The sequence below is a fragment of the Apteryx mantelli genome, chromosome 25 (assembly GCF_036417845.1).
Source record: "Apteryx mantelli isolate bAptMan1 chromosome 25, bAptMan1.hap1, whole genome shotgun sequence".
NCBI lineage: Eukaryota > Metazoa > Chordata > Aves > Apterygiformes > Apterygidae > Apteryx > Apteryx mantelli.
Window position 1 is genome coordinate 10843639 of NC_090002.1, and position 142355 is coordinate 10985993.

Below are 142355 nucleotides of genomic sequence, written 5' to 3' on the forward strand. Positions count from 1 at the left end.
GGTCAAGTAGCTGGGTTTGATAATTGAGGTGATTTACTAGGGTGCACAGCTCTTCAATTCGCTCTTTGATATAAACAAGGTAATAAATTGAGTGCATGGGGACATGTCTATTAAAAGCCAAAGCAAGAATGAGTGAAACCCCAGGTGCATTGTCAAGATTAATAAGCTTGCTGGATAAAACTGGCCTGGTGCCAGCTAACACTATGACTGAGTGATGAAGCAAGCTAATATGGATTGACTATAAACAACAGAAAAACAAATAGAAAGCGATGAGCAAAGGGGAAAATATGAAATGTACTAATAAGTTGAATAACTAGATATCACACAATTTCCATAAAAATACAATTTTTTAGCCACAGACCATTTCTACTTAGTGTTTGATTCCCTTCCTTTTGAATATGAGGATATTTTTTATTTTATTCTCTAAAGCATCTGGATTGATGGTGCACCCCTGGAATGACAGTAATGGATCCCCTATTGTTATCAATTTTGTTCGACAGATGTTAGTAACAGACAAGGAAGAAAAATGAGAGGGAATATTGGACAAGAAAAGCTACTTAATGTGAATTCTTTCACCAGCGAAAAGCTTATTATGGAAATATCAATTAGAAGAATTAGAGAACCAGCTTAGGAAAATTCTGCCAGTGCCACACTCAAAAAAGCAATCGCTGAGGAAGGAGATAGCAATGGGTGGGGAAGGAGAACGGCTTAGTGGGATCGCTGGGCTCATGGCTTCCCCTGCTGCCGGGGCTGCGGATGCCCTCGGTGTCTTCTCCTGCCTCCCCGTCTTCCGTCTCCTCTGCTCATCGCCTGAGCAGCGAGGCAGAAGGGCACCGGCTCTGCGTAAGGACGTCACGTATAGCAGTGCGTACTCGCAGACCTCCGAAAAAGGCACCTTCCCGTAAGCTGTCGTTACCATTGTTGTAACTTAAAAGCGCTCACATGAAAAAATAACAACCAAAATGTGGTGTAAACCAACATGAAGGAGGAGGAGCAGGCCAAGCAATTAAGAGCCCATATAGCCTTACTCATCTTTGCAGAAAAAGATATTCTGTGCAGTATGACTGTATTGTAAGATTTGGGCGAATGAGTGTAAGGAGTTCTTGCTGAGTGTTTTAGAAATGTGCTGCCTAAGTTCTATGAATTGTTAAATTTAACTCAAAGACCAGTCCTCTAGGATAAGCAAGAAGACAAGCAGTGTCATGCGGGAGGTCAGTCAGAGCCGTTTTCCGGGAGGGCTGGAGAAAGCTCTACTTAATTTTTTTCGTCAGCCTACTGTAGAGATGAAAAAATGAGCTGTAACCTGAAAAAAGTCTAACCCTCTGGACGCGGCTGCTTGTTTCGGGAAAGTTGTGCTCTCTTGGCTTCTGCTCTTTGCCCTTGACACCACTTGGCAGGAAGGTTGGCAGGAAGGTTGGCTTGGAGCGAGCCGAGCTCCTTCCCGTGCGCGACCAAGGGCTCGGCTGGCCCGAAGGCCGTGTCTGAAGATGGCTGCAAAGCTGCTGAGGTCGTACCTTTGCAGCAAGACTTTGCCTTTGCTTCTGTGCAAGTTCATAACCTGGTCCCCAGTGGTCTTCAGGTGAATTCTTGGGCATAATGAGAGACAAAATAGTGGTGAATTTTTTTCCTATTTGTGGAGGATGACTAATGAAGGCTATCAGACATACCACTTTAAAAACCTTTCCATCACATAAAACCCCTTCTGTCATCTCATTCCTTATTTTATTTCATTTCATTTCACCTCATCTTTCATTTAATGCAAGCTGTCAAAAGCAGCTTTTGCTATTTTTTTATTTTTTTAATCTTTCTGTCACATTTGCTGACAACCCAAGAGACAAGATTTTCAGACTAAAACTTCAGGAAATGTATCCAGTGTGTTTGTACGTGCTTGTGTGAAAATACTAAGTGACATTAATCGGTTCAGATGAACGCATTTGTTGGAGTGGTAAAATAACTGAGAGTCGCATTTTCTTCAAAGGTACATTGAGGGATAAAAATCGTTCTAATGTTTGGCAAACTCCTCCAACTTCACAAGGACCAAAGTTTCAACTATTGCTTCAGTTCTTGTTTCCTTCTGTAGAACTGTAAGAAATGATTTCTCTAACATGATGCAAAGAGTCTGGAGGCCCTTCATATGTGCTATAGGTGTTGTTCTGGGAATGCGGTAAGAAATGCCAGTTTATCATGTGAGGTTTACAGGGAAAGTGACCCAGCAGATGAACATTAGGTCCTGCTAGCCATCGGGTCTGACTCTGTACCAAACTCCTGCTGAAGCTAGCACAGCTCTAAATCCACAGTGCCCTGACAGGCTTATGAAAAAGGGTCAAATGTAAAGAGGAATTTGTCATCATCTTTTAATTCGGATCTAACAGCTTTCAGCAGCATCGGGTCATCATTCACCTTAGAAGGCCGGATGGCCTAAATTTGCTCTGCCGCATATTATGTGTGAGTGCACCACAATAAATAACGCAGGAAAACAGCATGAAAGGTCTAAATGAAAATTTTAATAGAGTTTTTTCTTAGTTTGCAATCATTCAAATCTTTCCCTGTTTAAAACACATCTGTGAAACATCACCATTGCAAAAAAACAGAAGAGGAGGAAGAAAAATAAATCATTTGTGACTTCTATAAAAACATTAGTAAATGGGTCTTGCTTATAATAATGTTCCACTCGTAAATGGTTTAGAAAAAGATAATAAATCATTAATAGATGTAAATAGCATGTTATAAACATGGAATAATGCACTGTAGGTGGCTGCAAGGTATAAAAATGCTTTAAGCCAAGCATTAACTTGTTGGACAAGCAACTCGTTACAATACCAGGCTTTGAAAAGAGAAAAGACAGGTAGGAGGACAAATTTCGGCTCCTTGACGCTTCCTCCGTGCTCTCGCCCAGCGCGCGCAGGCTTGTTGGCTGCGTCGTGCCGCTGCACGACTTCCAGAGCAGATACAGACATCTTGGAGACGAGGGCGACGGGTGAACGTCTGTCTGTCCCCTGCAGACAGACTCTCCTGTCTCTGTTCTCTCCCATAACGTAAGGATAATAGTGTTACGTTGCCTCACAGGAGTCTTTTGAGGATACCTATGTGAAAGACTGAATCGTGAGGAACTGCAGTTGGTGGAGAGAGCAGCGCCCAGCCAGTGTTTGTTCTGCTGCAGCACCTTTGGTATTAATAAAGGTGCTTGGAGAACAGATAGGCACTTTCATTGCACATGAATAAATATATATATATGAGCATCTGCATGAGTATGTTCATAAATGTGCATGGGGTATTAATCCATTTTTGGACTAAGTCAATAATTGTAGAAGAAACCAAATATTAAGGAAATTGAGAAAATGCTCAAAGACTCACAAAAAAAATCGGAACCCAGTAAAACATTCAGCCTTAGTGAACTTTGTTTAAACCAGTGGATCTTTTGGAAAAATATTAAGGGATGTGATCAAACCAGATAAAGCAGCAAATATTGACAGTATGGATTGTTCAAAGCTCCTGAAGTAAAGGAACTACACTGCGGTTACGATATTTTATGGTTGACTTTGCACTGAGAAAGAAAGGCCAGAGCTGTGATTCTTATGCATAGAAAAACTGTGACTGGAGATATTAAAGGAAGGGAAAGATGTGGCTGGCTTTGCATTCGTGCTAATGCTCCGTTTCCGAGAACAGCTTCGTGTGGACCAGTCCAGGGCCACAAACTCGGCTCTGCTCCCATCAGGAGTCCTTTGCTCGGATGCCAGGTTTGCCCGGCTTGGGAGACGGCGCCGCAGGCTGGTGCTGTATGGTGTGCGTCATGGTCTGGTCTACGTGCGGCCGTGGCTCGAATCTCTCAGACCTTGCTGGCAAATCCCGTTAGGTTTTGAGTGCTTCCAGGTTTCTGTCAGCAATGCTGAAGGCAGCCTCTATTTCAGTATTTCTTCTCCCTGAATAACTTCAGTAGCTGATAATTAATTACTAACAGCCAGGGAAAAAAGTTAACCATCTCCTCTACCTTCAGCACGTGCCCAGGTGGAGGCGCAGCACCTCTTTCCCCGCTCATCCTTCGGCCCTCGCGCTGAGGGACAGGAAGGAGGCTATATGTTCTTGGAGCTTGAGTGCTCAGAGATGAGCACGAAGGAGTAATAGGCATGATCTACTTGAAATTTCCTGTTGGATTTGAACGACTGTTCAGGGACGCTTCTCTCTAAGCCCCAGTTGTCTACCTTTCACTTTCCTTCGTTCTGTAGGTTGAAAGCTGGTTAGGTACAGTAGGCACGTACCTGACCTTCAAAACAACAGAGAATGGAAAAATTAAGCAAATTAATATGCCTGCTATTTAAGCATGTGTGGTGGGTGGTATTTTTTGGCTGCCAAAGCCCTGTGCTTGTGGATACAAGACATCAAGGCCATGGATATTCAACACACATTTTATCAGCAGTGCAAACAGACACTTAACACAAGGCATTTTGCATACAGAACTTAATGTATTCACTTCAGCGCGTTATTTTTAGCTCCAAAGTGCAGTCATGTGGACAGCTGATTTGTTTGTGTTGCCCCTGTAGATTGCAGACATATGTTGGAGTAGAAGTGGCAGGGAAAGCATGACTGAGATAGACATAAATCCTTTTAGAATCAATTATTGACGTGCTCCTTAGAAAACCACCTCACTGAATTCGCTGCCAGTGAGGGAAGGTTAATGCCTCCTGCTTGCTAATGAAACGCGGCATCTTCTGCCAGGCACAGAGGTGTGTTTGGTTCCTCGGGCTCTGTAGGTGGGTCCAACATTCATACATTTAAATGCAATATGAGTGCTGAAGAAAAGCAGCAAAAAGAAAAATTAGAGCAGTCAAGCCAGTGAGAAGATGCAGTTTAGTAACATCTTTCAATGTAGTTACTCAAATCCATAGCAATAGACTCATTAAAATGTGCTTGTACTCAATATAAACCAAGAAGTGATCCAGAATAGAATGTTATTGCAATGATCATAAAATGGAGTGAACGAGCTCAATTTTCATTTTAATGTAAATTGTTTTTAACTCTATCGTAAATCTGATCTCAAAATCAGTCATAAAGATATACACTTGAACACAGTATGTTTGGCAATATAAATAACTCCAGTGGGTGTTTGAAAACCAAACAGTTGGGAAAGAAGACCCTTTTCACTGAAATGAGTATTTTGTTCCACTTGAATTTTTTTCTAAACTCTTTGGCTATATAAAAACTTCAAAAATGCCTTGCATCAACTCCAGCCAATTAAAAACAGTTTGCAGCTGCAAGGAAACCAAAAAAAAAACTTTAAAAATTTTGTCTCTAATGAGCCATTCTGTTTCTTTATCTTATTTGATGAAATAGGAAAACTCCTTGCATAAAAGCTCCTATTAGTTATGGTGCTGGACCAGGGTCAGGACTCTTGGAGGACCAGTTTCAGCGAGTTTCTAACCGTCCAGTTTCTTAGTCGCAGGTTAGTCAACTGTCTTCAGTTTGGGGAAGTATGTGCTGGAAGAGGTTTCCAGCATGTCAGCCTGGTAGCTACTGCTTCAAAGAGGAATCGGAACGTGCTCGCTTCTGGTGAGAAGGAGCTTTCCAACAGGACTGAAATCCAACACTTGGGCTTTTCCTCCTGCAGTAAAGTAGTTTCAAAGCAAGCGGCCTGGCAAATTCGTGAATAGGCAGACACTGAAATGAAGAGACCAACCTTAAGGGAATATGGAAAAAGAAAAGACAGCCTGATTCAATGAGGAAGTTTAAACGGAAAAAAGTCCATCTACAACTCTGTTATAAAGTAGAAAAAATAAGGATATGCTGGAATTTGATTCCACATATATTCCTGTTTTGGTTTTTAGACTCTAGCTGTCTCAAAGGGATTTTTGCATGTACACTACAAACATCGTATACATCTCTTCACTCTTTTCCTCCTTAAAAAAAACAACCAAACAAAAAACAACAAAACCCAGCTTTAGGCCTGAATGAAAAAGTAGAAGCAAATCAAATTGAGCATTGCTATAGATTTGCATTTCTTATTCACTAGAGGGAGTACAACTTGGACAGCATTATAATATTATGTGCTATTTCTTGTGTTTTCGTTGTTTTTTAGAACTAAAATTTAGACTAAAGTTCATGCTATTGCTGAAATAAGTACAAAATATTTTGAAAAGACTTGTAAGCGTCCATCTTAAAAATCAGTCATTTCTATCAGTGGCTCAAAACTCATAAATCAGTCATAGCTTCGGTACTGTGAAGGGCCCAATAAAACAAGCAGAAAGAAGCAAGCATAAGTAAAACTCACCCTGTGACTCTCCAGAATGGTTAAGGCCTTGAACAGTATGAAGGTAACAACCCACTAATGCACGAACAGGAGAAGTAACCGTGTGCTGTTGCTCGCAAATCCTGGCGCAAGTGCCTGCGGGTGATGTTTCCCAGCATGCTCAAAGGAAGCCAACTTTACCTCTTCCATGCTCAGCTGAACTTGGGGGAGAGAAGGAGTCGTGGAGAAAAAGCATTTCCCCACTTTGTCTCACCTGGGAAGGAATTGCTGTTATACAGGATTCCCCTAATGTGCAGTGCGGTAACTGATGTGAAGAAGCACAACAGGCGCCGGGTCCAGCCTTTGTCGGCTTTGGCTGCACTCCCCACCAGTTGCAAAATTCAGGTCCATTGCCGGTAAATGTTGATGGAGAAAATCACTTTTTCTCCATCTAGTTTTGGGTTGCTGATTTGAATTAGCCGCGTGCCCTGCAGCTAGGTGCAGAGCAAGGGTACAGAACATGATAAATGCCGTCATCATCTGCCTCGGCTAGCAGAAAACAAATAACTTCCAGTGTGTTAGTCAGGCCTGCGTTAGCTATGCTAATGCCCTCTCCAGTGGCAAAGGCCCTGCTGCAAATGCTCTGCGCCAGCTTGATAAATGGAGCTGCCTTCATGAATAGGTTATTCAATGATATGCTGCAGCGTTTTAATTATTTCCACGTGCGCCCTGGGTGCTGTTAGCGGACAGCGCGATGAAGAGCGTGTTGGGGATTGCCCGGGTGTAGCAAGCGGGCTGATTCACTGCTGATGGGTTAATAAGTCAGTCCCGCAGCGCCCGTGTCCCGCGCGACGTGCGGCTGGCGGGGCCGAGCTCGCAGCGGAGCAGCGAGGGGGAGCCGCCGGCTGGGCTGCGGGCCCATGGCGCCTCTCCCCGTAGCGCCGCAAGCCTCGAGGGTTATGTCTACGATGACTTTTAATGTGAGCCCTGCCGCCTCCTGAGGTAGCGTCTTCCAGGCCTGTATTTCACTTTTGGCTTTGCTATGCGTGCGGATGAGGATAGGTATGAATTTGTTAGTAAAAAGCACAAAACGTGCCCAAGTAAAACCCAGCTGCTTTGGGAGCTCGCATGGTAATTTGCTTTGCACACACATTCTGCAAATGATGTTCCAGGTCAGTGGCCAAGAGGGGGTAAGTGCACATCGACACAGGAAATGGGTTATTTTATTACCCAAGCATCCACACTTGACAGTTTTAATACCCTACCCACAAAGCAATCACTCAGGCACCCGAACGCCCAGCCTGCATGATTTTACTGCTGAGCAGGAGGAGTATGGATTTCTACTCCATGTTCTCTAGGAAAGTGTATTGATTCAGCACAAGAGACATCAATAGGTCCAAGTAACTGAATAAAGAGTCTGAAACCAGTCTTAAAAAATAATAATCATAAAAAGTGCATTTGAGTGGAATGAGCCATTTGTTACTCTGAAAGCCACACTGGTCGCAGCATTTGCATTCTTCACTGAATCTGTTGACTTCTCTTATTGCCTTTCATACAGGTTTTCCTCCCTCCTTTTGGGATAAAACTTACTAAGACAAAGAAAGTGCGAGGGTAATCATAAACTGAGCAATCTATTATCTGCCTGTGTTTCTAGAAACTTTTCAATGCTTTTCTTTTTATCTACAGGTATTTGGGCTCCCAAGGACCAATGGTACCTTCTTGAAAGTACAGCATTTCTTTGAAACATAGGCAAAGAAAAAGCTTCACACACTTTCATTTCTGATTTTCATCAAAATTTTATTCTTTGAAACTTTCCGATCATCTCTACAGCTTGGAGACAGTTCTCACAGTTGCACCTGTACTCTGTTTTCCAGTCCTCACCCATTTTTAATTGAAAGGGACGTTAGTCTGCAAACAAAGGTGTAAGGCAACATTTGGAGGAGAGCCTGAACTTAGAAAAATGTTGTTGCAAGTTTGTACTTCCTTATACCTTAATGTCTGTGAACTGCAACACATTAACGCTGCTTTGCATTCCCTTAAACTTGCCTATGCAAGTCCTCAAGCTCACGTGGAGCTTCCTGCAGCACAGCGAGGTACAGGCAGAGCTGGGCCAACGAGTGCTCGGACCCTCTCCGTCCTGCGGCCGCGTCACCGGCTCCGCATCGCTGCTGTGCTGGAGGCGGCAGAGATCTGCACTCGCCCTTTGCCCCTCGTCCTTGGTTCCTGTTCACCTCTTTGCTAGTTTGTGTGGTCAGGCTATCAACCAGGTGTGTGAAATCCAGCTCCAAAGGAATACACCTGTGTTAAGCTGATTTGTTTTTTTATTTGCTTTTATTGATTTGATTTTGCTCTGTATTACGGAACGTCTCCATTTGGAACACTACAAAAGTTCACATTAATCTGAATTTCTAATTGCACTTTATTCTTTCTCATCAGACATGCCACTTTGAGAACTTTAAAAGTTTGCCAGTTAAAGCTGTATTTTTTCCTTTTCCTCTGCAGTTCTCATTTCTGTGGGTTGCAGATCATTTAAAAGAGCTCAGTGGGGTGTGAAGATCAAGATATGAGCCATGCAAATTTTACATTATCAAATTAAGATGTTGAACATTTAACTTCCCTGATGTAGGGGTCAGACGTACTGAAAGTTTTAATGGGTCATAATAGACCACGTCACGTGGCACATGTCTGCAAGAGCACAGATGGGACTTAAAAGTGCACCCTGGCCTCATTAATCATTTCCAGTTCTCTCTCAGCACTGAGAATTCTCTCTGATGAAGGCGTAACTTCTGATGAGTTTCCTAACTGATGATCTCTACTTGGTTACCATACCACATCCAATTACAGAACTAATTATGGATTAAAAAAAGAACATCTGTCCATCCCTACTTGTTTTAATAAAAATTCCAGTTTTCGAATTATTCCTTATAGATTCTTTCCTCTGAAGCAAAACTTTCCTTTTTATTAAATTCTGTCAATGCAAACGCAAAATAAAAGCATTGCTCTTAGGTTTTAATTTAAGAGCTGCTCTGTACAAAGGGCCAGTGGTGAAAGCAGTAGCCAGTGGATGTAGGACGCGCTTCAGCGGCGCTGCCCTTCACTCAGTCGCGAATGAGAGGTGGCTCGGCGCGTTCTTCAGGGCTGCAAAGGGAACCTGTAAATGCTGGGGACAAAACCTATGGAACAAATCATTATCTAGTGTGATCTGCTACGGTCTGTTACATCTGGCAGGTTTCAGCCAGTCCTTCGTGAACGTATGGCCTGATAAGTCCTTATTTCTGCTCTGCACTTTGGGCATAGTGTAGGATTCAGACAGCCGATCTGATCATTAAACCCATTTCCTCTTAAATTTATGCCTACCGCTTCATTCAGTGCTTTCTACATCCCCTCCTCCGCTTTAAGCTCTCTCCTTTTCTCCACTTCAACAAACTGGCTCCACGAAAGGCAGAATAAAACGGGGCTCGTCTTCGGTAAAATAAAATGAAGGAAGCCGAATGATCCTGCTCAGTTTCTCCCTTCAGAGCACGGGGTTGCCCCATTAGAGAGTCCCGTACGCGATCAGCAGAAATGTCTATCGCTAACCAAAGGTGAAGATTAATGGGACTTTTATTCGCTAGCCAATTATCTGTAAAATGGCAACGTTCTTCGCGCTCCTTTATTCCGTGTTTCGCATCAGCAGCGATAGTGTTAGCTGGTGCAGTCTGCGGCCCCAAACCGAAAGCGGTCACGGACATGAAATACGGTTCCTTGCTCGCTGCCACCCGCCCCGGATAAGCCGGGAGCTAGCCCGGGAACGCCGGGGGCTGCCATCAGTCGCTCCCCTCTGAGTGAGGGCTTACGTTTGCTCTTGCAAGTAAATGCTGTCTCTCTCCAGACGTGAGATGTTTTTCCGAGGAAGCGGAAGTCCCGTGCGTTTCATGCACGAAGCTCAGAAGGTGCCCGTGAAACTGAGACTTGGTGCATCCCCTTCGAGGGCTTTATCGGAGCAGCACCATCTCGCGTGCGTTAGGGGCTCCCCTGCCTTCCTCCCCTGCGCTGCCGCTGCCGGGGCCAACCCCGAGATCGATGTTCTGCTGCACCCGGAGGGGCCGGACCTTTCCCCTTCCCCAGCCCGTGCGAAGGCACGGAATGAGGCGGACCGTTATCGCTGATTTTTGTTGTTTGGAAGACGAGCAGGCAGCAGTGGGGACAGAGGAGGGACTTGCTCGCGGTCGGCCTGAGAGCCGGCAGCTGAGCTGGGGGGTCGTTCAGGTGCTTTTGGGGCGGGTAGATCCCCGTCTGTTTTGCATCAGGGCATCCTCGCTTCTGTTCAAGGACTGTTCTGCCCTAAATAAACGCGGGAGGCAGACCCGCGGGAGCGCCGCGGGGGCCCTGGCCCGGGGGGAGAAGCCAGCTCGGCCCCCAGCGCGGAGGAGCTACTCGGCTTCACCCCGCAGGTTTCTACCCTGTTAGGTTTTTCACCACCTGCGGGTGAATTTACTCGTAGACCAGACTTGCGAGTGCTGGCGGAAAGAAGAAGCGTCGCTCTATTTCAAGCAGGATATAATCAGGGAGGAAGAGTACATAAATAAAACGTCTTGCATAAACGCGGGCAGTCTGGGCTTTCCATCTGCAGCTGCCTCGCGCTTGCGTGCGCGCGCGGAGGATAGTAAGGCTCCTGCCGAGGAGCAGCGCTAGCGGCCGCGGGGAGGGGACGGCCTTCTCCCGGCCGGCTCCGGCTCCGGGTGCCGCGTGACGAGCCGAGGACGGTGCTGATTGGAGCGTCAAAAGCTGCGCAACTGGCAAGCGAAAAGGAGCGATTCATTCCCCTGCCGCGGCTCTGTGTCACGCCATCGGTTTGTATACCTGAGTTAACAGGAACGAGTTATTTTACTTGCCTGTAAATTACCCTTTCCGCAGCTATGTGCTGTGCGTGTAGCAGCTGCTCGTTTGATCATCTCCCCGTTCTGCCGCGAGCGGTGGCGGTGAGGTGGCCCCGCTCCCCGGGGAGCCCCGCTGCTGTCTGCAGCCTGCGAATCCCGCCGCCCCCGGGAGAACCGCTTCCGCCGCCCCCGCGGGATCGCTTCTGCCCTCCGCCTCTGCTGCAGCGCATCCCCCTTACCCCTGCACGCAGCACGTCCCGGAGGGCGCGAGTTGCCCCTTAGCGGCGATTTCCCTGCACAAGGCTCTACGGCGTTTGTCAGTAGGAAATGTTATCAGTCCATGTGATTTTTGGTGAGAGAAAAACATTTCCTAGAGCGTAATAAAAAATATATTTCTGTCTATGTCTAGATTATATTTTTAAAAGCCTAGAGGAAGGAAGCTGGTTATTTTCTGTTAAGCTCTATAAGGTGTTCAGACAGTGTCTCTTGTGCCCTCTTGGTTCCATCTTGTCCACCCTAGGGACAGAGTTCTCCGTTGTCCTGCCCTTGGCTGTCCTTTCCACCGCTGCCTCGGGCAGATGAAGCCACGCCGCTGGCTGGAGTAGCGGGTGGCATCCGTGCTGCCTTGGCCTCGGGCACTAAGGAGTGGGGAGCGGGGTTGTGTGAGCCTTATCTAACAGGTCACGGTTGTCCTAGTTGAGGCAAACTGTGAGTTGGGCGGTGACTTTACCCCATTTCCTCCGCAGGTGTGATATTGGCTTGTTGGCAATGCCTGCGTTTAGACTGAACGAGCTCCTGGCCTTGGCTGAGGGTCGTGCACGAGCTCATGGACGGCTGGGGCTGGCAGGGACCTCTGGAGACCTCCTGGTCCAACCCCTGCTCACGTGGGGCCGGCTGGAGCCTGCCGGGCACTGGGGCTGGTTGACCTCCTGCTGGAGCAGGAGATGGTCCCAGTTTTCAGCTTCTCTGTTTACAGTATACGAAGGGTTTTTTTCCATTCCCCTCTAGCACTACTGCAGATTTTTGCAATTAGAACATCTTCATTAATGCCTGCGTTACCCCTTTGTAAGCGTACTAAATATAAAGGGGAGAAACAAAAGAAATATTCACTGACAAAAAGCTGTAATTAACCAATGTCAGATGCCTGCAATATGAATGGGAAATCTGAATAAAGACAATGGCATGTATGAGTTAAGGATATGAGTCAGCCTGAAGTCAACGTGGAATGTAATAGCTGCCACTGGATTGTCTCCAAAACTTAATGCTACACAAAAATAGGCTTCTATTTGTATTACACTAGCGAGGGACATCCTACGCAGGCTATTTGGCCTTAGAGAGCCCTACACATTGGCTTTGAGAATATGAGAATTTTCTCTTTCTTTGTGGTATACATGTACTTCAAGACTTTGACTTTGAACTCCACGTTCAGGAGCAGTCAAATCTGAATTTCATGAAGGATATGCTTATGCACCATGAAAAAGTTACAGCTGGAGCACTGAAGGGAACAAAGTTTGGTCAGAAATTTTGAAATGCTTTTTTAATAAAAAACTTTCAAGTCGACGATAGAGCAGCGTTCAGTTTTTATTTTTCCCGGAGCTTGGGATGTGAAATGAAGTGTTCATATGTTTCTTCGTTGTGTACCTTCTACCAATCCCTGGTGTGGTCTGTTTTTCTTTTTAATGGCAGGGTTTTCTTTCTTGAGGAAAGGCAGGCATTTCGCTGCCTCCGTTGCTGATTTCACCCTGCGATGTCCTCTGTGCTTCCTTTCACACAACTGACTCCTCGCGCAGGAAGCACGTAGGCTGAACCACGTGCAGGTGCATGGGACGCGAGGGGCTTGATTCATGAGGAGCAGCAGCGTGCAGGAGTACTCAGCAGTGCTGAGAAGGAGCAGCTCAAGCCTTGTCCTGCGAATGCTGGTCCAGAAAGATCCCCATACCAGCCTCAAGTCCCACAGACTTCAGTGTTGCTTCAAACCCGGTTACAGCCTGCGCAGCAGGTATGCACAAGGTATCCCAGAGGATTTTCTGCTTGTATCATTTAAATTGGCTGGTTTCTGTGGAATGCAATAATATTCAGAAGAAATTACTCCACAGATGTACAGTATTTAATAGGGAGTGATAACCATCCCAGAAAATTTAATAGGAAATGCTATCCCATTCCGAATTCTGCAGGGCAATTCGGCAGACCCAAGCAGAGGTTATCACTCCCTGTTAAAGCTGGTGGAGTCTCTGCGAGCGTGTCCTGCAGAGAGCTTTAGCTCCTACTGCAGGCTGGAGCTGCTGTGGTCAAGGTTAATTATGACTCGCATGGATATATTCCACATTCAGCTGAATTCTCACTACGGAGCAATCAGGGAGCCCGTCCTTCACCTAGCAGAGGGAACAGATGGCAGTGATAATCTTTAATAGGCTGTCACAGAAATCAAAGTAATGAAGCAGCTGCATGTTTTCACACTGTAGCAGGTGAAAGCAGAGTCTCCTCTCAGTTCTGGTGCCCTGGGCAGAGCCAGGAAGGAAGCTGGTTGTGTTTAGTTTGGGGGGTTTCCTTCCTCTCTCCTTTAAGCCTCCCCCTGGTTGCTGGTGTCTTGTCTCAAGCTGAAAAGGAGTTGGTGTGTCTCAAAGTCTCCGTGACATCTCAGCTGGTGAGTGTGAAAGTTGCTTGCACTTCTTCAATGATCGGTGTTTGGAGGGGCAGAGGAGTGACTAGCGGGAACAACTCTGTCTTCGGTTTGCAGAAGCTGTTGTGTGGTGGGTGGCCTTGCTGAGAAAGGCCCGCAGGGGAGAGCACCATAGGAGGATGAACGAAGAAACACAACCAAGCTGTAATCTAGTTGGGAAACTGTAGCAGAACCATACACAAGAGACTGCCTAACTCAAGGGACACCAAAGAGAAATGGGAGCGTGCTGAATTTGGAGATAAGCTCCTAGCAAATTGCTCCGATCCGGGTTGGGCGGCTGTGGGAAACGGCAGCTGGGCTCCGACCTGCCCGTGTGTCCGTGCCCTTCCCTGGGCCGAGGCCGCAGGTGGCGCAGGGCTCTCCAGGTAGCTGAAACCTCCTTGCACCAGGGCAGCCTAGACAGGATCCACGCGGTGTTGTACAAGGACCATCCCTCAGTCCAACGTTAACCTCAGGAGTTGCAGGGCACTTGCGGCCCTAGAAGGGCGAAGGACAGTCTTTTATATGCCTCGGGCTCCCTCTCAGTTCACAGGTGGTCGAACCTTCACTGAGGTAGCCAAAGTAGGTGATTAAAAAGCCTAAAAGCCCCTGGGGGAAGTTAATGCCCTTTTCCAGTGTTTGCTCTTTTCCAGCATCTGCCTGGGTAGAAAGAGTTGAACCTGTGCACTGTTGCTCTGAGCAGGACTCCAGAATTAACCCCTTGCTCTCAGCCTCCCCAGGAGCTGTCTAATCTCTAACTGAATCACAGAACAACAAGTTTATAATTAAAACTGCAGCCAAAATAACCATAAATCACACCCTGTCACAGCTAGCTATCCAGCAGCTGAAGAGATATCTGTAAATATATCCTGACTGAAGTTCACAGCAATAGGCAAAGACAATAGGGTGAGGACAGTACACTAGACAGTGAATTATCTTTGCCATCTGCTTTCTGCTAACACCCATTTATAGAAGAAACTAACATTTGGAAACACTGAAAGCTGATCGTTGTACCTGTGGAATAATTTTCTACTGGATACAATTAATCATTAAGCCGATAGAAGTCTTATCCTAGCATTGCTCTAGCTGCAGCTGAAACACCTGCTGGAATTTCCATGTTTAGCAAGTAATAAGTTCTTAAAGGATCAACAGCATAAGGGACTATGTTCAGGTTCACCAGAAGTTCCCAGGCTCTCTTCAAAAGTGGAGCGAGGAGCTGGGATGACAGTTCATGCTCTGCTAGCAGTGGACAGCTATTAGGAACTTCTAGGAGAAATGCCTTGATTTCTGCTTCCATGTCCAGCTAGTACAGCCTGTCTTGACATTCGGACTCGGAAGGGGTTTGGCTGGGGAAGGAGGCAGGCGGGTGAAGCAGGCATCTCTGCTGTGCCAGGTACCGTGCGCGTGCGGAGCAAGCGGATCCCTGCTCCGAACATACAGAATAAGCCAGGCAGGCTCAAGAGCAGCTAGTGGTAATTACAATCAATTATAGTTGATTAAAAGCTACAAGAAGCCAATATATCGCAAAGAAAAACAAATAGCAACTCTGCAAAAAAGGTAATCAATAGCTAGCCGAGCAGCAAACAATTACGGGGAAAAATTGTCCCCGTGCTTCCTGACTTGCATAAAATTCATCCTCCGGCTTCTCAGAACGTGAAGCCACATGGGCTTCTGCGGGGTCGCTTAAGGCTGGAGATGCCGTCAGCGAGCGGGATGCCTCTCCGCCAGAGACGGCCCCGCGATCCTGGCCGCGGCAGCTCCTGGCATGCCTCTCGGTGCCCTGTGTGCTGTGCCGGCGTTTTAAAAAGTTGCTTTCCTCTCCCTGAGCAATTCAGGGAACCGGAACCTTTGCGTGAGCTCCGTGCCCGCGTGGCGCTGCCGGCTGCACCTGAGCTTGCCGGTGCAAAGCCCTGTCCCGAGCAGGGAAGCCGCGAGACGGCTGTTGCGGTACCGCAACCCTGCTGCATCCTGGCAAAGCGCACGGGAGCTTCCTGCAGCTTCCTCGTGCTCGCAGTAAACTCAACCCCAGGGATTTTATCGGTGCCTCGCGCGGGTGAGAGCAGCAGTGCAGGATGTGGCCCCCCTCTTCCGTTAAGCGCCGGCCTAACGCGTCGATGGTTTCCCCGTCGATGGTTTTTCTGTGTCTGAACATAAAACTTGATGTTTCCATGAACTGCCAGAATTTTTACAACAGACTTCTTTTCAATTTTACTGAATATCTTTGTCCTTTCCCTTTTTTTTTCCCCCCAAATAATCATATAAGCAATGAAGGGAGAGTTTTTGCTCCCTTCCCTTGTGTGTAACCTTCCCTTTCCTGCATCCTTGCCTGCACATGGGACTCTGGCTGCTCCTGCTCTGGATGTCGTGCGCCTTTCACCAGCTCCCAGCATGTTATGACTCAGTGGCTCAATTTCTTAACGCTTATTCATCCGTTTTGTTGCTCCTTTTTGCTCTCTCACTGTGATTTCCATATGGCTTTTGACATGCATTTGGATGCCGAGGAAATGGTCTTTGCTCTTACAGCTAGGCAGGAGTGTTCATATGCATTTTTGGAACAGCTCTTGAATATTTAAAGTAATGTATCAGTGAAAATCAATGGTAGTACGGCTTGGGGGAAAGACGGAAAAGAAGGTTTAAGGATTTAGAGTTTGTTGTCTACTGAAGCACCTTTCAGGGATAGTTTTAGTAGCAGAATCTTCACAGAGGGTCTCTGACCTTGGGGCCTCGCTGGCAAGAAATGTCGATGCAGAACATTAAAAAGCCCAAGGCCTCCTGCAGAGACCGTGCTCAGCCTGGCGCTTAGGTGCAAGAAATGCTGCCTTTATGGGTCCTGCAAAGCATCCCTCAAACTGAGGTCCAGCCCCTTCTCCCCAAAAGCCTGGGCTGCTTTGCTCAATTAGTGTGCTGGAAAGGTTGGTCTCTACCCTGAAGTCACAAAGAGAATTTTCTATGAAGAAAACTGAGAAGGAACAAGACGTTATACAAACCATTAACAACTTGCTTTTTTGTTAGCAACAGCTTCTGGCAAGATGAATAATTTGGAAGCAAAGATTATATTTTGAGAGAGAGCAGGAGCCCTTGTTCTGAAACTAATTTGTTGTCAAAAAGAGTTAAAGGTTTTAAAGCTGAGATTCATCTTGAGCAGTACATCACAGTGTAAATACATCTACCAGTTCAGCTTCTCCACTCTGCCCCACCAGCTTTATGCTGCTCTGAATCCACTGAAATAAGATGTAAAATGGTGTGAAACCAGTGAGGCAGGTCCACCCTGTTTGCATGCCTGCGTAGCTCCACGTGCTCTGGCTGAGAATCGCAGAGGTGACTCGAGTCAGGTTTGAAGAAGCACCAAAGCAAGTCACAGCAGAGGCCCAGGTCTGCCGTGGGGTTGCAGATGTCCACGCGGACATCCCTCAGAGGCTGCAACTCCGCGCTTAGCAGCGGAATGCGGATTCCTGAATTCTGCTCCCAGAGGTGGCCGTGGCGCGCGCCGTGGCCAGTCCTCGCCCGCCGCGAGGGCCGCAGCTCGGACCCGCCGCGAAGGGCCTCTTGCACAGCAGCTCCCGGCCTTCCTGGGAAATGCACAGGGGGCTTGATGAGGGCTGGTCAGATTATTTATTGCCAACAATTTACACAAATAAGTTTGATATTTTTGTTCGATAAATTGTTCGCAATTGCTTTTATGTCATTATTTGTCCAGCCATATAAATAGCAGTATAATGCTCAATTAATGACTAATTCAGTGATCCGCACCTTCCACCCTCGGTTGTCCATAAAGAAGTGCTGCCACTGTTGTCCCACGTCTGGGCTGAGTATTCATTGACCTGTGGATCGCCTACGCGTTTATTCACAACTAGCAAAGCTCCCGTTTTTCTGTGGTTGCCATGAAGGCAAGACTGATTTCAGAACAAGAGTCAGTGGGAAAACTTGAAGTGAGATCTTTTCCCAGGGGATGAATACAGCCAGCAAACCTGCCGGGACCCCGGCGGTTCTGCTCCAGGCTCCCTTTTCCGAGCGCGTGCAATCCCCTGTTTGATAAACGTCAGCATCGCAGCTGGGCAGCTCCTTCACCCACTACATGCTGCCTCTTGGGGACGTGGATGGGGTGTCCCCCCTCCTCGAACAGATGGACGAGACAGAAACCAGAACTAATCCTTCAGCAGGAGTAAATGGTGCATCTCCACCGGCCGTGCTCCAGTGTGGAAACTCTTGGCTGAAGTAGATGGATAGGGCTACGCTGACTCCCATCGGTTACGGCATCGGTTAAGCGTCGGGATTACTTTATGTTTCCTGCTGGAATTGCCTCCCTCCCTCCCTCTGCCTGGAGCCTCGATCTTCGGCTCTCTATTGGAGGAACCGAGCCGTCATTTGTAAAGCTGTGCTGCAGCACGAGTCATTTCTGGACCGCCTGACAGAGAGCGGGATGGCTGTCAAATTCCTGTGTGTGCTGAGTAAACAGGATCACGTAATAAGGACTTAATTATAAAACCTAATGGTGTAAGACTGTTATGATTTGTGGAAAATTGGTCATTAGCTGCAGGAGAATGAAAAACAAACATTTTTCCCTGACACTTCCACCAAGCCACACTGAACAAACACATGCTGGAAAATTTAGAAGTGTAACACGTTATTCGAAGCAGTTAAACATGATGGGTTTAATTTTTGTATTGAGCTCATTTCTAGTTGCTGAAGTGAGTTTGGTTGACAAATTCACAGCTCAAATTACACCACAGTTGTAAGCATTTTTCCACAAAACAGTTCTGACCTGTTTAGGCTGAAGTTGGCAGGTGGCGATGAACGTTAACCTCCGCAGCAGCCTGAAAAGCAGCTTGATCAGGAGATGGGATTTAACCTTCCAAAACCTGCAGACATCCAGGAGGCTAGCTGTGCCTGTTTGAGATTAATTCCCCCCACTACCACTTTTTTCCCCTGTTTGAAATGAGCCAGAAAACTTCCAAGCTGGCGTTACCTTGGATTGAAACATGCTGACGCTCCCAATTAGCCTCCCAGGTTCAAGTTTGCATCTGATCAAATATAGTATTAACAAGAATCAGGTCACTTTTAATTAGCTGCAGTTTACATAGCTGATTCCCCTCTTCCAGATACGTCACTTCTTCTGATATTAACCATCAAGTAGTCTTTCTCAGAGCAATTATCCCATCAAAACTGGTTGCTATCATGGTTAACAATTTTCATAGTAATGCATTAATTGCCCCTGGCTTACCCACCTTCTAATCAGCAAGGTAGATATTAGTTTCTGGAAGTGATTGATTTCAAGGGACTTCGCACTTAATTACATTTTAGCAAAGCCTGTTTTGAATCCTTAGAGAAGACAGACACTTTCTGTTTGGCTTTGAACTTATCTTGTTGAAGGGATCTAAGTAACTAAATTACTCCATTCATTCTTAAGCACGCTCATCACGAGATTGTGGCGTTTTGTCACTTCTGATTCATCTTTGCCCAGAAGAGCTTGCCCCAATTGTAGGGTTTGCATTAATAAGTAAGTTTGCTTTAAAAAATGATGATTATGTTATATATATCTGCATGTCAGGGATGGATAGAGTGATCTCTCAAAATGTAATTTGTATATCAATCAGTTAACTCAATGGTTTGGGATGAAATGGGCTATATAAATGCAAGACCATAATTTATCTTCTTTCTTTCTGTGTCTCAACATAATTGCACCTTTATTGCCCGCTCTCACTCACCAGAAACAAGAACTGCACGGCTGGGTCAGAACAAGTGTCCGTCCAAAGCAGTATCTGTCTCCGACAGCACTTGGCCTCGCCGCTTCGCAGGGAGTTACAGAAAACCTCACACAGTCAGTGCTGGCCCAGTCTGCTGCCAGAAACCTTTGCCTTTCGCTTTCTCCACTGTGATCGTCCAGAGATGGCATTAAACCCGAAAGCATGACCTTTACATTCCTGAGGTTAAAAAAGATACAAAACCATTGTAATAATCCTGGAGAGTTTGTTTTTCTCCTAAATATTGCATCCCCCTTGTGTTTTATAAACCCGTGGGCGCAGCATACCCTTTGGTAGCTAATTCCACTGCACCATATGAACTGATTTCTTTCAGCACTTTTTGTCACTTTCTAATGGAATTGACAATTCCCACTGAGCTTGTTTTGTTACTGTGGTACAAGAAGGGATAAATAAAATTTCCCTTGGTAGTCACTGCTGCAAGTCCAAATGCAAGTTCCTCATATAAAACCTAGGGTAAAAATAGGTATCTTAGTTTAAATGAGAATTGATACAAGCCTTTCAGGACCTTCATATCTGAGACAGTACGTGGGGGGATTTAACCTCAGTAATTCCTTCCGACTGCAAGGACACAGGAGCGTGGCCCCGACCTGCCTCGCTCCCCGGCTCCTCCTGCTTCGCGGGCTCGGCGATTCGCTGCAGCGTGTGGCAAGGGCTTGCAGAGGGTGGTGTCACGTTCCCCTCGGTGCAGACCTGTGACGAGTTGCTTGCATTAATTTTTCAATGGCACAGGACTCCTACAATGATCAACAGGAGCCACTGCCTGTTTCCCTTTTTGAGCTTTTGAAAATCACTTTTGTTATTTTTAGAATGACTTTAGCATTATCAGCCTGCAACCCCAGACCAAGAGATCTGCAGCTAATGGATGAATTTTTAATGGTGTGAGCAGCTTGGGGGACAGGGGGAGGGAAATGGGTGGAAGGAAACCATTACAAGCCTTTTGTTTACAACCTCTATGAATCTCCTTACAGTCGGGGTCTTTTAGGAGAAAGGAGAGAAGTGCAGACAGATCTCTCTGTTCCTGTCACAATTTTGCCACAGGCTTATTATTTCTTCTTAGAAACGGGCTCGTTAATCAAATGTTCTGGGAATGCATGTGATCAGTGGTATCAAAATCACTAATCTTCATTAAGAAGTAATGAAAATTCAGTCCTTGTCCACAGTGTGCTAGGCCTTACATCAGAAGACATTTTCCCCATCTTCTCCCCTCTGAGCCAAACTGCCCTAAGTAAAATTACACAGGGAAAAGGGGTAAGAGCGTCAGTGTGAATAGACTATTTTAAAAATTATAGTGCCAAGATCCATACAAACAAGCGTGATAACTGCAATAGGCTCGATTCTTTGCTCGCTTACTTGAACTGTCCAGTTACTGTCACTGCCGTTAGCCTCATCACGCCGGCGCAAGGGCGCTCGGCTTTGCTCCGAGCCTGTGTTGCAGGAAGAAGTAACGTTAGGGTTGTTTGAGTTTTAGGAGGGAAGATGCTCCTGTGGCTTTACGTTCCTCCTTCCTTTTGGCCTGTCCCTTTATGTGTTTCAGGTGCAAAATCATTGTGTTATTAGTATAAAAGTATGTTGAACTTGCATCTGTCTTAAAACAGTTTGCTGTACTTGTAGGCATTGGCAAGAGGCAGTAATAGAAACTGGGAGCTGGGTAGCTTAGGCTGCTTTTTTTTTTTCCATTTATTAAGAGTAGATGTCAAGCAAAGCTATTGCCGTGTGTGTCAGACTAAAGAATTATGCATTAGGCAGTGCCAGCCAGTCGCAGATTCCGGGAGAGCGCAGCCAAAATAAAGACCAAGAAAAGCATGTCTTCTGTGGGCTACGTTTGAAGACACAAAGTTTGAAATAATGTGGAAAACTTACTGTAGAGAGACAAATGCTTGGGATCAGCTGGTGTGTCCAAACCCAACACGGCGTGTAAAGCACAGGTACCGAATCACAACCCCTAACAGTCACCAGAAAGAGTCCCGTGCTACTCCAGTCTTAGGGGGTACCTCCGCTTACGTTCGCTATGGGTGAATTGCTGCAGCCAGCTTTAACTGGTTTGGATCGAGCAAGTAACAAGCATACAAGAGAAGGAGGAACACAAGAATTTAAGGCAAAGAAAATCGTCCCTATTATGTACGAAAATATATCTTTGAAAAGATTTATCTGGACAAGGGGCAGCGATGAGACTAAATAGAGCTGTGCGCTGAGAGCTTTTGTGCAACCTATTTTTGATGCTCTGGTGCAGGCAGCCGGTGTCCCCACAGCTGAGCTCTGCCTTGAGCTCTTCCCCGACTCGCAGCGCATGAGATGCTGGGCAAAGTCTCTAAACCTGCTTAACACAGCGCTGCGCTCGGCTGACTGCCCCTCCGTGTAACGCGCACATCGGTCCTCAGCGCAGAGGGTTGCAGGGCTCCCCGGGGAACGGCAAGGCGTTGGGAGCTCCCCAGACGAAAGGCGCTGTACGAGTTCAAAGCGTTATCGTGGCTAACCCTCCCTCGTGTAAATACTAACAAGGCTTTTGCTTTCATCTCCCGGCCCGAGTCATGCCACAGTCAAGAGCTAATGGCTGATTACACAAGATATGCCACAAAGAGGCTCATTAGGTGGAAGGAAAGGAGCAGGTTTTGTGGTTGTCTTTGCAGTTTGACCGCATTGGAAAGACAAGCTGTGGAAGGGGAGGGGAGTCTTTATACTTGAGAAAATGATAAAACTTTGATAACTTGCAAGCCAGCCCAAATGACAGGCAGGCAGCCCAGACAAATGTATAAAACATCAAAAGACACAGAGTGGAAAACAGTGCCTGAGTGCTCCGAATAGAGCTTGCCGCTCTCTGATTCCTTCCTAAGGCACAAAGGAAAAGCTTCTTCCTAACGTGTTGTGTTATGGCCCCATTTCCACGTGTGCAATGGGCCGGAATTGAAAGGATTGCAGAGTGCCGTGCGTCACTTCATAAGCGCTTAAATAAAAATAAGCACACAAATGAAATGTATGCATAATAAGCTAACAGAGGGTATGTTCGAGGTAGCTTGCTAAAGAGGGAAAGCACCCTCCCCTCCCCGCCACCAAAACCTGACGTGCAGAGACTTTGAAATTATGGCAAAGACAGAAAGGATATATTTAGAATTCAGTTTTGAAGTTCACTGTCTAGGGTGCTTAATTGTTTTATTTGCATGTGCAATTTAAATCTGACAGGAATTTTTTATTATTATTACTTTTTGGTTGAGCCGGGTGCAACCATTCGAGAGGGCAGCATGTGCCAGGGACAGGCTTCTAAAATGCGTAAAGCTTTGCTCCTGCCACAGTAAAACTTATCCTTTCCTGCCAGCCGGCAAAAGATCGAGGCCTGATTCTCCTCTCCTCTCTAGCACGTGCTCAGTGGGAGACTTGAGTCCTGTGGACCTCAACTGCTTTGAAAAAACCAGACCAGTGGAAGCTGAGAGGGTGCTGGCAGCTCCCCGTGCCCCAAAGGCCCTGCCTGACGCGGGGCTCGGCGCTTGCCTGCTTCTCCTGACCTCGAGCGTCCCCCCGGGGCAGGGGCGACGTGGGGCAGAGCCCCTGGCCGGCGCCCCGCGGAGGGGACCCTGCCTGGGGGCAGCGCTGGGGGTGCGTTGGCCCTCGGGGCGGCGAGCTGCAGGGCGCCTGCGCCGGCCGGCGGCAGCGGCAGGGCAAAGAACTTGATATCCGACAAGATGCCCGATGGCAGCATAATTACACGTTTGACTTTTCTGGAATTACCGGCTAATTCGTTCCTTCTGACTTGGCCAATTTTTTAAAATAAGTTGTAAATATTACTAATTCATCTGGCTTTCATCTCGGTATCGTTAAACATGAGGTCTCTGGATAAGCAAGTGGGTGTAGTAAGACAGAATCTTATTATTCGTTAATGCTAATTAATGTCCACTTAAACTAATTATTAACTGAGTTTAACAACTTGTAATTCTGATCTCGCTAAATAACCAGAAGTTATTACAGGGGCTGCTCAGCTGAGAGCTTGATTAACCATTTGTTGCATGAGTCTTTTTTGCTAATTACAAGGTGGTTGACAGCGTCCTATACACTGTTGGTAAATAGCACTCCTTTGCTAATTAATATCTGTATAGCTCTTATTAAATCTCAATTAAAGGTTTAATTAGGCTGTTTAAAACACTGCTATGTGTTTGTCATTGCCAAGTGGAATGGAGACAGGGTTTCTCAAGTTTTGCTTGGGAAGGGCATCAGTCCCTAAGGACTAGGCAGAGGGATCTGGTGGGGTTATCGGGATCTGTTCCTTCCTGATGCAGGCGGCTAATAAGCTGTGAAGTGCCCCTTGCCTTCCCGATGCCGGAGCCCTTTCCCCGAGGCGCTCCCAGCCCTCGGCTGCTGGAGGGAAGCCACGGCGCGGGGCGAGGCTTGTCCGAAACGCTCGAGAGGGGCCGCCCCGAAACGCGCCTGGGCCAGCGGCTTTTTCCAACCAAACCGGTTTTGGTTCCCTGGGTGCTTCATAAAGAAGTTAAGTAGGACACGGTTCTGTTCTTCTTTTTTTTTTTTTTTTTTTTTTCCTGTGTAAAAATAAGAGTGCCTCATTGCAATCCAAAGCTTTTAAGTCCCGCGTTAGTCTTCGGCATAGGGTGTGAGCGAGCAGAGCTCTCTGGCTGCTTGTCCCAGCAGACCAACCTCCCTCCGAGCGCGTTTCCGGAGGAGCAAGTATGCGCCGGCAGGACTGAGCCTGCGCTTCCCGAGCGATCGGAGCGTTTCGGACCGCGGCGTTGGCTCTGTCGCGTACCCAGCCAGAACTTTGTAACGTCTAGATTATCTTCACAGAAGCCATTAAGAGCATGTAATAGGGAATTAGGAAGCTTTCGTCGGCAGTGCGGGGATGAGGCGTGAGCGTGCACCTAATCTCCGAGCAGAAAGCTGCGGCAGTGAGCGTCTCTCTCTCTATTGGTGTGATTGTTAAATATACAAATTATGTGAAGATAAAAAAATCATTAAAATGCAATTATTTCAGCAATATAAGTTTATAGCTATATAAGTACGTTAAAAGACCAACTTTGTAGATCTTTATGTGATTAATAAAACTGAATAATTTGCTGGAAAAAACTTTGGTGCCATTAGCAAGAAAATTTTGTATTTCTATTTGACTTCAAGCATACTCCAGCTATATTTAAAAAAAAAAAAGTAAAAAGTTACTTTATTTCAAACCGCTTGTCCCTACATTGGGAATGAAAAACGCCGGTTCTAGGGCACATACAAAAGAGATTGATGCATACATCACCTCTTCCTCATACCATGGGCTGAGGTTGCAGTTGCTGCCAATGGACAGCGCTCAACCAAAGATGAAGAAGGGGAAAGAAACGTAAACCACATGTTGTCATTTACTAATTCTCAAGTGAAACCTACAGTACAAGTACAGCATAACTGCTATGTTAGAAAGGGACGCGCTGTGTTTGGTGTTTTCTATGTAGCTCTGTAGTTTCACAGTGGCTAAAATGCCAAGCTGCTGCCTTGAGGATCTGAAAAATGTCCACGTGCAATGAACAGTACCACCCAGCTGCAGCGCGTGCAAAACTGCTGGTGCTCTCATCCGTAACTCTTGCCCCCGTCTGCTGCTCGATGGGGAAGCCTGATGGATGTGAGCCTCCGTCCCACGCTGTGGGATGTGGCCAAAAGAGTATTGGGCCATTGATTAACTCTAGTCCTGGGAACCTGGAGACCTGACAGGCGTCTCATCCGGCGGCTCTGCAAACAGACCACGTCCAGGTGATAAATTGACTCCTAGAGAGGATAAACAAACCTCTAGCTAATGCCGGGGCACTCATCTCTTATGAAGCCGCTGCGAGTCTGCTGGAAGGGAATTCTCCATCAAAAGCTCCCCAAGGGCTGGGGCTTACATGGAGTTTGCACTCGTCTTCAGGGGAACCGCCGTGCCGATAGGTGTTCACACTGCCGCGTTGCTCAGAGCAAGCCGAAGCGTCCACATGCCGCAGGTGGCCGCTGGGGATCCTGGGGACACCCGTGCTCTCCTTGGAGGACCGCAGGGGAGCACACAGATGCAGACCACCCCACTCCCAGCGCGATGGCAGCTCACCGCCGGGCTGAAGCTGCAGAAAACACTGCCTGCTTTGGCAAGTTCCTGCAGGACCCCGTTCCCTGAGGGTGCCACCGGCTCGGTGGCTCCGAGCTGTTTTTGCCTTAATCCTTGCCATAGCACCAAGACAAGCAGAAGGAGGGCATGCGAGGTGCAATTCAGATAAACAGGTGTCTTAGAAGGCCTGAAAATAGCACCATTAATGAAAGAGTTCTTTTTCTGTGTCATCCAAAGCAAAGGGAACATTTGGGTCAACATAAAGTTGACAAAAACATGTGATTAGTCTTAAAGCAAAAAGCAGAACAGAGAAAGTAAAGAGACCATTACTCTTGGTCTTCCTGAACAAGACAGAAGCACATAACACTAGGAAAAGTGCAAAGAAGATGGTTTTATTTCTCCAAATGGCATTTTCAGAGAAGTTGGCTGCAAGATTTTATTAGCTGTTAATCATTTAGCGAACAGGGTGGCATTTCCAAGTCAGATATAACCCAAGATAAATAAATACATTGTGGTGAGACTACAGCTTTGTGTTCGTCCTTGTATGAAAAGGCAATTATAAAGCAGCCACACTGCTTCAATCTATACAACCTGCAAGTCACCATCATTAATAGAGATTACAGTGTGTTCCACGGTCATATTTTAAGGAGTAGCAGCTCTCCTGCTATTTATTTCTGCATACAAATGTGTGTAAATATAAGGGCCTGTCTCTTTGCAGCCAACTCAAGGAGGAGGAGACAAATAGAAAATGATGGGAAAACAGAGGCACATTAGTGCAGTGAGTGTTGCCAGAATCCTGAAAAAATGTACCAGGACCCACACTTCGCTTTAAATGGAAATGGAATAAGAATCTGCACCTCCCTCTTTGCCTTTTCAAGATGTGCTGACGCTCTGCGAAAGGAGCTGCTCAGATCCCTTGCAGAAGTGTATGTGCTAAGCAGCACTTCCCTAGCACCAGAGCTCACTTTTCATTTTAATCCTTTTTCAGCCTCCTCCTCCCAGGATGAAAGGGATGAAAAAGTTCTCTATTCTCTAATCAGATTCATTTGTTATGAGTAGAAGTTGCTCAGATGGGGCCCTATTTCTCTGGAAAGTGGTTTCCTCTGCGAACATGTGTCTCACTGTCAGTACAGCCATTAAAAGGCCTTGTAGCACAATAGAAAACATTCATCGCAAAATCCAAATGCTCATTAAAATACTGAAAGGTGCTTAACAGTCTGTAAGCGCATATGTAATGGTGGTTCTTGCACGGGCTCTTCGGGGTTCAGCTCTGAAGATGGTCTTGTTTAGACTTGTCGCCGTCCTCGTTCCTGTGCAGCAAGACATCTCAGAACATTGCAGTGCAATAACTCTTGATTGCAGGCTGCATAAAACGTATGGTGAGGGCTCTATTTATCAGGGTGAAGGTATGCAAAGAACTGGGGTATTTATCCTCTCCAGAAGATTTCTTTCCCTCTGCTATTCCCGCCCTCAGCACCGGGCATTTAAATCTCATTGCATCCTGAAGAAAGGCGAAGTCTTTACAGCTCAAAAAGAAAAAATACTCTGGTGTTCTCGGATTGGGGGCTGTGCCTGGGACGTGGACGGGGGCACGTCGGTGTGGATCCGTGCCGTGCCGAGCGGCCTGCCGGCAGTGCCGGCTTGCATCCCTCCGCCTGCTGCCCGTCGGCACGCTCGCCCCCGCCACGGGGACTTGTCCTGCTCCAGGTCACGAACACGAAGCCTTGGAAGCACAAGGGCCTCTGGAAGTTTAGGCTGTTGCTGTGGAAATACCTGATCAAACTTAAATCAAGGGACAAATCCTAAATAGGTAGAAATCAGCCGCCCATGCGACGGTTGCTCGGTTGTGCTAGACTGAACGAGTGATTCTCCCCAAAGGTATTTTTGCCAAAAAGTCAAACGGGAATTGTGTTGAGCTACGCTGTTTAATATTTTGCCCAAGCTTTCTGTGTTTCCTGTGTGTCTGCTAATCCTGGCAGGTTGGCGAGGCCGGACCGTGCGGGGAGCCGGTCCCCCTGGGGCAACCAGACCCCTCTTTCGGGGACAGCCAGGCAGCAGGGAGCTTTCTGCCGCCGGAGCTCACCCAACTTCATCCCGGCTATATTGCAATGAGGCCAATAAAGCGCCGTGCTGAGAGATGATATGTGGAACGTCCCAATCCTTAGGGATTAGGGGACTTTACGGTAAAACAGATTATTACTCACACATCAGCGCGCTTGTGGTTGAATAACCGTTACACCTGGAATCCTCTTCCGTCAGCATCCTGTGCTGAAAACGTCATGCCTCATAAATGAAGGCTTTTAACCTGGCTCTTTCTCAGCCGTCTCTGGAGACAGTACGAGAAATCAATAATAAATTTAAGACCTGGCAGGTTTCAGGCTGCTCGAGCTCCTGAAATCAGAAACCCCCATTGCCCAGGACACAGACTAAGAGGATGAGCAAACTCCAATGAAAATGTTGTTTCACTTTTATCTCACCTGAGGATGAAGGGTGCAGAAGGCTGCGAGTAACGTCCCGCTTCTCGCGTGCGCCCTTGCGGGCCTGCACGGGCTACGAGGTTTACGCGGGTGTTTTTGGGTTGCTGTTACTTTGGCGTGGCTGCGGGAGACGCGGGTGCCGGGCGCGGGCGCAGCTGGAGCGAGCGGCTCGAGCAGCCGGCAGCGTTGCCTGCCGAGCAGCCGAGGGCGCTGCGGAAGCGCGAAGCGGTCGGGCGCCGCTTCCAGGCATTTTAGGGAGGCAGAAGCCGCATTTCCCAGCGTTTGGGGACTCAGGCGGGTATTAGGTATATATTTAGCTCCATCTCCGCAAGCTGAATGATAGTTTGTACAGGAAATCTCTTTAGGCTTGAGTGAATGAGACCAAATATATTTATGCGAGCAAAGAGAAATGTTGAAGTAGTTGGTGCGTATTCGAAGGCACAAGAGAGCCCGTGTGCGCGCGCTGCGCAGGTGTCGGGGTGAAAGCACGGGTATAGGAGAAATTTATCACGTACCACTCTGCGTAACAGGAAGGAGAAAGGCGCTTATTTGTGCAGATGCTTTTATTTTACTTTGTGTTATCTGTGGTCTTTTATACCTGGGAGACTATCATTCGAAACTTTCTTTTTCAGATTTTTTAACAGGAACACTTTAATTCTTAAAACAACCCTTTTGGCTTTCCTGCTAGGGATGCTGAGCCCCGCTCGCCCTTGCGGCTCTGCCTCATCCCGCAGCTCCAGGCTTCGGGAGCTCTGGCGTTACCCTCCCGGCGGCCAGAAACCGGTGAGCTCCCAGATGTGCTTCCTTCGCGCGGCCCCTGCTCGGCAGGAGTGGTTATTTCTGAGCAGCATTTCTCCTTGCACACCCCATAAACTGGCATATTAAGGATGTACCCTCCCTTGGCTAACCTTCCTCTGTGGTCGCCGGCCGTGCAATTACTCCACTTTAGAGCCGGGATTGCCTCTTGTTACGCTTTCCATTAGGGAGACGTGTTTTGCTGAGCACAGGATACTGCCTCGGCCGGGTATTGAAAACAGTGGTGACCAGGAGCTTTTCCATTAGTGTCTTCCTCAGCGAGCAGCGGTTTCTGGTGGCAAATCTACCTAGGGACGGACGGTGCCTGCGGAGCTGAACCGGAGCCGTCGGAGCCGGGGCGATGTTGCGCTCCGCGCCCGCGCTCCTCGCAGGTTTGGGCTTTGCTCGGTGCCGCCGCAGTCACGTGGGGAGACCGCACGGGCGCAGCTGGTCGTGACTGTTGTAGGGGTTATGTACTGCAGGAATGTCTTAACCACTTTAAGCTATTTTAAGAGTAGGGAGAAAATATGAGCTGTGAGATATTAATGCAGCTCATCCGAGCTGTAACCTTGCTGGGAGAACCAAGGTTGTAGGATGTAAACACCGAGAATCCATTCAGCCTCGCTCCAAGCTATTTCCTGTTCTGCTCCTCTTGCTGATTTATAGCATTGCTGAGGAACGAGGTGTTGAAAGCAAGCCAATGCGTGGCAGCGAGGCGGCGGGGGGCTGGCAGGACCCTTTTGTCATGCAGCGCTGTGCGGGCACGCGGCGGCGTGGAGATAACCCGCGTGCTTGCCACCCGGCCAGGGCGCTCGCCGCTTGTCCTGCCTCCCTCGAAGCACTTGCAGCCGTGGCCGTGCACACTCCACGCTGCAGGCGCCGGAAGAGACGGCAGAAAAGATCGGAAGGCATCTGCAAGGAGGCTTCGGAAAATAGGTTATTGACATTAATGGGCCAGATCAAAGCGAAAAGGGTTGGAAAACAGCCCAGATGAAAGAACGCATAAAAGGTGGAGTGAAATCACGCCGGTTAGAGAAGGCTGAGCGGGGCAGACGGAGAGGGCCTGCTGCCTCCGAGCTGTCTGTCCGTACCAGGAGCTGAGTCAGCCAGGGGACCTGAAACACAAGCGTGTACGAGGCAAAGGCTGCCAAAGGCTGCTTCGCCCATGAGAGGAGCTGTCTCTGGGACTCCGCCGTGTCTTTACCGTTGCCGCCTGCCTGCCACGCTGCGAGGCTGCGGACGAAGAGGCCGGGGGCACGAGTCAGTCGATGATTTCTTCTTCTTAGAGGTCGGTTAAGATTTAGGGCGGGCAGGCTGCTGGGGCCCCGCTCCCCGGGGCGTGCAGGGAGCCCCGGCGGCGCAGAGGGACTCGGGAGCCGGCGCGGGGCACCGCCGGAGCGGCGGGAGCGGGGCTGAGAGCTCCCCTGCCCGCCGTTTGCAAACATCCTTCTTATCGGCGGCCCCAGGTGTCCTCCCGGTGCCCTGTCCTGGCCTCGCGACACGGAGAGGATCACGCACGGCGCTCTGCACCGCTCAGACAGGCACAGCTGGGCCGCTGGATGCCGGAGCCTGGGGAGCAGTCGTAGGAGAGGATACAGATGGTCGAAAGATCGCTGTTGCTTTTTCCCCGCAGAATTTCTTGCCTTTGTTAAACCTCAAGCAGAACAATTTAAATAGATCAAGACCTGCTCCCGACAGAGCTTGCAGCGTGACTTTCCCCGGCGCAGAGGACACCGTTTCCAAACGCGTCATATCACGTCGTTTGTTCAGCTCCTTTTCCGCTGCCAGGCGTCAGCCCAGACGGATGGTCTTACCTGCCGCGTCCGGGCTGGCGCTGATGTGCGCGGCTGGGCTGAGGGCAGGGTCTGGCGTGGGGCGCTGGGGACGGAGCGGTCCGCGTGCCTCCGGGGAGGCCGAGCGGCAGCATCCCCGCCGCAGGAGCACGGGAGAGCGCGTGGCCGAGCACCTCGCTGAGCGCCCTGCTCTGCAGCAGCCTCTGACGGGCGCTGCTCAGACCCGCGTCTCCCAAGCTGCAGCTCCCGGGTCCGTGTGTCCATCCGGGGTGCTGAGGCTGGAGGTGCCGGTCGGAGCACGCGATGCCGCAGGTCAAGGATGGGACAGACATCTCCCATTCCCAGTGTCTGGATAGGAGTATCCCATTCTCGGGGCTAAATGCAGCTCAGGCCCCGCTACCGCCGGCTCAGCGAGGTTTTGCTTTCTGTCCTCCTCGATCGTAAGGGACATTGCTGCAGAAATCGCAGGGAACAAGGGCCAGCTGGGGAACAGCCACCAGAAATGGTGGGAGAATGAAGAATTTTCATTTCCAATTTCAGAACTGTCATAAAAATAGAACAAGTTCAGACATCTGAGGGATTTAGCGTAACCTTGCTGCTTGCAGTGGGCAACCGAAGAGATTATTCCATACATCTATATTCAGCTCGAGGTGTCAACCTTCTTGTATTTTGGAAATTTTCTGTTTTTTTTTTCCCAGCAGACTGTTTTAACCTTTCGTACTTAGTGTGTTTGAAACATCAGTCATGACATTTCACAAGGACAACAAAAGCTGTGTTCGTGTTCTCCCACACTTCTTTGCAGGTTTTCCTCAGCTCTTTGCAGCCTGAATGCGTGGAAACGTCTCTCTTTGGCTAGCGGATGTATGCACATGTACGCACATACCGCACTGTGCAGGGGCTAACGCAGGTATGAAGCATTTGTGTATGAAAAACGGATATATCTTTACACAGCACAGAGAGTTTGAGCGAGCGTACAGAGGAAGCAGTCCGATATAATCGGTTCACGTGATATCAACTTTTTGTGTAGTTTCACCTCTCGCTGGGAGAGGCGTGAACCTCATAAGGCTCAACAAGTCTTGGAAATATAAAGACAAAGCCTCCTCTTTCCTCCGGCAAGATGCTGCTGCTATTTAAGGTCTATTATGCTGCCTCTGCTCACACATTGCTACCATTAGTGTTATAAATGGGCTGGGTATACGGAGAGGAGAAGAGACCCCCAGGGTAGCAATTACTGGAACTGAATTGTCTGATGCAAAAGGCAGCGTTACCCTGGTGTAATTTGATTGTAAAATAAATTGCATTGCCCATAAACTTGCTGAACGCTGGAGTTTCCCCCGTAGTTGTTTCCGTGCGCTTGGAGCCGGCAGTCCCGCAGGGAGCTTGCCGGGCTCTGGCCTGCTGCGGCCACAGCAGTTTTGAGGCTCCAAGGGAAACGGTCACAGAATATGAACAAATGAATATTCATAATGAGATTAAGCTGATCTCTGACATGGAGCCGATGCTAATCTTGCACAGACAGGTCCTGATGGAAATCGTCTGGAAAAACGTACCTGCGCTGCTGGGTGAAAACGCTTGGGTCTCCTGCATGATGATCCTGCCCGTCCTGGGTCCCGTGGGTGCCCCAGCCCCCCGCCGGGAAAAGGCCCCTCTGGAGCCCGTGCGTGAGCCACAGAGGAGGAGGGCACCCGGGAGGGCGGGCGACGGGCTCCGCGCTCGGAAGCCTTGGCGCTCTCCCACCAGTCCCGTCCACCTCCGTGAGCTTCGTACCGAGCTCGGATCCCCCCTGGCAAAATAGCTACCTCCGGCGCTGCAATTGTAGCTTTGATTACAGGTCTCTGTTTTAGCCAGGTAAACAGCAGATTTGATTACAGGTCTCCTTTCAGCCAGGTAAATAACGGGCAATCATACCTCCCTGCAGTGTGCCGCTGAAGCTGTCGCAACCTCAACCGGTTTGAGTCAGGCCGGTGTTTGTAGGGGAAACGTGCAGGGAAAATGTAATAAGTGATGTTTATACATCAGGATGTACTAATAGTGAAGCAATGTCCTTTTTGATGCCAGGAGACATGGCTGTATTTTAGATTAAACTGAGACTCCAATTATTTGTGGTCATCAAAAATTCCTATGCATAAAAAAAAATCTGCAATCGAGGCAGAAGGCAGGTGGGTGCTGTACTGGATGCGGTCTTCTTCAGCTCTTGGCTTATATTGCCGTGTATTGCTGCAGATAACATCCATGAGAATGCTAATTGCATCTTTAGTAGGCTGCTACACAGCGATCAGATACCGAGGTGATAAATAGTAGGGAATAGAATAGTGTAGCTGCTATAAAGCACCCGACTTTTCAACAAATGGCTGGGCACGTTACATCTTGTATCCATAGTATCTCTCTGAATTTTTTCTATGCTTTCCGTAAGAATCCAAAGTAGCAACCAGATTCTCATAAAAAGGGAAAAACGCACTGTGTTGGAGTTCCTCCGGCTGAGGATTAGCACGAGCTCTGTGAACCCGGCAGCCCAGTAGACCACTTTTCTTCTCCTCCTATCTTATAAAAGCATGTCTGCACTCGGTTGATTAAAAAACGGGAAGAAGCCACAGCAGCAGCGGTGATGAGGAATTTGCTTTTAGACAAGCAGCGAAGCTGCAAGTCTGACCACAAAACAGCCCCGTTTCTTGGAAGCAATGTGAAAAATCACATAATGCAGCTGCACAGAGAAAATCACAGTCCACAGAGAGAGATGTAAATTCAGGAAGAGCTTGAACTTGATACCACTTTATCGTGAGATTTTTAACTAAAAACAGTCATTGCTGAAGGGCTTTTCTGCAAGCCATGAAATAGGAGGGTCAAAAACTTGCCAGGAAAACAAATCATCGTGAATAAATAAATAAATAAATCTGAGTGAAGACAAGAGATCTAAAGCATCTGAAATTTCAGTAGCACTGATCACAGGACTTCACTATGGTGTATTTGATCTGCCAGTATAATCTTAAAATGAGAACAACCTACAAATTGAAGAATGTAGATTTGCCTAAAAAAGTATGGCATGCATTTGAAAAGATCACACATTTTAATTAGGAATGACTGTGGTATCTATACCTTCGCTCTGCAGAGTAGGTAGAATTACTGTAGAGAAGTTTTATTGTATAACATTTAAATTTTACCCCCCAAAATGCGCACTGTGTCAGCATGTTAACTTTAATGCTCATATTAGAAAATGCATCCCCGTTCTCTCTGGGGTAGCCTCAGTCTGATGTTGTGCTCTTCTCAGGCAACCTGCTTTCTGTATTAGAGCCTTTTTAACGATTTTGCAGTGGCCCCGTCTGCGAGAGGCGAGGGCTCGATGGATTGCTGTGGGGCCCGCGGTGATGGAAAGGCAGTGATCGGCTGGCACAGCACAGGCAATGCTCACTTCAAGAAGTGAATTCATGCCAGGGAAGAAAAATGTTATCAGCCTGGGCAGCAGCAGCAAACCTGTCCACTGCCACAAAGAGGAGAAACGGGTTTGACTGGGGAAGCATGAAAAGGGACGGGCAAATCGGGAGAGAAAGGAAGTTTTCGGAGGAGTGTTTTCTGCAGCTTTCCATCAATGCTGCCTCTTCCCTGGCTCGGCTCTGCTTTCATTTCCGTGTGTCACAGCTCCTGTTATACTCTGTCAGAGATGAAAGAGCTTCCGAACAGCTTGGACAAGCTGCAGAATGGCTCATTTGAATGAGAATAGCAATAAACTATTAAGTTTAACATGAAGTCGCATTTGCTATGCAGGAAGGAAGGGTGAATTTAAAAGGGATCTGGGTATCATTTGCTAGATATCAGTTGCTGGAAAGGTCAGGGTATTTTTCCTTTCTCTAAAGATTTCAGATTGAGTTTAAGGACCCGACAGGGATACGGCTAGAAGCGTGATGAGACTCCCACGCCTGGCACAGTCCTGAGCTTTGCTTGCAAGGTGCAGCGCAAACATGAAGCAGTTTGCAAATTCCACCTATGCACAGAAAGCGAGATGTGGCTTGGCCTGGTCCGCGGGTAAGCAGAAGTGATCACTCGCCAGAGCTGCCAAACGTCCTCCAAACCGGTGTCTCTCAGCGGAAAGATAGCGAAGTCCTGCCTGCTCCTCCCCCGTCCTGTACCCGAGCTCCTGGGCTTTCAGCAGGGCTCGCTCTTCCCCAAACGGTGCCTTTCCTGATGGATATTTGAGATTGAACAATATTAAATACTCTGCTTTCTTATGTATGAAAAGCTGCTAATTTTGGAGACTTGCAAGCACAATCTTTGTATTTCTTTGAGGTTTACTCATTACTATTTTACAAACACCCAGCTGTGGATATCATTTGGTAGTATAATACATGCACAGTTACTAAATCCGTGAGCAACCTAAACTGAGCAATGTGTGCAATAAGCACTTTCACACAAAATGCATATACGCTGCGCATTTAATAACTGACAGGTTGTTTGCTCCAGATCCAGGCTAAAGGCTCCCGTGTTGTACTGCTTGCCCCTCTTTTGACAGTTAAGCTACATAAACACCTCATCTGTTGCTGTATAATTATTCCTTGATGCACCCATTTTTCACAGTTTTGTGCATGTTTTCTACATCTAGCTAAAAGGCTCTCTATTTCAGTGATTAGCTGGAACCGCTTAGTTTCTCTCACCATATATCTCTGTGCTGGAGACCCTTTCTGTATGAGCAGTACAGAGGAGACTATATTGCTGGAGTATACCTCAAAGTGCCAAGCCATGAGCCAATGGCAAACTAAGCTGCAATAAATTAAAGACATATGGGTTAAATACATAGGTTAAATAAGAAAGCAGAATGGCAGAGAGCAATTTTAGCTGTGAATGCAAGCACAAGCCCTCGTCCTGAACAGCTTTCTGATGGCTTTGCCCTACAAAAGTGCCTGTGCTCACTGCTTTCCAGAATCAGGTATTCACATGACCCCATTTTAGAGTATGTGCTAAGTTATCAAATATTTGTCCCCAGTGATTTGTCCATTTTTCTCAGGCAGAAATGGCAGCATAGTTTCTGCCGCTGCTTTCTGAGAGACGGTATCATCCGCTGGTCTCACCTCCTGCATCGGGAATGAGGGAGAACCTGAGGGGGTCAGAGATGATTTCAGGAGAGCAGGAAGGTGCAGGCAGGCAGCGATTTGCAAATTTGGAGGGCTTTTCGCGACGGACTGACTAGCTATGGCAAGGGGGAGATAGGTGAGAACTGGAGGGGTGATTTGGGGAAAACCTCCAAGATTTACACACCTAACACTCCTTTCAGTGGGGATAATAGCGTGTTTGTCTGCGTTCCCTTTGGTGTTTATTAGTCACTAATTTAATAACTCATTAGGATTAATAAATTCACTCAGAGGTTACTTCCAGGTTAGCCTCGTGATGAAATAAATGGCATTGGAAATCCAATTAGACATAATGATATAATAATTATGTAAGAACATAATCCCGTCTCTGCAAAAGCAAGGCAGGTGCAGCAATTCAAACCTTTTTGCCGTGGAAAACCACTAGATTACATGCAGTCAAATGGGATTTGCTGCTGTAAGTTCATGCATTCTTGCTGATCCCAAGGTGGAGGTGGAATAACGAGTGCTCCTGACAAGCCCAAAGATAAACACGCTCTCAGGGTCACAGGCAGGAGACCTGAGCTTATTAAAGTATGTTCTAATACTTTGCAAGTTATTCTCCTTTCTGTGGTACACGGTGTACGGCATGAATTCAGAGGCTCAGAAATTCTGTGTTATTTTTATAGAGATACCACTAAACCTGTTGACCCTGAGCAAGTACTGCAAACAGAATTTTTTAAAATGGTAGGAGAACACGAAATGAAAAGATTTCAGATCTTTGAAAGCAGATCATGGAAAATCTTCCAGGACCTCTGCGTCTTCGCTGTCTTAGACCTGCATATAGCGAACGCTGATCGCGCCCACGCAGAACTGACTCGTTAGACGTGCTGCTACGTTTTAGAGAGCGGGATGGAGTGGAAAAGAAGCTGCTATACAAGCCAGAAGGTTTAAGTGCTGTGAATATAGTTCGGTAGTTTCCGTAAGAAACGGGCAATTCCTCTGCGCTGGTCTGAAGCCGCGTTCGGGCGACGGCCCGGCCGCTGGAGCAGCCTCGCGCCGACGGGGCTCCCCTGGGGCTGCTGTCACCAGCCGCGCTGTCCAGATCTGAGCGCTGCGGTTCATCCCGCCTGCTAGCGAGACCTGGGGAGCATCTAGAGGATGGAAGACAGTTGTTGGCTATCGCTTGGTCTTAATATTCAGGAGCAAAAAGCAATTCTGTGCAAACGGACTAATATTTCTAACTCCGATGAATAAACAGGGCGTGCAGCAAAAGCCCCTTTAACCTAAGTATGTTTACAGTGGTTTTTGACCCAAAAGAAGTCTGTGCCCAGCTTTCACACCCTTTCTTCTGAGGCTGAGGAAATTCAATATAATGTTTTGCTGCAGGTTACAATCACGATGACAGGCAAATAACTGGGAGCAGCTGGGTTTGGCAGTGCCGGGAGGTGACAGTTCGCCGTGTCTCTAATGCAGCTGCAAGGCAGGTCCCGAGGAGCAATTAGCACCGCCAGGACCATGTACTGCTGCTCCGCAAGAAAGGAGTGGGCTTGCTGCAGCGTTATTACCGCCTGGTCCTCCATGCCAATTTTCTGATTAATAACATCCCAGGCCACTTGATGCACTATTGATTCTAAATTCAATAAAAAGAACTGGCGGCTGCTGGCAAGACCGCGTAATTTTTCCTCTGAAAATGCAAGGCAGCAGCATGTTTCCGGGCAGGCTAGTGGGGAGCGGAGCTCCTTCAGAGCTGGTTTTCCTTCGTGCGAGGACGGCGGCGATTTTCCGTGCTCCCTCCCGCGGACGCTGGCAGCTGCGGGGCCTCCCGCTTTTCCCGCAGGTCGAGCACCTGTGTCGGCGCGTTTCTGGATTTGGTGACAGTCCTGGCGTTCAGTCAGATGTTGGTGGACAGGGAGAGGGAGAACATTTATGAGATCTTGTACAGGCATCAGGATGACACTGTGTTAAAGAGAAACCCCTGTTTCGGTGGTCTACGTACACAAGCGCAAACTTTTTGTCCAGAAAGTAGTGCAGTGCTGTGGATCTTTTTAGTATTAACAAGAGCAGTTGTCTCCTGAGCTGCTAGAAGTAATACAAGAAGAATAATTTAGGGTTTTTTCCAAAGAACCTGGCTTCTTAACAGTGCCAATGTTTTTTCCCAAAGTTTGTAGGTGTTTTAAAAAACTCCAGTAAATCTAAAGCCAAGAAAGTGGACGTGTCTGCGGGCTCCCCTCCTCCCAGCTGCAGTGAGGCACGTTTTCGGAGTGCGCAGGGGAAGGTATGAGAGGGGCCGAAGCACCTGAGCGGGTTGTGCAGCGAAGGAACCCAGCCCGTAAGCAGGAGCTGCTGGGTCCTGTTTGCCGCGCGGGAGAGAACGGCAAGTGTGTCGCAGCGAGCAGAAGGCAGCTCGGAGGGAGCAGAGAAGCCAAGAAATACGGAGCTTTGCTCCAGAGAGCGTATTTCAACAAACACCGAACGCTCTGCAAATATTCGGTGCTTGCAGTAGCTGAAACACACGGCGAAGGAGGAGTAATGCCCGTACAGCCGCTCCCCGGCGCGCAGGGAAGGGTTAACAGGCGTGCCGGAAAGGAGCACACATCTTCGACTCCCGGACGTGGGGAAAGGCATCTTCTTCAAATGGAAACCTTTGTCTTCTGCTCAGCAGGCTTCTCCAGAGGATCCTGCCTCCAGTGCGCCTCGGGGTTCCTCACCGGCACAACGTGCTGCGAGCGGAAAGGAGTAGAAAGCGTTTTGTTCCTTGCAGCGGAGAAGGGAAACAGCAAAGTGAGCTTTTTCCTGCCTTTTAGCAGGGAGTTGAATTCACTCCGGGCTGGATGTTCAGGAGGGGAGAGAGGAACTGTCAGGAGGAAGAGACGAGACTTACAACACCACTTGGGCTCAGAAACGAGCCCAAGCTCTCCGTTTTCAGACCCAAGAGACGTCTGGTGACTTGGGGTGACTTGACGTCACCCAGGGGTTCCCGTTTTGCCTTTTTAGACTTGTTCAGAGCAAAAGGCCGCCCGGCGCTGGCCCCTTTCGCGGGACAGCTTCAGGTGCCCACCTGCCCCACCAATGCAGCCAGGCTCTGGGTGGACACGGGCGAGTTGAACACCTCCCGGTGAGCCCCCCGCGAGGGGGGTTAATCCAGCAAATGCTGCATCGAGCGGCACGGCACCGGGCCCCAGGCCCTGGGATAAGCACGTTCAGGTCTGAGGAGCGGAGAAGTGTTAAAAGCCCAAGAGCTAAACAAGCAAAACAGCAAAAAGAATATGTGAGCGTTTAAATGGTGGCCTTCGCGGCGGGAAAGCATCTGAAATAGCAGCATTTCTATGGGAAACACGCCTGGCCTGTCAGCCGCACAAGCATCCCCTAATAAAAGAGAATAAAAGAGGTTATCTGTTTGCTCTACTGAGACCTCCGAATTTTCATCTTAATGGGACGCGGTGCCTGGCAGACCGAGCTGCGCCGAGCAGCTCATTGCACATTCAGCGCGGGCTCTGGGGCTTGCTCGAGCCGCTGAGCCCATTTTCCTCCCTTGTTTGCCGGCTGAGCAGGCTGCCTCGGAGTGATGACTCCGCGTTTCGGCAGCGCCCGTTCCCTCGCCGTCGGCTCTAATCGCCTGCGCGCGCCTGCCCCCCTTGCAGACAGGCACCTGCCGGGAGCGCAGCGGCGTGCGGTAAACAGCAAGACGAAGGACAAGCTGCGTGTGCACGTTCACAGGCACCTTCAACCTTACTCGCGCAATCCACCCGCGCGTAACAGGCTGAGCCGACCGGGTGGATGGGCTCTGCCAGAGCCTGGAAGGGAGCAAGCAGCAATCGCAGTGTGGCACGGAAGAGGCGAAGGTGGGGGCGAGCGCCCCGTGGGCAGCCCCGGCAGCAGCCTCCGGCACCGTAGCGGCGTTTGGCTCCGCTCCGCCAGGCGCAGGTTTGGAGGAGAGGGGCCGGGAAAGGCTGTCGCTCTAACAACACTGAGATGTGCGTAAAGTCCCCCAAAACAATTCCCCTGGGCACTCTCCCTCCCTGCATCTCCCTAAGTCCGTTGCCCGTTCCCAGGATGCAGGACAGCGCTGGTCCATAGTCACAGCAGCGCCTGATCTCTCAGGACTCTTCCCAGCTCGATTTTTCCTGAATTTCCTGCGACTGTAAGGCCGTGTCGCGGCAAGGGATGGGATGAATTTGAGATGCAGCAAGAAAAGCATCCAAAGCCTCTTCCAGTAGGCAATGATCTCCAAAGGGCAGAAGTGGAGATCTCGTTGCCCGGAACCTTGGAAGTAGACTGCAGAAATTACTGGAAAATACTGGAAAATGTGCCGTAGGGGAAGTAGCAAGGCACAAGATAGACTGCGTGGAACCTAATTGGCATTTCTGTCTGTGCCTTCTCTAAGCCTCTTTGCTCTGAGCCCGCAAAGCGCCCCGCAGGTCAGGGATTTGTTTCTTTCTTTCTCCCCATCTCATTAAAACTAGTCTTAGGCTTCTGAAGAGAAAAAGACATACCAGCTCTTCCAAAAAATTTAAAAGCAAAGGATCAAAAGACTTTTATTGGAAATGCAATTGTGCTTGTGGTTAGATTTTTGCCAAATTAAGCAAAGAAGGAGACAATGTTTTTCTCTGAATGTATTCTGTCTTGTGAAAAACAGACCAAAAATATGATTTTTGCTGCCTTATTTATTGTTCCTGATTTTCAGCAATCTCTGAGATAATGAATTATGTAGAAGATGCATAGCAAATGAATTCAGCGGCGGATTTTAACACAGACAGAGGATTCTCAGTGCCTAAACTTCCAGCTCCATCAGTCTGGAGGAACACCCCTGGCAGTTCTCTCTCCTCCAAAGAGCATTTCACTGGTGAGTTGGGGGACCCTTTGGAAACCTGTTAAAATTCAGTGGGCAAAGGAGGATAACCTCTGAGCTTCCCTTTACAGATGGAGACGTTTATAGCCCTAGCTCAAAGGGAGATGGGGATCTTCTCAGTGCTCACCAGTGGGACTCGTTCCCCATATGCAGTCAGGTCACATATTCCACCCGTGTCTAGAATCAGGAACTCCACATCTTCCTTGGCATGTGTTATTTCTCTTGGTGTAACTGTAATTCTTAGCTGCATCGGCAGATCAAGCTTCTTTTGCAGCGTGCACCTTCGCAGGAGAAGTCATCACTGGGAAGGGCAGATAACTCTGTGCAACCTGCTGGTGCGAAGAGGACTTTCAAGCTCACAAGGTGCAGAGACCTGTTGTGGGTGCATATGCTGCCATTGCCAGTTTGAGCACACATCCATTTCACGTGTACAAACAAGCCAAATACAACCTTTGATATAAATCTAACCACAAAACCAAGGGCATAAATTCTTACCTAAAAATGAATTCTCATTTTGACTTACCCTTGAAGCTGCAGGGACTTTCTCAGCTTGCCACCAGGTCTCAGGGTGGCTTTACGTTTTTTAAATGTCTTATTATTTGTAAAACCCAAAGTTCTACCGTTTTTTTTAAATCCACATTTAAGCTTGCATTTGTGTGTTAGGGGATAAGAGAAAGGTTTTATTGCTTGCATTATTTATGAATGGTATAATTTCAAGGCATCTCTGTTAAAATCAGGTTCCAACCGGAAAATAATATTAACCAAGACGAGTGTGCATATTTGCTTCATAAATCCATAAAACCTGATTAACAATGATGCTCATAATGTTTGTTTCATCATTAAAAGACTTCCTGTAACTGTACCACGGTGCTGCACTGGATGCTTCGATGCACTGATTCACTGTGCTGCAAAGCTGCTTGCTTAACACTGAATTTCACTGTACAGCAGGGTATGCTTTAATTAGGGGGTTGCTTTTGTTTTTTAATTATTATTATTGCCTTTGTCTATGAATTTTCGAGCTGATTAGCAATACAAGAGAGTGAAACTTTACTGTATTCTGCCAACGTAGCTGTTAGCTCCTGAAGCCATGACTAATACCCTTGTGTTTACTTGTCCGTCTTAAGGTTTTCTTGCTGGATTTGTCGCTGTTATATCTAGATGCTTTCTGGGAATGCTTTCTAACAAACCGTCGACCAGATTCAGATGTGCTCTGGGATGCGTTGCTTTAAAGGCTAGCACCGGACAGCCCGCTGGGCAGTGGAACGACTAGAAAATACGGTTTTCTATCAGCTTGCCCATGCTGTTTGGTAGCAAAGAGTAAGTTCCAAACTAGAGTCTGAGCAGTAAAGGGCAGACGAGGACGTTTTCTTGGGTACAGCTAATGAACTGCCAACCCCCTTTGGGTCCGCTTTCTGCGCCGAGCGGTGGTAATTTATTTCCCTGAGAACAGGATTTGTCAGTCAGGAGGGGACAGCGGCTGTAAGACCTCAGAGTTCCCGAGAGCCCGTACGAAAGAGGATGGTAGATGTTCTGCATGTTATAAAAACCTCCTCTCTAGAGTCCTTGAATCTAAACTGGGTCTCGCTTTGGCAGTGTTTAGAGGAATCACTGAAATCCTGAGCGATGCCGGGCAAGAGGCAGCGGAGAACGAAGATCCCTGGGTGAACGCAAGTAGTGGCTGCTCAGAGAAAGAAGAGAATATTTTCTGTAAGAGAAATAAAAGGATATCGGGAAGTTCATAGGCAGCTCTTTCCTGGTGAAGGAGCAAGTGTGTCTCCTTGCAGAGACGCTCCATATGGCTCCTCCGCACGTGGCGACGCAGAGAATTTTCTGCTGAAGGAAGAAATAAGCCCTGGAGGTGAAAACCTCAAAGGGGCCGAACTCTGAGTCGAGCAAGAGCCGTATGCACATCCAGGAGCGGAGAGGAGCAAGCGTTGATAAAGCGCTTCGAAACCTCGCCAAGCCTGCGATCCGGTTTCTCCTGCCGCTCCGCTGCGGCGGGAGACGCAGCTTTGGGCAGCTCTATAAACATGAGCGCCGCTGGGGCCGGGATGCGGATCCAACCCTTTGAAATCCTGCAAACGCGTTGTGTGCAAGAGACGAAGGAGACGCGAGCGGAGGCGGCCGGGGCGCCGCGGTGCTGGGCAGGCGAAGGGCAGCACTCCGGGGAGTCTCGGATCCGCAGCCCGGAAACCTCTGCGGATGCAGAGCCTGAACGGTGCTAGGGCCCAGACAGGGCTGGAGATTCGTGAGAGAGCAGCTTTCTCTTGGTCTGCGCGAAGAAAATCTGCCTTTCAAGCTCGTGGCGGGCGATGCTGGGTGCTGCGCGCCTCTGATGCTCCTGCACGGGCCGAGCTCTCTCGAGCCGCTCGGTTCCCGGAGGAGCAGCCAAGCGCTGCAGGCCCAGAGCTGTGCCGATTGGGGTCTCAGGAGAGACCCCCCCTTGACTTTGGGTCCCTAATTATCTGTTTCTATATAGTACATCACCTCTGAACTTTTGCAGGCGTGTGTTCCTCTGCCCAGTTTGCGTTATTAGCAATATCCCCACAAGAAACGCAGACGCCCAGACGGGTCCCCGGCCGGGAAAGCACCAGTTGCACCAGCTGCCCTGCAGCAGGCAGCTGAGCCGAAGGGTCTGATCCCACATGGCCAGGCCCATGTTCCCAGCTACACCCCGGGCCGCGCCTGCGCCGTCCCCCGAAACTGCGCTTTGCCTTTTTTCTGGTACTTTCCCCCTTGGAAAGTTGAATTGCCGTATTGCTGGCACATGTAAGAAATAGGAGTTTTCTTGCTGCAAGCCATAGCAAGCAGGCTTCATTCAGTTCGTGAATAATTTAGAATACAAGCCTTTGATTAATTTCATGAGAAAAAGGAAACAAAGTTAGCTATAACTATAAGCCATTCAAAGTATGGATTGCCAGCAAAAATGTGCAAAGCACTGTCATGAGAGGATTAATTACATAGATTAAATATTTTATAAGTTAAATAATGTGTATTTTTTGGAGACAAAATGGAATGTCATTTTTTCCCCCAAGACAGGGAAAGTAACTGTATTCACTTCCATTTAGCCCACAGAGCAACACAGACTCCAGTGACAGAGGAGAATGGATCAGGGCTGTAATTCCCATCTGGCACCGAAATCTATATTCTGAGCAGCATTTCATCTTCTCCCTGAGAGTGCAGCTCCACGCTGTAAAGTATCTGTCAGTTACGAGGCTCTTTGGGGGGAGAAGAAAAGGGTCCTGATGATTATTATTCTGTCTATTATGTTCTTCCAAGATCTAGAAGGAAAATAGACTGCGGAGGGTGTTTTAATTATTTAATTATTGCAGAAAGCATCACCAGGCTGTTTGGCTTGGACGCTAGAAAGTGTTCTGAGCTAGACGGGCAAATTTTTGGTGGCAAGGGTGAAACCCTGCAAAAAAATGGCCAGAGCAGGTGAAAATGGTTAGCACCTTCCCAGCAGGCAGAGGTTTCCCAGCTGCTGCCGCTGATCCTCCAGGCTTCAAGGGGCAGCAGGAGGTGGTGGGGCTGGTTTGCTGGAGTCACCTGCTTCTCCAGGTAGGGCAGAGACCCGGTGGTGCTGGCCCTTCTGGGGAGGCTTGGTGGGGAGGAGGGGGAAGCAGGTGTCTTCCTTCTCTTTGCTTTGTACTGTTTTTTGAGGGAGTCCTTGTATTTTTCTACCCCTGCAGTATGTCAGGGAATGCGTTAGGGAGCTGGTGTCTGTGAGCCGTGTTCGGTCTTCATGGTGCTTCTGGTTTGTGTCGCTCTGAAGTACGCTCAGTTTAGTGCCGTGAGCACTTGTGCTTGATGGGACGCTGCGGCACCAGCCGACCCCGACTGATCGGAGAAATCCTGCACGGTAAAATGTTCCCGAGGCGGTGGCAGGGATTCTGGCTTCTGTGGCTGTGTTTTGTTGCATGTTAGTATTACTAATGCTCTGAGGATGGTCATGGTCCACTGGGGTTGCTGTTTACTCCAATCTCTTTGATTCTAGCCTACTTCCATCCCAAACTGAGCATTAATCTTTGTGGCTGGTATTTATTGCTTGATTCATCTCTAGAACATCTGATAGCTATTATGTTTTCTTCTTATCAGAAGTGTTTTACTTCCTCAGGGCTTTTTTTTAAAAAAAAAAAAAAAAAGAAAAGAGAGAGAAAGAACCCCCCCCACATTCCTCTATAATCCTCTCTATTTGGTGTTGACATGTGTGCTAATAAAGGTGTAAAGAGAATCACTCTTGCAAGGCAAAAGGAAGATGGAACCTAGTAATGAGTCTGAGCAAAGGTGTGCTCAGCTGCCTGGCACTCTGTTAATCTATAACAATTAAAATATGTTTTCTAGTCTAAATTAAACAATGATGTCAGCTGCTATAGAATGGCAATGCAATCGTAGATATTCCTGTGAGCTTTTCATCTTTAAGTGTTTTTTTAATGAATTTTTAACAATAAGTTACACTTAAGCTCTTGAGTTTTGAAACAAGAAGTTAGGTTTAGCCTCAACAGGAGGGAACTGTATAGTGATTATTCCAATTGTTTTTTTAAATGATGATACACTAGCAGTACCCATGAAGCAGCTAGGAATTCAATTTACACTTCTGTGCTACTGGCTAGAAAGTCCAGTAGGTGGAAAGTCTTCTCGGTTGGGTATAGATGGCTGCACGCCTTGGGCTTCTGCTTCAGCACAGCTTTCTCTCTAGGTCAGCTAACCCACACTGTGTTTGTCTTCTGCCCAGCGCTCTCCCATGGATAGCCGTCACCTTGCTGCCTGCAAGAGAGGGAGGTTCATGCACCCATACGCTTGCTGTTTCAGTAATTTCTCAGTCCTTGTCCCGTTTGCACCACTCTCCTTAAAGAACTTAACTGTAATTTCCTAAGGCAAATTGTCTCTTGTATGTTACTGAGTGAAAAGGAACTGTTTTACTAAACCTTACAATCTTGAATGTTTCTGTTCCTTACAAATATCCTATTACATGCTCAGGGACCACCCACACGCTTTGCTGCTTTTACATTTGCCCTGCAATCTTTCATGCCAGTTGACTTTTCATTTCCAAATCCCGCTTCACATTAAACACAGACCCACACACTCTGTCCCATTTTTCTTTGAAATAAATCATGAGTCCATGCCAGAAATGACTTGAGGTGTTCGTCAGAATTTGTAAACAGCGTTAACGTCTTGCGGGAAATGTCACAAAGTGTAGGTCTGAATTTATTAAGTAGTTTCTCAGCTTAAATTTATATGTTCCAGTATACAAACTGACAACTATTTTTTTACCTACGATGGAATTTGATCTGCTGCTGGTCACTAAGCATACTTTGGGTCCAAAGTGAGGACTCCTAAAAGCATATGCAGAGACCTGCAACTCAACAAACGCAGACGATCTTGGAGGCCGTGCAGGCTGATGTAGAGAGACAAAGAATCCCTTTTGCTGCTTCTTCTGTTAACATTTCCCTTGGTAAGAGATGAAAAAATGCAGTTTCTTCAGCTTTGGCCAGGACTCCCCGGGCCTTGCCTGCTCGGGGCATAACCCCGATTCAGAGTCTGCAAAGCTGCCGGGCGTTAAAGCACAGAGCCCTTCGCAGCTCTCCGTACCCCCGCACGGGGCGGAGGAGTTCCTCCCCTCATGGAAGGGGCAGTGGGAGTCGGTGTTCTTACAGCCAACCAGCTCATCTGCAGGAAGAGGCAGGAGGTTCAGCAGCCCGGAGGCTTGGGTAGCTCCTCGTCCCTCCGATTTATTGTTCTCCTCCCTCTGGTGCTGGCTTTCAGGCTTGGCTCTGCTGAGCAGCCCTGGTCCTGCTCTGGTTTTAGCTGGGGCACCAAGGACCAAAAATTTCCTGATTCCACCTCATCCTCTCTCTCCCCTTGCTCCCTGCTGACTGGAGGTGTCGCAGGTTTCAGTAAATGTTTATGCTACTTGCTGCTCATCCAAAACATTGGCAATTTGGCTGCTTTAAAGTATAATGTACTGGTTCAGACATGTATTAAAAGTGTTCCCCTGCATTTTCTCTTTTGCCAAACTCATGTGCCCTTCTTAATGCTGCGGGTGATCATTCCCACCACAGACCAAGAAGCAGACAGCACGATAAAACACAGTAGTTGGAAATGACAAGATTTTTTTTCCTTTTTTCTTTAAATCCCAAAGGAAAAGGTGTGCTCCAGATGCTGCTCTTGAGTGTTGCTCATATGAATTAAGAAAACACTGCTTGGCACAAAGGAGTTACACCCCTGTAGAGCCACTGGAAGTTGCATCTCAGTGAGTTTTCTGTAAATCTCAAGGCAGTGGTCAGAGGAGATGTAAGTTTTGGAGGACGCTTCCTAATTGCATTAATTCTGCCTGAGAGGAGAGACAGCTGCAGTATGTCCCAGCTAGTGTTGGTAATGTCCTGAAATGCAATTTGCAGGGTTCAGGAAGGCTGAACAAATTTACTTCAGCAAGCTGAGATCTACTGGGTCTCTTCCAACAAGCAAGTCCTGGGACTGGGGTGGTGCAAGGCTCCCACTACAAAAAATAATTAGCCATGGATGTTCTCAGGACCTCACAAATACTTTTTACGCCAAGGTAACGCTTCTGTGATGAGCACTTGTGGAAATTGGCAGTGAGAAAAAACAAGTTTTAGCACGTTTTCTGAGTCTAGACTTCTTAAATACCATTCCTTCCTAAAAGACGGTTTTTCTCCTGTTCAGCTGCTTTTCAGATGTATGTGTTTGTGTACAATGAAGGCAAAATAACAACAAGGCAGCTATTGTTATGACAAACAAACTGAAAAATGTTCAGCTTCCTGCAAAGCAAAGAAATGTATGGTTTTCCACAAGTTCCGCTGTAGCTGTAACTTTTATGAACTTTCTTTCCATGGTTCTGTGAAGGAACGATCCTTTGAGACATCTGCAATGTCACTAGATGAAGCACTGATTGCAGAGGGCCGTGAGCTGCCAGCTAGGAGGTGTCTGGGTAGGTTTCAGCACATTTCCCCTGATCTCTGGGCCTCTGATCTTGTTTTTCCTAGGGCATCAGCTGGAACCCAGCCATTACTATAATTAGTATTGTTAATGGAGAAGCACAGGATTTTGCAGCTGTACTGCACACAGTCTCCGTCCAGCTCTTTCTCCTAATTCTAGTGCTGCCTTGCACCAGCTGCTTAGAAGAAGGTGTAAGAAATACTAAGTAGGCAATTCAGGGATCACAAAGATGTACTTCCCATTGAAGCATGTTGGACATAAAAGCAGAACAGGTTTTAATTAAAATTTCTTCCACCAGCCTTGTAGGGCCTAAAAAACTAACAGGAACAAAAACTCCCAGTACTTTACTGTAGCAAGGAGGAGAGAGACTTTGAAGTGAGGATCAGAAAGCGCAGATAGAGATCGGTGCACAGAGAGCAGCGCAAGGGAATTAGCAGCATGGGAAAGGACGCAGCAAGCATGGCTTTGTACCTGGCATTTGGTGAAACCTAGCCTGTAGGAAGCTTTCCTTGAGCCTTGTGGCCAGGTCATTAAGCACAAGTTTTCTTCACGTAGTGGCCATAGTCTTGTTAAGAGTGTCTTGGAGGGATGGAGAAAAGACAGCAGACAGTCTAACTTTCTACAAATTTAGTTTTCATTCATTATAAATCAATGCAGATACCACAAGGGAGAGCTCATACCTCTAGTGATCTTTTAACAGTTTTGCACCATGACAGCTTGGCTGCAGCCTGAAACTAGATGGAGCTGGAGAGAAGATCCCAGCCACCAAGCTCTACCTGTGGGCCATGACATCTTTCTGACTTTGTGCTAGTGTCAATGAGGACTTTGTTAGTCTCAGATATGTGTGAGGCATCAGCATTACTTTCCTGTTTTTCCTAGAAAGGAGCGTACTATCAGTGTAGAACTATTAATGCAAGTATTAAAGCAGTGTTTCAAGTTGTTTATTGGGAACAAAGATTTCTCCAGAGTTTATTTCTGCCGTTTTAGTTTTAGAAGATTTTGACCTGCCTTGTGGGTAACTGCTGCTTCACATTCCTGATGCATTTCGACAGGAGCCATCTGCTTGTGCGCAGCTGCACAGTGCAGGGCGTCCCGGCTTTCCTGTCGGATGCTGCGGCAAGATCCCGTAATGCAAGCGGACAGGCCATGCTGACGAGCGATGGAAGCACGCATCTTCTCAACCGGGGTTAGGCTTTCGTGGGAGGGGAAATCACTGAGGACTTCTGAATATCTGCTCATTTTCTTGGCTTTCCTGGAGGGAAACGGAGCTCTAATAATCTGGCTTCCATGGGGATGTTTTCCCTCGTGCCCTGTGCCAGGACTGTCCGTGGTGAGATGCTGCCAGAGCAGACTAGGTCCAGGCAGACTGAACCAGACCGTTTGCCCTGTTGCTCCCCTCAGCCCCGACCCTTTGGAAATGTGCTCCTTCAGAGAGTCTCGCGTGTCAGTAGTTGGGGAAAATATCTGGTGTCAGCTCTGCTCCTCGAGGAGCATCTCGGTGGATGCACAGGCATGTTTCAAGTATAGCCAGTTCTTTAAGAAAGAACATGTTAAGTGTAAATATACAGCATCGTTGCTTATAATGGTCCTCCGGAGAAAACCTGCATAAATAAGCATTATACAGAAATCAAGTGAGGATGATAAGGGAAGTGCTGAAACATTGCCCGAGGGCTCGGAGGCTGGCGGGGAGAGACGAGCAGGAGGCTTTGCTCCGTGCACTGAGGGACTGTGATTCGTGCAAGTGGATCGCAGCAAGAGGAGAGAAGCCAGCAGGGCAGAGGGGAAGGGATTTGAGCGTGATCAGAGGAGTGTGTCAGGCTTACACGCTGCTCTCTATTTTGGAATGTATCTGTATTCTTGAACAGTTTGTTAGTAATTGCATTACTGCGGCACCTGAGGCTTTGAAATAAAGCAGGGCTCTGCAGTGCTAAATCCTGTGCAAACGCAACGTGGCTGTGTTTTACCAAGTGATGTGCCAACCCCGACAGGAAACATGTTCTTCGGGGCAGCATCTGACCTCGGTTGTGCAAGAACAAGTGCAGGGCAACTCTGCTGACGGTGTGCTGAGGACGCTCACAAAAACACAGAAGTTCAAAGCGTTTTGGCTACTGTACCCTGACTTGCAGTTCGGCATGCAGCTGTGCCAGTACAAATGATGAGCGAGACCAAATGGGAGATCTTGGTCGGTGAGCGACCAGGTTGCAGCCTGCAGCCCAACCTGTCCCCCCTGCACCTTGCCTCTCGGGAGCGGGCCAGCACGAAGGACCCAGTCTGGCGTCAGTCAGGCTGTGCCTGCCCCGTAGGCGGAAAGCAGAGCTGTGCATCTGCCCAGCAGTCATCAGGAGTACCAAATTCAGTGCATGAGCAGGAAAAGAAAGCAGAAACAGTGCTCTTGGAATTAATGACAGTGAGTGAAATGAGCTTTAGCTGACTTCTGATGATGTCTTTTCCCAGATGCAAACAGCTTTTCTGAAGCTACACTGGTTACAAGCAGAGGATAAGTTAGGAGTACATTAAATGAGTCCATTTTAGATGTGCATATACGATTCCCAGCTGATCAATTACCTGCAGTGCTAGGCAATTGGAGACGTACATTATTTGTGAGCTCCTCTATGGCCTGAACCCAAGATCCTGCTGCAGATCATGTTCAAAGTCAAACCAAGCACTTTCCTCACTGCAAGAAGTGAGGGCCACATCCAGCCCCAGATACCTGCTTCTTTACAGCTGTAATGGCAATTAGGGCATCTGGAGCAACTTCAATGGAAACAGCTTGCTGGGAGACGGGTACTGGCTCTGCTGCAGCCTGTGCAATGTGTGCAGGGGTTGGTTCACTCTTCAGGGCTGCTCAGCCTATGCTGGTTTTGTTCATGTGGGGTTTCCTCTCTGTTCAGAGCACCAGTTATTGCTCTGTAAGACCATGTCCATCCAGCCCAAATTGTTCTACACTGAACAGAATCCTTAAACAAATAGAAGAAAAAGGGCCTCCAGTTCCTAAATCCATGCAGAAAAATCCATCTCCTCTGATGCCCGACCATCTGCACCATTCTCCTCATCTTCTGCTATTTGGGCTTTGTCGATGAATTCTCATGCGCAAATTAATTGACGTGCTGTCTCTTGTTTTCTGTCTGCTCCCAAGATGAGCTTAGTAATGCCCAAGCTGCCTCGTATGGAGCTCCTTCCCACATCTTTTTGGTTTCTTTCAATTTATCTGCTCTTGGCAAAGCCAGCAAGTGTTTCTGAGGGTTCAGAAAAATCTCCCATCCTTCCCTCCATCCCCTTGAGGCCAAGGTATCCATGCATATATATGCACACTTCTCACCACTTGTTCAGCCTCTTTTTGCTGCTGTTTAGTTTCTGCTGCTGGTTGCTGCTTGAACTAATTATCTGCCCTTCCCAAATGCCTCTGGGTGAAAAGTGGCTTCAGGAATCATTTTACATACATCTAACTCTTTGTTTCTTTTTCTCAAAAGTTTTGCATCCCCACAGCTCAAATTTGCATTTGACATTTCACATCCAACAATACATATAGGAGCAATATAGATTCCTGCAATGAAAAAGAAACATACAGGCTTAAGGGAGAAGTTGGAGAGTATAAAGATGTGCAATTTGGTTAGAGCACAGACTAAGGAGACATAAATGCCAGCAGTGGTCTGAAAGATGTAAGCACTGAAGAGAAGAAAAGAGAGGCCAGAGTACCCAAGAAAGCAAACCCTTCGGTAAAGAATTGGTTTCTCTACCTGCTCATTTTGAATGAATGGACCACAACTTATCTTTGCTGTAATAATTACATTGGAGCTAGGCCCAATTCCATCAAGGATGTCTTTGACTCATTCATGGAAAGAAGCCGTCAGCAATAGAAAGCTGTTTTCTCTGAGGAAGTACTGGGAAGTTTCTTCTGGGCATTTTAAAACAGAAGTTTCTGTTCAGCGCACTCCTAGGGACCACCTGTGCCTGGATACCTGTGCAATATGCAATATGGGTTTCCCGTTGCTGGTGTCTCTGCTTGTAGGGCACGTCACAAGGACAGAAGGAAGGGGCAAGGGTGGTTTTGCTTTTGGTTTCCAGCAAAGCGCTCTTCAGAGCCTCTGTGCTGTCGGTCGCGTTGATGTGGTGCTGCGCTTGCAGGACAGGGTCGAGTGCAGGGTGCTGACAGAAGCCAGAGCAAACTTTCACACCTACTTTAGCTCTGGGCAACTGTCCTGTGCTTCCTTGAGTAGCTGCACTGCTGCTCCATCTGTCCTGCCTTCTCTGCTTACTATTTGTTCTGCTGACTTGATCTTCTTTACATTAAGAGTCTTTGTAAGAGGCTCCTACTACCCCTTATAAAAGGGCTCAGTGGGTAGTGGAATGTGCTTTTCGTTAATACCTAACAAGCCAAATTCCTGGAGATGGCTTTGGAGCCTCCACGACCATACACAAGCCTAGCTGTCCCCAGGGGTGGCAGGAGCAAGTGCCAATGCATGGTGGAGTTTTGCGATGTTGTTTTCTGTAGGTGTTTTGCTTTAAAATGGAGTGCCAGAGAATAATGTTCATGTTACGTAAGTGTTGACAAACCAAATGGTTTTAATTGGTCTCCCTGGCAGCTCTTACAGTGCAACCTGTCCTCCTGGCAGCCGCGAGCAGCTCTGTGCCCACGGCAAGGGTCAGCAGGTGCTGCCGGGCAGGGAGACATGTGGTGGCATCATGGCAATGCGATAGGGACTCCTGGCAGGAGAGATGACTTTTGCATGCTCTCGCCAGCTGCCCATTTAATCCTATTTTGATTGGCACCTCCTCTTCAGCAGAGCAGCCCGATTGACTTGAGCAGGCACGGAGCCATCGGAGCAGATGGGCACGGCTGCAGCTACCCGCTGGACCATGCGCAGATCCTCAATTGCATCGTTTAGTCCGAGAGCGCAGATAGAGCCAACCTCCTTGGAGCAGGAGGCCTCTAACTGAAGGAGATGCGGGCGAAGGAGCTTGAGCTTGGAGGCTCCATGGGGCATATGCGCCTGTCCTGGGCTGCTGGCTCGGCCCGTGGAGCAGCAGCTCCCATCAGAGGGGCCACAGTGTCTCCGGCCAACGCGGGCATCTGCTCAGGTGGGGAAGAAAGTGGGTTTTGTGCCGTTGTAAGCACACTAACGTATGGAGAAATGTTCTTCATTTTTACCTCAAACTTCTGACCATAAGATCAGTTTCTGCTGTCAGGAAATTAAAAACTATCATAAAAATTGTTCTTTTGCGAAAGGAGGCGTATTTCCGCCCATGACAGATTCACTGCTGCTGCGCAGTGCTGTGCTAGCCCTAAATTGGGGGCTGCTCCGTTGTCAAAGTGGCTCTCGGTGGCCTAGGTTGGGTGTGATTTCAAGGCATTTACATCCTGCGTCCCTTCAGAGGAGCAAATCGGGTCCCCATCTGAGCGAAAATGGAAGCAACAATCTGTTGGTGCCCATGTTCCCTTTGCACATTATGCAATTACATGGGAATTAATTTTAAAATGTGCCTTATCTTATTTGTGACTTCAGTCTCCCTTGGGGTAAAAGAAATCATGTTCAAACCAATTACTATTCACCCAGGAATCACTCTACCAGTTTCTTCCCCTGTGAGTAGTACTGGTTAAATAAGAGACACACTGAATGCTCAGGATAAGGTGACAGACTTTGACATTTGGGTCTGATTCGTATAGAGTGTATAATTTACATTAAAATTATAATTATATTCATGTTCTTGGGCACAGTACTTGATGATAAACTCTTCAGTCTTTTCTCTGCAATATCCATCCCTTACTCGCCTGCTTTGAACAACACAGATAAATGTACTGCTGCTCTTCCACGCTCAGTGTCTCTCGGTGTACATAGGATTTTATTCTTTTTAATCAGATGTGCTATTTCGGATCACTTTATTCTCTGAGCCCATATAACTGACAGAGATGTACGCTGTCTGTCTCCCAAACATCAGGATTCATGGTTGTGCTGTGAAATGTTTGCTTTTAGTACACTCATAAAAACACAGGACAAGTCAAAGCGGAGCTGTCCTGGGGCTGAGCTAATCAATAAATCATGGCTTACAGGACTGTTGCTTTCATTTCTGATCTTCATGCAACAGGGCTTCTTGTCTGGATATGTCTTTTTCCCTTTCTTTGTAGCAGAACATAAAGTATTAAACAAAAAGCTTTCGTAGATTGAATGCAGATTATATTTATACTGGATCAGTGAGAAATAAACTTTTCTCCCTAAATCATATTACTTCAATAAATGTGCTAATCCCAGGAGCAACAAGATTCATAACAAACAGTTTATGCCTGCAGTAGATCTGCAGACACCCTCCACTATTATATTAATGTGATATATGATGATGGGTGATGTAGCGCGTGCTGATTTTTCTTCCTTTGTAGCAAAGCAGCCACAGAGAAGCGAGGGGCGGACGAGGCGGTTGACTCCCAGCGCTTGGGGAGCACGAGCCGCAGAGCAGATCCCGCGGGATCGGGCGCTGAGGGGCGGTGGAGCCCCGGGGCCCGTTACCCTGTTTGTGCAGCCGCGGCGGAGCCTCCCTGCGCGCCGGGGTGAGTGGCGGTGAAAGGGTGCCCGAGGCAACGGGCGCTGTAGCGGGACCCTCCGGTCCTTGGCCTCGGGCTGGAGCCGGAGCTGGCGCTGGCCTGGCCGCCCTGCTCCCAATAACACGCGCTTCGTGAGCGCCCCGTTCGCTTAGGTGAGCCCGGGGTGCTCCGGGATATGTGCGTTTAAATGAAATCAGCTGCACGGAAAGGGCGAGTGGCTCGTAGCCCCGACCCTGCCGCGCTTTCCCGCGGCGGAGCTGCCCTCCCCAGCTTGGCCCAAGGGGAAGATCCCCGTGTCCACCATGACCGTAGCCCTGCTTAGGAACAGGAACCGGCCTCGGGGGCCGGCGCGCCTTCGTTTCCTAAAGTAAAGCCTGCCGCGCTTTGAGCACGGGGAAAACCTTGCACGGAGCAAGAGGGAAGCGGCAGCGGGGCGGCCGGGGCCGTCGCGGCGGAGGCAATCCCAGCGGAAGGTCTCTGTGATGACAACGATCGATTGGTAGTTTGCACTTCCCGCTTCCCAAGCTGAACCGTCGCAAAGGTTTTTGTTGTTCTTGCAAGTCGCTGTTATAGATGGTTTTAGAAAGGGGAGGCGGGTGAGCTGCAGCAATTCCCTGGAGGCCGTGGGCAAAGCCGGTGTGATTCGGGATGGGAATGGGGTTTTTGCAAGGCGGCCCCTGCCTGCGCTCGACCTGCAGGCAAAATGAGCTTGCTCCACGGCCGCAGGCCAGCCCCGGGGCGGTTCTGCGGGACGGTATCGCCACGCTGTTTGCTGCCGCTGCCAGCTCTGCCCATCCTCTTCCTCCCGTGCTGTGCAGAGCCGCTCGGCTGCAGCAAAGGAGACACGAGCAGGATAAAAAGGGCCAACGCACGGGAAGGAAGGAAAAATCCAGAGCCCCCAATCCCCTGTACCGCTGTGTTTTCCTATTTGTTTCTCTTTGTTTTATCAAGGGAAATTTATGAGATGTCAGGGCTTGTTAATGTTGTTGATGTTGGAGGAGCAACAAGCACCCTGGGCTGAAAGTCTCAAAAATAAATAAATAAAATAAAGGAGCGGTGGAGCTGGTTGCCCAAGGCCAAACTCATTAGCTGTGATGGCAGAGCTGCGCCTGTGTGAGGCCGGGCCGCTCGGTGCCGGCAGGGTGAGCGGGGGCCACTGGCTGAGGCCAGATGCACTCGGGACACGGTCTGAGTGTGTGGCTCTGCTCCGGGCACCGGTACCCGCTCTTATTTGGGGGGATGCATTTATTTTCAAAATGCAGAGGCGGAAAGAGGGAGCAGAAGCACATGGCAGGCATGCCAAACGTGTCGGTGGGAGCTCTGTAAATAATTAAAGCCCCTCTCAACGTGAAAAATAACAACGTCGGTGCTGCTCTCCGTGTTTCAGCTGGGCTCCAGCGGGAGCTGCTGTTCTGAGCTATTTTCCAGCCAGGGCAGCGGTGCGGGTTGTGCGCGGCCAGGGCTACGCTCGGGAGCCGGGGCCGATAAGAGGCGTCGATCCAAGGATAATTAAAAGCTCCGCGTTGAGCAGCTCCTAATCGCGGTGCTGCGAATGAGCTGACCGTCTCCCAGGGAGGCGAGAGGCTGCAAAGCTGCTGCCCGCTATTAGGTTACCTGCTTCATGTGACCGTCGTTTAGTCCGTGGCTGAGGCCGGTGCCCATGGACGTATCTGTTATTCGCCAGGACTGTCCTGAATATTTCAAGCAAACCGTTTTCATCCTATGCATTTGCCGCGAGCTGCCCGTTTCTCCCAGCTGCGGTGGGGACCGGCTCCGGCAGGGGTCGGCGGCTTGGCGCAGGAGGGGGGACGTCACCTCCCCGCTGAACGGTCCTGCAGAGCTTCACCGCTCTCTTCGCCGGGGTGTCGGGATTGTACCTGGAATCGCACCTAATTAACTGCGCGTTGGGCTGGCGGGGGGCAGATGAGCTAACCAGACGAAGGGAGGCGTGCAAGGGAATCCATTTCCTTTTTAACGCGTTTTGGTTCTTGGATTTGAGTGTTATGATGGATGTTAGCTGAAAGCAGATTACGTTAGACGCAGCGACTAATAGAATGACAGTCTGAAGAAGACAAATACATTCATTATTGCATTATGGCCACAGCATTTGGAAATGCAACGCTACAGTTTTGGGATATAGGCTTCATTCCAATGATTTGATTATTTTTAAATAAAACTTGAAATCTTGCAGTCTAGCAAATTATTCTGCATGAGGCATGCAAAGTTTCCATCCTATTTATTTAGCCACAGTTAGCCAGACCATCGTGATTCTTAAAATGGGTATATTTGTCTGTGGTGTGAGTGGAAAAATAAATGAATATAAGGCTAATTCCTGTTGTGCTTCTTAACGAATTTCCAGCTTTGGGACAGAAAAGTGGTTATTTGTTGACAAAGTTTCTTGTTTATAGCCGAGAGACAGATTCAGTGCGGGTCTCCTGAAGGCCTTGTCGTGGCTCTGCTCTGCAGCACTGCTGTGGAGGCACCTTCCCAAACGCCTGCAGGATTCAGTCGCTAAGAGAATACGAACCAGCCTTTTGAAGTCTCCAGAAAAACACCCCTAAAAATATTAGGAGCCGAAGCGGTTTTTGGAACGTCTTGTCAAGCACCGCTGGAAAGGCTTCGCTCGTCGCTGCTCGCCGGCGTCCTGCCCCACGAGCCCTGCACGGGCTGGTGCAGTTAGGGGCAGGGGAAGACCCCAGCAGAAGGCTTGGAGAAGAAGAGGGGAGGTTGAATAGCTGCAGACACTCTCTTCCCTTTGGCTTTTCAAGGTCCTGTAGAAAAAGGTGCTTCAGGATGAAAAGGAGGTGTTTCTGTAAGAGTTGCTGTGAACCACAGCAAGGTGCGGTGGCCTCCCCTCGGCTCACGTGGGGGCACCTGGAAGGTTTTCCTCAATTATGGGCAAAGGAATCCCACAGAAAAGCTGTTGATTTTTTTTTTTTTGGTTACATTCTGAAAGTTTCTTTCACATAAAGGTTATATAAGGTTACCGTGGAGATGGTCGTTTCTCACCAAAACAAGCATGAGCATGAGTGCGGCTCTCGCTGTCCTTGTCCCTTTGCAGCCTGAGCCCCTGGGGTGCCAGTAGCACTGGAAAAACTGCCCGAAATCTCAGTCCCTCTTTCCGTGGACAGTGTTGGCATTTACATTGCCTGCACTTCTGTCTTTGAGCAAAAGGAATAGATAATACAGTTTTCTGGGTAGAAGACACTCGCAAGGTTATTGCTGGAAGAGTTTTGCAAGCTGGTTTCAAATTCAGCTGCGCACCAGAGGGCTTTGAGCCATGACTTTGCCTTGAGCCTGAATTAAATACATTTTCCGTTCACGAGTACAAAACAAGCGCATGTCCTAATGCCACTCAGACTCCTGCAAACGTTTCCACTAGCCCTTGAACCAAAATACCTCTGAGTGCGGTTGCGGTTGCAGTTCGCGTGCAGCGTATCGTGTGCTGACGGTGGGTTGTGGAAGGACGTTTTAGGGAGCTGCAATGCTCATGTGCGAGATAAACGTGATAGTCGTGCAATCGGCCCTGAAATGCTTCAGGGAATTACAGATGGCGGCGCTTTAACCTGTTCCTGCCCAGGCTGCACGGCTGGGCTTTGCTGGCTAAGGCAGCACGGGGCCAGGGGCCCCGGCGGCACTTGGGCAGCGTCCATGATGTACCGCCAGGCCGGTTGCCGGCATCCCGAGTCGCTGCATCCGAGCGCTGCGGCTGGTGCCGGGGCTCCCTGGAGGGGAAAGACGGAGAAAGGAGAAGCCTTTAAAAAGCATTCAAAACAGTTTGGCCGGTTCTTCATTTACTTATTTTGATTTTCAGGGCTAGCTCAGTTAATTCATGCACATGTCCAGAGGCTGCATTGGAGACGGAGAGAGCCGAGCGCCGGGCAAACACACGCACAGCAGAGACTTGGGTGCAGCGGCAGAAGGGAGGCAAGGTCAGCTGCTAGTTGGGAGCGTATTCCTAGGAATCCCCCGGCAGCATGGAAGCCCCCAGAGCGCTGGTGTGCTGGGCAGGGTTGTCCTTCCCGGTCCCCTCTGCTCCTGCCTGCGGCTACCGGCAGCAGCGGCAGCTGTGCCAGATGTTTCGCTGTGTGACCTGGTATCCAGCTTCCGCCTTCCTTTCCCACTGCTCCGCAGGGAGTTTCCAGCACTCACCAGAGCAGCAGCTCAGGTGATGGATTTCCTTCCACCAGTGACGTGTCTCTGGAGAGCTCTTTGCTCGGCTTTCGGTTTCCCCGGGGTCTCATCAGTGGAAGCTGAGCTTCCTCGAATGCAGGCAGAGTGCAAGTAGCGTTACGGAGAGCACACGAGGAGCAATTCTCCGGGAAATTGTTAGGCACGAGCATGATCTTCCTTTCAGTGTCCCGGCTGGGGTAGCTGAAGGACTCCCAAAAGATGGAGAATCCTTTCCGTGGCCGGTCGTGGAAGGAAGTTCTGGCACGAATGCAAAACCGTGTTTAATTCTCCATGAGCGTATCAAGACGGTTTTGCAACTTAGGATTTTTTTCTTCCAGTCTTACCCACTGATTGATGCTTTTTCTTTTCTAAGTTTCTCCTCAAAAACGGAAACAAGGGGTGTCTGAGGTCCTGGGAGAGTGACGCCTGCTGCATCAGCTGTGCTGACCCTGTCTGTGCACCACAGCTCATCCTTTCCCCAAAACGTTTCCACGCGGAAACGACAGAACTGATTCGCAAAGTGAAATTAAGAGAAGCAAGAGCAGAGAAGCCCAAGTTGTGTATCCCAGGTTTGCTCCAAAATGAGTTAATCTTTACAGCCTGTGTCTCTAGAATGATGAAAAGACGAGCAGGACAAGCACTGCTTGGTGTGTGTGTGCGACCAAGAGACGAATCGCAGCCTGCAGCGCCTCGGCTGGATGAAGGCCTTTGCAGGGCTCCTCCCTGCCTGTTGTATTTCAGTACCTTCAGTGAACTGCGTTTTTAAATCAAAAGTGAAACAATGAAGAATAGGTGGAGGCTGGTGTGCTGGCATAGTGCAGAGTATTAGGTAGCATGATATATAGAGCCTGATTTAGCACGGTGCTGCGTTGGTACCCAGCGTTCGCGTGCTGCGGGAGCAGGGCGCCGTACCCGCCGGGGCGAAGCAGCCGAGGGCTGGGAGGGATCCGTGCCCGAGGTGAGCGGGGTGAGCGAAGGGAGATGCCATTCAGCACGTGCATGTGCAGCAAGCTCCTAGCGTCGTGGGTGCCTGCTGCTGCTTCTGCCTTATCTAGCCCAGCGTTTATCGCGGTGGTTAGGGTGTGCGTTTCCGCAGACGTGCTTGTCCTTGAAGGGCGTTCTTGCTGCTGATCCTGGGTTGGTTTGCAACGGAGGAGACATGACTGATGATGCCGAGAGGGAGCGTAGCCCTCCCTGAGAAGGCCTGGAAAGCCGGAGGCTTGCGTTACCGCGAGGACGCGCTCTGCGGTGCCTTCTGCTTCTCTTCCGTTATTGCTGTGTATGTACATTTTGCACCCCGTTTTTGTCTGCAGGAATGTTTTGTTCTCTCTTTTTGACCATCAGTGGCAGCGACACAAATCTGATTTTTCAGGCTTCGGGCCTTGTTTAGATACTTCTCATCAGAAAGCTCCCTCAAGTCTATCTGTAAAAGGACTTCTTAGCAGCAATTGGTTTGAGCTGCAGGAGGCCAGGAAGGCCCCTGGAAGGGACCCATCACATCAGGCATCGTATCTGCAGGTACCAGAAAACACAGGCTCTGCCCCGAAGACATCAGTGCCTGAGCAGATGAGAGGCAAAAGGTGGATACTAGGAAGAGCTTGGAAAGCATGAAGTATCGGTGGGACAGTCACAATTTGCACACTCATCTCGAGCTGTGCTCACTTTTTTTTCTGCGAGAAAGGAAAACCTGATGGAGGTCAAAGTGTGGCTCAGTTAAATGCAAAGAGAGGTCTTGGTCCATCATGCATCTTACTATCATGCATCTCTCTCTGTCTTTGGAGCTATCATGCACGACACTCACAGGCAGAGCATGGAAATAAACACATAATTATGAGGGCAAAAATAATTCTCCAGCTGGTTGAACAAGAAACACTTTGGGATCTGCTGGAAGTGAAGAAGAGAAAGCAGCCCAACTCCTGGCATTGCTGTAGTAGAGGGCTGCAGTGATTTCATGCTTGGGATGAGGCACCTGAGTCAAACAGGTCTTTTCTTTCCTTTGAGTGAGGTTGTTGGGGCACCAGGAACGTGCTAAAATAGTGACAAAGTTGACAAAATGGAATCAGCAGTTACCGCTAGACAGAAGGGCGGTGAAAGGGGTTATGCTGCACCGTCGCCTGAATTTAGACTCTCAATAAGAGAGAGTGTGCAATAGCTTCTTGCACCGTAGGGCCAATCCCCTTTGCACTTACGCCGGTACAAATGGATAGTTAGGGTGATGTTTCTCTGACAACGATCTGGGAAAGGGGCAGCAACGGCGATGAATCAGGGGGGTTAAGAAAGGGTGAGCTTGAAACTAAGAAAGGATCAAGTTTTCAGGCGAGCTGCACGTGCGACAGCAGGCCTCGCTTGTGCTTGCAGCTGGATGCAAAACCGGGAAGCCGAACATGCAGATGTGTAATTGGCTACATAAGTAAGTGTTTGCATATGTAAATCTGCTGGTTGAGTAACTATTCATTCTCTAAAATTAGGCCTTCATCAGAGCTTTAGGTCAAGATGTTTTGCAATGAAGCACTGATAACTGCTTCATCCAAACTCTGTTTTAAATAGTAACAATAGAAGTTATTGTGGACTATGCACCAGAGAACTGGTACAGCTTATGCAAATATGTAACATTGCAAATGTAGTCGCCATCACTGAATGCACAAATTAGACATAAAATTTAGCAAATTAGGCACTTAGTTTCTACTTACACACATTCAAGCATATCCTATAGTCATTAATCAGGGAAAATCCTCACTGAAGCTGCTTGAAGCCGCATTACTAGCCTTCCGCACCCAGCAATGCTCTTGCAAAAAAAAACAAAGTTAGAAGATTGAATGCTCTGCCGCTTCTTTCCCCAAAACTTCTCCCAGCAGAAATGTCAACAGAACATGCAAAATTATCCAGAAAACACTCGCTCCTGCTGCAGCTGTACATTCGATTATTAACGCTGCATCCCAAGCTTATACCTATGTATGACCAACAGACCATTGTAGCTTGAAATCAAAATTAATTAAACCTTGTTTACTGTTTTGAATTAGTGAGCTAATGAATATCATACCTCTGAGGCATCCATCTTGGTCAAATACACTGTGCCTCACAGCTGTTGTTTTTGTCTAGATTAGGTTTGCTCCAGTTTTTACGAAGATGGCGACAAAGTAATAAGCCCTGGACTTATTTGACTCAAAAAAATTATAAAATTTTTATTAGCTTCTGAGAAATTGGGTTTTCTACTTTTTACCTAGCAATAAAAGTTGATTTGTTCTGTAGCTCCCTGATAGAATATTTGGGTGCTGGCTATTATTTAAATCTAATGACTCTTCTTAATAGACATTAAGGTTGTCTCTAGTGAGCAAACACACTGGGTTTGTGAAATTACATACTGATTACTTTGTTATAAATGTGGTCACACCTCTGCTATTAAATTTTACCTGCATAAACAATCCCGGCATGCAGACATACTGCTGTACAGTTATTTATACCCACTTTATTAAGGTTATTTTTTCAGCAATAGTGCTGCTTTTAAATCTGCCTTGGCTTATTTAGTGCCAAGTGACATCGAATTCGGTATGTCATGTGGAAGCGTTGCTTTTACCCCTCTATCTGTGGCCACCTGACTTTATTTAAGGCTGCGTGTGATGACGGAGAGCAAAAAGACACGAGATAGCAGTCTGTCTTCTGAGATATCTTGCAGCCCCTGCTTTCCCGAGTAACGCATGTTTTCCTAACCAGCCTGTGTTCCTCGCCGAGAGGCGAAACAGCTGCTTTGCTGTTGGGTGCAAGTTTTCCTTATTTGCTTTGCAGTGCTATCTCGAGGCTGAGCGTAGGTGTCAGGGTCCCGTGCGGGGCCGGTGCAAAGCCCCCGGGGAGGCAGAGGGGCCTGAGACGGTCCGGGGCGACCGCGGGGCCTAAGAGTGGAGTCAGGGAACCTCCCGCGGGCCAGCGACTTCGCGTGAAACCCAGCTCAGCCACAACATCTTTTTCCCATGAGGAGGGGAAAACTCCCAGCTCTAACCACGGTAAACCCCCCCCCCCCACCCCGGTCAGAATATCAGGCATGAAAGTGGGCTTCTGTTATTGGCATGTTGCCTGTCAGTGCGAGGAAATATATATATTTTAAATATATTATGAATAGTTAAATAATTATGAAATTAATTATATTATAACAGATGTTAAATATATATATATTTTTTTAAAGGAGCAGCCACTTGGAGCAAGTTCCCCCCCGGTGCAGCGGGCTCTGGCAGCGAGCAGCCCCAGATGGATGGATGGATGGACAGACGGACGGGCGGCATGGTCCCTGCGAGGTAAAAGCCGTGATTGCAGACACGGCTGCGCAGCACTCGTCGCTTAGCTACCGAGCGCGGAGGAGCCTTTGGCTGCGCTGCCGTCATCCTGCCGGCACGCCGCGCTCCTACGGCACGAAGGAAAAGCGCCCGGGTTTGGAGCGAGCCGGCGCTCCGAACAGCGCGGCGGCAGCATGGACAGGGCTCGTGTCTCGGTGCTGCCGGCGTTGCGAGGGGGAAGCTCAGCCCTGGACGCGACCCTGCTTTTGTTCCTCCTTCCCTTTCCCCTCCGTGCTAAATCCGACCCTTATTGCTTGTTTTTGGCTTCGTTTAACCTGCGGGGGTTGGGGCACGGCCACTCTTTGCGGCAGGGCGTAGCCGGGTTGCTGTGCACACATCTATGTGCAGGTTTCCCTGGAAAACCATGGAAAACCCGGCTCGGGGAGCCGCGCGGTGGGTGCACCGTGCTCCCGGCGCTGCTGGCTGCATCCCGGCCCCTGAACTGCAGCAAGTTTAGATGCAGACCTTGATCATTATTATTATTTTTTTTTTAATGAATGAACTTGTCCAGCTAGGGATTATTCCCATGCCTGCCTCGCGTGGGAGACCAGGCAAGGTGCTTGCAACGGCTCGTTCTGGCTGCGAGATCCCCGGCTTTGAGTTCACTTTGTGCTGGAGGTGACCCTGATGAAGCGCTGCGGGGTCATACATAAAAAAAAATAACTGGAGAAGTCTCACATGCTTCCTTAAGAGGGAAGCATGCTCCGAGCTTGCCGTCTCCGAAGCCCTTTCCTGGCTGCAACCCGCCAGGTTGCCCCACTCAGAGCAGCTCCGCGGTTCGGAGGCGCTGGGCTGTTTGCCGAAGCGTTGGGCTGGCACCGTGCGCTCAGCCCCCTCCTTACAGCAAACCCGGCCTCCTTTCATCCCCTTGTTTGCTGTAAAAACTATTTTTAAATTAACAAGCGCAAGCGATGTGCAGTGGCAGTAAAGGGTATGGTGTGAGTATGTCTGCGGGTGCGACTCAGTGCTGCAAAGTTTCCCTAATTAGAGGTGTTGGCAAAACAAAGTGAAGTTGGAGGATCGTAAAGCGGCTCCTTTGCCTCCGTCCTCTGCCGCTTGTGCCGTTTGGGAGCTTTATCCTGCAGACGAGAGAGTTGCCCAAAGGGCTGTGGGAACGATCAACAAAAGTACAAGAAACCATACTTCCTTTTAAACCCTAAAGCAGCGCTTTTATGATCATTATTATTTTAAACTCCCTTAGCTTTTTCTGCATTCATTTCCATCCACCATAATGAGGGCCACATTAGCAGAAGGTGATTTAATTGCAAGAACTTTAGCAAAGCAGGGAGTCTAGTTTCCTTTAATCCAGAGCGTTAGCAATTCCCCACATGCTTATGTTCATTTTAAGAATCAATAAAGCACAAACATGTCTAATTACCCTAAAATATTTTGCAAAATCAGAAGTCAGATTAGATTTTGCTTAAGCATCAAATAGAAATTTTAATGTCTGCCAGAATCAATATGTTACCCGTGGGTCCTAAGATTTTCACTTACATGCTTGATCATACATTATAATGAAGGTTTGTAATAACATTAAAATCTTCTTGAATGCATTTTCTGTATAATTTACTTTTTCCCCCCCTCTCTGTACCACAGAGATTCAAATATAATTAGTTGAAAAAATAATGCACAGCTGCTTTCCTTGTCCTGTATTCTGAACTTACTTGCTGATGAACATCAGCCTGAAATATTTTGACTATTTAATTAAACTCTTACTAAAAATACTTTAGCTGCATTCTAATCCTTCCAGAAAGGGGAAAAACTACGTGGTGGCCTTTGCCGCTCTGCGTAGTGAGCGAAGCCGGTCAGGAATTATTTTCCTTTGTCCTTGGAAATGATGGCAGCTGACAGCAACATCCAGCCAACATAGTAATTCTCCAAAAACCCCCTTCCTTCCCGATGGCCTGGAGCAGCGCTGGCAGCGTGGGAGTGCGTGCGCAGCCGGTGGGATGTGTGCAGCGGGGGGGACCGCCAGCACGCTGGGGTGCGACTGGCGGGGTGACCCCAAGGGAGCTATTTCTTGTGCGAATGCGGAAAAGAGATTCTCTTTTTTTTTTTTAGGGAGCCAGTGGCTTTGTCTTCGCGGCGTCAGCACGATGCTGAGCAGACCAGCAGCGCCATTGAGGCTGGTGCCGCCTTTGCAGAGACTTTGCAGGGCGCTGGGTGCGTTTGCCAGCGCCAGCTTGGTGGCCTCTGCACACCCCACATATTGCTAATATTTTAAAATACGTTTTGTCACAGCTTCATGCATCCATGATCTAATGGGCAGCTACGACTGGTAACAAAACAGAAAAAATACAGAACTGTGTGTTGCCTTTTTTCCACAATTTTCCTTGTTTGAAGTACGTCTGTGGTAGATGGACGAGTTAATTGAGGATGTTCCCCAGATTAAACAAGCTTGGTTGCTCAGGTGTTTCATCTTTTCCCAAGGAGGGTCTCCATGACTCTTCTCTTGCCTTCACCCTAGTGCAAAACTAGTAAGAAAGACTGGAAAGACTTGTTGTCCAGAATTGCTGACTTTTTCTTTTGATGCTCCCGTCTCTGCCCTTCTCCTTGTTAATGTCCCAGCCGTGCAGGGAGGGCAGTTGAGATTTCACCCATCTAAACATCCCGGGCACGAGTATGAGCAGCAAATAGCTGCAGAGACCAACCCAAAGCTCCTGATGGAGCTCCTGGTGGTTTGGGGAGTGGAGACACCCTCATCCCTCGGCAGCTCGGCAGAGAGGCTTTGCCCCACGCTCTCCTGCCAGGCAGTTGCCTCGCAGGAGAAGAAACGGAGATGCCGTTTCCCTGAGGGAAAAAGCTCCCCAACCACTCGGCGAAGAGGGACCCAGTCCCGTGTGGGCTGCGGAGGGTCCCTCAGGCTCTCTGCACCAGGATGCTCAGGAAAAGTCACCTGACTAATTAAGGTGCAAGTTTCAAGTGGATTAGTTAAATTGCTTTAAACCGCCATATAGATGGTGTTACTCAGAATTTAAGTGAAGTAAACGAAATCAAATTAGCCCACCTTAATTCTAAATAAAAGTGTCTACAAAGGTATTTAATGCAATTTAGCTAATCTGTTTAAAAGATAATTCAGATTATTTCCCTGGTACCCTTAGGCGCACAAGTGCTCGTTAACTTCAGCAGAACTTGGCGACGGACCAAGCCCTGAAGAGGCCCCGCGGCTCTGCCCACAGGACCGTGTCTCGCAAGGGAGGGCGAAGTGCTTTGCTGTGCCTGGTATTTATCTTTTATATTTGGCTGAGTTTAGGTTGGTTTGTTTGACAAGATAAAACAGCGCAGCGAAACTGCGGCCAGCTTCCACCTCTGAGCGGTGTCACAGAAGCTTCCAGCGCGAATCACCAAGCTGCTTCGAGGCACCTCCGCCAGCTCGCAGAGCGCCCGGCTTGGTTGTGTCGTGCTCTGCGGCATCCTGCCTGCAGATGGCATGGGGTAAATCACGCATGTCCTTCAGCAAGGGAGTTAGAGCAAGCTAAAATTGGGGGAGGACACCTGCCCGGGCAGGAGGCTGGTCTGGAAGAGGTCTTGGAGGTTGCACCAGCATCTGCAGCCACGGCTGGTCAACCTCGCGCCGGCTGGGGCTTGCTCCCGGGCTCGTCTGCAGCTGCACCGAGCAGCCCCGATGCGATGGCACGGCCGGCTGCAGCACAGGCTGGGGGCTGTGCTTGAAGGACGGCGCAGGAGTGTCCTGTCCTCCTCCAAAAGGTGTGAGCAGGCTCCAGGTGCTCCCCCCCTGCAGAAGAGCCGCTCTGCCTTTGCCACCCGGGGATAAACGGAGGGTCACCATCTGTGTCCGCTGAGCACCTCCATTACTTAAAATAAATCCTGACTGCAATGCAGGATTGTAATTTTTTCCCTGCTGTCTTAAAAAAGGGGTAGGATTAAGTAGCTACAGAGAGCACGCTACCAAGTGTGCAGCAGTAAGATATTATTTCTTCCAATTAAAAACCATATTAACATTTGTAGAGTGCTGTCATTGAGTCTGTAACATTCTCTACTAGATCTGTTTTATGTGTGAACGAGAACATAACAGTCCTTTACAGGCAGATGGGAAATCACATTTCTTTCTCATCTGCCTTTTCTGGAGATGTGGGAACAATAAAAGCTGTAAGCCCCTTCTCAGAAACCTCACCTTTGTAAATCCTACAGCTTTCGCCAGTGGGAACAGCGGTATTAGCTGCAGCTGGATTTGATGTTAGTGGTCTGCATATTCCAGCAGAGCAGAGATGGGGCTTTCTCCCTAACCGATAAAATCCCTAGCAAGAGTTTTGCAGTATGTGATATGCAATTGTAAGTAGTTTTGCAGTATGTGATATGCAATTTTGCAGAAGTAATATGCATATCTGTCCTTTAGTAATAGAGGGGGACATGTGCCTTCTCCCACACACACAGTGTGCTCCTTTGTCATGTCTGAAGATAAATTGCTGAGGACCTTACTCAAAGGGAAGAGACAGTGGCCCTGTCTGCATGAATCTCCGTTTCATGGCTCCCTTTCAGGTCTGACCCAGCTTCAATCTGGACCTGCCTCACCCGCGACCGATTCCTCGGCCACGGTGGAGAGTCTGACTTTGGCTGCAGCTGCCAGGTCCCCCCTGCCCATGGTCACGTTGGCAGCACCGGGCGCTGCTGACTCTTGTTCCAGCTGCGAGTAAGAAAACTGAATCATGGAAAAATGTAAGTTATCAAAAGATTTGTTAGCGCAAGACAGCTGTTCTGTACGGTCAGTTGTTAGCAGAGTCTGCTACTTCTACCCGATTTTCTGGTGACAGTTATTGTACAGAAGGCTGACGTAGCATGTGTGGTAGATAATTTATCACTTCAAGGTGGAAATGCAGATTTTTTTTTAGACGTCAACTGAAGACCAGTAACAAAGCTGTGACCTTCAGTGCTAAACTCAGGGGATTTAAATTAGAGTGACTGCGCATCGGACTCTTTTCTCATGGACCAGCCACTTGGTAGGGACAAATGCTGCTAGCACGGGAGCTGCCAAGTCTCCCCAGGACTGGTGGTCCCAGAGGTCCTCGTGATGCATGCCGCTCCCAGAGTGCCTGTCCAGCCTCATGGGGCAGCTACAGCTCTCTTATGCAAGGAAAAACACTGCTTAAGGCATGCGAGAGCTCACATTGCCTCTGCAACCTGCATATTTTTTTCTCTCGAATGCTCTGCCTGCTTCTGCTTGACATTAATGATCAGAGGACCATATGGCTCTGCTCAGCGCCTGTTATCCCTTTGGTGTCCCTGTATATGGCATGTGACATAAAAATGCTAATTATTTGAATTTCATACACTTGTTAATAAAGGGCCAGTGATTTTAGCTGCGATTGATTTAACCCTTCCTTAGGGGCAACCAAAGGGGAGAGGAAGCTCCCTGCTCCCCCTGCCTGATTTCAGAAGGCCGTAGGAGGAGGCTCAGGGTGGGAAGAGGGTCTCGGTGTCCTGCTGCCCAGGAGATCGTCACCACCTGCTCGGCTCGCCAGCCCTTTGCTATTGCAGTCCTCTAATTAGCAGAGCCCAGCGTTTCTGAGCACGCTGCACTTCTTCCCCTCCTTGTAGCTCATTCCCCTCTCCCCCAAGAGGCTGGGTCACATCTAACATTAGTTACGGAGCAGGCGAGTTAGGAGTCCCTCGGTTCGGCGGGCAGCAGGCTGTGAAGCCATCAAACTGTGCAGCTCGGAGGAGGATTGCGGCTGCGACTGCTTTGCACGGTTCACTGAAAGCCAGCCAGCTTCCCGAGGATTAGGAGGCGTTTTAGGTTACTGCAATTCATGCGTCAGCATTGTGTCCCATGTTACACTCCGAAAGCATTATTTTAGTGGCAGGTCAGATTTGGATAGAGGAAAACTGGTTTGGGGAGGGTATTTTTTGTTTGTTTGATTGTTTTTATTTCAAACTAGTTTCAATCTCTCTCGCTGTTCACCTCTTTGCCAGTTCCTCTTCACTTATGTGCCCAGCTGTCTCTCTCTTTCTACTAATTCACATCAAGATTCAGGGCAACCATTTTGATAAAACCTCAGTTTCCTATGATACAGATGAAGTGGAGAAGAAAAATGTCTGTAGAAAATAGTTGTAAAGAAAGAAGGAAGGATTGTAATCAGAAGTGAAAGATGGCGTGCTGGAAGCTTTGCACCTAAATCTGATCATGCTGATGCCATGAAATAACACTGCTTTGAGACCAGAAGCGGGGCCCTAAGGACACCTCTGTTTTGAGAGCAGATTTTGACCTTGGTTACCCCCACTGGTGTCTGTGATGGTGCGACCTGTGCACGCTTGGGGCTTGCCTTCTAGCAGGTTGCTCCGACCAGGACAAATCAGGCTAGTGACCAAAAAATGCCTCGGCCCCCCAAACCTCTCAGTGCTTCAGGAACCTGCTGCCCAGGGCACGTTGAGCTCAGCCGGTCGGTATTGCTCTTGGTCAGGTAGCGCAGGAATCGCCCATGGGCCCCTAAGCAGAAATGGGTGGTTGTGTCTCGGCGGCAGCACGATGCAGCTTCCCAGCTTGAGTTCCCGCTGGGTCGGGGGTAACCAAGCCCGGCCTTTGCGCAGCAGGTAGTGTCACCTAGTGGCTTGCGCGACCGCACGTGCGAACGCGTCGCTGCAACCTGGGAGAGAGCTGGGCCTGGGAAAGCAAAAGCTGCAGTAATACAAGGTGGAAAAAAAATTGGCAACTAATTTCTTCCATCTTGACTGGAAGAAGCTGGCACAGCCCACTCTTATCCTGCATGTCACATCAGTCACTGCTATTAGGTCTAAATTTTCTAAGCATTGGTGAGAGTGAACTGGCAATATGTTTTTTTTTAAACAGTGCAAATGAGCCATGAACACCACGAATCCTGAGATAGTGTTTTTTTCCTGCACGCGAATAATGAAATGCTGAAGAACTCACCCAAGAGCTCCATGGACACTTACTTCCAGCCAAGGTTGGAGTCGTGCAGCCCTGTGAATTTACGGGGTAGCTCAGTTCACCACTAAAATTTTTATGAGTCAGTATCTTCTGAAAAAGTAATGGGGAAATGAAGCAGTAACGTCGGAAAGCTGCAGAGCTTTCCATTATGCCGCGGTCCTTCTCCCGCAGTCTGTCCTTGCTGCAGCTGGGCGACGTGGGGAGAGGCTGGAAAACCGGCCGAGAAGAGTCCAGGCAAGGAGGCAAAGCCGTGCGGCGCCTTCAGTGCTGAGGACTAGCCTGGAAGAGACGAAAACGGAGAGGTGGCTTCTGACAAATATGACTTGTCACTGACTTTTTCAAGGTGCTTAATGAATATCGCTGAGCGTGTGAGCATGAGTCAAGTTTGTCATGTCACCGTTAATCCTGGATGGTGTGGCGGCTGTGACTCGTTCCTCCTGAACTTTTGCTCTGTATAAGGTTAGTGTGGACAAATTATCACCTAATGAGTTGTAACCAGCCTGATGCACCAAACGTGAACTTTCAGGATTAAAGCTGTTTTCTGTGTTTTCTGTCACCATCCCTGAATATCATTCCTGGGAAAAATGTAAGCAGTCAAGTCAAGAGGCTCTTTGTTTTGCCATCCTCGAGACTCACCAAGTCCTCAGAGCTTGAGAGATACATAAATGTGCTGGTCTCCTATAAAGTGAGTGACCTTCATTTCCACATGCCTCCTTCCCCTTAATTGCTTCATTCTCCTCCAGCCTCTGAGGTTCTTAAACCCAATGGTTTTGCTCCTCCGTACATCACAAGCTGTTCCTGTTCTTGAAAAGATTGTTAAATGCATTTTGCTGCTTTTGTATTGGAAATGTATGCAAAATTTATAAACAAAAAAGTCCTGAACAGAAATCTTGCTTTTTTTCTTCTAAAATTATTCAGAACAGAACTTGTGGAACATCAGGAATAATGATTCAATCCAGCTAAATTTCAACAGTAAGGAGAAAAAAAAAAAAAACCCTCTTGAGAAAGGCATATTGAGAAATGACTACATTAAATATAAAAAAGAAAAAGAGTGTGTAAAACTTCCTAACTTATTAAATTTCCTGCCACAGATCTATTAAATGGGATGTGAAGGAGCCACAAAGTCCTCGTGAATTCCTCACAAAACCTCCTCTCGCACAAAATCACCTGGAAGGTTTCTCCTCGGCTGCAGTTCCCCGTTTGCCACCAGTGGTTTGTGCCCGTGAGCGGATGACGGTGAAGGGCCGTGTGTTTTCGTGGGCAGTGTGCAGAGGGGACGTAAAGGTGACAACTGCCCGCTTCATCCTGGTCCTGCGCCTGCTGTGTGGAGTGACAGCTCCAGGCTCCAGGGCTCTCGGACACCACCTCTCCCACCACTGCAGCTCACTGAATTATCCTAGCAGAATCCTTGAAGCTCTTTGCACTGTTCAGGGCTTTTTATTCTTCTCTTTACATGCTTTGTGTCAGCAAAGGATGCCTTTTCCTTGGTCAGAGCATCACTGTCCATGTCTGTGACACCAGAGAAGGTAAATCCAAACTGTGGTGTCATTCCCAAGCAAAGGAAAAGCCTGGAAAACAGGCACACTAGGAAAACTTGTTAATTTTCTTTTTTTAAAACATTTTCTTGTCTTTTTAATATCTTTGTGATGATTAGTACATATTTCCAAACCTCATCAGGCTGTGCAGCACTGCAGGTCCCTAAAAATCCTCCCCTCTTCCTCTGGTGTTAGTTATCAGTGTGAAATGTGTAGAAATATCATTCCTCAACTCTTAAAATCTCACAGCGAGGACCCCCAGGAGAGAAAACAGCTGCAGCTTCAGGATTGGCTGTGCAGTGCCATGTTTTGATCTGAAATTCAAATGCATCTGTAAAACCAAAGCCTTCCAGGAGTGTCACAGAGCTGGGCCAAGAGTTTTCCCAGCGCAGAGCACGTTTCGCTCCGTTCTGTTTGCCATTCCTCTGCAAAACAAGCTGCCTTGTCAATATTCCCAGCAGGTGTCATGTACAGGATATGGCAGTTTATTTATAGCCAGTTCATTTTCATTTTCCTCTTAGCGGGGATGAGATCCTATGCTGAGATTTCGCTCCTTGGGGAACCTGTCTCATTTCCGCTGCAGGAGAACTCAGTGCCTCCCGCAAATGAATGAATTGCTGAGACATGAGCACGCCGATGCCGCATGGGGCCTGCTTCCCCGTGAGGACTGGCGTTGTTTCAGTTGCTTTGCCTCCTCCGTAATTGCGTATTCTGCGCACAGGCTGTTCCAGTGGTTCCAGATGTGGCGGGGCATCACGGGGCTTTCGCAACAGAGAGAAACGTTGGATGTCTCATCCAAGCTGCGGGGTGATTTTCTTAGAAACTCGGCCCAAACTTGGCCCGCTCTGGTGTTGCCAAGTGATGCTTTAAAGTAAAGGGACCCATGTTTCTTCTTGCACTGGTGTAAAAGGCGGCATAAACATGCAAGAAAGGAAGGTTCGAGCTCTCATTTGGACAGTAACATGCTGGCTGTCTCTGAGCAATATGTGAGGCTTTTCATTTGTCTTAGAAATTAGCAGAAGTAACATTCACGCTAACACAAACCATTAGCAATATTCATTTAAGGCGTAGATCTACTGTGTACTTGCAATTCATGAACTGCTGTTTGTGCCTACTATTACCTCAAATGCTCCATCTGCTATATTTGGGTAACACAATGAGGGTAAGATGACATACAACAGGAGCGTCTATTTAACATCCACCGCATGTTTCAGAACTGTGCACATAATCCCATAGCATTTGCTTGCCAAAGTTGTAACCAGCTGGGTTTTTTCAGTATTTTCAAGCCTGGCGATACAAAGCTGGGCACCGAAATCTGTATGTACCCACATCTTTATGAGTGGTCTGAAGTGCGGTGAGCTCTGAAGCTCTGATAGACTTGCAGAAGAGTTAAGATTGCTCATCACTTGGAGTGCTTTGAAATGTTTTCCAGCATGAGGCATCTGCGTGGCTGCTTTCTCCTCCCGAAGGATGAATCTGAAAGGGCTGAGTGGGGAGGACAGCCTCTATTTAACCACGCTGGCGACAGCAATGTTGCGCCTTGCACAAGGGCAAAGTATTCCTCAGCCGGTAACTGGTGGCGTGGGCAGGGGCAGGGAGCCGCTGGCTCTGCTTTAGAGGCTCTGCGTTTTGGCGTGTTGGTCCCCACCGGTGCCTCTAGCAAGGGGACATGGTCACCGGGGTGCAGTGGCACAGCAGTGGGAGGGGGACGCGCAGGGTACCCCCCCCCCAGCACCTTCGCCAATGCCTTAGCCCCTCAGTTCCTCTGCAATTACTATTAATGTGTTAATTAAAATGTATTATTTACCTAAAATATGGCAGTTGTGGCTTATTCATTATTTATAATGTCTTTGAATGGCTAATTATCCTACAACCTGTACAGAGGTGTGGGGGTAGGTGCTTTTTCAAACACTTGAAAGGTCTGATTGCTGATTTTGTCCCGCAGTTGATTTATGTTTAAAAAGGCTAATGCTAAAATAGGCAAAGCATGCAAAAAAAAGGGGTAGGGACTACAGAAAAGCCAGTTAAATCTTTCATAACAAAAGTACACTAACTGCAAAAATAAATGCCGGAGGCCAATTACATATCCTTACTTCTTTGAAATTCTGAGATTTTACAATGACACAGAAAGAGTTGGAGCCCAGCAGTCTCTATCTTCCTTTCCTATTCTCTGACCTCCAAATAGTCTGCTTCTTGACCAAAAGAGCAAACTATGGGTTCCATCCTGCAAAGACTCTGCGGAGGCAGATTTCCGGGCACGTGCGCAGCTGGCTGCAGAAACCAGGCCTGTGCTTCATGGACCAAGCCCGCCTAGGCTTTGTATTGTATGTAGACCAGCGGTCCAAGGCTTTTACCCTCCTGCATATTTCAGCTTCTGTCAGCCACACCAGAGATGTCCTGAGCAGGGACCCTCAAGCTTCAGAGGTCTTACTCTGGAACCTGAACAGTGCCTTAATATAGATCCTGTCTGTAAAATAAGAGAGGATTTGGAGGTTGCAGGATGTTTTTTCTTTTTTTTTTTTTTGGTAAAGTACTACTTGGGGCCAGATTTTTAAGCATCAGAAGATGCAGACAGGCACCTAATGGAGTTTTCAGAAGTGCCTGACTCGCATTGATTTCATGCCTATCTACGCCTTTCAGGACTTAAACACATTTAAGAATCTGGCCTCAGGATCTCTGTTGCAGCATATTTTGGCAGGACTTTCATTTGAGACGTCGGGCCAAATCCTCAGCTAACATAAATCACTGACACAAGTGGAACTATGCTGATTTGCACCAGTCACAGACTTTAAATTAAAATTTAATTGAAAACTTAAGCTGTCATTAATTTTCAATGAATGGCTTTTGCAAGAATGCAGCCAGATCTCCACCAATTCAGTCTCATGTGCAGCCGTCTCTGACAAAGGAATAAAGAAACGCTTATTACAACAGCCATGTCTGGTGTATTCTGATCCTCTGCCTTACCTTTTCCTCAGTAACTCTCTGCTGGCACATTCTGTGTGATCCTTTGTATCAGGAGATCAGTTATTTCCATGCAAATCTCATTAGTTATCTTCATCCTTTTCTACAGTGCAATTGACTTTCTGGGACCTTGGCTGTTTCATGACTTCACCAGCTGTGGTTTCTATTATGCTGCATCTTCTATTAAATGTTGCCCTAGACATGAAAGTAAAAAGCAAGAATTTACTTTATATAGGTGTGTGTGTGTGTGTGTGTGCATAGACATGTATATACAGAGAGAGGCATAAGCACAGTTATATATGTATATACCAATATATATTGGTATGATTTCCTGACTTTTAAACTGAGGAGTAATCACATATTATAATATACCCATACACCAAACAATTACAGAATATTGAGCATCACTATTAATTGATTCTGATTTATAACGAGATTGACTTAAAAATTATGCTGTTGCATAAACCAGTTGCCAAACATAAAACAACAGTTAATAAATCTAAGGTCAACAACAAAGCACTCCTAAATATCCCCACCTGCTGATTCCAGGCATGGTCATTAAAAGCCTCAAAGACTAGTCGGGTTGCAGAAGCTTTGCAGAAATTTAGGCTGATTTGGACTGCAGAAAAGTAAGTTCTAGATTCAAAACCCTTTAGAGAACTTCTTGTGTTGAATCCATACCTGTAGTGAAAGTATGAAAAAAAAAAAAACTTTCTGTGATTCTTCTTCTAAAGTTTTACAAAATTGTTTCATCTGTCTCTGCACCTCTGTGTTTTTGCCCTATGAATCCAGCAAACTAGTTTGATAACAGGAGCAGTCATGGAAGCAGACATTTTTTTATGGATAGAGACAATTTGCAAATAATTACACATGCAGATAGTTTCATTGATTCTCAAGGGATTACTCTTCTGAGTAAAATTTACTTGCATAAGTAAGAAGATACAAGTCTAAGGAATAGGTTCATCCAGCAGGGAAAAGGGACACACCACATAATGTAAGTGGTTCCTATTTAAGACATAGGGGTTGAGCAACTAACCAATTGCATGCAAATTATAGAAAAGAATTAGTCATGCAAATAATTTAAAAAACGAAGACAGTGTTAGAGGAAATCACTGACTGCTAGCAGGCAGTCTCCAAAGAGGCAGGTTCAGGATTTGAATTATTTTTTGCCGGTTACCCCGTGGCTCAGCTCGGCTCGGCAAGGCCGTCCTGCCGGCAGCGTCCCTGCGAGCGCCGGTGTCGGAGGCTGGTGTCTGGCGCTTGGCACCCCTCTGCAGTGAAGCCATCTGGAGCAGAAAGCGACACAAAGTGCAGAATGATTGATGTAATGAATGATCTAATTTCCCGATCCGTTAATCCCAAATTAAAATCCTTGTGGTAAAATTTAGGTCTTTGCATAGCATGAAGCGCTTTTTTAAAGAAGAACCCTTCTTATAATGAACTGACTTCCATTAGCAGGGGCGGCCAACACGCAGTATCCTTCATTAAGCAGTAGCACTGCTTCTGCAAATGAAGAAAAATGCTTTAGATATAGTGCGTAACTCAGCTCAGGAGGAGAAGCACAGCAAAGGCTCCAAAGTTAAGATGACTTCAGATCAATGCAGTTCAGTGCAGCAGCAGCTCCCAGGAACTGCAGTGATGAGGCTTTAAAATCACACAGAGATAAATCTGTGCTGAAATTTTCATAGACAGGAAGTTATTTCTCACCCCCAAAGTCTGTGCGGGACTAACTTAATGTTAGTATAAACTTCAGAGAAAGACAGATGTCGAGAGGCATAGGTCACGGGGAAGAGCTCTGAGATGCGTGCCGTGACGGTAATTGGAGGAGGAGGAGGAGAGGGAGGCAGGCGGCTGGTCTGGATGAGAGATGCTCCAGACAGCAAAGGGGGCTGCACAGCGCCGGCAAGCTTGTCTGGGTGGATGGAGATGAGGACGCAGCTGGGATCTCTCCCAAACCTACCACCAAGGGGGCTCCAAGGGATATGAAGAGGGGAGGCTCCCATGTTTTATCGGCTTGTAAAATGTGCCAAATTATTTAATAATTAATAAACTGGCTTTGTAGAATTACAAGGCTCGTGTGAATTGAAAATGACTCCAGGACAGCCTCTCTTGTTCTCTTCTTTAATATGAGAGTTGTTGGAAGTGAATCTCTATCATAAGACTTCTCTCCGGTTGCCAAATTTAGATTTCTTTGGCCAAGTTCACTGTCGATTTCAATGTGTTTGTGTCTGGGAAGCTGTACGGGTACATTCACTTCCAGCAGGAATGTCTTGTCTAATTGCACTGTGATTTAACTCTCACCCTGCCTTGCACAGACAACTGCCTTCCTTCCTTCTTGCTCCCACCTCCCTTTTCCCACATTGATGCCTGATCTCTGCTTATCCTGTGCCAAGCTTTCCTTTTGCTACCACTAATCGGAAAGGCCTGCCTGTTTGAGCTGTTCTTCCATCCAGTGCATTGCAGTAATTTTTCTAAAGGCTTTTAAGTGTAATGTTGACCGTTTTCCATTAGCCGAGAGAAGGCAGGATCACCCACTGGGTGGGCGAATGGGGTGCAGGCCCGGGTACTGGAGATCTGCTCTCGGCTTTTCACAGTTCAGAAGAGGTTTATCGCAGACAAGATCTGTAGCAAGTCCAAATTCCCTCCTGCTGTTTCCATAGCTGGAAAATGCTGAAACGCAGGAAAGGAGCATGCCCTGCAGAGCTGTTCTTTGCTTCCACAATGATGGGAAGTGTCCGCAGGCCGCTGCGTCTCCACTGCTTCCCTGCGGTCATGGACACCCCGAGCAGGACAGCACCCAGTTTCGGGTGGGCTGAGCCGCTGCTGAGTCCCTCGATCACCTTGTGGCACCTTGATTCGTGCTGAACGCAGAGTAATCAAATGTGATGATACCTGTAGGCAGTGGCATGTCACAAATGGTTTAAATCACCTTTCTTTTGGATGCATTTTCACTGACTGACAAGATAGGGTCACTGAACTGACAACAGCAGTTTGAAACCAGAAAGCAACGGGATTTGACTGACCGAGCTCCTTTGGGACTATTTTGCTTTACCCCTGGATGCAGCAGGAATTCCAGCAGAATCATATGATCATCCCTATCAGCAAATGCATGAGGCTCCACTTGCTCCAAACAGCATATGCTCAAGCACGGTGATTACTTCTCTGTCTTGCAACTCAAGCTGGTTTTCCATACAATCCATTTTCCACTGGTACCCACTCCGGAAGACAGCTTTAGGATCTTCATCATCAGAGACAAAATCTGTGCTCCAGTATTTCTGAGAGAGATAAAACGCAGTTGTCTCTTTCTTTGATCATCTCAGAGGGACTGAACTGTGTTTATAAACTGTCACTCACTCCTCTGTGCTGCTTGGAAAATCCTGATAAAATGCCCAGGCGCGCTACCAGAGGGATGATGAATGTCGGAAGCTAAGAGCTTGACTGCTTTTAATGCAGGGGATGGATTACGACCTAGTAAATGAATGCTTATTTTTGAAACACAAAAATAGAAAAATAAAGGAGAAAATATGTGCATGTTCAAGAGCAGGGTACGAGCATTAGTTGCTCGTACAGCCTGGAAACTCCAGTCTAGATCCAAACTTCTTTGTAGGAGAACCACAAAATTTAACATGCAAGATCTTGAAGGCAAGGACAGCCTCAAAGAAGGGTCACGTTATACAGAAGGAGAAGCAAGGGGCCTAGACAACAACTTCCCCAGAAGGGATTCACAGCGGAGCCGGGAGCAGGTGACACCATTCCTGAGTCCTCGTGGAGCTCCCTAAAGCAGAGCTGTCCTGCCTCTCCCGTGCAGAACTGTGTACGTGCATGAGGCCGAGTAATGCACAGGAGGAAGGAAATTCCCATCCTAACCATCGCCTGCGAGGCTCTGAAACGGTCTCCTTGGGGATGGCCAGAGGGTGAAAGCGCCCGTGAGAAACGGCTCGAGGAGCTGCCAGGGGAGACCCTGTCCCCCCCCCCGGGAGACCCTGGCAGCATTTCATTCCTCTGCCGCTTTATCTCAGAGCCTGAAATCTTTTGTGCCACACAGGTCAGGTTTTCTTTTCCTCTTTTAAATTCATTGAAGGGCTTTAGCCGCATTTCTAGTGATCTGTCAGTTTTAATAAACAAAGCAAACCAATACGGGCAGGTGCCAACCACTCCTAAAGCCGATCACCTTCTTGACCAGCTGGCAGTTTGGAGTAATTGGGGGCAATGAACTTCAGTGCAGCAGTTCTCCTGATTTGTTAATTATTTGCTCGTGCAGTCGGCTGAAGCAGGCCAGCCGGGAGCAGGTCGCCCAGGTGGGATGCGGCTATGAAAGCTCCTCTGGGGCCCTGCGGTGCTTCTAGCAGCATCACCCTTCCCAGGGGGTGCAGAGGTTGGCCCCTGTCTGCCTCATTGCTTGCAATCAGCAATGCAAATCTGCTGGGACCCTCGGTGATGGAGCTGCAGAGGCTGGTGCTGTGGCCATCGCAGGAAGCTGCTGCAAGCGCTGACTCATTGCCTACAGGTGCTTCTCTGGGGTAAGTTTGTGTCTGAGGGGGCTGACGGGGGTGGAAAGGTTTTGGGTCACAGCCAAAGTCTCATTCTGGTGTCTGAAAAAGCAGTGAATATGCATCCTGTGAGCGCGGAGCGGGTGTTTAAGTGTGTTACCAAAGAGGACTGCAGAGGCAGCGACTGGGAGAAACAGGCCAGGGTGCAGTAAGATCCCATCTGTACTAACTCGCAACTGGAAGTGCCTTTTTTCTCAGAAGACTGGTGGCTTGTTTACTTCTTGATCAAAATGGCCCTTGAGTTTCTTGCTTACCTTTTGCAATACACTTGTAAATTGTAATTTAACATTTCTTCTGAATAATTTATGGAAAGTGCAAATTGCATTAAGCAGTAATTACCTATGTGTTAAAGAGTTGCATGAAAGAACACAGAACATAAAGTTTAAGCAAGATAGCAATTGCAGAAGCTGCATTTTAGAGCCTGTGTAGCCCTACTAGGGCCCAATAAATAGGGCTTCCTAGCCAATGGCACGTCATCATTCCTGACACTTGAGGAACAGAAAGCCAAAAGCTCCTCCAAAAGTCATTGTATTCTTGAAGCCCTGCGTGTCTGGGAGGGTGTCTTTAACTCAGTAATGAGGCAGGCAGGTTTGTAAAGACCCCGCGTAACAACGAGAGCTATGATAGTTGTGTTGGTAATGGTTTTGTGTTGATGTGGATCACTGGCTAAACTTTTGGGCCTTACATCCTTCTCATACTGCCCGTAAGAACGGGCTGACTGCTAAAGCGCTTCCCAAAACACCTCTGCTCCTCAGTGAGTTCAGTAATTATAAAAATGCCATCGTTGGGTCCATTATGGACCAGGCTGACGCCAGGCCCCTCGCAGGCAGAGGCAGCACATGTGTAGTCCAGGGCACTGATTTCCAGCTTGAAACCAATATTAACTTATAAAAGATCTCTCCGTTTCTGTAATTTTAGGCAGAAATTGATTAAACAGTCTGGAGAGAGAAAGAAAAACAGCGAATGGAATAGGCAGGGATTCGAGTAGACCATTTAGCCTCCGCTCTGGGAGAAGATCATCTATTCTTAGACAATCCCCAGTAGACACTTGCCTGGCTTATTCCTAAAACCCGGCAATGGCAGGGATCCCACCGCTTCCCCAAATATCTGGTTACTCTGCCAGATGCTCGGGCCGTTTTTGGCAACAGGTCTGGAGCCGGCTCTGGGAAAGGACAGAGGTGGCAGGAGCTCTGTCGAACTCTCCAGTAGCAGTGCCCTGCTCCGGCTTCCCGCCTGCAAAGACGCTGCCAAATGATGGTCGTTAGCGAGGAGACTTCTCCTCAGACTCCAAGTTCTTACCCAAACAATCCAGTTATATTTAAATTGCTTTAAAACCATTAGAAATAATCAATTCACATTAAAGATCTGCAATTCTCGGCAATCAATCTGCTTGTCTGCCTGCAAAGTCTTCTGGGTTTGAGGAAGTTCTCCCGAGTTGGCTTGTGGTGCGCAGGGCGAGATAGTCGGTGTCCCCCAGGGACGATGCTGGTTTCCGCGCTCGTCTGCGCAGTGAAGGGCGCTTGGTCTTGGGCTGGGGGCCCAGCGCTTGTCTGCAGCAGCCAAATATGCATGTAAATCTTGAACTTTCCTTTTGCTGTATCTCTTGTTTTGCATGGCTCACCTTGGGGAAAAAATTCCTTGAAAAGAAGAGAAAGTGAGGGGGGGAGAAACCCAAAACAGGGAAGGGAGGGAGCTGAAGTTGAAGGGGGAGCTGTTGGTCTCTGTATATTTGAGAGAGAAAAAGAGAGAGAGAACGGGTTTATCCATCCAGCAGGTAGGGATATGAGGGGGAAAAAAAATCAAATTGATCAAAAAATTAAATATTCATAGGACATTATTCATTAAGATTCATCTTGCCAAGTGGGTGAAATGAGGCAAGGGAAGAAATTAGCTTGCTTGAGAGTGTCAAAGTGATTATGTGATTAAATTGCAATTTATAATTTCTCCTTCAAAAATGTTACTCCTTGACTTGTGTTTCTGCCCCCTCTCTATTTTTCTTCGAATCTCCCGTTATGTGTGTACGATTGGTAAATGTGTAGGGCTTGTCTTAAATGAAAGCAGTCATTTGGCGCACTCGTGTGTGCGGATCCGTGTTCCCGATGCTCATCCTCTGCCAACTTTTCCAGGGGTGTATTTTTCTTAGCTGATACTAGCATGTCTCCTGGATGGCCTCTGCACAGATCCGTGGTCTCATTTACTCAGTTTCTGTGCTCATCTTTGCTGTGGTTGAAATGAAGCAAGTCCTCAGCTTTTTGTCCTATTACGTAGTGTAATCCAGCTGAATATACAAGGAGATTTGGTGCAAAGCAAACCAGTGTTTTGGTGCTGGCTTCTCTGATCCCTCTGCAGTTCAGTCCTTCGCATACCCAAATCTCGGCTCCTTAGCATGTTTCAGACTTATCTGACACAGGCAGCGCAAGCAGGGGAAAAACTTACTCCAAAAATCTCACTCTCATTTGAACAGCTCAACCTCATGTTTTTCTTGTCCCCTCTAACCTAGGAAGGGGAGCAGAGCTATTTCTTTTGCTGCCCGATAAAGATTTAGCAGCATATGTTGGCAGTTGAAAAAATACAATATTAATTCATGGCTTGTTTATGAACAGCGCAAGGCTTGCACAGGTTAATTAGTTGAGGCAGGCTTTTCTTCAAGTGGATGAGCAGGCATGGTTTTTATAGCTCTGTCGCCCAGTTTATTTGTTCATTTTCTGTTTTATTTGGAAATACACTCGTACTACAATAAATAAATCAACCATGACAAGGCTTATGTCTGCAGCAAACATTTAAGCCCTGCCAAGGTAGTAATCCCCAGCATACTTGCAGTTATCAGCCCTGGCAGGAGCTGGATATCTTCCCCATGCCGCGGGGCAGGTGGATGGTGTGATCGTGGAGCTGCGCCAAGCGGCGGTGCGGGCCGGGGCCGTGGCAAACGGCCGGGAGAGGAGCCTCCCGCGCCGGGAAACCTGCCCGTCTGCCAGCCGCTGCTGTGGGCTCGACCCCGTATGGGTGTTGTCAGCTTGAATGGCTCAGACAAACGCTAAATTTATGTCACTACTTTTTTTTTTTTTTCCTCTCTCCCTTTTCCTCATTACCTTCACATTACATCAGAACTCTTCCTCAGCAGAATAAACTCAAAACAGAAAGAGCTGCCCTGCTCTGATCAAACACTGTTAGTGGATAGAGGGGCTGCTTTGCTCGGAGGGGATGAAAGAGTTAACCATGGCTATTAAACAAAGTTCCCTGTTTGTGATGAAATTAAGCACTTCACTGTTCTTAGGGCAAACATCAGAACTGCGGCATAGCTGGAGCAGAGACGGGCACCGGTGTTGCAAGGGAAGCTGCAGAGAGGAGATCTTAAAAGGGAATTAGGAGAGGTTTTGAATAGGTTGTTTCCAGCAGACACAGTAGGGCTCTGAGTAGCTGCTTTCCTGACAAGAAACTGAGATGTGAAGTGGTATAAAATATTGAATATGTCTGAGATGCAAGGTTTTGGCAAGTCTCCAGATCTCACGTACTAAGGCTTCTCCAGAACCAGTCATTGGAGAATATTTGCTGGTCAAACATGACTCTCTCTCCCTAAATTCGGTGATATATGCCATCTCTGCAGCAAATGCTGGGCCGATGTTGGTGCATCTCAAATCCAATGCGAGCAAGCTGTGAGCGTTTCCCTGAGAACGCATCTCCCTTGGGAATCTAGAGAACTGCAATCATCTCTCCCTAATGCTGTTTTTGCTCCAACTAATAAGTGATGTCCAGGAGAACAGAATGAAATCCCCCATTCAGAGCAATGAGAACCCTGGCCTTAGGAAAGGGACAGCATTGAGGACACGGATTTCGGATAGGGAATGCAGCATGTGCAGAGGAAGAGGGGAGCGTTGATCCCTTGCGGGCCTGACCACCTCCTTCACCTTAGTGCTGGTTAATAGCATTGCTCTTGTAATTGCTGTTGCTTTAATCATTATCCTGTGTCCCCAGAGTGTCACCTGTTTACTGCCAGGCCCTTGAACTGCCAAACTGCTGACAGAGGAGTGCATTTTTCAGAAGGAGCCCGTGCCCCAATGCCGAAATGACCTTTTGCAGTCATGGTCATAAGAAAAAATATTACCTGCTAACCTAAATGCTGTGCTCTTGGATTGGAAAAGCTACACAGCTTTCCGAGTCAACGCAGCATGAAAATGTGCAAGCTGGTATCCTGCAGTCAGGATATGGGCAGGGTCCGTATGCAGACAGCCAGAAAGGAGGAATAAATCTGGCAGTGCTGGAAATGCTGGCATTGCTTTTAGACACGTGTCGTCTTGGCAGTCACAGAGGTGTTGGTGTCTTCTGTCATGTTTCTCCTTCTCTTATCGACAGATATGTCCTTGGACAGGATAACAAGACTCGTGGCACAAGGAAGGTGGTTCAGGAATAGCCTGGGCCGGGAATGCAATGCCCTGTGCGATTTTTGGGGACAGGGTATAGCTCCTTTATCCCTTGCTGCCCATTCTCCTATCCCCATGGTTGTGGGGAAAAAACACAATTTTTCTGACAGGAAGTTCTGAGGACAAATGTGATAGGGATTATGGACCACTTGCTGTCATAGGCCAGAAGGCACACTGGTGACAACACACAGAAACAGGGGGAAAAGCTTGAAAAGAGGACAGCAAAAGGAGAAGGCAATAGTGGAGAAAGAGGGAAGGAGAGAGGGAGGAATAAGCCTGATATATCACTGAATCTAAAAGCAGAACGCTCCCTAAGTCCCCAACATAGAAACCTAATAAGAATATCTAATAAAGAGTAGGTTCAGGCTGATAAAGTTAGAATTAGTACATTGGAAAGGCACAGAGCTCAAGGAAAATGCAGCCCGATTAAACTGCTCTAAATCAGTTTACTTGGTTGTTTCTGCTTCACTTGCAAGACATCGTTATAATTACTTGGCATTGGCAAGCCATTACTCAAAGGTTCTGGGCCAGAATAGCAGAAGACATGATTGTCTCATAAACCTAATGAGCCATATTGATTACCACAGGATAAGGACTGAGCTATAAACAGCCCATATTCTTTATTTGTCTAGTTGTTAGATCTGTATTTGCAGCCTAGACTTGACAGTGAGTTATGTGAGGATGTGTGCTGTTACGTTACTTCTCAAATAAAGCAAAGTTAAGCATATGCATTGCATTCAGTTGTAACCAAAATCAATAATAGATGGAAAGTGAATTTAGACCCTGCTTTGAATGCTGTCTCCATTTAAGAAAATGCTGGTAGAAACTACAGCCCAGTGCATTCATGAGCTAATGACAGTGGTAGTTTTGGAGTTATAACGCTTATGAAGTAATTTTCAAAACAAAGGTCCATTACCAGTTTATAGGAACTCTGTTCTGCCTGCCTCTCTCCACTGAATGAGAAATTATTAAGCAAGTGCTTTGTCCCTGCTTTGAAATTCTATGTCTGCTTTCAGGATAGAAATAAATTGGTAGAAAACTGGAGTTAGTTCAATTATTAAAATCATCTAGTTCTGTCTGTCTGAAGAACACATGCCACCGAATTGCACAGATTGTCTTGGGCATCGAACCATCTCCTCCGTCCTGAGCGAGAGGACGGCTGTCGAACGAGGGCCTTCCTGCGCAGAGTGTCCCCAGCCCTCCCGGGCCAGCTCTCCCAACGGTCAGCTGCTGATGGCCTCCTAATAAGTGCAGAGCAGCCAAATCGGCTACCAAGTATTTCTGTCAACTGTCAGAAGTGTTAAAGCAGTTTCCACTGGAGCTTTCAGGAAGTAATTTGCTTCCAGGCTCCTAATTGCATGAGCACAGGCTGGTTTTTGCGTTGTGTCGGACATAGGATTCCTGCCGAACTTTGTGCTAATACCTCATACAAACACACGCAGGAGCCTCCTCTCTCCTCGACCATATTTAATAACTCTTCTCAGCTCCTCTAGCAACCCAGCCCATTCAGACATCGGCTACCTGCTGTCCCCCGTGTCTGCTGTATTTGTCCGGGAGTATCACGCTGTCAGTAATCCCACGCCACCATGCAGAGGAATTGATCTTTTTTCTGAAAGCAGACACAAGGAGCATCCATGTGTGTGAAACGCTGCTTAACCCGTTCTCTGCTAACCCTCCTTTTTAGCCCTCTGAAATCCCTACAGGGCATGAGACGCAGCCTCCGTGTGCCCGGTATGATGGGCAGCGTGGGAAGGGTTAACAGCAGCTCTTGCAGTGCAGTCACTGTTGCACAGTGATTTTCAGAACCAGCTAGGAAAACTGCACAACACCTGATGTCTATGTTATTTTCTCTTTGGCTCTTTTGAATGCAACAGGGTTTTGTTTTTAATTTTCCTTGCTCTGATGAATGTGTCAAACCTTATAAGCATTTAACTCCCTCAGAATTCGGGGTCAGATTAGGACTTTTTTGTCTCTCCTCTCAAACTTTTATAGTTGCTAATGCTCTGCCAGTCTGTGTCCTGCAATACGTAAGTCAAGGGTTGCTGTAGTGTTGCAGTCACAGCTTTGCTGAGAAAAAAGCCGGGAACGGCAATCTCCACAAATACAAGTCAGATGCATTTTTCATTCTGTGCCCAGCATATTTCTGCCTCTTGCTCTGAAGGTGGCACACTACATTTGTTGTTGCTGGAAATTACTATTTTTTTTTTTCTTAAAGGTTTTCAATCTCCATTCATTTAACTTAAACGCTATGTGCTAAGACTCTGTGCAGGAGCAGGAAAATGGCAAAAGCATCTCCTGGGAAGATGCTGCCAATGATGTGCTTGCTGTGGTCTCTCAGCCCATCTGCTGCAAGAGGTGATGTGACTCCAGAAGCTGGGACTTATGCTACCCTGCTTTCTTCTGCCTGGCTGTTGCTCTGGCTTTGTTTTTAAACAAAATTATTCCTTTTCCTTTGAACGCCCATTTTTCTTTTTCCTCCCTCCTGGGCTAGAAAAGCAGATTACTGCAGTAGACCCTGTGTATGCTCTTTGCAAAACAAAAGGAAAAACACAGCAGAGGCAAGAAAAGAAACAAAAAGCTTCAAATCCCCTTTGAATTAATCTGAGGGAACAATTTGCAGTGTAACTCTAAGCCTTTATCGAATGACCTTGCTCTGAGATTGCCAAAAGAGGGGCCTGTTGGTTTCTGAGGGCTCCTGAGCTTTTCTTTCTTGTTAGCTGCTTTAAAGGAGCAGGTGCTGCCTCACAGGGGCAAGGCTATTTCTTGCATCTTGTTATATATGTTAAAGCCTGTGCTATATTTCCATGCAAATTCCTTTTTCCTGTGCAGACAATTTTTTAAGGAGAGACTGAAGACAGGAGAAGGGACACTCTCATCTGCTAAGTTTTGTCTTGTAACCCAAATGAGTGTTTATACCAAAATAATTTGCAAATCACAAAGGAAGCATTTTACGCCAGCCTGCTCACCTCTTTGAAGCAATAAATGAAGACCCCAAAACGAGCAGATCAGATCACCCATTGAAGACTCTACTTTTCATATTCTTACCACAGCTCTTTTTTAATTAGAAATGTTGCTGAGCAGTGAAATTTGGACCTTACTCTGCATTTTGAATGCCTTCAAATGAATGATCTTTGTGTTGTTGATTAATTATTTGCATACCTGGAGTTTCTCGGTGCCCCAGATAGCAGTGGGAGCACCAGGCTGTGTTTGGTCCCTGCATCAGAGGAGCCTGCAGTCTCTGCTGGAGATGAGACATGGACAACCTGACGTGAGGCAGCGGGGGGCACTGGGCCAGGCTCACGGTGCTGCCCCACGTGCATGATGTCTTTCACCAGCACCCAGGAGGAGCCTCGGCAGGAGACTTGACATTTGAGCATTTCTAACTTCTTTCTTTACTGAATCTTGGAGTTTGGTAGGTTACCAGCAGAATGTCTCTGCTTCAGTTTGCTAGAAAATATGGTCCATCTTCAAAACGCTGAGTTCAGCCTGGCCTTGAACTCCTTATGACCAATGCTGGACCAGTCCTCTCCCATGTGCCTTGGGACATGTTCAGAAATGCTAGCTGCTCAAAACAGTCGAAATGAGGCAGTAGGAAATTAAATATGCTTATTAGAGCTAAAAATAGCAGCTCTGTTCTTTGGTGATACATGAAAAGCCCCTTACACCAGAGAAATACTTTGGACCTCTGCCAGGCAACAGCAGATGCAGAAACCCTTTTCCTGTGTTGCTTGGGGAGCTGATGGCTGTTGTCTCTTCAACGTGGAGTTCCTATTTTTAGCAGCAGATCAATGTACTCTTTTCTGCCTGTGAAGGAAAACGCAGGCTGTCTGGCCTGCATGGCAGGTGTGAAGAAGCCTGCATTAAATATTAATTCGTGTTAGACAAAGAGCCGTTTCATCTCTGTCATTCGAGCGACACAAATGGAAAATCCATGCAGCCCTGTTGACACAGCGGCGCTGACAAGGTCGGGATCGATGGGGCAGCTGGTGGGGACGTGCACCGCGCTTTGCTGATGTGTGAGCTGTAAACCACTGGGGTCTGTGAGGAGTTTCCCCTCCCTCTCCAGTGAGCAATCATCTTTGGGCTGAACGCTTCGCTGATTCATGTCGCGTTGACTGGGGAATGGGTTAGGCGGCAGAAACAGCTGGAGATGGCATGTTCTCTAGCGATGCTTTGAGCCGAGTTCCTCAGACAGTGGGCTCTGAGGGACACCAAGCATTTTGCAACCTGATATTAATTACACTTAGCAATGCCCCTTTTATTGCACTGTCTGTAATGTCAGCCAATATTGCCATCCTAGGATTTGATATGGGGAAACTGAGGCAGACTGGGTAACACAGGTCTTCTGTGGTCTTCAAAAAACTAGCAGAGCCAGTGCTAAAACTTAATTACCAATCCAGTCATTTAATATGTGTTCCTCCTAAGGATTTTTGTCATTCAGACTTGCTACAGAGCTGCTCTTTTCCCAATAACTGTTTTCTTCAGATACAGCTTTGAATTCCATTCCTGCCCATACAAGAGGGAGCTGAAATGTTGGCAAAGATAAACCAGCTCCATCTCTCCGGCCAGGAGATGCAGAACTGCATCCCTGTGGTAACGGGCAGCCTTGTAAGTCCAACCTGGGATCTCTGGATGAAAGTATGTGAGCTTTCTGTGATCTATAAAATCCTCATCTAGCTCTGCATATGGCCTAAGCCACCAAAATGGGGAGAAACGTCTTGCATGGAGGCCCCTGGGCAAGCACCATATGAGACTTCTTCCTCAAATCCCTGGAAGTGGAGGTGCAATTCCCTGTGACAAGGAGTAGAGTGCTGAGATTTTGCTGGCTTGCAGGGATCCTGGAATCATATTGTGCAGATAACGAGCAGTCAGTGTTGTCACTCCACACAGGCAGGTTAATCCTCTAAACTTGAAATGTTTCATCTGGAAGTAGGTATATTTGATCATCCAAGGAAAAAAAGTTAAATAGGAGCCCCATGCAAATAGGAAATTATGCAAATCACCTTATATATTAGGCTGATAAAGTTTATGATTGCTATTTCAACTCATGTTGCCTGAATGCAAATTCCAAAGTAATCTGCTAAATGTGAGCCAGCCTGACACGCATGATAATATCAGGACAGTTCCCTTGGTACTTTGTGCTGTAGGGCCTCAACATGGCTCTCCACACAAGCATTTGGGTTTTTTCCAGCGGTTGCTGACATTTATTAGACTAGCCTCCTTGCTGCTCCCCAGCATCTTTTCTTCTTGCTAAGCAAATTTTAATTTCAGAGACCAGAAAGCCAAGCCTGGAAAGCAGCTTCTCTTATCCAACAAAACAGAAGGGATGAAGCCATCAACACAAGAGCTTTCCCTTTGTATTTCTTCCTTTTCCTGCCCCAGGAAACCAAAATCCTGCCCACCAAACCAAATCTGAGTGATTCAGTGTTCAGCCAGGACTCACCTGGGCTGGGTTTGAACTGAGCATAACTTCAAAAATGAATTGTCCATTAGCAATACGAAGAAACCTGACTGGAGACTGCTGCTGTTCCTCCACTCTGCTGGATATAGTAGAAAATCTCCATTAGCTGCTATCTGTTCAGCTCCCTCCAACAATATCATATGCTGTTTTGGATGCTTTCCTTAAATATCCTCCTATTCTGTCTGGGAGGAGAGTGGGGTCTAATGCAGGTGGTTCACATGGACCATTGCCTGGCTTACCAAGGGCCTTTAGATTTACCTGTGTTGACTTGATGGAAACTTCCGAGTTCCCTTTTGCTTTGGTAGCTTTTTCAGGAAGATCTTTACTGTGGCTGCAGCAGCACTGCCACAATAATTATGCATGCATGCTGGTGAGCCTGCAGACTGCCAGTGCCGAATTAGCAAAGGCTCCGAGATGCGAGCAGGCTGGCCTGGAATTAATAGGGGTGGCCACACAAGTGTCCTCTCATTATTAAACTGAATGAGTCATTTTTTTCAATAAACTATTATACATGATAGAGAAAGGGCTTCCTGGGTAATAAAAGCTCAGCTGTATTTTCTCAGCAGATGCAATAAAATGAAAACCTGACCAAGTTCTGGAGCAGCATCCAAGATGCAATCCATCTCCCGCAAAGAGACTCAAGTTTTCTCTTGCACAACAGAATTAGATACTATAGTTTGCTTCCACATGAACCAGTGTTTTCCTGAGCTATTATAACAGTTTTCAAGCCTGACTCTTCTCTCACTGATTTAATGCTTTTGTGACTTCACTAAAATGTAGGATAATTCATGCTTTTTGGAAAAAGAATGTTCATTCAATGAGAGTTTTAAACCTTGTATCCACCAGATTGAAAGAGTCACCCCATGTATTTTTTTTTTAGGTGTTTCTCCTCTGTACCTGCAATGCATTAGCTCATTCCCTGTGGTGTTCATATTTAAACAAGAACTTGCCCTCGCCTTCCATCTCCTCCTGAGCTGACATCTTGCTGGAGCCATCCTGCGCACCTCTGCTTCTCCATCTGTAAAACAAAAATAATGTTCACTAGTCATCATGTGAATTTTTTAAGATGTGAAACTGAGGAATAAGAAGTATTCTTGAATGCCCAGCCCTGCTGCTTCCTTCTGCTTTTGGGTTATTAAGTATGCTGGGGAGAAAATATCAGCCTTAGGTTTTACCGTTACCCAGATCTTGTTTGGTTTTGTTTGTTTTCAAACCTTTTTTTTTTCCTCCCACTGCCATTGCGAAAATAGCAAGTGCATGAGCGAGGAAAACTAAATATGCTCCAGGTGTTTGACGCTGTTGTTTATCTTGCTATTTAATCTCTTTGCAGAGTGTGCATGTGGAAGGGCTCTTGATTTCCCTCCCATTAATGTCTGACAGCTCTTTGCAATGACTGCACCCGTCCTTGTCACGCTCACGGGGTCTCATTTCCGAACTGGAAATGGTTGAACGCAAACAGCTCGTGCTGCCAGTGGGCGTTGAGCTGATGTAGCCCTGTGATTGAAGAGCAGCTCCTGCAAGGAACGGAGGTGGGCATGGCCAGTGATTTGCTAACATCTGCAATGCGTAGTGTCAACGTTAGAGTGGAGCCCTGGTGTGATACCAATGTGCACATGCAAAACAGGTGACATTCCCTGCCCCACGCAGTTCACGCTGGATGTTATTGGTGTTATTCATTGATGCTGTTCAGGGCCGAAGTTTGGCTGGCAGGTAGAGTGTGCAGGCTGGCATGGGTCACCAATGTCCCCTTTGCAAAGCAGGAGCAATCCACGGGGCGAAGCTGCAGGAAAGGGCTGGCGGCTCAGTCCTCCCCAGCATGTCGTTTCTGGAAGCAGAGGCTGGGCAATGTAGCGCTGGTGCCCAGAAAACAGTCGCTGGGCTGCAGCTGTCAAACACAAACTTCTGAACTGCTGTACCACGTTCTCCAACACTGTGTGTATCCGCTGGAGCTCGCCTCCAGGGGGAAGCGATGCCTCCGGCTAATGGATGAGTGGTTTGAAGAGAACACGACCAATTTGCAAAGACCAGCACATGAGAGCACAGCGTTACCAAGTGTCTCTTGGCTGCCATACATCCGTCACGGACGTGGCCGCTTGCAGGCGAAGATGTGGCCCAGCACTGTGTTTGCGAGGGAAACCTCCCCGGGCGGAGGGTTTGCGGTGCAGACGCTCGGCTGAGCCGCGGGACCCGGCCCGGCTGCACGCCGCCTGGCTCTGCCTTTCCCACTGCGGTGGAAAGGGCTAAAGACCAAGGGGAGCAGATGATTATCCATATTGGCAATTTCAGAATAAGCTGCGGCTGGAGTCCTTCCCCACAAGAGCCAGAGCCTGCGAATGTCAAAGGTTTCTGCAAGCTGATAATCGGAGACATGTTTGCTCTTGGCCTGCCCGGAAAATGGGGGGCAGAGGGGGAGAAATGTCAGATGCGCAGCTCTGATCTCACCTCCCCGATCTGGCGTCTCACTAATCCCTAACTGCCTCTCGGCCGTGCCGCCAGCCCGTGCCAGTGTGTCCAGGGCTGTCAGACTGGTCTTGGTGAAAAAGAGGGGGCAAAAAAAACCCTCCTGTGAAAACATGCTTCTGGTTTTCCGTCTTGGTGCAGCGCTGAGCTGCCTTCCACGCGCTATCGATACGCGGAGCCCCAATACCGACTGCAGCGGCTGCTGCTCTCTCAGCCTGCCTCGTTGCCCAGGCCTTTAACATGTTCCTTCCACATCTCTCTCCTCCTCTTTCTCCATCCCCCCTTCACCAGCTCAGATGCAATCGCAGCCTTTGCGGCGGCCGGGCCGTGCTCCCTGCTGCCGAGGCGGTGTTAGTGCCGGTGTCTGCCGTGCTCCCCGGAGAGACCGGCATCTCCGCCGAAGCTCTAGGGGCAGGGCAGGGGAAGGAGCCATTTAGCGCGTGTTAAATGGCTCATAGCTGCCATATGGTTGCTTCAACCTCTCGGGCCCAGAGTCCTAGCGAATCGTTTAGTCGGTCTTGTGGTGCCAGTAGCGATTCTCCATGCATTCCCCTCGTTTTAAGCATGGTGCGGTGAAACATCCAAAAAATTCTCCTAGGGGAAAGTTTGGAATACTGGAGCTCCTTTGGTATTTTTTTTATGTATGAAATGTTTACAGATATATTTTAATAGTGCTCTTCAGTCAGGATGTAAATTGGATTAGCAGTGATCTGTTGTTTGCCCTGATGGCAGTGGCCGGCTGTGAGCAGCCCTGGTGTTGGCCATGGAGCTCGAGAGCAGGAGCTTGCACTGGGAGGTCTCTGCTCACCCTGCAAGGTGCAGATGGATGCAGGGCGTCGTGCAGAGGGGAGAGGACTTTAAAAACACTTTGAAACACTTAAACAAAGCAATGTCTGCTTCACTGCCAACAGACTAGCTTTTTCTGCGCTGCCTGGCAATTCTGCACCTCACCAGTGGTTAATAGATGAAAAGAAACCACCCTGTGGCAGATTCATCCTTGGTCTAAGGAGACACTAGTGAATTATCCTAGAATTTCTGGTCATAGCATTATTTTCCCTGTTTCGGGGGGAAGGAGCTTAGCTTAACGTCGAGGTTGGCCGCCGGAGCCTCTTGGAGGAGGGAGTGCTGCCGAGCACTGGCTCCAGGTCGTCTTTCTGCCCCATTGCTCCCCATTAGGAAAGCCCTTGGAGCAGCGCTGCCTGCTGAGAGAAGCCCTTCGAAGCACATTAACATAACAGCAGAGCTGGCACACAAATAACCGACAAAAGCCAAGAAATTCAGAGTCACCGGGAGCTGCTTGAGGATTTTGCTGTTGCTGGCAGGCTTAAAGCGTGGAGCGCTCAAATGCAGACCCTGGGTATGAGGCAAGGGCCAAGTTGCTCCTATCGGCAGAGGACGTTCCGTGTATGCCAGCGTATGATCTGGATACTGTGACACTGGGATCTGTGAGTCACCGTGGTGGAACAGCTCTGGAAAGCTTGGGTTTCCAGCTTCTCTGTGGTCTGTGGCAGGAGTTTCTTGCTCTGAAGTCCTGAAAAACCTGTTAACTCTTAAAATGGGCATCAAATATTGCTGGTATAGTATTCACTAATGGGCCAAACATCCTTTCCTAGCTCGCTTCCGAAGTTAGAGGTGACAAGGTCCTCTCATCTTGAGAGCTTTGCAGGTTGCTGTTCACGGCACCTGGCCAGTCTGCAGATGGATGAGGAACCCCCTGGGCTTAGGCGGATGGGCAGAGCTGGATTCAGCCTGTTCCCAGCACTATTCCCCATCCCATGACAGCAGTTTCCTGAGGACTTTTGCAGGGGCGGGAGGAAGGGGAGGGTCTGAAAAACTCCCTCCTGTAAGGAGGTGGAGGAAAGTCTAGGTCCTGTCAGGTTGGTTTTTAAAGCCCTAAAAGTAAGTTTTTTCTGAACAGATGTAAATATACAACTCCAAGGGCAAGTCTAGGATTATAGCTCTCTTGCTGCTGAGAGGAGAGGACTGAATCCCAAATTTAGTGCTTGTGGAGGGGCAATGAGGTGGGTCTTAGTATTCAAAGTCAGCCCACATACATCATTAAGGATATGTAATTTTTAAGAACCTCTATTATTAATTAACATTTATTTTACAATAATGCCTAGGGAACCCTAAATGAAATCAAGGTTCAGTTATGATAAGGCTGAACAAAAATGTAACCAGTGCTGGCTGTCCTCGGCCAGTTCCTCCCATGGGTGACGTGGGCCTGGGACTTTCTTAACCATCGATGTGAATGATGCTAGTGACCGTTTGGCAGTGCAAGAGCCCTGATATCCATGGGTATGAACGTTGCTGAAACAAGGTTAATGCTGCATCCAGCAGCTGTTCATCCCTTCATTTTGACCGAAAAAAAAAAAAGGCAACAAAAAAACAGTGAAGCATGGAAAGTACTGGCTGCTGTCCTGAAAAGAAAAAAAATACTTTTGTATCTGCATTGCAATTGAGGCTGAAATGTGAGCAATTCCTATCCTGGGTGTTAATTTATCTGCTTGTGTTTCTGCATAAATGAACACTTAGCACTAATATTTTTTTCCCTCAGTGGTGAATTCAAAGCATTTTGCAAGGTGGCTGCAGGAGCATTCGCTATTTCATAGACGAACCGAGATGAAGTGCAGAGAGAGTCCTCCCTGCTCCCCCACGGGGAGTTTGGCAGGGAGCAAGGAGCCCGGGGCCAGTGCTGGGAGGTTTCCTCCTCATTTGGAGAGGCTTCCCGGTTCTCGCAGAAGTGAGCTGCTTTTGTAAGGTAATGGGATCCTGGCGCAGCCGGTGCCTCTGACTTTTCTATGGGTATTACCTGAAAATAAAGTGGCTTTCTGCTAACTTGCTCAGTACCATGTGACACAGAATAATGCCTAACTTTTGCACCCTTCATAACTGACCGTGTGCTCCGCGTTATGCTGTCGAGAAGATGTATTGTTTGCTGAGTACGTCCCCAGATGCAGCGCTTTGCTTTGCTGCTTCCACCCCCGCTGCGTTTTGCTAGGTGAGCTGCATGCTTCAGCAGGTCAGTTTTCTGCAGATTTCTCCGGCTCTGTGATCCCCGTTCGGTGCTTGCGAAATGGTCAAAGCATTTTGCCCGAGGTAGACGTTTGCTGCTGAGAGCTGTTTCCACTTGGATCTCATCGGAGCCGGCTGCTGCAGCACGTGGGAGGCCAGAGACGTGTGAAGAATAACGGGGAGGAGGCGGATGTCCAGGATGGCAATGAGCCGGCGGCATCCTTGCTGAGCACGGAAAAGTTGCAGCGCAGAGCTGCATTTCTCTGTCAGATCCTTCTTAGACTAGTCTTGAGATTCAGAAATTTGGAAGTCCAATTCCAAACTTGGATTTGTGTGAATTTTGCTTCCCTATAGCAAGGTCCAAAACAGAAAAATCTTGCAAAAGCTGTTTCTTTCGCAGGAGCTGGGATAGCAGGGTTCTTTCCATAGCTGGTTTAACACCTGGCTGAGTTTTTGAGTTAATTACTTCCTTTGGAATGTTTGTTTATTTGTTTTAGTGCTGTTAGGTGTACTATGCTGTGGTACGATTAATCAGGTGTCAGGATGCTTACAGCCCTGATATAGGCATCTTTTATTAGCTGGTATTTAAACTGGAATAGCTTTGCTCATTACAATGGGTTCAACCAGGCCTCCCAGTCCCAAACCTCTGAGCAGTGCAGTGAGGCTGGGAGAGCTAAACCTGCATCTGAATTTTGCAGAGAGAGTTTCAGGTTTTTGGTGGTTTTTTTTTTTTTTCTTCCTCTTTTTAATGCAGGAAGAGATGCTCCACAGCTTGAGAGAGTAATGTTAAATAATAAATCGGTTTCCATGAGGGAGAAATAAAACAAAACCAACTGGCTTGCAGGAGCAGCACAGGAAGTCCGGGTTTTGTCTGCGCTGGCGGCACCACTGCGGCTCACCTCGGCTGGGCAAACAACCGTTGCCAAAACCAAAATCAGGCCAGATGCTCTGCAGTGAGAAGCAAAGCGGGGTCCTGCACCCCAGGGAGCGCTCATCTGCAAAGCATGATTGGTGGGAAGCCCCGAAAGGTTATCATCTCGGCTGTTGATTGTGGGAAAACACCTTTCGAGTACGATATTTATAAGGAGAGATGTTAATGACTGTTCTCGCTGGCTGGACGAGCGCGCTCTGTGCACAGCGATGCCCAGGCCCTAGGAGATCTCCCCGACCCTTGGCACACGCTGCGGGTGTTTTCTCATCGTAGCTTCTTGATTAAAGAGGAGGAAAAATCATTGTAATTGCAATGTCCAATTGTCAAATATGGTCAGCCTGGAAATCAATCCAATAAAAATGGAAAACAGGGAGTTTGGGGGAGGGAGGCTGGCAGAAAGAGGAAAAAGATTTTTGCTTGGAGACTTTAATTAAAATGCCGCAAGAGGTTTTTCAGGACATACAGCAGCTCTTCCTAGTTTGGTGAAGAGATAAAAGCCTCTCGGTAAATGCTGACACACTCGGTAACTGTTTCGCTGTTCCCAGGACAGCTGGAAGATGCCGTTTACAGAATCGTCCGTAGGGGATACGGAGGGGGCTCGTGGCAGCGGAGATTTGCATTCAATATTTTAATACAGTTTTCTGAGAGCAGCAAAACCGCAGCATCCCTGCGACCCGGAACCTCTGCCCCACATGGAAGGAAAACGTGACGGCTGCAGGACAACAGCCCGGTGAGGTTGGTGTAGTTCACAGCAGGAAAAATGAGGGGGAAGGTGGAAAAAAAAAAAAATTATTGGCAGCGTGGCCTTTCCGTCACGTTTGGCGCCCGTGTTAGTGTCTCGGGGGAAGACGGACGCCTGATACCCGTCCAGACAGCAGGCGCTCAGTGACGGGGCCACGTGCCAGTGTGCGCCTGTGGTGGAGTCGGGGCTGAACCTGGGTCTATCGGCCCGCAAATTGGGCCCATCAGGCTAAAAGAGCTAACGGTAAAGATAAAAACAAGTCCCAGTAAGCCCCTATAGCCTGATAAGGCTGATACTGAAGATAAAGATAAACCCTGAGGAAGGAGTGGTGTTTTACGAGCGCTGGCCTTGGAGATAAGCTGGTTGGGAGAGTGCGGGGGCGAAGCGGGAAGGGGGCTGTCGCGGGCAGCCGGATGCACCCACGTGCACCTCCTCCAAACCCCGCCGGGGATGCAGTTTACCCCGATTTGGCCGTAGCAGCCCCATGCTGGCAAGGAGGCTCCACAAGCGAAGACAGGCAGTAACATTTTATTGCTATATGTTAAAAGGTGGGCTATAAGGTTTTAATTTTTTTTCTGATTTAGTTTGCAAACAGCCTATGTTGCTTTATCTACAGGCTCTGTCTCTGCAAATGACACTTTCTGAGGATGATTTCATCTAGAATCTGGTTTCCTAAGTGTATTATTTTCAGGGCATATTATTCACAAAATCAGTACAGAGTTGCCTTTTGTGGACAGGATTCCAGATACTCTCATTTAAGGTTAGCTGGAGCCTGTTTTGGATTATTGTATTCTTAAGTGGACAAGATCTTAGCTAGTTGACAAAAACAAAGAGATTATTTAAGTCAGTTGTTTAAAAGAAGCCAACCAGGGTGCTCTGGAAAAGGCAACTGGTGAACATCAGAAACCTTAATGCTACTAAGTCTGTTTACTCATTAAGTGCAGCTACGTTCCTCTCCAAGATTACACAGTCTGAGAGCTCTGGTGCTCAACTGGAGAAGCTGTTGATATATCAAATTACAATAGTGTTTCTGAGTCCGTTTAGAATCATCACTGGAAAATGTGAACGTGGTTTCTTGGCAGTGCTTGAGCAAATACACTCATGCACACTTGAGCTGGAAATCTGCTCCCTCCTGCCCCTGCCCTGCTGTGCATGTTCAGTACGAGCAGGCTGAGGTGCAAAATGCTGCAAGGGGAGGACGCATGGGCCTTTTTCGGCTATAAAAATAAGGTTAAATAGTTCCAAAACCTCCTTAATACAAAGCAGGTTTACAGTGATTTAAAAGTTGCAACAGAAGGATTAATGTTTTTGTATATGCTTGAGGTGTTTCATCCCTGACACATGGTGAAGGCAGATAGTTGGGACGCGGTAGAAATATAGCATGTGAGTAATGGCAGGAATTAAGTGCCATGGAGAAACATATTGTTTAGAACATGTCTAGATTTAAATATTTAAAGCAAAAATAATCTGCAAAAGAGAAGAGACCATGATGGGTATGTGAAGTAACTAATGTTAATGTTCCAGGGCCCCAGTAAGCAATGCAAGTGATATTTGAACACACAGCAAAACAAACTTTTTTTTCCAGATTATTAGATAAAGTAATGAAATACAGGTTTGAATAACCTGTAAATATAGCGTCTGTCCTGCAGGTGCTTTCTTGAGCTGATAAAATGCTCTGTTCTGGGTAACAGCTTGACAACTGCTGTATGAAAGCAAATGGAAGCCACTTGGTTTTGCATCATTTGGAGAGAAATAACAAAACAGAAGATACGAAACATATACACTACCTGCCACTCTTCAAACTACATCTCTTAAAAGTATGTTTTTCATCTAGATGTAGAAATTGCCTAACGAAGCATGCCTAATTTTGGAACTGGTTATTTTTCTTATCTCTTATGAACTAGGTCAGCTGTCAGTAGAGCAGCTATTTTGTAGTGCCAAGGTAGAATACTGCTTTGCTTTTTCTCTTGTTTAATGCTAACAACAGGGATCTTTCCTTCGTTTAAGCCTGTTCTGGATTTGAGGCCTTGCAGTGAAGCTCTCCTCTGAGCAAAGCCAGGCACCACCTGATTTTTAGCAGTCAGTCGGCCGTCTGTCAGAGGTGCCGTTGTGCTCAGCAAGCCAGCTCTGTGGCTCTTGAAGCAAGTGGTGGAAGGCACGTGCTCAAGTCTAGCATGGAAAAAATGCATTTTGCCCAATATAAGACTCTTTCTGCATGATCCACTGCATTCTCAAAGCATGAAGGACGCAAGCTCCTTAAGCACCATGCATATGGTTTGTTCTCATTGAAATGCAAGGGAACGTCGTTATCAGAGCAGATGGGGGTCGTCTTCCAGCTCTCTGAGGCAGAAGAAACACAAATGCCATAAAACTGAGGCAAAAGGAGGGTGAGTGCCCAGACCGAGCTGTCATCTGTAATGTGATGCCATTGCCTGCTGCGGTCTTAGGCGTCCTACTGCCTTCCTCCGTCTCTCAGGGCCTCAAGCTGTCCTGCAGCATCCCACGCGAGGGCTGAGCTACGTGTGCTTCGGGGGCTGCTGCCCATCTGAGTTCAAACTGTTTAAAAGTGTGAAGACCGGCAATGGGGTTGGATGTCCTCCCTGCAAGGGAGGAAAACGCAGCACCAGACGGCGCTCTTGCACGCTGCATGGGCTTTGCTGTCCTTAAACATGTGCCTTGTACTGTTGGTCTGAAAAGCGTTATTTCTGGAGAAATGGCTCAGAAATTGCTATGTTGGATGCAATCGTGCTGTTATCTTTCCACAGAGAGAAGTTTATCTTCTGTGACCAAAACAGATCTATTCAGCGAACTGTGTGGAGTTTAAGCGGTAATAATAGACTGGTGGAAAAACATGTAATTTGCCTTCCTCTAATCAAGAAACCAGGACAGAGTTAAAGCAATATATATTTTTTTTCCAGTGCCAGTTGGAAAAATTGGAGCTTATTTTGTATTGTTTTGCCCTGAAAATAGGATGCAGAACCCTTCTGCAAATGTTTTACCATTAGCAATTAGCTTATGCATCTGAATGTGCTCGGTATAAGCTATGGGGTTTGTGTGCAAGCTGAGAGACTTGGGTTTTGAATCCTGTATGCCCCACCAGTCACCCTTGCTCAGGGAAAAAGCTCTGATACAGAATTGGAAGAGAGGCAGAGAAGGGCAAAAATACAAATAAGATTTATGGAAAGACTTCCGTATGAAGGGGTCCTAACTAAACTATGATGCTTCGGTTTGCAAAGGAGATGCTGCACAAGGGAAGTACGATAGAAATTTGCAAGAAGCTGCAATCTTTTGGATTTTTTTTTTAATTATTGCCACTTCTCACAGAATTGAAACAAGGGGGTTTCAAATGGAAAGATCAGGCAGCTGTTTTTTTCCACCAGGATGCTTTCTATATTGTGATGCTTCCAAGGTCTACACACGATACCCAGAGCCGCCTACAGGATCCCGACATGGGAAGCTGTGGGCACGCACCCGGCGAAGGTCTGCGCCAAACCTGCCTCCTTTCCTGATGCACCAGCTGCTGGCACTGGACAGAGATGACCCTGGACTCCTCTGCCTCGCTCACCGACACAGTACTTCATGTACGGTACTTTCACAGCATAACCTCTTAGGGACTGCAAAGGGCTCTGGGGCCCCTGTGATGAACTAGTCGTCGTCTGCAAGTCGTGGCCATGAAGGACCACAGACTATAGGTGCTAATGTAGTGCGGGGTTGTGCCACTTCTTTGCAAGGTAAAAGAGGCTTTCTGGTCACTAGGGCTCTGACCTGCCCATCTTGAACTGCCAAAATCTTTGGTTTTGTGCCTGATCAGGACTGGAATAGCTTCCACGTAACAGCAAGAGCTTGCATGGGGGCCTCTTGTTCAGACTGGGGACTTTAGTTTACAAGTCCTGTATAATATCAAACCCATGAAAATAAGAGCTGCTGAGAGATGGATAATGTGAAGTACTCCAGCCTCAGAAGACGAGGTTATATCTTATTCCAAGGCTCTGGAAAAATTAGCCGTAGGATACGGCTCCTGGAGCTGCTTTAATATAGAGGCACTGCTCCCTCTGGCTTCTTTGCTTGTGTCTTAACAAAGGCAGAAGCCATCCCTGAGTGCACTGCTCCAAATAAATGGATCTGTTCTTTTAATAAGTTAAGACCTCTGCCATGGTGTACTAACCTAGTCATTCTTTAAAAAATACACAATCTAGAGTTCTCATGAAGAAATCACTTTTAGCATACTTATTCTATTCCAAAGCAGAAGAAGGTGCTTGAAATAGAAATAAATGAATACTGAAGCAGATAAGTTTTGTGCAGCTTCAGTCAAATAAAACATGAATATTGTCTTTCCCTTTCTTCCTAGTGGTAAGACATGAGGAAAGCAATTTAATTGTAGCAGCGCTCAAGGTGGGTCAAGGGGGATTGGATGCCGCAAAAAGGTCTGATTAGAACACTTAGTTCAGCATTATAATTAAAGCGTAGCTGTGTTTCCATGCTCTAAAACTTCGTGGTTTACATGAACAAAGAGATCAAAATCCGAAGTGTTCTGCAAAAACTGTTCCTGGTTTCTGACTGCTAAACTTAGCTATTGCAGCATTGCTTATTTGATTTATGGGGCTCCAGAAAATCATGCTCTGCTATGTCCATCCCCATACCCCTAGTTAATTCAAATATGAAGTATTTTAATTAGAATAGGAAGAAGATTTCTGGAAGTTTGGACTGGCCAAGGAGCTAGTGCCTGTACCCTTGTTTTGCATTTTGGAATGATTTGATTAAATAAATGCCTTATGCATCAACTTAAAGTTAACTGGAGAACCTTTGTAGAATTACTTCTTCCCACCAATTCAGTCAGCATGTAGAATAGCTGGATTCCTTTTGTAAGGAAAACCTGCTTTTAGAGTATATGTCATGTTACCTCCAGCAAAGTTACACACAAGATAAGTTACTGTCACTGCTGGCTAACAAACTTTTGTATCTAGCCTCTCATGGATGGGGTCTGTAACTCAGTGCAATTTCTACAAGCCAGTTCTGGAAAAAAATCTGATTTTTCTTGTGTGGTCGCCTGACAAAATGATAAGTCCTAGTCCTAGGACTACCGGTAGCATTTTGGTAATTTCTGTAAGAGTCTACACTGATAGATGAACTCCACACTTGTATTTGCCTTGCAGATGTCTGTAATGGCAAGGAGGGACTTGCACGGGAGGGCTGCAAAAGGATGGGGCTGCTGGTGGCCCAGAACTGCCGGGAGCTTTGCAAGCGAGGGCTAATTGACTGCTGCTGTCTGTGAAGCCACGTGAGCAATCGTGTAACTCCAGGTTTCCCCCCCTCCTTTCCAGTTAGAGGAATGATTAGAAAATGTTACCCAGCTAGTCCAGTGCTTGGTCAGTTCAGAGAACAATTTGTCCTTCCCGTCCCTTGCCTGGGTTTTCATGCTTCTCCTCTTCTCTCCATTCTACTCTCCCAACTGCAGAGGCAAAGAAATCAATCAGGGTCCCCGAGCCCTGGCAAGCAATCGTCCATCAGCGAAAGCAATTTCCAGATGTGCAGAGCACAGGGTAATTCAAAGAAAGTGAGAGCATGGACTGCGTTGTTAGGTAAGGGTCATTTCCATGTATATTTCTGCTTTCTACTACTTTTATGACCTGGTCTGGTAAAAACAGTATTACATGCTCTGTAGAAAGAGCCCAGCATGGTAAATGAGGTGGCAAACAAACTCGTGCTTCTTATCAAAGCTTTCAATCACTGCCTGAGAATTCCTCCGCTAAACTAGCAGCTCACGGAGTGCTTTTTCCTGGTAAATTGCTAAAGAAGTTCACAAGGGCAAAGCGACATTTCTTCTTGCTGCCTGTAATTAATATTATTGAGGTCCCTGCCTGGGCCAATCTGGCTGTCTTTGTCCAGCAAATCCGGACAGCTCTTGACAGAAGCAGCCCAATCCCGCGTGCTTACACGCAAAGACCGCGTGGTCCAGTCCCAGAGACAGGCCCTCCGTTTCCCTGCCTGTTCCTTGAGGCTGCCTTTCTGCTCTGAAGCAAATGATATCAAGCCTCCTCGATAGGCCAATGCATCTCCCCCGCCAGTGCCTCCCGGTCATGGATGTCAGCCACTGGCCTCATGCTGTTAGTGGAAAAATGTACATTAATGGCAGGATGCTGGGGGGCAGCAGAGGTTGGGGGTTTTTGTCTGCATCACAGTGGTGCTTATTTAAACATTAATTCCAAGTCAAGGCAGAGATGGATTCCGCAGACTGTAATTTTTCTTGGAAATTTGAGCACCGATAGAGAAGCATGCATCTCCTTCTATCTCTCTCCTGTCTCTCTGCACACACAGAGGTGGCACAGGTCCCTGTGGCACACGTGGAGGTGGCACGGGTCCCTGCAGTGATGTCACATGGAGGTGGCACGGTCCCTGCAGCACATGCGGAGTAACACACAACCCACACCTCAGTTACCCACCTTGAAGCAAAGGGGTTGGTTATTCCCTGTTGCACAAGCATGGATCTTCAAGGGATGTTGGCCCTCATTTAGGTGCCAAAAGGGCTCACCAATCCCACTTTAAATAGTTAATGCTGTGGACTTGAAGAGGAACTTTTTGCCTGTGGTATTTTTTTTCTTCTCCTTCTGTTTTACATTATGCCCTCTCCAAGGAGAGGTCAATTTTCAGCCTAGCTATGGCTGTATGTAATGGGTGAATAAATGCTGATGGAGAAATTATCTCAATAGGTTGTATAGCCTGGGATGGTTCCTGAGCTGGTACAGATTGCCGCTGGATCCGTGACCACACCGTGTGAGGACTTCGTCGGTTATCTTTATGTAAAATAGCACATGCATTGTGAAGCGGATGACACATAAGTCGTTGCTGGAGACACAATGACCAGTTTGTTTGGCTGCAGAATTGAATGAATGCATGCAGTGTTTGGAGAGATACTTATATATAAAGAATATATTCTGTGTTACGTATGTATCCAGATCCAGAAGCAAATTTTATTTCCTTTCAATTTACTGTATGTATCTTCAGCAGATACTTCCAGTTATCAGAAATATCAACATGCTTTCTTTTATTTTTTCATAGAAAAAATTAGTTATTAGATCAAAGTTACATAAAAGATGTATCAAAAGCAATCATTTGGTAACAACAAAGAATCAGTTTCCCAAATGAGAAATCTCCCTCCTGTGTCATAAAAAAAGGCATTTCTATATTACCTTTGGAAAATGATGGCTGTTAAATCTTACATAATGTAACATAAGCCTTTCTGAAGTGCTGAGAAAGCCAGTTCAAACATAGCTAGAGTGCCAAAGAATAAAAGAGGAATACTTAGCAGTTGAAGTTGCAAATTGCCTGATTGGAACAAAGGGTTTTTCCAAACATCCTTTGAACTGTAGCTATTTCTTAGCTGCTCTTACACGCTCATTCTAGCCACTTTGCGTCTTTCATTCAGAGACAGGACACTTGGGAGGTGCAAGCCGGGGTAGCCCGGCTTTGCAGGCAGGGAAACCTTGGCCACGAGTCACGTTGCTGCACGTCGAGCGCCCTGTCCTGCAATGTGACAGCAGAGCTGGGGAGCCGAGACGGGGCTGAGACCTACTGCTGCTTCTCAGCGGCCACCTGCATCCCCCAAGCCACCTTCGCCTCTGCGCCACCGTCGGTCCGGGACCGAGAGGCTCCCGTAAGCGTCGTGCTGCCCTGAGCCAGCCAAGGCCTTTTTGTGCAACGCTGGTAATGTGGGTACCGCAACGCTCACAAGAGGGTATTTACCGAAGAGATGATGCCGAGAGGATTTTCCCTTATTTGCACGCTCAGTTTAGAAGGCTAAGGCTCTGCTTGCTTATGTACTGTATATTTCCATATAATGCTTCATTCTTATTTCCCATAGGTGTAATTGGATTTTTCTCAATAAGCAACTAAATAAAAAAGAGGTTTATTGCATCTCTTTAGTATTCACTTGTTTAAGGTTTGGAGTATTGTTTGCTTTTAAAATCAAGGATGAATTTTTAACAGCAAAGCAAGGCCGTAACTTCTGCTTTAAAAAGACCTACGAGTTTTATGAAGCTATTTTACACTGCTCCAGAGTTTCAGGAGGAAAGAGAAAAACACTCAGTCACAAACAGAAATATATTTTTATAGCAGCAAGATTCCTAAAATGAGACTATAGATCTTCTGCTAATATGGGGAGCCTTCAGAAATACACACCCACATGCCAGCACAAACAACACAGCCATAGAGACGGATACCATACAATATTTAAAGAAAAAAAATATATAACTCACAGGAGGCAGTGCTGGATCTTTTCCCAGATGGATTCTTGTTTCGACAGTGCCACAGACATGACAGATGCGCTTCTTTCTAATTGTTTGTATTCAAGCTTTATCCCTCTTGTTTGTGAGATTTTCAGTAGAAATTGCCTGTCTTCTAGCCATTTTATTCTCTCCTCTTTGGCATTTGAAGTTTTTTTTTTTTGGTTGCTGACTTTCTCCCTCTGCCCAGGGTGACTGAAGGGTTTGAATGGGCCTCTTTAAACCCTCTTCTCCACCTTCAGGGCCTGTAAAACTTCCTTAACAGACACTTCAGAAGCACTGTGAATACCTAGGAAAAAGAGTAAAGATTTAATTATGAAACCAGTGCATTTAAAGGAAAGTTAACACACAGTTAAATGATCCTCCTGTTAAATGTGCTAAGAGTCAACACAACAAAGTTCAGTGCTTGAACTCGCAATTACTGCTGCACAAAAAGGACCCAACTCACTGGATCGCCTGCAAAAAATGGCATTGAAAAACAATTATTAGAAATAGCAATCTTGTCCACTGGAGAGGTCAGATAGAAGCAGAATTGAAGTTACAGTGAAATTTGTACAGATATCGAGAAATGCCTTGCTTTTTAAATTTTTTGTTTATCTCTAGCAGCTTCCAGGGTGTATTCTTGCAGTGCCCCAAAACCGGCACTGATTCACTAGCTGCTCGTTCTTATCTGCAACTTGTGCCACGTGCTATCAACCGACAGAGATGAAACAGGATCATCTGCACGTGCTTGCGCCCATCCTGACTGGTCGAGCGCAAGTACCACAGTGATTTGCATCTGCCCTCTCCTCGGCCCTGCTCTGCTGTTTCCTTACATCAGAAAAGGACGCTGCAGGCACATGACGGCAGGTACCTCATTTTTCTGTCCATCTCTGACACACCTGGCGATCTGCTGCCTCCTAAAAATAATAAACAAGAAGAAACGTGGCCAAGCAGCCGGGAGAGAGATGTCTTCCAGACCTAGAAGCCTCTCTGCAAAGCGGCCTCCTCCTGTACCGCTAATTCACTTCCCCTGAAACGCAGGCCAGAGGGCAAATGAATATATTTTTTCTCCTTCCCATGAGAACCTCCATTCATGAGGAGCCTGGAGCTGCCTTCGTGCTGGGGCTTGGAGCACGCTCCCCGCCGCCTGGAAAGCATTAACCGCACAAACCTGTGCTTGCCCAGCCCAGCACTGGGGAAGCTGCGCTTGCGGAGGCACCTCGGCATCCCGGCCAAATTCCTGACTTCAGATAGTCTGCACCGTCTGTGAGAGTCATCTCCATGCAGGTCAGGCCGGGCGCTTACGCACAGGACCACACGTGCACGGGTGTCTAGAAAGGCTCTGCTACGAAATGTTTTTCCTCCCAAGGAAAGGTTTCAAGGGTGCAGTTGTTCAGTCTTCCCTCCCAGAGACCACCTAGGATGTTTGGGGCTCTCATTCCCTTCAGATGTTTGCTCTTCAGCTGTGCCGGGTTCATCAAATCTCCTCGCCACGTCCCCGAACAGAGAAGCTTTTGGTGCCAGATGTGCTCTGATGTAACTCATGCATCTGTGACCTTTACATGCTGAATTCATCGCCAGTCAATCACCAGCCACATGCAAAGCTCTTGCTGCACAAAGGTCTCCTTTCTCCCATGTTTCCAAGGCTGGGATTGGACAGCAAGAGGAATGCTTCAGAAAAGAAATAACTGACTAGTAGACATTATCATACAGATATCTATGCCAATTTGGAAATGCAAATCCTTTCTTGCTATTTTCAGATGCAAATATAAATGTTTTTCTCTTTTTCTTTTTTTAGTAGTGCAACAGGATCAGGCCTTGTTCTACAGCACGATGCATCCCTGGGGAAGTAGCTATGTATGGTCTTTATTTTGGAGCCAGAGGCGAGGTGACTTGCCAGGAGCTACATACAAAATCCACGAGAAAGGCAGCGATAAGAACGCAGCGGCTGCATGTTGTAAATTCCATGAGCCCTAAAACTGTCTCTCACAAAGACACAGTAATGGAATCCAACCCAGTTGGGACTCATTTATGAAAGGAAGCATGCTGACATATAAATATCTGCAAAAAAGTAACATGACATCAGGATCTGCACGTTGCATGGGAGCAAGCTCATGACTGGACCAAGAGCTCGGGTCTCCTGTACTGCAGGTCCACTTCTGCCTCCGATGGGCTTCGAGGCCGTAGGCAAGCCACTTTCCTGCTCCATACCTGTTTCATTAACTGCATGCATTTCAGTGAGAATTAGACTTTTGAATATTTGAGGGGTGGGGGGAGGTCTTTTGTTTAGCTCATGCTCTTAATGATTCTATTAAAAAAAAATCTACTAGTCCTCTTTCAATGTTTTAGTTACATTTTGTGGCTGCTAATTGGAAAAAAGTTCCAGGCTGCTAATTCTCGAAAAATCAAAGCTTTCATTCAGCCACTTGGTATTCTGAGACTTCTGAGTATAGCATCAGCCGCTTTTTTACACGGTGCCATTGACAGGCTGTTTCTGTATGCATGGAGAGCAGTGACTGAAGTGTAGTAGAAGCTTTCTGACACAGGAGGGAGCTGCAGTCCCACAAACAAGAAAGATGTTCCAAAATTCACTCGTTTTTTGCGTTACTGTGATTCACAGACAGCCGTTTGCTGCTTGGCCTGTCTGCTGGGCAAGCAATCAACCAAAATTAGCTGGACTGATCTGGGACTGCAAATATTCACCAGATACTCACTGTCATTCCGATTCACAGCTACAGGCGTTAGCTTTGTTTTTTAAACGCTTTGGAAACATTTGACTACACAAAGTTATTGACTTCTTACCCCAACCATCTGCACTTTTGCATTGGCTTTAAGTTCACTTCAAAATACATGTTAATTCCAGTGACTTGCAAGCATGAATCACCAGGCTGACACTAACCATTAGATATAACTCTCATAGTCTTTCCCCTTTTCTTCTGAAGCGTGGCTTTTTCCAGCGAGATGAGTTGCTGTGCCAGTTCATAGTCCAGACCTTCCTGGCAGGCTCCGTGTCCTCGCTCACAGGATGTGGTGAGCTGTCAGCCCTTTTCTGTCCAATTTCCTTTGTGTACATGACAAAAGGACATCTGCCCTAAAAAAACATATTCTAAGGGTAAAAAGATAGACAACAGGTGAAAAGCGCAGAGCCAGGAGAAGCACAGGGTGACAGAAAGCTGATTGTGCTTAGGAAAAAAGCCAGAGGTCTTAACGTAACAGCTGCTTGGCAGTAGGCACAAGGATACTTGTGTCCGAGCAAAGTTAGAGGAGGTAACCCGCCAGCTTTCTTTTCTCCAGGCTCAGAGATTGCTAAACCAGGGACACTGCAAAAGTTCCAGTATTTATCAAGGCTGGGGGAAAAAAATCCATAGTACTCAAACAACTCCGTCTAGACAAAACCATATTGCCCTGAACATACTAGACAGGAGACTGCGATGGTTAGAGGTGAGGTTTTTTTGCTAGCCTTATCACTGTATAAAGTCCCATTACCATGTGACACCTTTTTTTTTGCACATGATTCAGAATGTTCTGTTTTAGAAACTGCTAGTTCCTTAGAAAATGCCAGCGTCAAACAGTACAAGCCCTGTGCCACAGGCACAGTGCAAGCCTAGCATCCCACTGAAGTCAAACTCTTAGCAGTAGGAATGGCCATTAAATACTTTTTTCAGTTCTGGGGCACCTGCAGAATGGAGCATATTACTGATTCTGAGCACTTCTCATTCAGAGACCGAGTGACTGGCATATTCTCCACCGAAAGGGTCAGTTGTGATTTTGGCTGCTGCACCGCTGAGCAGACCGCATGGTGAGCAGCTTCAATAGCCAAAACCCGCTTCCCTGCACAGCGTCAGGCAGCAGCGACCACGCTCTGGCGAGGCAACCACGGGCTGGGGCTGTTCCAGCCGCGGTCGCTGATACCTGCTGGCGTCTTTCCTCGTGTGATAGCAGGTAAATAGGTTAAAGCATACTGGGCTTCGCACTGCACGTCTGTAAAATGCCTGCCTCGGCTGAAGGTGTCGCAGCACGCGAGGTCAGCGCTTGTGGAAGATCTCGGGGGAGCTGTGAGAGGCAGGCAAGGCGCTCCGGCCCATGGTCTCGCCAGCGCGTCGCCTGCAGAAACAGCACTCATTACAGTGCTGCTTCACAGGTAAAACAGAGGTATTACAGAACACCTTCAGGCAAACCACCTGTCTAGAAAGCGAGGCAAATCCCACGTTTTATGCAAACTACAGGCTTTATGTCAGCTTCCTCGTACACGGCGATGTCCTCCTTTTTGGCCATTTCCACCACGCTGGGAAGAGGTGCTTCCCTCGGGATTTCGGTGGTGACCGGAGAGGAACAGAAACACCCGTCTCCCTTCCCGCGCCCACGGGTCCCCGCTCATCGCGCGTCGCTCGTGAGGGCAGCGGGACGCGGCCAGGGCGCAGAACCGCCCGCGACGGACGCTTGCAGGCCGGCAGGCGCCCGGGCTGCGGCCAGCACGGCCTGGCTGCGGCCGAGCAGCCTCCCCTCGCGCGGGGGACGCGGGGCACGGAGCCGCTCCCGAGGGGGGCTCGGCTTTTACGGCCATTTACAGCCATTTACGGCCATTTACAGGCCACGGCGCCGAGGGCACACGGGCCCGGGGGACACGGGGCAGGGGGAACGCGGCTGCGGGGGGACGGGGGGCCGGGGGGACACGGGCCCTGGGGGCACACGGGTGCTGAGGGGCCCCGCCCCGCCGGGCGCGGAGCCCAAGGCCCGGCTCGGAGGCGAGGCCTGGGCTGGCTCCATGGAAACGCGCCGGAGGCGGCGGCTCGGCCGGCACCGGGCCGCGCCCGCGGCCCCACCGCCCCCGCCCGCTGCGGCCCCGCCCGCGCCGGAAGTGACGCGCCAATCACAGCGCCCCACTCCCTCCGCGGCCGCCGCGAACAAAAGGGATTCGCAGCCCCCGCCCCACCCTCCGCGTCCCGCCCCCGCCGCCTGATTGGCCGCTCAATCCGCCGCCGCCGCCGCCGGCCGGCCCGCGCCCTGGCCCCGCCCCCGCGCGCGGCGGATTGGGCGGCGGGCGCGGCCGGCGGCGGCGCTGATTGGCGGCCGCGCCGTCCTTCAAAAGGCGGGCGCCAAGGGGCGGGCTCGGCTGGATGGGCGCGGAGCGGCGCGGAGCGGCGCGGGGCGGCGGCGGCGGCGGCGCCAGGTCGGTGGCGGCGGCGGCGGTGGCGGCGGGGCCGGTCGGGGGGCGGCGGCGGGGGCGGCCTGTCCGCGGCGGGGCCGGCGCCCTGTCCGTGTTCGTGTCCGTGTCCTCGGCGCGGCCGGGCCCGGCGCCGCCCCCTCGGGCGGGCCGCGGCAGGTGCGCGGGGCCCGCGGCGGCCGGCGGGGCCGGGCCGGGGGTTGCGGAGCCGCCGGCGGGCCGCTTTGGGGCGAAACTCGAGGCTTTCGGGGCTGCCGCGCCGTCCCGGGGTGAGCGCTGGGCGCCGCCGCTTTCGGGGCTCCCCGGGCCCCTCCCTGCCCCAAACGCCGCCGGTTTGGGCTCATTTTCGCCGCCTGTTGCCCCCCCGGGGCGCCTCGGGGCCCGGCAGCACCGCGCGAGCGGGCGGTGTCGCGCCGCTGCCGTTCAGCGGCTTTGGCCACGCTTTGGGTGCGAATTTTAGACGCTCACTTCGTCTCAGGTAACGCTTTAGTAAATACCTGAATGAGGAGAATTTGGGGAGTTTCCTTCCTTCTTGCTTGTGGTTCCAAGGTGCGCAGATGGGGGATTTAAATGCTGCTCGTCAACCTAAAATCTCCACGGTTTTGATACAGCGCCAGGTAGTGTTGTGAATACACAATTACAAAGTGTGTTTCAGGTTTTTATTGTATGAACGTGTTATGTGTAATTATTTTGGCAGTTTGCTTGAGCATCACACAGGATGCGTGCAGCAGGCTTTTAAACTTGAGAGGTTTTCAAACTTCATTGATTAGGTTCTCACAGGGATAAGGTCCCATGAAGGTATCGCCTGGAAGATATCGCTTCCTCTTCAGGGAGAAAAGAAACGAAACTGGTTCGGGATTGTGGACATAAAAGCATTGCTGAAATGGCATGATGGTAGGCATGGCATACGCAAGGAAAGGCGATACCCTCTTTCAGAGGGGGGAAAAAGGCAAGTTATCCCCTAACAGAGCTTGCCTTTTTTCCCCTGAAAGAGGATATGCTCTATACAATACGTTAAAGAGGTAGATGAGATTTGGGCCAAGGGCTTGCAGATATCTTGAAGCTTGGCTGTGATGAACACTCCTGCTAGCGCCTCGAGTCGTGTGTCTAGGCTCCCCCGATTAGCGCTCGCCGTGTAGTAACCCAAACCTTCGCTGCGCCCGTGGGTCAAGTGCTCTCGTTGCGCTGGCAGCGCTGGTTGATGTGGTTTGTGTGATAGGTGCGCGATCCAAGCAGCTTGCCAGCCCTGATGGTTTCGTAGTCATCGTAAGCACGATTAGGGGCACTGAGGAACCACTGTAGCCCAGAAGCTTATCGCTTTTTTTCCTCCTGTTCTTGAAGAGGCACATGCCAAAGATAGCTTTCCCTGGTTTGTTTTCTCGCATGGTTGTACACGTGCTTAAACTGCTCTTGGTATTTATTAAATACTTGGAAATAACTTTCTGAAGTTTCATCTTTTTCATGGGCAGGTATGGGTCTGCTGAGGAGAAACTCTTTAACAGTTCATAGCACAGCTAAAAGGAAGTTTACCTTTAGGCAAGTAATAAGTAATTATCTTTGTTTATGCTCTAAACACTTGTTTATTGTCCAAAAACGGTGGTATATCTCAGACTCGGGGAAAATATTTATACCATCAGACTAAATAATGAAGTCCTTGTGGTTTGTGATCTCTGCATGATTGCCCCGGTTAGGATATTTCACTGACTGTAAGCTGGTAGTATGCTTTGGATGTTTCCAGATCTTGTTTACACTGCTGTGAAACTATATCTCTTGTTTAGAGGCTTTTAAATAATAGCCCAGTTCCCCAGCTGACAAGTGCAGATCTGCTCGGCAGAATGGGACTGTTTGCAAGGGAAGAACTGGCTAGATGAACAGGGTTGGAGTGGTATTAAAGAGAAATGGGAAGGGAGAAGGAGTAGGGACCTGATGGGAAAGAAGTCTTGGAACCTGTGATGTTTGAAGGCATGGAAGGGATTCAGATTTGGGTGGGGAAGGAGGAACTTTCAGGTATGTGGCTATTAGCTCTCTGATCTGGAGAGGCTGCTTGTTTTTTTGTTTGCTTGTTTTTAAATCTAGAATGAACAGAATTGCCTTTTTCTACATTTTTCGGTTCCCTAGTATTGAGTGGCCCTAAAAGTGAGCACTTGACGGTTACAGATTCAGTATAACATGTACAGCTCTTCCATGGCAGGAGGTTGCATGCGAGGTGACTGAGGCTGTCTCGCTCACTACCAGTGTTTTAGGGTGGGACTTGTTTGCTATGCAGCTGATTCAGGATTACAGGCATAGAAGCGTGTGAGAAATAACATGGCTTATTTCTACAGCACTGTGGAAGTACAAGTCACAATGGTAGTATTTAGAATATAGAATGAAAATGGTTACTGCACAGAATAATTGCTTTAAAATACTGAACTGCAGTAGGTAGCTGTCCCTGCTTTAAGAGTGTGCCTTTTGGTAACTAAATGAGGTGATTTAGCTGCAAGTTTCCATGTCGTCTTCATTTGAAAAAGTGCAGACTTTGTTCATGTTTAAAGTCCATGTTCCAAATTTATTGGTGTTAATGTGCTTAGATTATATACTTTGCTTTAAGATGTCAAAGAGAAAAAAATCTCCTTTTTATTTCTAGCTTATAACACTGCAAAACTAATAACTTAATGATTATCTGGCAAAAAAAAAAATGTTGCTACTTCCCAGAAATACTGATTCAGTCTTAGCTTCTGTGAATGTAGTCTGAGCAAGAACTGAGCTAGTGTTAAAATTAAGCCATGCATCTCCTGGGCAGACACTCAGATGGTCCAGGTATTTTCAATCTGTCCAGGAAAGTAAAGCAGCTCTCGAATGTAAGTACCAAATTAGGCATGGTAAATGTTAAAAGCTAAAAACAGGCCCTCTTTTCTCTTATATGTTTGTGTGTGTGTGTGTGAATATATGTATGATATATATAAACTTTATATATATTTTTATATATATATATATATATAAAAATATATATATATATAAAGAATATATAAAAACATTAGTTTGCCTCTGTTATGCTGTCTTCCTTTATCTGTAAGATGGACAAGCTGTTAATGACTCCTATGTCATAGAAAATGGGATCTTAGCTAGCAGGTTTTTAGAGGGTGACAGACCTGTCAACAGAAATATCCAAAGATGAGGGAGATAGTGTGTTCCTGGTCCTGAATAACTGTACGTAGAGGTGTACCCACTGACTTTAAGACTGTGCTGAATAGTGACCACCAATGCAGTGTCCCACTGAAATGTGATTTGAATCAGTATAGCGAGTTTTTTAAGATAGACGCTTGTGTCAACCCTTGACCAGTCTTTTTTTGAAATCCTGGCAGACGTTTATGGATTTACTGAGCAGTTTATAGTCATGCATTTTCCTCTCGAATGTAAGTTAATGGCTGTGCAGTAGAGAGCATACATGCAGTGCTGGCACATCTGTGGTGTCGTTATATTGGTTTTAAAACAACCACAATATCTCAAACAATCATGATCATTTTCTGTTAAGTTTCATTTAATGGCCCGTGCCAATGGTAAGGTTATCCAGAAAAATCAGTAAGAAACACTGCTGCTTTATGGAACTTCTAGTAAAACCCTGCATGGAGCGAGGACACGACTGTGGTGGGGGACTTCCCTGGTTAGCAGGGGGGATCAAATGGGCTTCAAATTTCTCTTGCTCTGTGAAGGCTACTTATTCTTTTCTGCAAGCAGAACTTTCTGTTCCCAGCAATTGGAAAACTGCTTTGGCATAAACAAGACAGAACATGCGTTTGTGCATAATTCTCTAGAGGCACAGTTATGCAAATTGGTTGTAAAGTAGCAGTGACTTCAGAAAAACTAGAGTTTAGTTGAATGTTTTAGATGGAGAGGTTTCTCTAGTAAAAGTTAAATTAACCCTTTATCTTTTACTGGTAAAGTGGAGTTAAGTATCACTGAGTAGCTTGTTCATCCAGTAGTATTTTGATATTAATAGCAGCAAAAGATGGATGTGAATTGGACTAAGGAAAGGCATATTTGATTGTTGTCTTGCAGGGCACAAGACTCTCCTAATGGGGTATGTTTCCATCAGAGGCTTGGACTTCATAAAAATTGATGAAATTGTTGCCTTTGTTAATAAAATAATGTAATACAGAGGCTCATCACTAGCTGATGTTAAGTGTATCAACAAAATAAGATACAGAAATTTAACAAGCTTTCTGTATGCAAATTTCAAATGATGGGTCTTCCTTCTGATGTGGATGGTAAAATTACATTTCACAAATAATGGTGATATTGAATCAGTCTGAAAGAATAGTAATTAAATGTGTGGGTTTTTGTGGCATTGATTTTTTTGTAGAATGGTTTGGGCCTGTTCCATAAGTAATGCATAATGGCATTCCTAAAAAGTATTTTGTAGTGCTGAAATGTTAACTTTACCATTACATTTGTGGAAGATGGCCCAGTTTAGACTGCATTAATCATTGTTCCTCAGTAGCGATTTTAAAACTTGAACATGTATGCCTGAACTGAGCACAAGATTAAGTTCAGTGTGGTGTTTGCAGCTGTGTGATCCAGATGTGTAATCCAAAGTAGTATGGCTTTTAAATATCCATATTTTTTCCTCTCCTGTTAACTTTGGCTACTTCTCGGTGAATATCGTAGTGTCATTTTAGCCCTTACTTTCTGCCTGCACCATCTGGGTATACATATGTTCATGACCCCTTGGGAAAAGGTGGAAAACGAATCTTCTGCAGCTTGTCTTGGAGTTTAAAGAGAACATGTTTGCATGGTGTGTTCTGCCCTTCCCCTCAGGACAAGCTGTAGTATGGGCAAACAGGAAGCTAAAGTTAAACAGAGATTATATGCTGTAACTTAGTATATTGATTTTGATATACAGATAAATACTCAGTAAACAATTTCCTATTTTTCAGATTTTCAGGATGAATCTGGAAAAACTCAGCAAACCAGAACTACTGACGCTGTTTAGCATTCTTGAGGGAGAATTAGAAGCAAGAGATCTTGTCATAGAAGCCTTAAAGGTATGTTGTCATTTTTGTTTCTATCATGGTAATTAGAACAGTAGTACTATATGTTCTGCAAAATACTTGCATCCAATATAAAGTTCAGAAGCAAAGATTTATTAGTGTCAGAATTCCATCTTAATATCAGCGGTGTTAGATAATGAATGCTGTATATCACTTTACATCTTGGAATTCCTTATTGAAAGCTGGTTTCAAGAAAGAGCATTTCAATGTTTAGATGCAGCCTTATGTGTGTGCCTTCATCCTTTCTGATGAAGGGCTGAGGATTTATGTTACCATGAGAAATGAAAAGGGTCTATCAGACTTGCTTTGGTTTGTGTTCTTCTTTAGTAAGAAGGCTTTTTTAAAGCAGAACATTTTCTCAGCAGGAAGGATCAGATTAATCTTTTGTTGAGAATAATGTTACACTTTAAAAAGAGCATCCATGGCTTTATATCCTACGAAGCCAATATAAGCTGGCACCGTTGCTGAGGGAAGCAGACCTGCGTGCCCTGCTACTTATTTTTTCCTTTTACTGGCACAAGCATCAATGTAACTTGCAATGAACTAGACTTGTAACTGACACCGGCTAAAACTAGCCCAGCAAAGAAGTCGGTTTCAACCCATGTCAGGTCCCCAGTGCAGCTGACATTGTGGTCGTGTGAATGCTTGTGATGGGACATGCTGGGGTGGCGTGGGAGCAAGCGGGACCACTTCTCGCAGGATAGCCCACGCTGCATGGAACTGCGGCCCACGCAGCGTTAGCGTACGTGAGTTAGAAACCCTGCGCTGGATGTGCGCGGGTCAGGTCTGCGGGCTTCCAGAGGGCTCCGTGCTGGTGCTCCTCTTGTTCAGGCAGTATGGACCACGGGACTGTATGGGCTCTGGTCAGTTAGGGGTGTCACTGCTGAGTCTAGAAAATATTTTCAAAGTAGGCAGGCTGCCTAGCTGACACTCTGCCTCAGTGAGGTGGAATTCTATTCACCCTAAAGAAATTGAAAAGCATCCCTTTTGTTTAGTAATTTTCTTGTTATTTGTTTTTTGTATTTGGTGATCGAAGACCTGATGTCTCTCTGGCCACGTGTTGCTGGCCAGAAGCAATAGCGTCTACGTGCAGGTTTTGTTTCTGTTTGGCTAGATTGTATTTCATCCTTCAAGGTTCAGGACTTTCTTTCTTGTTGCAATTAACCTCTGGGAGACTACCACAGTGCTTGGTAGTAGCTGAGGGAATGGCACTTGTCAGCTCTTTAAACTTCGTGTTGTGTTTTTAAGTACATTCTCTGCGACTTGCACAGGCTTCCAGCTTGTTTTTGAGTGCTGAAGAAGCTAAATTTGCTCTGTAAAATCACTTGTGCGTTGGTCTCGCCTATCTGAGATTGCGCCTTTGTTTATACCCTGACAGCAGCAATTATGTGACTACAGTGATGATGTCAGATCCAAAATGGGCTTCGCTTTGTCACTCCATCCAGAGCTGTTCCTCTGGGTGTGCATTAAAATGGATCTGTCTCATGCACCTTCTGAAGGGGATAATCGTTCCTGTTCTGTCATGCTGCATTTAATGAAGTGAAGGTGTTCTTATGAGAATTATTAAGGTATTTTGCAGATATTCATCCACTAGTAATTTGGTATACTGCTTCTAGGGCTTATAGTTTGGAATACACAAATCCTGTTCTAGGCTGAGCTAATATTCTAGTTGTTGGTCTACTTTTTTAATAGCTGATTTCAGTATGTTAAAGCAATACTGTATTTTTTCCCCTGCTTTGAGTCTTGAGAATGGGGGTGCGGTTTTGTATGTACCTTTCCATTTTCAGCCTTGTTCGTTCTGTCTTGCATTGTAGATTTAATTAGTTCTGACCTAACTTTCTTGTTTGATCTCTCTTCTGATGGTTGAAAACAAAAAGCTGGAGGCTCTGCAAAGATCTGACCTGCTTTAAAATGATAGTAAAATATCCATGCTACCTTAACATCAGTATATATGTCACTTGAAATAGTGCACAAAGAGCTTAATTTTTTAGTGCGTGTATGGACTCTACCTTCAAGTTCAGATATGAGGCCATCATGGAGATGAAAGCCTCAGGAATATTCTTTATCCATTCAGTAACTTTGAACTTAAACTGGAGTGATATAAAGGATGGGAGAGGTGGATTTTTGAAGAAATGAGTTGTGACAGTGTTCAGTGTTGAAGGCTTCTTCCAGAAGACCTGTGACTGCTCATAATGTTTAGGCTTTCAGGTGTTTCAAAACAGGACTGGCAGCTTGCAGGTCTGAGAGCTGTGGTGGCTTAGTCGTGCTTCAGACATGTCTGTGGCTTGATCCCAAATGAGAACCGAAGAGGAGGGGAACCTCCTCTGAAACGGGACATCTGTGTGCTTATTGTGATCTCTTCTTTTTTGCTTTTGAGCAATCTTTTTGTTGTTACCTTCTAAGTGGTGTACTAAAAAACTTGGCTCTTCTTTTTAGACTCTACTTTTAGAGTAGGCTTGCAAATTTCTTGTCTATCTTGGGATCAATCTTATTTTGATAACATATTTTGATGACATAGAAATAAAAGTATAGTTTTGATATTGCAATCCAAAATACATATAATAGAGTACAGAGACTGGAGAAGAATGCAGCTCCAGAATGCAGATTTTTAATGCATACCTTTGAATAATGAAGTGCTATTATCTTTTCAGTTGAAATTTAACCTATAGTTCCCTCTGGCATGAAGAATGTAATACAGTTCAAATACCCTTTTAACATAACTTGTCAAGTACACATAGCTGAGAAGAAATTAAATGAAACTGTAATCTGTGCTGGGTAATTATCTGGTATGAAATGCAAAGCTAATCAAAGGTTGGTGCTTTTTTATACTTCTGTAAAGGATACACTAATGTCTCCTTTTAAGAATACAAGGAAAACTGGGTGTAGTAGGAAAATGGCAGTAAAAGCTTCAAATTAGAATTGGTTCTGGCTGCGTACAGCCTTGCTTCCAGATCACTGCCCTGTAGGAAGCCCAGTCGGCTTGAACCTGTAGCAAATGGTGAAATATTGTAGATGTCCCAGCTGTGTTCCGTTATTCATGTCTAAAAGCTAGGTTTAACGTTGCAGCTCAAGTCTGGCTTTGGGCTGGCAGTGCAGTATTGCCCTTTTGAACATTGCATATGTTAAAGAAAAAAACTCATGTAACCACTTACTATATAGTACCTGGACAGAGTTTCGGTGGCAGAAAATTCTTTGCCTTGCTTTGTCTGTCTATTTAGAATCCACAAGAAGCGAAATTCTGGTCCCATTGTGCTTTTCCTTTTGTTTACTAATAGTAACTGCAGTAACCATTTTAAAATGCTTCACCCACTGAACTATTTTTAGTTAAAGGAAAACCCACCTCAGAGTAATCTGTTTACTCCTGTTTGGATAAATACAAAATTGCTGCTGTGAAGGAAAAGTCCTCCAAGACTGAATTAAAGATTGAACCTGAGAGGAGTTAGGTTTGTACATGTTGGATAAATCAAACTAAGCTCTGCTGAGAGGAGTCAAAGCATCGAGGGCTGATAAAAGCATTTGTGTCTTTCACGCACAGCTAAACCATCTCACTTGGGGTCTTGCAGCTGTTTTTCTTGATTGTTCGGGGCAGTACATTCTGCCTCTGCAATCAGATTTCTTTTGAGGCCTGATAGTCTTATATTAAGTGCGTATGTATGTAGGAAAGAGGCAGTGGGCAAGCGGAAGTTCTTTAGAATATGGCATAATCTTTAAAGTAATGGCAGTATTTTTCTACAGCAGTTGCATGAGGCAAATATATGTCCATGGTTAAAAATCAGGGGTTGTTGTTTTTTTTTTTTTAAACCTACTGTCTGATTGTCCAATAAAGTAAGAAAAGTGCATTTCCTCTCGTGGACTAATTTGCTTCTAATTAAGATTTAAATGCTTCTGAAACCTCTGAATTTTTGAGGCACATCCTGTGCTGTATTGTTATAGGCAGGAACAAGGATCAGCACAGAAAAAATGTGCCTTCGTTTGAGAACTTGTAACTTAACTTCAGTACAGTCTTCAGTCGTTGATATTCCTGCCTGCTTAAAAAATCTGGCATTTAGTAGAGAGAATCCATGCATGCAGATGACAAATCCTAAAATAGTTCCCTTCTCCCTCATGATATTAGGCCACTTGTTTGCTGGCACCGGCCCTGTTTCTCACTGTGTCAAAACCAAGGCTGTGACGCTGGCTTTTCAGGGACCGCTTGCTTAGTTTGCTCCGTTACCATCCTCCCCCTCTCCGCCTCCCCTTCCCAAATCCTCACGCTTTCTGCCGTGGGTTGTCTCCCTGCACCGCTTCTGGAGGTGGGATCCCTCCGCTCCTGTACGAGGAGAGGAGGGGTGGTTCGCTGGGCTGATTTAGGTAGCCCTGCCTCGGTTTATAAAGAGGAATATGCTGGGTCGCCTCAGATCAATACTTCTACCTTATTGCGACTTGTCCGGGCTGCCCGCCTCCGTTGCGGTTCTTCCGATGCCGTAATTTCTCTTGTATTGTTTTTAATTGAGCGATAGGTGTTCGTCACTGTCTCTTCCTCCTGCGCTCTTGCCATGGACCTGGTCCTGACGGGTGAAGTCCATTTCAAATTGCAATGTTACTTCAATTCCAACTGGAGATACTAGAGTAAAGGACTAAGTGAACACATTTACTGTGTTTAAAATACTTTTTCCAGTGCTTCAGTTTTTTCCTCTTTATTTTAACCTTGATACCTTTTTGAAAAAAAATTTTTGCTTGAAAATAGCTTCCTGTGCACTACACAAATCTCAGTGTTCCCCTCAGAACATACCTTAAATCTCATTTCTTATTGTGCTCCTTTTCCTGTAGTTATAATCACATTTAAATCATCCCGAAACCAGATGCTGTCAGAGTTACGTAAGTAACACTAGGGGCTAGATTGTCAGCCCTTGCTGCCGTGTAGAAAGGGTTGCATGTGTGAACTACAAATTAGTCCTCTGAATTGCACACCATGGCTGAAAACAACTCGGTATTTAAATAAATCTCTGTTGGTATATTAGAGCACTTTGTTCCCTTCCCCCCATTTTTTATCAGAATTCCCCATACACTAGAAATAGTTCTGTTTACGTTTAGAAAACAGGAAACAACTTTGTCTTATTTCTTTAGCAGTAAGGTTTTAGGCAATTTACACTGCAGTAGAAACTGGCTATTTTGCATTGATGACTGAGAGCTGGGCATTCATTGCTTTACTTCTGAATTCAGTAAGCCACTCTATAAAGCAGCATTAATGCATTGCAAAGCTAAGTGTTCATTTTTGTCAGTAGGCTTGGAGATTAATTTACGGTGCAGTTCCAAAAACAAAAAAAATCTACCTCTTGTTTAAATAAAAAAAACTTCAGTAATATAAAACCTTACTACAGATGCTAGTAAATCTTTCACAGATGGGGCTTTTTGCATAGCTTATAAAGCAGCTTAGGTCTAGCAGGGCTCCAGTGTGTGTTCCCCTTCTGGAATGCAGTTTTTCTTTTGGAGGGGGGGGGAACTTATTTGCTTTTGCTTTTGTCCTCCGATATTTTTAGATCCTCCGGTCCCTCCCAATACCTAGATAGGCTCTGAACAAGGAAGAGAAGTGCGGGAACGGCTCCAGGTTTGCATTGCCGCCCGGGTACCTTTGGGTGCCGCGCTGCCGGGTGATCGAAGGGCAGTCTGCGCGCTGTGCCGCTCCCAGGGCTGGGCTCTGCTTGCACGCCGCAGCCCCGCGCTCCCTGGGACCCCGGCAAAAGCTTCTCGGGAAAAAATGCCCTTTTGTGCTGCTTGCTGTTTGTTAAGAGCATTTCTTAACCTTTTCAAAGTTGGTAACAGGTATTACATGGGCAAGTCTGGGTGGCTCTTGTTTACCTGGCTTGTTCACTTGATGTAGTATTTGTAACAAATACAGTATTTGCTTTAATTTCTGCTCTGCAGGTTTTGCTAGGGGTTGCTTCAGATCTGGAGCTGAAGCTAATGCAAGAGTCAATCGCGCTCCAGCCTTTGGACATCTACTTCCATGCGAAGCGGGTGGTCCCACCCCCAGTTGCCTCCTGTGTCGGTGATTTCTGTGGCCTCAGCTTGTCTTTATTTCCAATATCTGTCTCTGGGGGAAGAAGCTAATAAGGAAGTTCAAGGCAGCTAGAATCTATTTAAAGATTATACCATTCTCTGCAGTCTAAAGGAGGAACTTCTGTACAAATTACTGCTGGAGAACTGTTACCCAAGTAACTGCACTGTTTCTGTTGTGCCCAGTGTGAAAACCTAAACTCAAAACTTACAGGCGAGAGTAATATCCCACTTTGTATCCAAAAAGTACTTAAAATGAGTGCTGGAAATTCCCACTATTTGATGTTCCAGTAAAACAAGTTGTAAAGATTATTGAAGGCAGAGAGAAAATACTGTCTCATAAACAAGCTTTCAATAAAAGGAAATCTTTTTTTTTTTTTTTTTTAAAGTAGATTATGGGAAATGCTCAGCCCAAAACAGTCTAGAATTCCCCAGGGAAAACAGCAGCTTTTTCCTAACAGAGTGAATCCTTTGCGTGTCTGCACAGGAAACATCTTTTCAGTTGTTTCAGATATTGCTTCTGCTCCATAAAATCAGAATTATCCTTTTTCAGAACAGACTAGCAGAGGTCAATTACCCTAATTTGAACTAAAAGCCAGCCAATTTAGAGCATTACCCCCGCTGCATATGCCTAAATCTTCTGATCATTGGTTTTAAAAGTAGTTAACATGCCTTGCTGCTCCCCCCCCCCTTTTTTTCAAGAGCAGCCCCAATTTAAATATTATCTCTTTTCCTTTTGGGGGAGGGCAATATAATAGTCCTAAAAATTCTCTTCTGTCACCAAGCCGCTTCTGTTTTGGAAGTTGAGCAGAAACAGTATTTAGGAACGAATTCCGGTTCAGACTGGACAAATTCACAGCTGTTGGAGGTGCTATGTGTACATGATCCTGGCGGTGGTGGTTGTGCTGCAGAGTCGCCCCGGAGCTGCCCCCTGCGTATGGGGACAGTGCCCTGCGCAGGTCACGTACCATGGTTTAATTTCAGGGGAACGGGGCTGATTCTTGCAGTGAAGGACCGGGCTGTTCAGCGAAACCGGTAGCGCACAGGTGTTGCGGGCAGCAGGCGGGAAATCTGGATCCCACATTTCCAAGTGCACAGTAGCCCAAATGCCAAAGCAGTGGATTTGTTTTTGTAAACGAGCTGTGGTCTGTCCAGGATGATCTGTTTAAGACTTGCTGTAGTCTAGACGACTTTTAATTAAATGTTTATGCTCTGCTGGCTACTAAAGGAGAATAGCTGGACTTCGGAAAGCTATTAATGTTATGATAGTCTCATCTGTTTGTCATGCTAGGTCAGGAAAATACTTAATTGCTCAAAGTAGCAAGGAAGAACTTCTTGTTCTTTCTCGGACAGGAAATAAACCACCCCCAACTAAATTCGACACAACCTAGAGCAAACGCTGACGAGAAGCAGAGGCAAAACATGTCTTTGGTCACACTTTCAGTACTCCCGAAAATCCGAGGGTATTTGTAATGTGAGTGACCTTAACTGATAAAGTTTAATTCCAATTTCTTAAGCTCTTTACTAGAAAGAAGTGACCCAGAAGTAGACTTTTTTGGATGTCCTCATGCTTGCTTACACTGTTAGAAGCACTGATACCGGTCTGGAGAGAGTTTCCGTCCTTTCGTGGTTGCAGAGTAACCACTACAGAGGTGGGCTCTAGTTAAAAGGGAAAAACAGCTCATCTGTGAAAGCAGTTAAGCCAGCTGGATGAATTTTCAAATTTGTATTTAAAGACTTTCCAGTGCTTGAGTCACTTGCAAGTTCCCTACACATCTGTAGGAAGGTTTAGTCATTTTTATAATGCTTCAGAATAAATGAAGATTCCCCACCCCTCCATTTATTAAAAAAAATTAGGCCTGTGGTTTTTCCTGTGATTCATTAAACCTCGGATGGCTCATTATCCAAGACGGCCCTCCCATTTCCAGGGCTGATCTTTTCCTTCCTCTTCCTTTTTTTATGTAAAGCTTGAACAGTATCTTAAGCTCTGATCAAACATACTTGGAATCAAGTAACGTCCACTTTTCTTTGGAAGATAGAGAAACAGGAAGCAGGATCTGGAATCACTGCTTTTGTGTGATGTTTCTCTTTGTTTACTGCAAGTGTTAAAATACAGCCACAAACTAGCATTATAGGACAAATGTCTCTAAATGTTTTTGATTTTTGGAAGATGTATGGGGAAAAAAAGGTGCTTTTCTTGTTGTTGTTGCTTAGTAATTTATAAAATTCTCCTATTGGGAGTAGAGTTTGCCTTTGATTATGTTTTTTCACGCTAATTACATGGTTGCAGCTTAGAATATAGTTGAGACCAGAAATTCTCCTGAGCTACTGAGTAAAGCAATACTTTATTGGTGGTTATATCAATCCTCTGACCTGTAAGGCTCAATTATTTTTTTCAACATCCCTTTAGTAAAGCTGAACTACGTGAAGCAGTTAGATGCTGAAGAGAACTGGAGTAGCAGATTTTTCAGAGCTACATATAGAATGAGGTGTTCAAATTGCATTTATATCTCAACTTCACAAATTATCTGTAAAATAACTTTTAAAAAGTTAACTTTCTTTGCCAGAGCAATTTGCTTTTCTGTTTCAGTGAATCTGTATCAACTGGTGTGTGGGGTGGTGTTTAGAGAATCACTGTCCCTCTTGTGTACTGGAGGGAAATGTTTACATTTTCAGCGCAGTTTACTGGAACACCAAAAAATAATCATTCCGATAAATACTGGCTTCTAAGCTGTCTTTTAATTTTAGTCAGACTCTCTCTTTCCTATCTAAAAAATATCCTTAGGAAAGGCATTCGTGCTGGTTAACGCTCAGTAGTTTGCCATTCTTAGCTGAAAGGCTTTCTGAAAAAGCGCAGCTAGGCTGACGTTTCCCTCTGCGGAGCAGACAGCTTGTTTTTCCTGCCCCCCGACAGCTAAATGCCATTTTGCAGGATCAACAGAGCCCAGGCTTTGTGGGACTTGTGCGAAGAACTCTTTATTAATTCTGAAAAAGCTACTGTGTTTAATTTGGTATGGCTTACTTTCTGTTTATGTTCATAAGGATGCCCAGATGTGTGCACAGCATACATATAAAGCTAAGACGCACATGATAACATACAGAGAGCATTTGTTTGGGCCAGGCTCTCAAAGCAAAAACATCATGCTTGCTTGCTGTCAAAGTGCAGCTAATATCATCATTTTTCTCTGTAGATCCCACAGTACTTTGCTGGGGTATGGTTGAAATTAAACCACTCTAAAGGTAATAGCATGTTAGGGAAAGAGAATCTGGTTAAAGATACTGGGGCTAACTCCTGCCTTTCGCAGAGGAAAATGTTGTAGGTAACTCACGCAGAGGAGCGATAGCTTTCTTTAATGCCTTGCTAAAAATGTAACTATGAAGAAGAAAACAATCATCTACGTGCTTTAGAAAATTGTAGTCACAAGTTCTCTTGTAAGGACTGATTACCATGACTATAGTGAATCAAGAAGAGTCAAACTTAAATCCTGGATTTCAAAAGTATCCTTTCTTGGCATAGACAGCCCCATCAGCAAGCACCATCAGAACTGTGCTTTTAATAACCCATGCTGGAATGCTCCATCTGGATGGGGAAGCACCCTGGCTCAGATTTTTCAGAAGTGCATAGCGCTTAGGCTATAATTGTTTCAGTTGAAATTAATGATTAAATTTCTTGGAGCTAAGTTAGATCAACTCCGAGGGCTCTTGAGAATCTCAGGTCTGTTTTATTCTTGTCTTCTGTTGAATGTATATTTGTTCTCATATGGATTCTTATCATGGTGGTAAAAATGTAGATAATTTAATATCTATTATAAAGTTCTGTTTTGCCTATCTTTTTTAGAACTTCACAGTAGCCTTTCTAAGAGATGAAAAGCAATAGGATAAGATTACAGTATCCTAACAAACAGATTTCCGACTAGAATGGCTGATTCTAAATGTTTTAGGACTTGCAGCACAGTATGTGTAGGTTTCTGTAGTTCTTGCATGTCATTGAAAGAAGGGTAGTCATTCCTATCTTGTTTCTTGAGAGGCTTCACTGTGTTTAGTCTGGTTTAGAATATTAAGGATTTTGTTAACAAGTTACAGATTTGTAGGCTGTTGTGAGAGTGAAATGCTTTAATTGCTCAACATGAAATTCTTTGATGGTGACATAGCTGAGAAAACCACACAACTGCTCTTCCACTGGAACATCAGTAAATTATTAAATCTTTCAGTGAGCAAGAACTGATATTTATCTTCTTTCCTTTTGCAAATCTGTGGAACATAACTCATGGACTAGATAATAAGTAGCTGTGGCGTGAAGAGGTTCATCAGCTAACTCTGTTGTGGAAATGCTTGAGCCTTGAAACCTGTTGGTGTGGACTTGGCTGAAACATTCTTCTGTACCAGGCAGCAGCTGTGACAAGTACTTATGGTTATGCATAGGTAGTTAGTTGCCCTGCACTTAAGAGCTCAGAGAAGCATGCTTGGTTTGGTGGGTTTTGTTTTGTTTTAGCAAAACTTTCTATTCTCTTTTATACTTTGTTTGAGGCCGCTTGATTAAAAGACTTTTCATTTGGAGAGCCATTGAGAAATTAATCAAGGCATGTGCTTATAAACCCACACACACTTGTTTTGGACTCTCTGTGAATGATATCTATCTGCTTGTGTTCTGATTATGGAAATGCAAGTGCTTTTTGCAAAATTTCTCAAGACTCCAGGTATCTTATTCATTTGGAGAGCAGGTGGCTTCTGGGAATGGTTGTGAAGCAGTGGGGTCTTCCAGTTTTGCAGTGCTGATTCAGGTCTTCAGCCAGCAAGATCTGGGTTCACTTTAATGTTTCTGATACTAAAATTGTTTTTTTCGTTAGTGGGGGGGACCATCAATTTCTGCCCATTTTAGATCTATTAATGAGGGCTTTTTATTGGCTTGGAGTCTAGTTGAAACTTTCTTTATATGCTAAAATTCTGATAGTCAGTTTAGAAATCCCTTCTGAGGACAGAAGGATTATTATGCTCTGATTTACACTTTTCACTTTTCATAGTCTAACTTATTTGAACAGAGTCTGTGCCACCAGAGGACTAACATATGCACCTAGTATGTGAAAAACATGGTGTTTGTCCCCTTTTATTGGCCTCATCAGAAATGGCAAAGTCCAGATGGGCCTTGGAGGTTGCACTATTCCTCTTGTGGGTACAGAAGGTAGGCAGACCACTTAACCAGTTACTGCCTGTCTTATGGATTAGTATCTTCTTCCTCTCTGTTAATCAGGTACCTTTAATGTTACACGCTTGTCTTTTCCTGTCTTAATACTCTTAGGTAAGTCTGATTCATATTCTGTTAATTTCTTTAGCTCTAAGTGGAAAAGCTGGGGAAGAGGGATACTTCTCTTAACTGCAAATGACTTTATTCAGCTAGTTTGCTGTTTTTAGTATATTGGAATACACATTTGTTTGTATATCTCAGGCCCAGCATAGAGATACATTCATTGAAGAACGCTATGGCAAGTACAATATCAGCGATCCGCTAATGGCTTTGCAGAGAGATTTTGAGACCCTGAAAGAAGGAAATCATGGTGAAAAGCAACCTGTCTGCTCCAATCCCTTATCTATTTTGAAAGTGGTGATGAAACACTGCAAGAACATGCAGGAAAGAATGTTATCCCAACTAGCTGCTGCAGAAAGCAGACACAGAAAGGTAGGTTGTTCTACTAAGCTGTGCAGAATAACATAGTTGCATTTTGATAAACTTCAACAAAAATGCTTAAATGCCGTGAGTTTGTTTAAAAGGGTTTTGCACCTTTGTTTAAGCTTCTTATCACTCAATATGGGTGATATACCTACTGTTTCCTTCTGAGAAAATGTTCTTGAAGGTATTTAAGCAATGTTTGGAAGCTTAAATTGTAGAAAGACTGAGGAGCCGCTAGATTCATGGTGAGCATGTTTTGGGAGAGCCTATAATTCTGGTAATGAGATACTGCAGGGTCTCTTGGGAAGTTCATGTTCTGGCTTTTTTGTTGAGTTAATAGAATCTCAGTCATTCATGTAATTCAATGTTAAATCTGAAGGAGCTCCTTAACTGTGTCCTTATGGCAAGCAGTTTCATTTCAAGAGCTCATCTTCTTCTTAAGTGGAAGAACAAATTAAGGTTCTTTAAAATAAACTTTGCACTGCAGTCCTCAAATCTCCTGTAAGACACTGGGGAGGGGGGAGTCTGTATGCAAATTACCATCAAAACGGTAGCTAAGAACATCTCGTTATAATTGTTAATGCCCTGTGTCACTGTGATGTGTGTTCTGAGGTAGTGTGTCTGCTCCTGCTTTTTTATTTATATATACCTATATATATATAAATGGTCCTGCCAGGAAATTCTGGTAAGGGCACTGTATAACCAACAACAGATACTATGAATCCTGTAAGGACCTGCTTCCTCATAAGCTTCTCAAGGCTGTTCTGCAGTCTGGAGAAAAACATGCAATTTGGCTACTTAGTACTAAAATGAAGATGCACACAGTGCGTTTTCTAACCTTTTTCACAAACTGGCTCAACTATACAAGTTAGCGACTCAGTGCAATTTGTCCAAAAGCCTCTTTTATATGATTTTGAGTTGAACTTGATGTCTGAGGTTACCATGTCTAATTTGGGCTGTGTGAGAAGGTGGTGATTTCCTCGTGTTACAAATCTGTAGGCGTGCCTTTGCATTAAAGTAACTGAAGTTTGTTTGGAAGGTGATATTGGACCTTGAGGAAGAAAGACAGCGGCACGCCCAGGACACAGCGGAGGGGGACGATGTCACCTACATGCTGGAGAAGGAGAGGGAGCGGCTCACCCAGCAGGTGTGCTTTGGTAGCTGGTAATTACCCAGCCCATGGAAACTCAGGGCTCCTGGCTGCTCAGGCTGGATGGTGAACTCAGTACTGATGTGTAATTGCACCTTTATGTTGAAAGAGTATTGGGGCCCTCACTCCTCTAAGGCTTTTCTAGTTTTAACATTTAGATGTGAAAAATGACCTTAATTTTCCTGCTTGTGTAGCTGAACAGTGCTAAAAGCTATTAATAGATGATTAAATGCTTTGAAAACTTATTTCAGGCTGAAAGCTGAAACATGCTCAAGAATTGCACTGTGCTTACAAGTGGTAGAGCTCTCTGGTACAGAAAAGTCAGGATAAGACATGAAAGATCTCCTGTGTGTTTTATTCAGAGACAATAATAAAAAGCTAAGCTGCTGTTTTCTGTTATTCAAGCACTATAGATCTTCATAACATACATAACACATCAGCATTTTAAAGTCTAAATACCTTTAAAAGGCAGACCGACAAGTAAATGAGGTGGAAGTAAGCTTTTCTTCAGATAGCCTCTTTAATCAGTGCATGGCAAATTGGGCCTAAATTATGCTAAAGGCCAATTGAATTTCATACATGCTAACTACTAGTTAGTAATAATTCTTAATACATGCTGATGGATTGAGTCACTTGTCGTACAAGGCTGTCTTACAGATACCTTGGGCAAGAACCTCTTCCTTGTGTTAGGCATTGCCATCTTTTACTAGGGAATTTCTCCAAGATATTTAGTAACACCTTCCATTTTGGGAGTGTTATACTTCATTTACTTTCAGGAGGCTTTGTTGGTTCCCTTAGAGTCCTTTTTTGTTCTTATCTTCCAGTTGGAGTTTGAAAAATCCCAAGTGAAAAAGTTTGAAAAAGAACAGAAGAAGCTGTCAAGCCAGCTGGAAGAGGAGAGGGCACGCCACAAGCAACTGTCCTCCATGCTTGTAGTGGAGTGCAAGAAAGCCACTGCCAAAGCAGCTGAAGAGGGGCAGAAGACAGCAGAATTGAGCTTGAAATTGGAAAAAGAGAAGAGTAAGGTGAGTAAACTGGAGGAGGAGTTGGCATCCAAGAGGAAGCGGGGCTTACAGATGGAAGCACAAGTAGAAAAGCAGCTCTCAGAGTTTGACATTGAAAGAGAACAGCTGAAAGCCAAGCTGAACAGAGAAGAAAATCGTACAAAAGCCCTGAAAGAAGAGGTGGAATGTTTGAAGAAATCCCTGAAAGAGCTGGAGGCTTCTTGCCAGGAGCACAGTCCTGCTGAGCCTGTGCAGCCAAGGCCCTCGATGTCCAGAGGTGTCGTAACTGACAGTGCTACAGTGAAGTCTGTGTCTTGCCAGACAGAGTGTCTGCAGGCAGACAGAGCAGATCCTGCCAGCACAAGCAAAGCCATGCATACCACATTTCCTAGCCCTACTACACCTACTCATTCCTATGCAAAATCCAATGGTCATTGTGATACCGACATGCAAATGGGAAGTGAAATACAGCAGACAAATATAGCAGAGAACCAAGTTCAAAAGGAGAAGTCTGCTGGTGCAGCCCCAGAAAGTGCAGTTGAGAATGGAAGTTCTCCTGTAAGAACGGAGTCACCAGTCCATCTGATGTCCCAGCTCCCTTCCAGTGGGGTCTCTCTGTCTCCCAGCAGCACAGCTGCATCCTCTCTAACACCTTCTCCCTGCTCCTCGCCAGTTCTGACTAAACGCTTAGTGGGAGCTTCAGCCACCAGCCCTGGTTACCAGTCGTCCTACCAGGTGGGGATCAATCAACGTTTCCATGCAGCTCGGCACAAGTTTCAATCTCAGGCTGAACAGGACCATCAGTCAAGTGGTCTGCAGAGCCCACCATCAAGGGATTTGTCTCCTACTCTAGCAGATAACTCTGCTGCCAAGCAGCTAGCCCGAAATACAGTCACTCAGGTCCTTTCCAGATTTACCAGCCAGCAGGGACCTATTAAACCAGTCTCCCCTAATAGCTCACCTTTCGGCACAGACTATCGAAATCTGGCAAATGCTGCGAGCCCCAAAAATGAATCTGGTCATTCTCCAAGCGCAGGCAAGGTTTCTAGTCCACTAAGCCCATTGTCTCCTGGAATTAAATCGCCAACCATTCCCAGAGCGGAAAGAGGGAATCCACCACCCATTCCTCCGAAGAAACCTGGCCTTGCTCAGTCACCTGCTGCTCCTACTCCAGTAACCAAAACCGCTTCTCAGGCATCTTCTCTAGGTGCCCCCATGGACGTGGCAAGTAGCTGCTCTAACAATACTGTAGTGTCAAATGGTAAAGACATTGAGATACTCCTGCCAACTAGCAGCTAGTCTCCAGAAAATGTGAATGTGACATTCCATGGCTTAGCATCCTAGAGCTAAGACACTGTTTTTCCACTCCATGTTATTTATTTCCATAGAAGCAGAATCTGTCTGTATAAAGCATTTAGTATATTTTTCTTTTTCAAATAGGTAGGAAAATATTTTTGTTTATGAAGAAACCTTAACTACAGCTATACAGTAGCCTCAAGTGTCTCATGGCAGCAGTCAAACCATCAGAGATGACAGGAACCATAATCATGTGCTGGGACCTAACTATCAAACTATAATGGGACTGAAATGCTACTTTTAAATTATGCAGAAAAAAACTCATGCAGACTTTTTACTCCAGATGAACATTTTATTAAAAGTGCCTGAACTAAGCCTGCAATATGAATGTGATTTTCTGAAAAAGGCAAGGAGGGGAACCATCTAGCTGCAGAAATGAATTCTTCTGTGAGTCATGAATGTTTAAACCAACACTGTTTTTAATTCTTTCCATTTGTTGAAATGAGTTAGCAAATATGCTACAAGTAAGTTCTGTAAGGTGACCACCAGACTGACAGAGTCAGCCACATTTTGCCCTTTAGGACATAGGTCCTAGGTATTTTAGGAGGTGCACATAAGTTTCTTGGGGTAAAATTTAGCCTTAGTACAATCCTGATTACTTTTCTCTCAGTATTCATTATCCACGTAGTGTTTTGCTTTCCTGTAACACGTGTTCTGTGGAAATGCCTGTGTGCTTTAAATGGCTAAATTCTAGTTTCTGGTGAGTCACCTTTAATTTCAAATTATTCAAGCATTCTACTGTTGTGTTTAGAACTTCTGAGAAAGGGATCTTGCTATTACTTGATAATGATCTTGCTATTACTTGAAAAGAAAAATCATTAGTCCATATGGTACAGGTTTCTTGCAACAGTAAAATGGGATCTTCTACTATAAAAGAAAGCAATAATTTTTTTGCTCACTTGTATCAATTGTCAGACTGACCTGGATTTTACTGACTAGCTAGCTATAGAATCTTGCCAGCTTTCACTGGATGCAAATATGCAACCAAATCATTGCTGTCATATGTAATTGGTTACATATGTAGGTAATTTTACACACATACATATTAAATACACAATGCAGATATAAATCTTAAGGTATTCTTGAGGGTCTCCCTAACATGAAGATAAGGTGGAAATTTATTAAGATTGGGGGAAAAAAACTGGTTACTTAGGGGTAAGGAGTTGCTGAAGTCTGTGGCAATCTGTATGAAAACTTATTTTTCTAAATGGGCCCAACAGAAGGGAGAAGCAACAGATTCCAGTGCAGAAATGTCCATCTGAGGCAAGAAGTGTAGTCCTCACTGCAGATGTCTTGCATACGCTGCCTGCCATTTGGTGGCACAGTGCAGTTTGGTTTTCTGAGTGATTGTGGTGAGAAATAAAAGACAAACACAATACAGATCAGTGGTGCAGAGGTTGAGAGCATAACCCTGAGCTGGTTATCCCAGGTATTGTATGTGAACTGATCCTAAACTTAGAAGCTAGACTTGCTGCTCAGTGTCATGCTATGTTTAGCATTTCTTGCTACAGCAGTGTAAGGTTTACATAGAGCGTAGCTACCCACTGTCAGAGATGCTTTTTCCTTTGTCATTTTTTCAAAATTTATTAGACGAAATACATCCTACTTTATTGTAGGAAAGATCCCTGCAGCAACTGGGAGGATGCACTACTGTACATGACCTAAGCTTTGAGTCTTATTTTGTAGGACATCAGAGCTCTTGTGCTGCTTTGAAGTGGCTGTTGTCTGAAGTGACCCTGCTCTTCTCCCACACTGACATGGCGGGTATTTAGATTACAGCAAGAAAGGTTTTTGCAAACCTTTCAGTAGCCTTTTGCATTGTGGTTTTATGTGCCGCTGTTCCTAATCCATTGGAATAGGCTATGTACTAACAATAGGAAGGTAGTACCACCCTGGAGATAAATGGGTAGTGACTCTTTGGGAAGCACTTTTTTTTAATTTTGAAGTGTCCACAGCAGATGATTTTTTTTTTTCTCTTGAGGAGAGTAATTCTAAAAATTGAGGGGCAGATGGATTTTTGCCCAAGTATCACTTCCAATTCAAAAGTGAGGCTTTTGTATACACTGCTTTAACATCTTTCTTTGCTTTTACATTAATCTAAATGGTATTATCCCCTTTCTTTATCGATAGCTCTATAGAGAGATACTATAATGAAGTTTATTAGGAAATGCACTGAATACTGTTTCTTCTAAAATATAATATGGGAAGGGGGTATGCAAAAGAATGTATTTTTGCTAGTAGCCTATCTTCTGAGAGAAACTAAGCACAAATATTAAAATGAATCCGACTAATTCAGTAAGACGCATAGAGTTAGTATTTAACTTTTGCTGTAGATTCTGTGTGGAAGCAACTAAATATTTCTTCTATAATTCACATCTGTTACAAGCAAAAATCGTTGCAGAATTTGTCACTGGCTAATGGAGTATAATGAAGTGCAAAATGTATACACTAGTATTAATTCATTAACACTTGTAAATTTGTAAAGCCAAATGTACTGAGCTGAAGACTTTAATCATTTTTATAGCTGATGGCATTAACCATGTTAAACATTCATATTATCAATAAAGGATTTTATTTTTAAGGTGTGCAAATTGCTTAAGAACATGCTTGGAATTTTGACTTCTGGACAATGTGTGTGCACAGAGGCCACCCAGCGGATAATAGTCTAACTATCAATAGCAGTGCTTGTGTGTTAATGTAGAAACTGGAGCTTTAACTTATGCCTTCAAGTTTTGGAAGAAACCTGGATTTTTGAGTACAATGTACAGTGATCAGTTATTGCTGATGGCAGTCTGGGCAGTATTGCTAGTCAGTCTGCTGCTACCTGAAATTCATGGCTACGTTGTACTAGGAGGTTCTTTGCTGCAAATAGTGTGCTTCAGGTGACACAGCACAGCAAAGCCCTGACAGCTTTTGCTTTGGAGCATTTTTAAGTAGAACAATTTTCCTAGAGTACCTCATTGCGGGAGCGTTGCAGTATTGGCAATTTGTGATGTTAACACGGGGTTTTTGCAGAGCGTGCAAGTGGCCTGCCAGGTTTTCGTGCAGAAAACTCAAGTTTTCCTCGTGTGAATTCCCTTGGCAGCTTCAGCACTCCTCAGTCATGGAGGAGCAATGCTAAATTATGTCACAGGCCACATTTGAGATTGCTGGACAATGCAGTAAAGGCACTCGCAATGGAGAAACTCCCCTTTGCCAAGGATCCACCATGCCCATTACAGCGAAAAAGCTGCTTCCCCAGGAGCTGCCGGCTTACATGTTCCTGGTGCCACCCCGCCACTGGGAAGTCCACAGCTGCCTTGTCTCCTTGATATATACCTCAATAGTGACCTGATTTTCTTATCTTTACATCTGTTCACAGCTGAACAGGTTTTGCAACAACCTGGGAAGAAGCTGTGTTTGTCTCTTCGGGCTTGATGCAATTTCTCGGGAGTGCCCGAGAGCGGTGGTACCTGCTTCAGTGCAGTTAAAAGTAGTAGCCACTGAACAAGCACTGCTTCCTTCCTGTAACTATATTTTCCACTAATGCTTGTGTGCCCTGCCCAGGCAGGAATTTGGGCTAGTACATGAGCGCCTCAGCCACAGCCCTGCTCGCTTTTTATAGCAGCGGAGGTGAGGAGGGGTTTAGGCGGCGTCCTTGCCCGCGCCTGGAATGCCTGCAACCCCTTTGTACGCAGCAGAACGGGCCGGGCCTTTCTCTTGCTTTGCAATATGTCGTGCTGTGCACAATGAATAAGGGCATTAAGCTGCACTCCAGCTGCGGGTGAGGTTTAACCCCGTTTCTTGTGTCGCTGCCCTGATGCAAACCCAGCCCCGTGTTCCTGCTTGCAGCCATTTTCCGCGCGGGAGCCAGTGAGTCAGTCCCCGAGCACAAGGCGTCTATTCATCCCTGTGCAGCTCCTCGTCGCGAGCGCCGTGCTGCGCCGCCTGGCTCTCCGGCGCTGACGGGAGCGCGTGCCCGTGCCGAGAAGGGAGATGGGCGTTCAGTGCTCTCGTGTGCACGGAGCAAGAGCAAAAGGGGTTTTTGCCATCACCAGCGAGCATGCTGCTGGGTAGCGTGCCGGCTCGCCAGCCTGGCGCGAGGTGCGGAGGGGTCCTGCTGTCTGGGTGTCGGAAGCACCGTTGTTGCATCCTCTGATCCCAGGCCCCCCTCCCTGCTCCGGGGATGAGCAGAGGCCTTGTTTCCTTGGTGTCGTTAAGTTGAGCTTTTAAAGATACTCAGCAAAAAACATGGCTCTGTATTTCTCTTCTGTCAATGTCCCCTAAATCATAGGGACTCCCCATCTCCTGGCCCTGCCTGAAGTCACCTAGTCTGAGGCTGGTTATTGGGAAAATGCAGGATTTATTGCATGTAATTGCAGACAATTCCAGATATTTTCTCCCCCCCTTTCTGCTGCATAGAGATAAGATTTGTAGCAGGAGCTGAAGGGAAAAATGACTCACATATACCATCTTGTGGTGAGAAGATGCATGTTATGTCTGGGAACAGCGTGAGCAAGCAGCAGCACTGTTCACATGGAGTTGTGGAATTTTCCTTTGAAGGAACAGAGCATACGTCTTCATCAAACGGAGATGCTTTCCTTTTTCACTTGAAATTAGGCTGTGTTTGTCTTCCCTCTTGTAACTACAGATTTGGGTTATTTTGGTAAGTTGACGTTAGCTTAACTCTAGTAAATACAGAAGAGAACAGAGTTACTTAAATACTCTCCCTGCTTGCATAGGATGCAGCTGTGTAAGGATTGCTCCCAGGTCTCCTGAGCTATGAGGTGTCCGGGAAGCATGGGACGATGCTGGGGATGGAGACAGCCAGAGCACCGGCCTTGGGCAGAGAGCGGCAGCGCGTGGTGCTGCGGGCTCCGAGCAGCAACCCCCAAAGCAGTAGGCAAGTGGGAGCTGCCTTCCTCCTCTTATCGCAATCCAGCAGCGACGTGCCTCAAAGCCCACCTCTGTTTCGGGGAGGAAAGTGTCCCTGGGCTGCGGTCCCAGCGGGTCGCACAGAGAAGCTGGCCTTGGCTTGCAGTCCTGTGCAACGGGGCAGTCCTGCAAATACCCCGGGTTCGTGTCAGCACAAAACCATGCGCTGCTGCCCCGTTCTGCGTGCGTGAGCGTGTCCATCTCGGCCCTAGCGGTTGATTTGCTTTGAGCACAGCTGAATCCCAGATGATTTAGCAGATGCAAGCAGTGTCGCTGCTTTATGGACAGGAGCTCCCCCGCTAGTCAGGACAGAGGGGGAAAGGCATGGTGGGGTTGGCTGGTGGACATGTGCGACACCAGCCTCCCACCACTCTCCGCTTCGGCCGGCAGGCGAGCAGGAGAGGGATGTGCCACCTCCGCACTGCTTGCCTATGGTGGCAGTTGTCCCCTAGCAGGACACCTCCTGGGTCTCGTTAAAAGCCGAAGTGCAATGAGAGTTAGGAGAACACGGTGCCCTGCTGTCCGTCCCCGCGGCCTCGCGTGCCGCAAGAGGGAAGCTGGGGAAGAGTGGCTGCTGCAGGCCAGGCTCTCCGTGCATCTTGCTTCCCTTCTCCTGCCCCTCTCCAGCTTGCTCCTTCTCGATTCCGAGCCTGCCCCAGGCGCTGGGGTGAGCTTCTGCACACTGTCCTCACCCGCGCATGGACGTCCTCCCCGGCGAACGCGCCTTCAGCATGAGCGTTGTGGCAGCCGCCAGCAGAGGCCAGGATTTCCCAGCCCTTTCCCTCTTCCCGTCGTCTCGAATCCGTGTGCTGATGCTCGCTGTGCTGTGTCGGGGAGGCCGAAGCAGCCGCCTGCCTTGCACAGTTGCGGGGCATCCAGCGCTGCCGGACAAGGCGGAGCGTGGTGGAGACCCCAGCTACGGTGGAGGTGGATTTATCGCTGGGTAGGAAGTGCACAACTGTCCTGACACAGCAGCTATTCCCAACATCTCTCGGCAAGAGCTGGCTCCCTGCTTTGTCCCCAGCTGGAGCTTTAACTAGGAGGCAGTTTGGTGTCCCACAATCTTCCCAGAGAAACGCTGGCTTCCCGAAGGTTGTTCCTTGGGGGAAACTGTGAGATTGCACTGGGGTCCATAGGGTTGCAGGGTCCATAGGCAACATCCATGCACAGTATCCCATCCGTCCCGCTCCAGAGCATCGGACCAGCCGCGTTGGGGGTTAAAGGTCCCAGGAACAGGGAACCTCTTTTGGGGTGAGGACAGAGCATCTTCTCCTGGCTCTGGCTGAAAGACGGGGAGAGGGGCCGGTTCAGCCCACCGGGATGGGCGCCAGCCCAAGCGCTGCCTGTGGCGCTTCTCGTTCTGCTTCGAAAGCAGGTGGGGGATCTGCTCCGTTTGCACGTTAATCGTGCAGCTCCGTGTGCTGCCCACGAAGAGTCCAAGAAGCGGCGCGGATGTCGGGCTGGGGAAGGAGCCGGGTGCCGGCCCGTGCGCCCCAGACTGTGCCCAGCGCTGCGCTGCCAGCCTGCCGCGCTGCCAGCCCTCGGCAACATCCCAGCCGCCTCCGCCGGGCTTATTGCAAACGTTACTTGGGGCCTTCAGCGCCAAGACCCAGGAAAAGCACAAAGATCCCGGAGCTTTTCCTCTATGAGTGTCTTTTTCCAGGGGCTGCTGCTGCCTCCCCGCTCGGGGCCAGGTGCTAGAGGTGATTTTCCAGGATGGTGTTGCAGTGGGCTGCGGGAGCAGGAAGGTTCCCCAGGGTGACCCAGCCCCGGCGGGATGGGCACAGGGGGAGTGTGCATGGGAGGGGGAACACGCACGGTGGGACGGGCACAGGGGGAATGTGCACGGTGGGAAAATGCACGGCAGGACAGGCACGGGCCCCGGGCGCCGCTCGGCCACAGCTGCCTCTCGTCCGCAGCAGCCTCGCGGGCCCCCGGGTGATTCATCTTCTGTCACCCGGCCGTGGGGAGACGCAGCGATCGCCGGGGCGCTGCCATCCTCGCAGCGAGCACTGCCCTCCGCTAGCTGCCACGCGGGCCGTCCCGGCGCGGACGGTGCACGGGCCGGCGGTGGCACCGGGGTCAGGGGCTCGGCGGGGAGGGGGCACCGCGGGCGCGTGTTTGTTTTTGCAGTGGCCGGACGCGTCTCGGGGAGGGCTGGGAACGTCTCCCATCACTCGCGGGCTGGACGGGGCCGGGATAAAGCCGCTGACAAGTTTGGACTAGCAGCCGAGTTGATTAGCTGAGAGATGAAAATTCGCAGCTCTGCTCCCGCGGGGGCCGCGAGCCGCCGGGGATGTGTTTACGCGAGGGGGAGGCAGCCCCGCGCGGCGCTCGGCTCCTGCCTGGCCCCAGGGCCAACGCGGGCGTCCTGGTGCCGTTGCGCCCGCGCAGCTCCCGCCTGCTCCTTGCAGCAGTGCAGCAGCGGGGAACGGGGTCGCGGTGGAGATCTGCACATTTTATCACCATTGCAGAATAAATGCAATTCTGTCTTTGGCCGCTTCAGGGTGATGATAATGCAAGCGGCATCCCTACAGGCAGCCGGGCGAGACCCGGGCGGCTGCATCGCCACGATAGCGGGCGTCCTGCTGCGCTGCTCTTGGCGCCCCGCGGGGCTCTTCATGACCCCCTGCACAGCGCTAACTCTTAGCTGCCTTTGCACCCTCCCCGCGCCCAGCATGGTCCGCGAGGCTCCCGCCGGCGAGGATTTGCAGCTGGGGGCGAAGCCGCAGCCCGGGCAGGCACATGCCGCACTCCAGCCCCGGCTCGCTGCGGTGTCCAGCGGTGCAGCTTCCCCGATGACGGACAGCCGTAAACGCGTGCAGCTGGAGGCAGGCTAAAGCGATGCTCTGTGTGCTATAATTGTCCCGAAAATAAGGTAATGGCCGGCTCTTGGAATGCTTTGATCTTATCAGACAGACAAGGAATACACTAATGGCTTTAATTAGCCGTTGGGATGAAGCGCGTTCGGCCTCCCGGGTGAGCTGCGCTATGGAATTGGCCGTTGGTTGGGGATAGAGAGTCTTTAATCAGATTTAGGCTTTTTAATACCCACAGCAGCGTGTGTGTGTGATACCTATGTACTGTTACACATGGTTTTGGGGGGGGGGGGGCGGAAAAGGCTCTGCAGGCTCCCATGTGGATCTGCCAGTCCCTTTTCGATCCATTTTGTCATTTGTGTGTGAGTTATAGAGGGCAACGTGCAACCAGAACATCTGGGGGCAGCTTGGGTGAAGGCAAACACGCTTTTCGTGCCTCGTTCTTCAAGCCGAGCGTCTTCTCGGGAGCAGCCGGTTCTGCTGCTTCCACCTTGTGACTTTTAAAGGACAGCCAAAGCAACTTGCCAGAAAGCAGCGGCAAGGCTGGTAACTGTTTGCTTCCAGGCAGCCGGGCTGAGCGCGAGCTGCTCGGGCAGCGGGGCAGCACGCCGAGCGCGGGAGCGTCCAGCGCAAGCGAGCATCGGCTCCCGCAACCCCGTCGCCAGGCGTCGCAGCCACGGTAAAAGCCACGGAAAAGCTTCTCGTCTCTCTGCGACTGCATCTTTGCGACGCCCCCCAGAACCTGTAGTGTGAGCGATGCTGAGGGAGCATCCGGGTGCTTCCCGAGGACCACGCAGCGGCCGGGCGCTTCCATGCAGGAACGCGGTGGCCTGGCACCATGGAGCATCCCGGCTCCATGGAGCAGCCCAGCTCCGCACCCTGTGGAGCATCCAAGCCCCATGGAGCATCCCAATCCCATGGTGCCCCGTGCCCGGCCACCACCACAACACTCGTTTTTTGGTGTGGGCACCGCCATCGAGTGCCAACAGTGCCTTGCCAGGCCACAAACACGCAACCCCCCCCCCCCCCCCCCCCCCCACCACCACCACATGATTTCTTAAAAGCAAAATCCCAGAAATTCCTGTTTTCTTCTTGGAAAACATTGCCCAGAGGAGAAATCCATGATGGAGGATGAAAGCTCAGTCCTTGAGGTAGAACAGGCCTTTGGGGGAAGAGCGTAAACACGAAGCGGCTGCGCGGTGAATCGGTGAGAGGGGAGGGAAGGGACGGGATGGGACGGGATGGGAAGGATGGAACGTGGAGCCAGGCTGCGCATCCGCAATGGGGGGAAAAGCCGGCCGGGAGCGTTTCTGCACCAAATGCACCAAATCCTCCCTTGACGTGGTGCCTGTGGCGTTGCACAGCGTTATCCCAGCGCCGTCCGACCTGGAGCACTGCCATCATGTCCGGAGGGGCGCATGCGCGGGAGGAGGGAGCTGTGCCCAATGATGCGCCGAGCAGGCGGCTCCCGGTTAGGAGGTGTTTGCACTGGCCACGCTGCAGGGAATGCTTAGCCAAGACCAGGCTTTGGCCATTATAAAAAAAAAATAATATTAATAAAATATCAGTGTTTCTACTGATTTATTTTTCATTTCTTCCGGCCCCCAAACGCTAATGCCGGCAGGGAATAGGAGAAGCTGTCATGCTGGGAGCCTCGGCACTGACCCCATGCCCAAAGGAAGGAAAGGGACCCAGAAACACACACACAGTTCAGAAACAAAAAGCTAGAAAGAAACGCACTGAAGAAAGCGGTTTATTGACATGTCCCTGCCAGCCGCGCTCACCGTCGCCCCTCGAACCAGCCTGCTTCAAAGCTGGAGAAAATCTGTTTAAATCAAGCATAAGCCCCGGGCACAGAGGTAAGCTGAGAGCAAGCCAGGGATGTGCAACCTCGGCTCCTTCTTAATGCGGCAAAACTTCCCAAATACTCCGCGAGACAGATTCCTGCAGCCGCAGTCCCTCCCCAGCTCTCGGGGCGGCCGCACAGCATCCCGGAGCCGCCAGCGTCCCGCCAAAGCCGACAGGCTGAACGCGCCCCTTATTTATCGTTTATCCATTTAACTGAAGGCGGAGGTGGCAGCGGCTTGTGCCTGCAGCACGCACCCTGCCCCGGGCTTGCTCGCGCACCGGACACGTATTTCCTCTCATGCTGTTTCTCCTCCGGCCAGCAGGCTCCCGGGGGATCTGGCAAATGTCAGAGTGGGAAATGAAGTTGTTCGCTGCAAAAAAAAAAAAGGGGGGGAAAAAGAGCAGAGCAGAGGCGGTGCGGTGCTCAGGCCGGTCCGGGATCGAGCTGCAAGGCTCGTGGCCGGCGTCACCCCAGATCCCACCCAATCCTGCCCGGAACGCCGCGGGGGAGCTGGCAGAGCTGGGTTTGCAGCGCGAGGCCCCTTCCGCCGCTGCATCCCGCCGTGCCGAGCTGAGTGGCGAGCCGGGAACCTCCCTGCCTCCTTCCCGGCCGGGTCACGGCGACTTTCCCGCTGGGCGCGAGCGCGCCGGCTCCTCTCCACAGCCCTCGTACCGCCGAAACACGACATCACCCGGCTCTTGTAACTAGCTCAGCGCTAGCGAACGCACGCCGGCGGCTGCGCTGGCGGCCGCAGAGCCCGAGGCGCCACCGGTTCTCGATCAAACGGCTCTCAGGGAACTCGCGGTTTTGCACGACGTAAAACAACCCGTGCTGCTGCTCGCTAGCGGCGCCAGGCAGCGGCGAGGGTGGCACGGGCTTGCGGGGCGGCCGGCCCACATGCGCCGTCTTCCTGCGACGCCGAGGAGGTCGGAGCCCCCTCCACCCCTTCCCCCCCCCCAAGGAAATCCTTGTGCCAAAGGCAATTCGGTGCGGACAAAACAATGTTCTTTTCACCAAAACAAGCTTGATCCTCATGGAAAATATTAACGTTTCAACCACAAGCTGGGAGGGACGGGACCGCTGGGAGATCAGAGCCGCACCTGAGCTGAGCTGCGGCCGGAGCATCAGACACCGTGCCAGGGCGACCCGGATCCCCCCCAATCTGCACCTTTTCCTGCTGAAAAACGCTGCCGCCCGGTGCCTCCACGAGGGCGGATTGGGAGGGAGGTTGGTGGGGCGACGCCGGTGCCTTGGCCCTGCTCTGCCTCCGGCACCTCCAAGCCAAACCCTCCGAGCATCCTTTAAGGACGGCAAACCACGAAAAGGCCCCCGGGTCTGCGGTGAGCAATGCCGGCGATGGGAAGTCATGCAATATTTCGGGCTCGCACCGCCTTGGCCTGCGACCCCCACGCTCCCCTCCCGGCCGGTCCCACGCCATGCCGGAGCGGTGCCGGCGCCTCGGGCTGCAAAGCCAAGGGGCTCCCGGGTGCGATCCCTGCTTTCAGCTGCTCCCTTGCCCACCGCGGGCGGCTCAACCTGCGAGCCACAGCAAGCACAGGCTTGTGCGTAAACTCCCAGGAAAAAAATCCATGCAACGACAAACCACAGGAGCTAATGGGCTGGGCACAGATGCTGCAGATTAGAAAATTAAAAGCTGGGAGGTTTCTGCTGAAGACATTTTTCCGTCCATGAGGACATGGGGTGGAGAGGGCGGAACACGTGGGGGAGCAGCGGCCTCTCGGAACAACAAAAGGGAAGGGGGAGATTTTTGATTCGTTGTCAAAATTACCCAAATTTTATTGCCAAAATGTCTACATTTTTATGTGCTTAAACACAGTGAGTTATGGAAATCTTAAAACAATGGAATGATCTCTTTCGTTGCGCTCAATGTGTTCAAAGTAACCACTCCTCTTAACTAAGTGGAATCTCTTTTTCCATTTTATTGACTTACAGGAATGGCTCTGCTATCAACACCGTCCATGTGCATCTCATAAACAGCAGGGTGGGACACGGGGCTTTGGAGGTTTCCTCCTTCTTTTGTTAAACCCATCTCTGCCCCTTTCTCAAGAAACGTTTTTACGGCGTTAGGCTGATTTGGCAAACTTTCTATTAGAACCTGCTTGAACAAGAGGGGCTCCAAATTCCTTGAATCGAGGCCAAACATGCAGCTTTCTGGTTCCCTCGCTCTTCGCCTTTGCTCTGTGGGAGTCCCTTATCTGTCAGTCACGTCCCGCTCTTATAAATCTTCGGCGGCTCCGAGCGATAGCGGCTCAGGGTGTGCCGTACACGCTCCAGCTGCCAGGTGAGGGGCTGCAGAGGGAGAGCGGGGCCGGAAAGGCAGCTAAAGCACGTGTCTTGCAGCCTCCGGCATGCAGACTAAAGTGAAGTAGGGGGTTTTTGCATTTGTAACAGCCCCGCTGGAGCCTGTTGACGGCGCACAACGGCTGTTGCACGTGCAGCAGCACGGGGAAGCTTGGTTGCAGGGGAAAATCCTCCGTTCAGAGGCCGTGCCCGTGCCAGGAGCCACAACCGAACGTGCAAGAGGAGATGGCAGCGAGAGCAGCGTGCAAAGAGCGGTTTCCCTAATTGCCTGGCTAATTGCCCCCACGCCAGCGTCCCACTCGTCTCCTCCGACTGCGCGAAGCCACAACCCTGCAGGCAGAGCGGCGGCTCCATCGGCAGGACGGGAAAGCAACGGGAAAGAAGCGGGCACCCGGATGCACTGTCCCACCGCAGCTCGTAGGTGACTCCGGGACTGACGTGCCGGGAGACGCTGCACAAGCGTGGGAAACGGCGGCGGCCACGTAAACCGACACAGGTGTTTGTAACCATCCCGAGTGCCCTTGCGTGATGACAGCAATTCTCAGACAGGGAAAATTTGCTTTCTTCCCTTCCTCTTTTTTAAATACAGTTAGGAAGCTGCAAGTCCCCCAGAAGATGTTTTGGCCATTTTTCAGAGTCCATTTGTTTTCCTGTTTCCTATAACTCACGCGCTGAGGCTGTCGAGCGACGACAAGGTTGCAGCACGAGTTCAGTGCCGGCAGCGCGGTGTCACGCTCCGGGCCAGGCCGGGCTCGGCATCTCCCACTGGCCCCGGGAGCCGTGGGGTGGAGGGGTCCCACTGAGCCCCTCCGGCTCCAGTCGCTGCCGTGCCGGAACGAGATGCTTCCCAGGAAGGAATTTGCGGGGACTTTGCCCAGCCCTCCACCACGGCGGCTATCGAGGATGGTCCTCACCAGCTCAGGCAGCGACCTTTGGGCTCAGTTGGCAGCGAGACGCTGAGAAATCTCTCGTCTTCCCAATAGCAGTTTATTGCCTAAAACTGAGTGCTAAAAGCTGGGTCTCAGCAGTGACTCGACAGAAGCCGAATTTCCTGGAAAAGCAGCTTGGATCGGAATTGTTGACAGTAAAAGTTGTTGACCTCCGGGATACGGCTCACCCATGCACATTTCGCATCCCGCGGGATGGAGCCATTGCTCAGCCGTCGCTGTCTGCGCGGACTCGCGCGGCCCCGCGGGAACCGGGCGCTCCGCCGCCGCCGCCGCCGCCGCCGCCGCCATCCCCGCTTCGCTCCTGTCGCGCTAAGGACAAACAAACAAGCAGCAAAAGGCCGCGGGCAG

General features: G+C 47.6%; 1 protein-coding gene and 2 long non-coding RNA genes across 4 annotated transcripts; 2 read left to right on the forward strand and 1 right to left on the reverse strand.

Annotated features, from left to right (window-relative positions):
• Positions 1–19637: 19637 nt before the first annotated feature.
• Positions 19638–74518, reverse strand: LOC136994181 (uncharacterized). The gene is made up of 3 exons (XR_010886307.1): positions 74447–74518; positions 73914–74105; positions 19638–19659 (listed from the first exon to the last, which is right to left on the reverse strand). It is a non-coding gene; the product is annotated as an uncharacterized lncRNA (long non-coding RNA).
• Positions 74519–95395: 20877 nt separating this feature from the next.
• LOC106485258 (uncharacterized) lies at positions 95396–102474 on the forward strand. 2 transcript variants are annotated; one of them, XR_001292678.2, is made up of 3 exons: positions 95396–95480; positions 100943–101066; positions 102195–102474. It is a non-coding gene; the product is annotated as an uncharacterized lncRNA (long non-coding RNA). The 2 variants fall into 2 exon arrangements; XR_001292679.2 differs by lacking the exon at positions 95396–95480 and adding an exon at positions 98989–99068.
• A 6402-nt stretch (positions 102475–108876) lies between these two features.
• Positions 108877–131738, forward strand: CTTNBP2NL (CTTNBP2 N-terminal like). The gene is made up of 5 exons (XM_067310718.1): positions 108877–108918; positions 113829–113936; positions 125422–125652; positions 126683–126790; positions 127618–131738. Exons 2-5 carry the CDS (start codon positions 113838–113840, stop codon positions 129094–129096), a joined length of 1917 nt encoding a protein of 638 aa, XP_067166819.1. The 5' UTR covers positions 108877–108918; positions 113829–113837; the 3' UTR covers positions 129097–131738.
• The last annotated feature ends 10617 nt before the right edge of the window (positions 131739–142355 follow it).

Coding starts and splice junctions, on each gene's coding strand:
- CTTNBP2NL (XM_067310718.1), top strand. CDS start 113,838: ATGAATCTGGAAAAACTCAGCAAACCAGAACTACTGACGCTGTTTAGC. Junction 113,937..125,421: donor TTGTCATAGAAGCCTTAAAG/GTATGTTGTCAT, acceptor TGTATATCTCAG/GCCCAGCATAGAGATACATT. Junction 126,791..127,617: donor GGGAGCGGCTCACCCAGCAG/GTGTGCTTTGGT, acceptor CTTATCTTCCAG/TTGGAGTTTGAAAAATCCCA.